General features: G+C 50.1%; 9 protein-coding genes across 15 annotated transcripts in view; 4 read left to right on the top strand and 5 right to left on the bottom strand.

Moving 5' to 3' along the window:
* Positions 1-14,281: 14,281 nt before the first annotated feature.
* On the bottom strand, positions 14,282-23,594 carry GPKOW (G-patch domain and KOW motifs). Its single transcript, XM_016218416.2, has 11 exons — positions 23,419-23,594; positions 22,541-22,695; positions 22,318-22,442; positions 19,971-20,080; positions 19,015-19,228; positions 18,359-18,491; positions 17,588-17,714; positions 17,265-17,388; positions 17,103-17,172; positions 16,493-16,578; positions 14,282-16,399 (listed from the first exon to the last, which is right to left on the bottom strand). The coding sequence occupies exons 1-11, from the start codon at positions 23,592-23,594 to the stop codon at positions 16,265-16,267; spliced, it is 1,455 nt and encodes a 484-aa protein (XP_016073902.2). The 3' UTR covers positions 14,282-16,264.
* Positions 23,595-27,662: 4,068 nt separating this feature from the next.
* On the top strand, positions 27,663-31,044 carry MAGIX (MAGI family member, X-linked). 2 transcript variants are annotated; one of them, XM_016218439.2, is made up of 6 exons: positions 27,663-27,711; positions 28,497-28,643; positions 29,366-29,448; positions 29,531-29,767; positions 29,847-30,018; positions 30,737-31,044. In XM_016218439.2, the coding sequence occupies exons 1-6, from the start codon at positions 27,663-27,665 to the stop codon at positions 31,042-31,044; spliced, it is 996 nt and encodes a 331-aa protein (XP_016073925.2). The 2 variants fall into 2 exon arrangements, with proteins under 2 accessions (XP_016073925.2, XP_016073927.2); XM_016218441.2 differs by lacking the exon at positions 29,531-29,767.
* Positions 31,045-34,273: 3,229 nt separating this feature from the next.
* On the top strand, positions 34,274-37,317 carry PLP2 (proteolipid protein 2). Its single transcript, XM_016218457.2, has 5 exons — positions 34,274-34,469; positions 35,769-35,921; positions 36,027-36,122; positions 36,616-36,706; positions 36,904-37,317. Exons 1-5 carry the CDS (start codon positions 34,374-34,376, stop codon positions 36,924-36,926), a joined length of 459 nt encoding a protein of 152 aa, XP_016073943.1. The 5' UTR covers positions 34,274-34,373; the 3' UTR covers positions 36,927-37,317.
* Positions 37,318-37,425: 108 nt separating this feature from the next.
* On the bottom strand, positions 37,426-46,217 carry PRICKLE3 (prickle planar cell polarity protein 3). Its single transcript, XM_016218462.2, has 9 exons — positions 46,161-46,217; positions 44,899-44,984; positions 43,729-43,912; positions 41,693-41,806; positions 41,234-41,371; positions 40,353-40,556; positions 40,076-40,262; positions 38,661-38,960; positions 37,426-38,127 (listed from the first exon to the last, which is right to left on the bottom strand). Exons 1-9 carry the CDS (start codon positions 46,200-46,202, stop codon positions 37,553-37,555), a joined length of 1,830 nt encoding a protein of 609 aa, XP_016073948.2. The 5' UTR covers positions 46,203-46,217; the 3' UTR covers positions 37,426-37,552.
* Positions 46,218-51,766: 5,549 nt separating this feature from the next.
* On the bottom strand, positions 51,767-59,693 carry SYP (synaptophysin). The gene is made up of 6 exons (XM_087813657.1): positions 59,664-59,693; positions 58,448-58,513; positions 57,166-57,290; positions 54,178-54,373; positions 53,315-53,506; positions 51,767-52,093 (listed from the first exon to the last, which is right to left on the bottom strand). Exons 1-6 carry the CDS (start codon positions 59,679-59,681, stop codon positions 51,767-51,769), a joined length of 924 nt encoding a protein of 307 aa, XP_087669783.1. The 5' UTR covers positions 59,682-59,693.
* Positions 59,694-63,370: 3,677 nt separating this feature from the next.
* On the bottom strand, positions 63,371-87,902 carry CACNA1F (calcium voltage-gated channel subunit alpha1 F). Of its 3 annotated transcripts, none has more exons than XM_087829465.1 (48): positions 87,878-87,902; positions 86,197-86,446; positions 85,704-85,809; positions 85,348-85,487; positions 84,957-85,099; positions 84,706-84,858; positions 83,914-84,120; positions 83,710-83,815; positions 82,509-82,699; positions 82,147-82,239; positions 81,940-82,033; positions 81,742-81,768; positions 81,467-81,627; positions 80,359-80,584; positions 79,235-79,442; positions 79,022-79,142; positions 78,824-78,905; positions 77,884-77,929; positions 77,646-77,697; positions 77,050-77,194; positions 76,753-76,882; positions 76,253-76,312; positions 76,001-76,107; positions 75,832-75,919; positions 75,312-75,419; positions 75,174-75,226; positions 73,878-74,024; positions 72,943-73,144; positions 72,687-72,845; positions 71,279-71,389; positions 70,952-71,035; positions 70,101-70,121; positions 69,748-69,876; positions 69,326-69,391; positions 68,969-69,060; positions 68,449-68,608; positions 68,083-68,210; positions 67,669-67,765; positions 67,370-67,475; positions 67,006-67,107; positions 66,697-66,827; positions 66,319-66,450; positions 65,892-66,070; positions 64,900-65,019; positions 64,679-64,809; positions 64,453-64,565; positions 63,878-64,078; positions 63,371-63,601 (listed from the first exon to the last, which is right to left on the bottom strand). In XM_087829465.1, exons 1-48 carry the CDS (start codon positions 87,900-87,902, stop codon positions 63,371-63,373), a joined length of 5,964 nt encoding a protein of 1,987 aa, XP_087685591.1. The 3 variants fall into 3 exon arrangements, with proteins under 3 accessions (XP_087685591.1, XP_087685592.1, XP_087685593.1); XM_087829466.1 differs by having other exon boundaries at positions 64,915-65,022; positions 65,904-66,070; positions 83,710-83,813; positions 83,924-84,120; XM_087829467.1 differs by having other exon boundaries at positions 64,915-65,022; positions 65,904-66,070; positions 82,542-82,699; positions 83,710-83,813; positions 83,924-84,120.
* Positions 87,903-89,666: 1,764 nt separating this feature from the next.
* CCDC22 (CCC complex scaffolding subunit CCDC22) lies at positions 89,667-106,731 on the top strand. Its single transcript, XM_087829468.1, has 17 exons — positions 89,667-89,898; positions 91,175-91,352; positions 99,846-99,978; positions 100,730-100,836; positions 100,983-101,049; positions 101,150-101,328; positions 102,591-102,785; positions 103,569-103,631; positions 103,717-103,836; positions 104,383-104,502; positions 104,591-104,707; positions 104,812-104,913; positions 104,997-105,104; positions 105,364-105,459; positions 105,713-105,772; positions 105,852-105,926; positions 106,369-106,731. The coding sequence occupies exons 1-17, from the start codon at positions 89,849-89,851 to the stop codon at positions 106,480-106,482; spliced, it is 1,884 nt and encodes a 627-aa protein (XP_087685594.1). The 5' UTR covers positions 89,667-89,848; the 3' UTR covers positions 106,483-106,731.
* An 829-nt stretch (positions 106,732-107,560) lies between these two features.
* FOXP3 (forkhead box P3) lies at positions 107,561-114,611 on the bottom strand. Of its 4 annotated transcripts, none has more exons than XM_016218409.2 (11): positions 114,348-114,611; positions 113,719-113,823; positions 113,491-113,629; positions 113,055-113,142; positions 112,881-112,985; positions 111,391-111,478; positions 111,115-111,195; positions 109,969-110,119; positions 109,275-109,351; positions 107,917-108,018; positions 107,561-107,710 (listed from the first exon to the last, which is right to left on the bottom strand). In XM_016218409.2, exons 1-11 carry the CDS (start codon positions 114,609-114,611, stop codon positions 107,561-107,563), a joined length of 1,350 nt encoding a protein of 449 aa, XP_016073895.2. The 4 variants fall into 4 exon arrangements, with proteins under 4 accessions (XP_016073895.2, XP_087669581.1, XP_016073894.2 ...); XM_087813455.1 differs by adding an exon at positions 111,675-111,788 and having other exon boundaries at positions 112,881-113,142; positions 114,348-114,572; XM_016218408.2 differs by having other exon boundaries at positions 112,881-113,142; positions 114,348-114,557.
* An 11,308-nt stretch (positions 114,612-125,919) lies between these two features.
* PPP1R3F (protein phosphatase 1 regulatory subunit 3F) overlaps positions 125,920-129,509 on the top strand; it is a 16,489-nt gene continuing 12,899 nt past the window's right edge. The window contains exon 1 of the mRNA XM_087829302.1: positions 125,920-126,968. Within this exon, the coding sequence (XP_087685428.1) occupies positions 125,920-126,968 (1,049 nt within the window). The remainder of the gene's footprint in view (positions 126,969-129,509) is intronic.

Raw genomic sequence — 129,509 nt, 5'->3', positions numbered from 1 at the left:
AAGAGGTGTAAATGTTTACTGTGGGGGAAGAAACACCCCAGTTAAGCACATACCGGAAACATTTTTTAAATCCTCGCTTGAGGATATATTTTTCCCATTGATTTTTAGAGAGAGTGGAAGGGAGAGAGAGAGGTTCATGTGAAAGAGATACATTGATTGGTTGCCTCCTGCAGGAGCCCCGACTGCAGAGCTGGGGAACTGGGAATCAAAACCCGGAGCCTTCAGTGCAAGGACGGTCGCTCTAACCACGTAGCCACACCAGTCAGGACTGGAAATGTGTTTGTTTGTTTTTTATTTAACTTTTTAAGAATTGCTTTTAGAGGGAGGGGGAGAGAGAGACATCAATTTTTTTGTAGTTCTGCTAATTTATGTATTAAATTGGTTGATTTTTTTTTTTTTTTTTTTAATCCTCACCAGAAGATATTTTTTCCATTGCTTTTCAGAGGGGGGGGGGGGATGGGACACGACACGGATGTCAATGTGAGAGAGACACATTAATTGGTTGCCTCATGCATGTTCCCCACCAGGGCCCGGGATCGAGCCTGCAACCGAGGTATGTGCCCTTTGTCGGAATCGAACCCGGGACCCTTCAGTCCTCAGGCGATGCTCTAATCACTGAGGAAAACAGGCTAGGGCAATTGGTTGATTCTTGCATGTGCCCTGATTGGGGATCGAACCTGTAACCTTGATGTAAAGGGACTACACCCTAACCAACTGAGCTACCCGGACAGGGCCTGTATTCAACTTTTAAATTTTGAGATAATTGTGGATTCACATGTAGCTTTGAGAAATAATACAGAGAAATTCCATGTACTCGAAGTTTTCCCCAAAGATAACATGTAAAACTATAGTAAAATATTAAACTCAGGATATTGACATTGATATAATCCACCCATCCTTTATTTTATTTCCAAGTATTGTTTAAAAATTATTAATATAGCCCTAGCTGGTTTGGCTCAGTGGTTAGAGCGTCAGCCTGTGGACTGAAGGGTCCCAGGTTTGATTCCGGCCAAGCGCTTATACCTCGGTTGCAGGCTCGTGCCCTGGCCCCAGTCGGGACGTGTGCCAGAGGCAAATAATTGATATGCCTCTCTCACATTGATGTTTCTCTCTCTCCCTCCCTTCCACTCTCTCTGAAAAGCAATGGAAAAAATATCCTCCGGTGAATTTTTAAAAAATTATTAATATATAGCCCTGACCAGTGCGGCTTGGTTGGAGCATCATTCCATGCACCAAAGGGTTGTGGGTTTGATTCCTGGTCAGGCCATATACCCAGACTGCAGGTTCCAATCCCTGGTGGGAGCACATATGGGAGGCAACTGATTGATGTTTCTCTCCTTTTCTCAAAAAAAAATTATTAGTATATAGAGGACATCTGTTTAATTTATCCTTTTAAACAGATTCATGGCATTCTGTGGAATAAATGTAGCATTGTTCAGCTGTTCCCCTACTGATGGACATCTCTCTAGGTTGTTGCATGTATTGTGTTGTCAACATCCATGGAGTGACTTCATTGCTATGCTCCTCAGCAAAGCTAGTCTTCCTTCCTTCTTCATGCTGTATTTCCTCATGTCCCGATTATATTTAATTTAATTCAGTTTGGCTTCTGTCACTCTCATGTCTCTGAGACTGCTCAACTGGCTCACCGATGAATAATAATCTTGTCAAAGCAGCATTTACTTCCCTACCCTCTCCTGTGACTGCCCAGCACATTCCACAGTTTCTTGCTCTCACTCTCTTGGTTTTCTCCTACCTCTCTGATTAACCCTCCATCTTTATCCAATTTCCAAATATTGGAGTATCCTTGGGTATGATCCCGACCCCCTTACTTTTGTAGCCAATATTATCTCCTTAAGTGACTTCATCTGTCTCATAGTCTTACTTATTGCAAATTTTTTGGAAGATCCACTAATTTAGGCCTCTATCCCAGACCTCTCCTGAACACCAGACTTGTATATGCTATGGCCTGTTTGACATGTTCACATGGGTGTCTCATAAGGCATCTCAGCTTAACCCATCCAAACAGATCTCTGGGATTCCCCTGGATCAAATATCCTCCTGTCTCTGTCATCTCAACCAACGGCACCACAACAACCAGTTTGTCACTCAAGTCAAAGAGCAGATATATCTGCCCTGGCTGGTGTGGCTCAGTTGGTTGAACATTGTCCCATGCATCAAAAGGTTGCTGGTTCGATTCCTGGTCAGGGCACATACACAGGTTGCAGGTTTGATCCCTGGTTGGGGTGTGTATGGTATGGGAGGCAACTGATCAATGTTTCTCCTCTCTCTCTCTCTCTCTCTCTCTCTCTCTCTCTCTCTCCCTCTCTCTCTCTCTCCCTTCCTCTTTCTCTAAAGTCAACAAAAACACTTTAAAAAAGAGCAGATATATCATGCTTGATTCTTCTCCATTGTCATTGGCCCCACTGTCCCACTGTTGGTCCCATTGTCAAGAGGTGTCATAAATACAACCCCTCAGTCATGCATTTTCAGTCAAGATGGAGTAATGGGAACTAAATTTGCCCTCTCCTATGACCCCCCCCCCCCCCCCGCCAATAGACAAAATATGTGAAACAATGGTTTTCAAGACAGGTGTCAGGCAATGAAGGACAGTGATCCTTGAGAAATGGGAAACAAGATGAACCCTACAATTGCCATAGCATAGTCCTTTGAGAGTTTCCATACTATGGCAATGGGGGGAAGAATTAGCCCTATACTTAGTACTGCTTCAGACCCACTTAAATCATAAAAGGAAGACCCTGAAAGGTCAAACTGTTTCCAAGTAATTCATCTATCTCCGGACAAAGGTCAGGAAGATATATGGGAATAATAATAATAATAAGCCCAGCACCTAAAAGGTAACATTTAAAATGTCTGTTATCCAAACAAAGTTGACCAGGCATAGCAAGAAGCAGGAGGTACATACATGAGAGAACCTTGAAAACAGTATGCTAAATGAGAGAAGCCATTCACAAAGAACCACCTATATATTATACTATGATTTCATTTATCTGAGAGGTACAGAATTAGCAAGTCCATAGAGACAGAAAGTAGATTAGTGGTTGCCTGGGGCTGGGGTAGGAGGAGGAAGAAGAGGCAGTGACTGATAAGGAGGTTGGGGCTTCTTTTGAGGGCGATGAAAATGCTCTAACAGTGATTGTGGTGATGGTTGCATAACTCTGTGAGTATACTTAAAAAACATTTAATTGTACACTTTAAATGCTGAATTATGTAGTATGTGAGTTATATCTCAATAAAGGTGTTATTTTTTTAGAAAAAGGAAAACATGACCCATAATGATCAATCAATGCAAACTGACCCAGAATGGACGCAGATGTCTGAATTAGGAGAGAATGATGCTTTAAGAAAGGTTATTGCGCAAACGGTAATTGAAACATAAACTTTAAAAAAAAAAAAATCTTTATTGATTTCAGAGAGAGGAAAGGAGAAGGAGAGAGAGAGATAGAAACATCCATGATGAGAGAGGCATGGATTGGCTGCCTCCTGCACTCCCCCAACTGGAAATCGAGCCTGCAACCCAGGCATGTGCCCCGACCAGGAATCGAACAATGATCTCCTGGATCCTAGGTCGATGCTTAACCACTGAGCCATGCCCGGCTGGGCAAAACATAAACTTTTAAATAAATAAGTTATTAAAATTGTGCTCCATGTGTTAAAAGAGTTAGGCACGTACAAGAGTCAACCAATGGTCCGGCCATTGTGACTCAGTTGGTTTAGCATAGTCCCATGCACCAAGAGGTTGCTGGTTCAATTCCTGGTCAGGGCACATGCCTGGGTTGCCGGCTTGATCCTTAGTAGGGGGCATGCAGGAGGCAGCTGAGCAATGATTCTCTCTCATGGATGTTTCTATCTCTCCCTCTCCCTTCCTCTCTCTAAAAAAATAAATAAAAACATATTTAAAAAAATAATCAACCAATGGATGCATAAATAAGTGGAACACAAATCAATGTTTCTTTCTCCCCCCTTCCTTTCTCTCCCTCTCCCTTCCTCTCTCTCTCTAAAATCAATAAATAAAAATTTAAAACAGCCCTGGTCTGTGGGGCTCAGTTGGTTGAGTGTCATCCTGTGAACTGAGGGGTCACTGGCTCAATTCCTGATCGGAGCACATACCCAGGTTTCAGGTTTTATCCCTGGTCTTGGTACGTGCAGGAGGCAACCAATTGATGTTTCTCACATCAATGTTTCTCTCTCTCTTTCCCTTCCCCTCTCCCTTCCTCTCTGTCTAAAAAAAAATCAATAAAAGTATATTTTTTAAAAATTAAAAAAGACCTATAAAGATGAAAAATACAGTGTCTGAGATGAAAAATACACCAGGTGGGATTAGGAATAGACAGTGGAGAAGAAAAACATTAGTGAGTTGAAGTCATAGTAATAGAAACTAACAAAATGAAACAGAGGACAAAAGAATTTAAAAAATAATAAAAACAACATAAGTGAGCTGTGGGATAGTTTTAAGTGGCCTTATATGCAGGGAAATATAATCCCCAAAGGAGAAGATGGGGGACAGAAAGTGTATGTGAAGAAATAAAACTTTCCAAAATTAATGAAAAATATAAACCCACAGATCCAAGAAGTTAAATGAACCCCAGCACAAGAGACATATAAAATACTATACAGCCCAGCCGGGCAGGGCCAGGGGTTGAGCATACACCTAAGATCCAGGAGATCGACTTTGATTCCTGGTCAGGGCACATGCCGGGGTTGCAGGCTCCATCCCCAGCAGGGGGCGTGCAGGAAGCAGCTGATTGATGACTCTCATCATCCATGTTTCAACTCTCTCCCTCTCCCTTCCTCTCTCTGAAATCAATAAAGATATATTTTAAAAAAAGAAAAGGAAAGAAAATGCTAAACAAAGTCACACTGTAATAAAGTTACTCTGAACTAATGATACAGAGAAAATCCTAAAAGTAGCTGGAGAAAAAGGGTATGTTGTAAAGAAGAAAAAGAGAATGATACCAGATTTCCCTTCAGAAACAATGCAAACAAGAAAATAGTAGGGCAATATCTTTAAAGTACTGAAAGAGCCCGGCAGCGTGTGGCTCAGCGGTTGAGCATTGACCTAGGATCCAGGAGATCGAGGTTCAATTCCTGGTCAGGACACATGCCCGGGTTGCGGGCCCGATTCCCAGTCAGGGGCGTTCAGGAGGCAGCCGATCAATGATGACTCTCTCATCATTGATGTTTCTATTTCTCTCTCTCTCTCCCTCTCCCTTCCTGTCTCTGAAATCAATAAAGATATACTTAAAATAATAATAATAAATAAAGTACCGAAAGAGGAGAGTACTTTTTCTTTTTTTGAATCCCCATTAGAATATGAATGGAGAGTACTTTCTGAATGGCCGAGCAGGGAACTCCAAAAACCCATTCGTCCATAAAAGCAATGAGAACACTGGCCAAAAAAAAAGGGGGGCCCAAATCAACTTTTTTTTTTTTTTTTAATTTGAGAGAGAAGAAGGGAGGGAGAGAGAAAGAGAGAGAGAGAGAGAGATTTGTTGTTCCACTTATTTATGCATTCATTGGTTGATTCTTGTATGTGCCCTGACTGGGAATTGAACCCGGAACCTTGGTGTATCAGGATGACACTCTAACCAACTGAGCTACCTGGCCCAGGACCAAATCAAGTGTGTGTTTTTTTCAAAGTAGAGGAAGATTTTCTTCTTTTTAATTTTTTAAAAATATGTCTTTATTGATTTCAGAGAGGGGAAGCGTGGGGAGAGATAGAAACATCAATGATGAGTCACTGATCAAGCCCGCAACCCAGGCATGTGCCCTGACTGGGAATCGAACAGTGATCTCCTGTATCATAGGCAGATGCTCAACCTCTGAGCCACGCCCGGTCGGGCCCAAATCAAGTTTTTGAGAACTCTAAAAGTTAGTCAAATACTTGCAACAATCCAAAGGGCATTTATTTGAGAACAAGTTTTGTGAAATTTTAATGTGCCTTTTTCCTGTTCCTCTCTCCCCAGCTCCATCTACTGGTGAAAACAATCAACCTAGCTGGATGGATGGAGGAAAGTGGGCTTGAAACTCCCCTCAAAGCTCCATTCCTAGAATTGTCATATTTTTGTCACACGTTAACATAGATAACATTTTACAATGAAAAAGAGCTATTTTTCAAAACAAAAAAAATTTGGAAGAGTAGCATTGTTTTACATTTCTGCAAATCTCTTGACTGTTTGGCTTATTAGAACACAGCTAGATTGTCATATCTGCTCCTGAATTCAATCTCTTTAAAATTATATATATATATATATATTTGCAACGGGCAAAACTGGTGCCGGGCCTCGCCCCTAGGGTGGCGCTTCCTCCCCTGGCATATCACTGGCCATGCGATTTAGACCCCCTGACCTTTCATATCACTGGTCATATGTTTCAGACCCTCCCTTGACCTTTCCTCCCTAGAGATAACCTCTGGGCCTCAATTGTGTTTCAGCTCCAAGCTCAGAAAAGCAGCAAAATCAGGTGGGCGATGTCAGGACCAGCTTCAATGACTAAAGCCCCCTGTGCCGGCACCCACCAATCAGTGTAGACCACAACCCTGGATTCATTTGGAAAAGTTGATGAATATTCTATTGAGATTCTCCCCTAAGACTTCTCCCAAACTCCTAGCCCTTTAAACACTCAAAACCAAGGTCCCAGTGCACGCTCTCCCTCCTGGGAGCTCTCCTGTGCCTTTCCCTTCCCCTTCTTCCCCCACAGACATGAATCTCCTAAACTCTGAGGAGACTTGCAACCAGGGGAGCAATAGGCAGCAGCAGCTTGTCCCAGGTTAACCCCCAAATCTGTCTCCAAGTCCCCCTTTTCTCCGACTTTCCAGTGAGCTGACAGCAGCTCCTCCTTGGCTAACTTCTTTGCTATAACATTTCTAGAGAGCCAAAGCAGCCCCCCTAGTCTCTCCCCTGCTGCTGCTTCTGTCCTAAGTCCTTCCTTGTTTCACTGTCCCCAGCTTTAATAAACGTACTCTCAAAATTGCCTGAACTTATGTTGTGAAATCTCTCCTGCAAGACGTCAAGAAGCTGCATACTGCAGGCCAGCCTGAGGCTGACCAACTCTGAGCCTGGTCCCTGTCCGGTAAGAGTAAGCTCCTGATTTCCATGAGCATTCATTTAACAACTAATCACTGACCATTCATTCATTCATTCATTTATTCAACGTGTATTGAGTGCCTACATCATACCAGGCATGCTGTACTCAGTGCTGGGGATAGAATACTAAGCAGAACAATATCCTTATCCTTTGAGTTATTCTTAACTCCTATTAAAAGAGAAAGGATTACACGCACACACACACACACACGCACTATGGAGATAAGATTGATTAGGAAACTGGAAGGGCTATGTAGGACTAGAGATTGCTGTTTTATTTGGGATGATCAGAGAAGCTTCTGTGATAAGGTGACATTTGAGCAGAGACCTGAAGTGAGGGAGTGAGCCATGTGGAAATTTGAGGGAAGAGCATTCTGGGCAGGATGAACAGTAAGCATATCAGTGCAGCTTGAGCAAGTGAGATCCCAGAGGTATGGGATGGGGGTAGATCATGCAGGGCCATTTAAAGTTTTTGGATCCTATTCTAAGTGATATAAGGAGCCATTTGAGGGGTTTGGAGCAGAGGAGAGAAACATGACCAGGCTTGTCTTTTCAAAATAGCTCTGGCTGCCACGTGTACACCAAGGTGGGAGCAGGGAAAGGGGAAGCAAGGAGGTCAAGAGGCTATTGCAGTAAATCAGGCAATGGTTTCAGTGGCTTGGACACTGGACATTGGAGGAGATAAGATGTATTATTTTTAAAATTTGTTTTTATGGTTTTAAGTATTACAGATGTCTCCCTTTTTACCGCCCTTGCCCCACCCCCACCCCTGCCCCAGGCCTTCACCACACTATTGTCAGTTTCTGTGGGTTATGCATAATATTGCATATAAATTCTTTGGTTAATCTCTTCCCACCCACCCACCCCCACTTCTCTCTGAGATTCGTTAGTCTGTTCCATGCTTCTATGTCTCTGGATCTGTTTTGTTCATCAGTTTATTTTGTTCATTAGATTCCACATGAGTGGGATCATGTATTTTTTTAATTGATTTCAGAGAGAGGAAGAGAGAGAGAGAGAGAGAAACATCAATAATGAGAGAGAGTCATTGAACAACTGCCTCCTGCACACTCCCTGTTGGGGACTGAGCCCACAACCAGGGCATATCCCCTGACCAGGAATTGAACCACAATCTCCTGTATCATAGGTCAATGCTCAATCACTGAGCCACTCCAGCTGGGAAGATCATGTAAAACTAAACCGGAAAGAATCAGAAAACCTGAATAGATCAACAACAACTCATGAAATTGAAGCAGCAATCAAAAAACTCCCAGCAGACAAAAGCCTTGGTCTGGATGGCCTCACATGGGAGCCCCACCAAGCATTCTCTTCTTATTACAGCAGTCCTTTTAACATTTCTTGCAATGCTGGTTTGGTGGTGATAAAAATCCTTTAGCCTTTTTTTTTTTTTTTCTTGTATGGGAAGCTCTTTCTTTCATCATCTATTTTGAATGATAGCCTTGCTGGATAGAGTAGCCTTCGTTTCACATCCTTGCTTTTCATTTCCTTGAATACTTCATGCCATTCCCTTCTGGCCTGTAGGGTTTCAGCTGACAGCCTTATGGGAACTCCTTTGTAGGCAAACAATTGCTTTTCTCTTGCTGCCTTTAAGATTCTCTCCTTGTCTTTAATTTTTGGCATTTTAATTATGATGTGTCTGGGCATGGGCCTCTTTGGGTTCATCTTGCTTGGGACTCTCTGTGCCTCCTAAACTTGTGTCACTTTTTCCTTGACCAGGTTAGGGAAGTTTTCTGCCATTATTTCTTCAAACAGGTTCTCTATCCCTTGACCACTTTCTTCACCTTCTGGATTTCTTATGATGTAAATGTTGTTACATTTCATGCTGTCCCACAGCTCCCTTAAGCTGTCCTGTTTTTTTATTGTTTTTTCTTTGTTTCTCTGATTGAGTGATTTTTTTCTACCCTGCCTTCTAATTCACTGATCCAATCATCGGATTCCTCTAATCTGCTGTTTATTCCTTCCAATGTGTTCTTTATTACTTCTCTGTCATTCTTAATTTCCTTCATAGTTTCCATATCTTTTCTCATGCTGTTGAATGTCCTTACAATCAGTATTCTGAACTCTATATCTGACAGATTGCTTATCTCCATTTCATTTAGCTCTTTTTCTGGAGACTTCTCTTGTTCTTTCATTTGGGGCTTGTTTTTTTGTCTCTCCATTTTGTCTGCCTGTTTGGGTTTGTTTCTATGTATTAGGTAGATCTGCTATGACTCCCAGTCATTTTGGAGGGTCTCTGGTGCAGAACAATGTCAGAGGCTGTGACCGGCCCTAAGTACCCTGTTTGGAGCTTTCTGCAGTCCACAGCTGTGGCTCCCACTTCTGGGGTGGGTGCATTTGGAAAGGACCAAGATGGGCACCAAAGTCTCCTTTTCCTAGCCCCAGGTCGAGAAGCAGATCAGGCAGACTCAAAGCATTCAGAGATCCACCTCTGCCTGCAGGCTGGTTGTTATTCTCAGTCTTTTAATGAGCCTAAGGCTATAGATCACAGCAAAGAGTAAAATCCACAGGGTGAGATGAGAGGTTTTCTAACAGGGTGGGGCAATTGCTTCCCCTCAGAGGCAAAAGCTGCCTGGATGGCGAAGGTCTGCCTGAGAAAGATGTCCTTTGCCATATAGGGGAATGACTCAGCACAGAAATCTGAGCTCTATCTCCAGAGCCCCCAACCCTGGATTCTCCTCACACAGTCCGCTTTGTCCTCCCTCTGCTGGAGCACAAGGTGATTGGCTGCACTTGAAATTTTGTGCATTGGCCCTTTAAAAGGGTGCCTGGCCCAGCCAGGTGTGGCTCAGCAGCTGAGCATCGACCTAGGATCCAGGAGATCGGGGTTCAATTCCCTGTCAGGGCACATGTCCAGGTTTTGAGCTCAGTCCTCAGTAGGGGGCATGCACGAGGCAGCTGATCAATGATGCCTCTCTCGCCATTGATGTTTCTATTTCTCCCTCTTCTTTCCTCTCTCTGAAATCAATAAAGATATATTTAAGCAACAAAAGAGGGTGCCTGCATTTCCAGCCATCTCTCTCTGGCAAACAGAAACCCCACTGCTTTTCACAACCAGATGTTAAATGGGCACCTTTCTCAGTTCTGGTGCTCTGAGCTGGGAAGCCTATCTTGGGGATTAGACCCCAGAATTCTCAGTGGGAACCCCCAGCTGAGATATCTCTGGGGAACTTCAGCTGCTGCCTGTGGGAGCCTGGCCAGCCGTCTCGTGCCTCCACACTTCCTGCCAGTCTCTATGCGGTCTCCACTTTTCATCCTTGGTTGTGAGGGTTCTCTCCAGCTAGTGCTCAGTTGATTATTCAGGATGGTTTTTCTATATTTTAGTTGTAATTCCAGTTTGGTCCTGGGAGAGTGTCAGTGTAGCTTCCACTTAATTCACTGCCATCTTGGAATTGAGATAAGATACATTCTGGAATTATTTTGAAAGTAGGGCTGAAATGATATGTTGATTGACTGGATATAGGGTGTGAGAAAGGAGTTAAGAATGATTCAAAAGGTTTTAATTAACCTGGGAGTCAGCTGGAGGAGCAGATTTGAGAGGGGAAATTGGGAGGTTTGTTTTGTTTTTGTGAAGTCTGAGATGCTTATGAAATATTAGGTTGAGATATTGAATAGGGAATGGATATGACTGGTGATTAGGAGAGAGGTACAGGCTGGAGATAAAAATTTAGGAGCCATCAGAATATCAATGTTATTAAAAGCCAGGAGACTAGAGATCATGTAGAAAATGAATGTAGATGAGGTCAGAGGCCTTAGCTCTGGGGCATTTCTAAGGTACAGAGGTCAGGAAAATGAGGAATAACTTGCAAAAGACTGAGTGGGTACAGCGAGTGAAGTAGGAGCAGAACCAAGAAAGGATTCTTGGAAGTCAAGTTAAAAAGCATTTTAAAAAGGGAGTCAAGCCTGGCTGGCATGGCTCAGCGGTTGATCATCGACCCATATATGATCCAGGAGATTGAGGTTCAATTCCCAGTCAGGGCGTATGCCCGAGTTTCGGGCTCAACCCCCAGCAGGGGGCATGCAGAAGGCAGCTGATCAATGACTTTCTCTCATCATTAATGTTTCTATCTTTCTGTCCCTCTTCCTTCTTCTCTCTGAAATATATATATATATATATATACACACACACACACACACACACACATAATTTTTTAAGTAAATAAAAAGGGAGTCAAATGTTGCTGCCCAATGTTGCTGAGAGGGAAAGAAGAGGAGCACCCATTGTTTGCAGGCACTGGGTATACGATTAACCAGAATGCCAGGCACATCATAGGTGTTTGTGTACTTTTTGTTGTTGTTGTTAGTCCTCACCTGAGGATATTTTTTCATTGATTTTTAGAGAGAATGGAAGGGAGGGAGGGGGAGAGAGAGAGAAACATTGATGTGACAGAGACACATCGATTGGTTGCCTCCTGCATGTGCTCTGACTGGGGCAGGGGGATGAACCTGCAACCCAGGCACGTGCCCTTGACCGGAATTGAACCTGAGACCCAAAAATCTGCAGGTTGACACTCTAACCACTGAGCCATGCCAGCCAGGGCAATGTTCATGTACTTTTTTTTATATATATATATCTTTATTGATTTCAGAGAGAGTAAGGAAGAGGGAGAGAGAGAGATAGAAACATCAATGATGAGAGAGTCATTGATTGGCTGCCTCTTGCATGCCCCCTGCTGGGGATCGAGCCCACAACTCAGGCATGTGCACTCACCAGGAATCGAACTGAGATCACCTGGATCATAGGTCAATGCTCAACTGCTGAGTCATGCTGGCTGGGCACAATTTACCATCTTAAGTATTTTTAAGTGTACAGCTCAGTAGTGTTTAAAGATATCCACATTGTTCTACAATCAATCTCTAGAACTTTTTCATCTTGCAAAACTCTCTACCCATTAAAAACCACCTCCCCATTTCCTCCTCCCCTAGCTCCTGGCAACCACCATTCTACTTTCTGTTTTTATGAATGTTATCTCTAGATACCTCATATACATGGAAACATACAGTATTTGTCTTTTTGTCACTGGCTTCTTTTTTTTTTTTTAATCCTCACCTGAAGATATTTTTTCCATTGCTCTTCAGAGAGAGTGGAAGAGAGAGAGAGGGGGGGAGAGATGTGAGAGAGACATATCGATTGGTTGCCTCCTGCATGTGTCCCAAATTGGACCAGGGATGGAGCCTGCAACCAAGGTATGTACCCTTGGCCAGAATTGAACCCCAGACCCTTCAGTCCATGGGCCGATGCTCTAACCCCTGAGCCAAATTGGCTGGGGCATGACTGGCTTATTTCAATTAGCAAAATGTCTTCAAGGTTAATCTGTGTTGCAGCATGTGTTGGAATTTCCTTTCTTTTGATTTTTTAAATTGGAATTTCCTTCCTCTTAAAGGCTAGAGAACATTGCTTGTATGTTATACCACATTTATTTTCCTTTTGTTTTGTATTTTTATTTTGTATATATCATATTTTGCTTATCAGTTCACTCACTGATGGACACTTGGATTGCTTCCACCTTTTGGCTACTGTGAATAACGCTGCTATGAACATGGATGTGCAAAATCAATTCTTTTGGATATGTACCCAGAAATGGAATTGCTGGATTATATAGTAATTTTTTAAAATGTTTTTATTGATTTTAGAAAGAGAAGGGAGAAGGATAGAGAGATGGAAACACTGATTGGCTGCCTCCTGCATGCCCCTTACTGGGGATCAATTCCGCAGCCTGGGCATGTGCCCTGATGTCGAATCTAACTAGGTACCTCTTGGTTCATGGGTTGACACTCAAGCACTGAGCCACATCAGCCGGGCAGTAATTCTGTTTTTTAATTTTTGGGGAAAATGCCATATTCTTTTCCTTAGCAGCTGTACCATTTTATATTCCTACCAATAGTTCACAAGGGTTCCAATTTCTCACATCCTCACCAATACTTGTTATTTTCTTATTAGTAGCCATCCTAATGGGTGTGAGACCCAGAGAATTGTCATTCTTGACCTGTATGGCATTTCCCTAGACGTTCCCCCTTACAGGGCTTGTCTTTGACCTGACTCAGAACTCTGTTTTCATAGCAATTTCAAAACAGTTGGTGGTCATTGTTTAACACCACGGTTGCCTGAGGTGGTGATAAGAGTCATAGTAAACAAGAAGTTGACCGATAAAAATGAAAGTAAAACCTAGGGAATGAAATATCCAGAAGGGGCTTTGCAAAGTTCTAAAGCCCTGGCTGGGTAGGGTAGTTGGTTAGAGCATTGTCCTGCTAAGCTAAATTTAAGGGTTCCACCCCATCAGGGCACATTTAAGAAAACTGATGAATGTAAAAACAGGTGGAACAACAAATTGATGTTTCTCTCTCAAATCAATACATAAAAAATTTTAAAAACATGACATATTCCTGGGAATCTGGAAGGACAGATGTAGGTGCATGTGCAAGGTTGTAAGCATGCCCAGGAAAGAACTGAGGAGTTCCTAAGCTCTCACCTCTGTGTGACCTTGAGGCTCTGCAAGCAAGAGCTAAGGCTGAGGCAGAGTCTATCAGGTGGACCAGGCACTCTTGCTATGGCTAGGCATTCTGGACACAGGTAGTATTCAAGAACTTCAGGCGCTGTTTTCAAAGGCAGGCTTAGGAGAAATATTAACTCCAAGAAATCAGAATCTAATGAAAGATCTATTTTAAGTATCATGGTGCTTGGAGGAGATGAAGGGATTGTTCAAAACTGCCAGATTATACCATGTTGCAGGGCAGACACGGGGGACCAGTGCCCTTCCCCAGGGAGATTTGAGCCCTTCTTGAGGGTGTTACCAAGATGAATTTATTTATTTTACTTATAAAATATGTTTTGCCCGGCTGGGCGTGGCTCAGTGGTTGAGCATCGACCTAGGATCCAGGTGATCAGGGTTCAATTCCTGGTCAGGGCACATGCCCGGGTTGCGAGCTCGATCCCCAGTTGAGGGCCTGCAGGAGGCAGCCGATCAATGACTCATCATTGATGTTTCTATCTCTCTCTCTCCCTCTCTCTGAAATAAATATATATTAAAAAAATATATATATATAATGTTTTTATTAATTTCAGAGAGAGGGAGAGGGAGAGATAGAAACATCAATGAGAGAATCATTGATCAGCTGCCTCCTGCATGCCCCCTACTGGGGATGGAGCCCACAACCCGGGCATGTGCCCTGACTGGTCAACGCTCGATCACTGAGTCATGCTGGCCGGGCACCAAGATGGATTTATTATGATTTGGAGAAAGGAGTAGGCTTTCTTGACTGGGCGAATCACATGCAAGCATAGGAAACTGACTACTGGACATGCCAAATCGGGAGCCTCTAGAGTCCCAACTCTTTCTCCCAGGATTAAAAATACAACCAAGCCTGGAATTCCAGGGATAGTGTGTGCATTCACAATGAAGACCTGGAGGAACTGGGAGTAGGGGTTTGTTCCTGCTGTCTGCCTTAACAAGTCTATTTGGCAAATCTCAAAAATGGAGTTCTGGAATTAATTAGGGATGACAAAAAAGTAAATCAGTCTGTGCAAGTGCACTTCATGTTGGGGTTAGTAAATATTGGAAGGTTTTGTAATCATTTCTTACCTTAGGAGAACATGGCCATTGATCTGGCCAGCTCATTTTGGCTCTAAACAGCAGTCTGCCACTGCTTGGTGGTAGGGACAGCACCCTACCTTTACTATCCTGCTTAAGGGGTGTTTAAATTCTTTAGCACTGTGCTACATTATACCAGTGGCCTAGATCTAACTCAAATTCTACTTATTACATCAATGACTTAGTGACTGGGATGATTTACAAACAATTGTGCCACCCTGGGCAGGTAGGTCAGTTGGTTAGAGCATTGTCCCTATATACTAAGGTTGTGGGTTTGATCCCTGGTCAGAGCACTTACAAGCAACCAATGAATGCATAAATAAGTGGAAAAACAAATTGATGTTTCTAAAATCAATAAAATTTTTTTAAAAAGAAAAAACCCCAATTGTGCCTAAACTCTGACTTCCCTTGTTGATTTTTTAAAATTTATCTTTATTGTTGAAAGTATTACAGATGTCCCCCCTCACCATCAACTCCCTCCTCCCCATTCCCACCCACTCCCCAGGCCTTCAACACACTATTTGCACTATTGTGTCCATGGGTTATGCATATATGCACATATGTCCTTTGGTTAATCTCTTCCTCCCTCCTTCCATCTGAGACTCATCAGTCTTCCCTCATTGATTTTGTATCTCAGACCATTAAATAGAAAAGTTTGAGGATTTTTTTGACAGTAACCTTTTTGAGAATATAGTTACCTGGAGCAATCAGAGAAATTCTACCTGAAACAGACAAAAGTGTTTTCTTCAAAAAAATTTTATTTATTTAATTTTTTAGAGAGAGGAAGGGAGAAATATCGATTTGTTGTTTCACTTATATACGCCTTCATTGGTTGATTCTTGTATGTGCCCTGACCTGGGATGGAACCCACAACCTTGGCGTATGGGGATGATGCTCTAACTGAGCTACCTGGCCAGGGCAAACGTTTTTTTTTTTTAAGCCAAAGTTTTGGGACTAAAACGGGGCCCACAAAATTAACTGGCTCCTCTGGAAAGTAGTACTAACACATCCCATTCATGGGTAGATGCTTTCCTTCCTCCTGACTCCCATCACCGGGCTCAATATGCTCTGGACCAAGACTAGAGGCAGAACCACTGCTAGGATTCTTGCTCAGGAAATTGTCCAGACATGTGGTGTTCCAGACTCCATAGTATCTTCTTAGGGGACAGCTTTCATAGCTTCTGTGTTCTGAGAGTGAGCTCGTGAGTGAATGGATCCTTTAAATTATCTGGCAGCCCAAGCAGGGTGGTGGGATTGAAAAATGAAATGGTTCCTACCTCAGCGCAGCTCCCACTTCCTCACAGCTCAGCATACCATTTATGAGCTCTTCATTTTACTAAGTATTTGAAATGGTTTTTATTTTATACTAACTGCTGGTAAATACTAGGTTTGTTTCCAGCCTCCCTTCTGGTCTATCCATTTCGTGCCCTGTCCCTGTCCCTGTCCCAGGGCTGCAATGCAAGTGCAGAACAGAATAGTAACCTCCCCACCTTCACAAAGGTGGGCTTTTCACACTGTATAGTGGTAACTGCATGGAGAAGGGAATGGGTCCATGCATCAGTCTTCGTCTGAGTCAGTGGGGCCCATGTACTCGCAAACAGCATCATAGTGAAGTTCCACCAGTCGATTCTCTCTCCGCAGCTGAACCACAGCCTGGCTCTGCTCTCTGTTCCAGCCCAGCAGATGGCCCACCTAGAGTAGGGACAGTTGAAGTCAGCTAGGCCAACCCAGACCCTGGGACATCCCTTGCATGCTCCCAGCCCCCTTCCCAAATCTGGGACTCACCCTTCCAGCCTGTGGCCCCAGCACCACCATCACCCGTTTGCCCTGGACCTTGGGGATGAGAGTCTCCAGCATGTCTTCCCTGATGCCTGCAGAGAAGGAAAGGGAAGTGAGGTCTGTAGCCAGGGGCCAGCCCAGCCAGGGTTCTGTCAGAAGGGTATTTCCTGTATTTCCTGGAGCCACTCTGTACCCTGTTGACAGACGGGAGTCCCACCACACCCATTTCGCAGATGAGGAAACCTAAGGAGCACTTCCTAGCAATAGCTATACTAAAGGGAGCATTTATATATGATGATGATGGGTGGTGTGATAACAGACACTGCTTATTGTAAAGACGTTTAAGCCTTACCATGCATTGGGAGCTCAGTACACACCCTTATTAGGCATCAGTCACAATAGGAAGAAACAGGTCATTTCCATGCTAATTTTGCAGATGTGGAAAGTGGTGCTCAGATTTAAGTGTCTAATGTTGTGTTAGGGGATGCTGGGCCTTGTAAAAAACCTTAATGCTGCCCAACCTCCCAGCTTTTGCCTGGGCAGCCTCTTGGCCTGAGACAGCCTTCTTACCAGCTTCCAGGATGATAATGACCTAGTGGCCATCCCTCACACTCACCTTCCAGGACTTGGCCTTCATCTGTCCGACATACACAAGTATCTGGGCTGAGGACATCTTCGATCATCATCTGGAGAGAGGGTCAGAGGAATGAGAATGTTAGAGAGTGAAGGGAACCCCGTCCCTGGGGGAGGAAGGAGACCTAGGCTGTGGGGTTCCTACCTTGGTGTTATAATACTGCCCACCCTTGTACAGTTTGTCCACAAACCGCACACGCAGGTCCCGGTGCAACCAGTGCTGACTCCTGGAGGCTGCTTTCTCACTCTTGGATGTAGGCTCGTCGTGTCTGTGGAGACAAGGCAGACGCCAGGCTTAGTCAGATGTGCGTTTCGGTAGCCCCATCTTTGCCAATGCTGTAAAACCCACCCACAGTACCGTTTCTAGTTCCTTCTATGCATCTGCCTTGCCCTAGAAGCTTTCTCTGACTGCTGGAGCCTCCCTATACCCTTATCTTCCTCCATCATCCCAGATGCCCAGGGCCCCACCGGTCTGGAAGGCGTTTCCGCTTCTTCTCTTCTACTCCCCGCTGGGTGGGAAGGTCCTGCTCCTGGAAGGCCTTCCTTGATGAGGATGTTCCATTCCGTTTCCCTAAGGAAGTTTTGTTCTCCTGGCCTGTTCAAGGGGGTGTGGGGAGAACCAGGAAAGATCTTCAATATCTTACTCTCTTTCCTCCCAGGCCACACCTCAGCCTCAGGACACCCATCCACCAAAGTGTCTCCTCTTACCATCGTGCCTTTGCCTGGACTATTAGAATGCTCTCCCCTTCCTCTCAACTGTCTCAGCCTCTTTCAGAAAGCCTTCCTCAACCACCACAGCCTGTGCTGACAGTGCCTACCTGAGTCAACTGCCTAGTGTGGGCTAGGAGTCCTGGAGAGCTCTGTTGGCACCCATCTCCCACTTGACAAACTGTCACATTCTACTGACATACCTAAAATGCCTTCCTTCCCAGTTATGCCTTAGTCCTAGCTGTTTTCACTCTCTAGCAAAAGGGGGGTTCATCACCCTAAACAGACAAAGAGCTCCTGAGGGTAGAAAATGATTTTCACACCTGTTTCTTCTGCTTCAGAAAGAGGCTAAAGACTCAGGGTTACTAGATCAACCTTTCTTTAATCAAACTGAACAAACTACTATCTCCATTCTCACCACTGCCCCTCCCCTCTGTAGATCTAACACCTCCCCCTTCCTGCCCGAGACAGGCCTTATCATTCCCAGGAATGCTTCTCCAACTCCCCCAGCTAGGTAAGAGGCTCACTCACTGGGATTCAAGGAGTTCTTGTCAAATTCCTGCTGGGAGACAGGCCGTAGGCAGTACTCACTAACAGTCACCATGCGGCTCCCCATAGCCAAACGAACCATGGCCCGAACATTGTCAGGATCGAGGCCTTCCACCTAAAGTGTTGGGAGGAAGAAGTTAGGCAAAGGTTGAGTGGACTCGACCCACATTTCTAGGAACAAGCTGTCTACCCTTACCTCTAATTGGCCTGACCCCTGTGTCTCCCCCAGTAGACTGTGACCCCTGAGAGTGGGGACCAGGCTTGGTCCTTGTGTCTCTCCCAGCTGACTTTGACCCTGAAGTCTGGGACTTCTACTGGCTCCTCTGTCTTCCCTACCAGACTGTGTCCCCTGCGGGCTGGGACTAGTCCTAGTCCCTGTGTGGCCCCCACCAGACTGTGGGGTTTGAACATATTTTAAGCATTTAATCCTTAGGCACTTGTGGTATATGGCATTCTCTCCCCTTTAGTTAGAAACTGAGGCTCAGAAAGGCCCAGTAAGTGGTCCTGAGTTACCAAATAAGGCAATGAGCCGGGAAGGCCTAAAAGACAAGGACTTCCAGCCTTTCTACCCCAAACTCAATTCTTCTTCGTTCTGACCCTCACATCAATCTTTTTTGCTGCTTGTCTTGGTTCCTTACCTTCCCATACAGACCTCGGTAAGGGCCAGAAAGAATCACCACAGCCCCTCCAGGTACCAGTCCTTGAGGCTTGTCTTCCTTATCCTTCTCACGCTCCTCACCTGGCCTTGGCAAGCGGTGGGGGCCAGTGGGGGCAAGGGCCTGGACCTCAGCTAGGTTGGCGCCCAGTCCTAACCCTTTAGGTCTCAGTGAGTTGACACGGGGCTTCACCACTCTGTAGGGAGCACAAAATATGGGCTTCTTGGGGGATATAATGGTCTTCAGTGCAACTCCTACCCAAATCCCACCCTTTCAAAATGTTCAAGAGTATATGTCTTCCTCATCTCAGAAATGGCAATTTCATTTGATTCAACCTAATAGCATGCTATATGTGCCATCTATTACATAGTATCCATAGTATAACCAAATACACTAATATTTCTACAGGGGAAATCATACAAGTATTCACATCAAGCAGGAGAAACACACTATGAAACACAATGTCAATTCAGGTCACATTTGGCTGCCAAAGGGTTTATGAAAAAAGTGGTTTCAGAATTCTTTGGAGTTTAGAACTGTGAAGAAGGGATTATAAGTCTGTGTGATAATAGCAAATGTCTAGTCTATGTTTATTTGGGGCCAGCACCTACTGAGGTATTCCTACTGAGGAATACTTACATTAAGTGATGTATAATATCACTTAATTCTCACAATAGACTTGGGAAGTCAATGCTGTTATTATTCCCATTTTTCAGATAAGGAAGATGATGCCCAGAGAGGCAAGCTTTCCATAAATGGGATCTAATTATGGAGTTTCAAAGGGCAAATAGGAGTTTGAAACAGTAGTGGCAGATACTGAATTGGTTAGGGTGGTAATGTGCTCTTCCCATGCCCAGATGGTCCTGGGTGGGCGATAACCGCAGGGGTCTTGTTCACTGCCCTGTCTGTTGTCCCCATGGTCCTATACCAGAACTCACTGATTGAAGGTGCGGCCGATGCCCTGGCCAGGTTTCCAGCCCATGCCCCGCAACATGGCCAGCCCGTAGGCCTCCACAGGGACTGCCTCGTAATCGGCCTCCTTGGGCACCTATGGGTTCAGGAGGAGGAAGGGCAGTTAGGCTTTGCTTATGGTAGCAGGCCCTCTGAAGTGCATTTGCTATCACCTACTGGGTGACCCTCAATGCTTCTTTTCCAGTCAGCTTAAGGATAACTTTTGATTTCCTCTTGCCATCCCTTACTTTACTCCTCCTCTTCAGTCCTTCAACAAATATTTACAAAGTACCTATTGAGTGCCAGGATAAAGCAGTGAACAAAACACAAAAACTCCTGACCTTGCAGGGTTTATGTTCTAATGGTAGGAGTCAGAAGTAAAATACATAAGACATGATATGTCAGGTGGTGATAAGATCTATGAAGGAAAATAAAGCAGGTTAAGGAGATGAGAAAGATGAAGAAGGGAGTGTCACTGAGTTAATATTTTGAGCAGAGACCAGAAGGAAATAACAGGGCACCATGAAGATATAAGAAGGAAGGGTGTTGCAAGCAGAGAGAACAGTAAACAGCAAAGGCCCTGAGGCTGTGTGAAAAGCATCATGAAAGTCAACCTAACTGAAACAGAGATGTGGAAGCAGAGAGAGGTGGTAAGAAATTAATTAAAAGAGCTAGGCAGGAGTCACAAGAGGGTGGCAGCCCCAAGGGGGACAGCTAGTAAGTAATTGTAATAGTTCAGATGAGAGATGCTAGTGGTTCAGACCAGCATGCTAGTAGTGGTGATGAGGTGAAGTGGTCAGATTCTAAATGTATTTTGAAAAGGGAGATGATAGACCCTAGCTGGTTTGTCTCAGTGGTTAGAGCATCAACCCATGGACTGAAGGGTCCCAGGTTCGATTCCAGCCAAGGGCACATACCTTGGTTGCAGGCTCGATCCCTGGCCCCAGTTGGGGTGTGTGCGCGAGGCAAACAATGTGTCTCTCTCACATCAATGTTTCTCTCTCTCTCCCTCTCTTCCACTCCCTCTGAAAAGAAATGGAAAAAATATCCTTGAATGAGGATTAAAAAGAAAAGAAAAGGGAGACAGGATTCTGCTGACAGATTGTATATGGAGCATGAAATGGAGGGGAGTCAAAGGTGATGATATGGTTTTTAGGCTGAGTGAGAAGAAGGATGGATGGAACTCTGTTCAAGTGAGATGTGGAAGGCTGAGAGAGGAGGGAAAACAAGAGAAATGAGGCCAAAGCTAGAACAGGATGGAGAGCGAAGTGAAAGCCTTTTTTTCTTTTTATAATGAAAGAAACCAGAGAACATCTGAAGGCTGATGAGAAGAGTTCAGTCAAAAGAGATGGTGGTCTGGGGCTGTAAGAAAACTAGGCCCTAAAAAAGCACTGCAGCCCTGGTGGAGTAGCTCAGTTGGTTAGACTGTCGTCCAGTTATGCCAAGGTTGTGGGTTTGATCCCCAGTCAGGACATATACAAGAATCAACCGATGAATGCATAAATAAGTGAAATAACAACACAATGTTTCTCCTTTTCTCTTTCTCTCTCCCTTCCTCTCTCTCTAAAATCAATAAATAAAAATTTAAAAACAAAAAAGCCAAAGAAGCACTGCAAAAAAAATTGTGAATGAAGAGGTAAAAAGTGGGTCCATGGGTATGAAAGACATAGTTGGTTACTTCTGTAAGCACAACCCTTGTCTCTCATGGTCTCACCTCCCATAACCACTCCCTCAATTCTTTATACTCACTCCAGACACACAAGTTGCCTCACTGTCGGACACATACCACATCAATTTCCTGCTATCATGCCACTGTCTGGGTTGTTGCTGTCATTAGGAGTACTCACACTGCTCTTCCCTTTCTCACTAAACCCTACCTGTCCTTCCAAGTCTCACTCCTACCACTCTGGTCTCAGTCTCCATCATCTTTAGCCTGGACTATTGGTCTCCTTGCTCCCATCTCTACTTACTAGTCTGTTCTGCTCACAGGATCCAGGGAAATCCTGTCAAATCATGTCTTGTCCCTTCTCTGCTCAGAGCCCTCTCATGGTTCTCATTCAGAATAAATCCAAAGTCTTCACCATGACCCACAAGGGACTGCCTGGTTTAGCTCCCATTTCTGACCTCATCTACTACCCCTCCCCTTCACTCATTCCAGTCCAGTTACATCAGTCTCTTTGGTGTTCCTCAAACACTGCAAGGGATGGTAGGAGAAAGGGATAGGCAGCAGGCCTCTAGTACACACACAGACTTCCCCTGCTCTGTGCAGGAAGGCAAGCCTGGCAGATAGGGAAAAGAGAGGCTGGGGCAGGAGGGGTGGAGGGGCCAGCTCACTGTCTCAGCCCGGGGTTCGCTGCCTGCCCCTTCCTCGTTGGGGGTGCATCTTTTCTGGATCATGGGGATAGCGAGCGTGGGATCGACACCCGCATTTTCTCTTTCCTCCAGGGACTTCTTGGATTCTAAGGAAGAATGGGAGGGAGCAATGAGGTCCCACCATACCGTTCCACTTTCCTACCATTCTTCCTTCACTGGGGCAAGGCAAAGGGGGATCACTCACCCTCAATGAGCTCCTTCACAGCCTGGGACAGCATCCCATCCCCAATGGCCTCAATATCTGTGTTTGGGCCAGGGGCCTGGACTGGCAGCTGTCTTCGAGGGTCATTCTGGATCAAAGGGATGACGAGTTCCTTGGGGGCTTCTGAGGGATTCACACTGATGTGGACACGGAGGGATGAAGTTGGGAGAGTAGCATGGTCAGTGGGTGCTGAGCCACACCCCTTCATTCAGAGAAAACACAAGAGCCAAACTCACCCCCAGTCCCATGGACCACTCTCTCTGTTCTGCCTACTTATCCAATTATATCTCTGATGGTGCCTTCTTTGGATTCTTTCCTCCACCCCCAACTGATTCCTTCGAGGAATCAGTCCTCAGTCCCTGGCTTCCACAATGACCAACAAATCATCATCTTCAGTCCAGACTCTCTCTGGAGCTCCAAGCTCCACACCCGCCTCCCGAAGGCTGATTCTCTTCTGGAAGTCCCTCCCTCAGACTCTCTCCTTTCCGAATTAAGCCGATTATGGCCTCCCCCAACCTCAATCTGCCGCTCCATCCCGTTCCCCATATTGGAGAAGCCGATTCAGTTGAGACACTAGGGGTTCTGTCATTCTCCCCTCCTTTCCTTCTTTCATAACCCACACACCTCAGGGTTCCCAAATCCTAAAGACACTCCCTCTCAGGATGTATTCTCGCTTGTGAATCCCCACCGCCATCAGGCTCAATTTCTCCTGTCTACAAACTCCCGCCTTCTCGCCTCCACGAATTTCCTCATTCAGTACTCAGGCTTTCCAGGCCACTGTCACTAAGATAACTCACATGCACCCTCCCGCTTGCGCTCACCGCACCGATTTCTGAGAGATGAAAGACCCAGAGCTTCACCTCTGCAACTTCCTCCCTTCCACGGATTTCAAGAAATCCTTCTCTTCCGGAGGGCCACCCGGGTCGTCTCCCTGGTCGGCCAGCCGTCTTCGGGCGGCCCTACGACTGAAACTGAACGAAATTGGGGCAGCAGAGGGTCCCGCCGGCCGAGAAACACTTTCCTCGGCGTCCGCCATCTTGCCCCTCTTCCCAGGCCGGTGCGCTGCTTGCTGGGAAGTTTAGTTTGGGCTCAGCTTGCCCGGGGCCAGAGGATGAGCCCTAGAACTACCTTTCCCATAAAATACTGCGGCATTGACAGGCGTAGTCGCGTAAGGGGCCGTGGGAAGCTCTTTCACTTCAGCGAAGCGCCTAGCGCCTAGCATACAGAGAAATGTAATTCATCAGGAAGGTAGACGTGGTAAGAGGTGGCCTGATTCTTTTTTTTTTTTTTAATTTTAATTTTTAATATATCTTTATTGATTTCAGAGAGAGGAAGGGAGAGGGAGAGGGAGAGGAAGAGAGAAACATTAAGGATGAGAGAGTCGTCTTTGATCGGCTGCCTCCCGCACGCCCCCGACTTGGGGTGGAGCCCGCGACACCGGTATGTACCCCGACCTGCAATCGAACCGCCACCTCCTGGATCCTAGGTAAAATTTACCTTTATTGTTGAAAGAATTACAGATGTCTCCTTTTCTTCCTCACTGATCCCTTCTACCCCCCACCCCCGCCCCAGGCCTTCGCCAAACTATTACAGGTATTCATTTCTTCGTGTAGGTATTTGACAAGTATTTATTGATCGCCTGCTGTGTGCACGTTACTGTGCCCTACTGGTGTGGGAAGTATAGGTAAGATAAAGAAAAAATCTGGCCGGGCGGCGTGGCTCAGAGGTTGAGCATCGACCTAGGAACGCGGTTCAATTCCCGGTCAGGGCAAATGCCCAGGTTGCGGACTCGATCCCCAGCTGGAGGAGTGCAAGAGGCAGCCGATCAATCACTCTCTCATCATTAATGTTTTTCTCTCTTTCTTTCCCTCTCCCTCTCCCTTCTTCTCTCTGAAATCAATAAAGATATATTTTTTTTAAAAAATCTGTGAATGCCAGTTGTGTAACATAATAAATAATGGACATGTAAATAATGCAAGATTTAACACTCGACAAGCTCTGGATTCAAATATAAATAAAATAGACCTCTTCTTCCTCCTCTTGAGACGCTCGTAGACCAGTGGGGAACAACGACACGCGGGGTACTAGGGGCGCTGGCCCAGTGTGGCCCCCGCCCTGCGTACCAGCGCAGCCATGTCGGCCGCAGCTCTGGCCGCCAGGGGGCGCGCGTCCAGCCGCGCCAGGAGTTGCCCCGCCTTGCGGCCCCCAGGCTGCGGAGCTCCTCGGCCTGAGAGGGAGGGGGCGGGGAAAACAGGTCAGTGCAGACCCCGAGCCTCCGAGAACCCCCACACTCCCCGACGTCCGAGGACCTAGAATGCCCCTCAGAACCACTCTCGCGATAGTTCCGGAGGTAGCTGACTGTCTCTCTCATCTCCCGCGAGCCCCAGCCATACGAGCATGGACCCCCACCGGCCTCCACGATATCCCTGGAGACAACTACTTGACCGCAATATTCCTGGACACTCCGAAGACCCTGTGATTATCTCTGGAACTCTCCAACTGCCTCATTCATCACCCCCGATTCCAAACTCTTACTCCCACAATATCGAGAGGGACCCCGATTTCCCCAGATGTCCCAAGAGAACACGGACTGCCCTCCGTGGCCCCGGGACTCCCGACTCATCCTCCAGATAACCTAGGCAATCCTCGAAGCCCACGCCGTAGCCCCAGATTGCCCCTTCACTTATCCCCAGAGGCTCCCGCCTAAGCCCCCGCAATTCACCATAGACCCTGAGTGGCTAGGTGTCCCCAGTGACCCGGACAGATCCCTCCGGCCCATCTCCCCGGAGACTCCTGAGAGCCCCCGGAGCTGGTGCGCAGCCCCGTGGCGCGGGTGCGGATGCAGGCGTGGGTAGGGGGCCTGGAGCTCAGTCCCGGTCGCTGCGCCCCTGCCTGCCGCCGCCGCCCGGTACCAGGCTGACTTGTTTACCACCTGTCTGAAGGGAACCGGAAGGAGCAGACAGGCGGGGCGAGGTGTGGTGAAGACGTGCCCACCCCACCCCCACCCAGTACCTCCTCTGCTCCCCCTAGGGTCCGTGGTGCCCCCCGCGCGTGGCTCCATGACCCAGAGTCGCCCGGGTGGACGCACAGCCGCCAGCGACGCGTTTTGAGCGCCCGCGCGCACTCACCTGGCTGCCCGCCCAGCCTGGACGCTGTGAGGCCGGCCTGTTCCGTGCCTGGCGCCCCAGCCCTCTCGGTGACCTACCTGGCGGCCAGCAAGGAGGCCTGGCTGTGGGCACCAGCGTTTGGCCTCTCTCTACCTCCGGAGTGCGTCTGTTATTCCTGACCCTCTGCTGGGCTCCTCCTTTCACCCAGGGGACGTTGTTATTCCACGTGTGAGAAGGGGAAGTGGAGGTCCAGAGAAGTTAAGGACCCTGCCAGAGCCCTGACGCCTAAAGGCAGGATGCAGAACTGGAGCCCAAGTTACATGGGAATTCTGCAACCTCCAACATTGCTTTGCACATAGTAGGCACTCAGTAAATTTGCAGTGAATATCTGCCAATCCCGACTGGAGAACTGGTGGGCTGGGGAGGGGCTGCCCTTGGAACCTTTGGGGCCATGTGAGAGCTTAGTGCCCTGAGCCCGATAGGGTTGAAGGGCAGGCCAGTTGGAGAGTGGAGAGGTGACAGGGTCCTGGACTTGAGGATGTTTTGTTTGTTTGTTTTAAATATATCTTTATTGATTTCAGAGAGAGGAAAGGAGAGGGAGAGAGAGACAAAAACATCAATGATGAGAGAGTCATTGATTGAGCCCACACCCGGGCATGGAACCCTGATCGCCTGGATCCTAGGTCGATGCTCAACCACTGAGCCACGGCCTAGCGGGGCTGGACTTGAGAATGTTTCGAAAGCACCTGGGTGTGTCCCCCCATTGGAGGGACACCAGCCAATGATAGGGGAGAAATGAGGCTCTTCCTGGGTTTGAAAAAGTGGGGGGTGTCTGGGGACATAGGCCCCAGAGGGGGAGCACTTGGGCACAGTGCTACTGTAGTGGAAAGAGGAATGGGGAACAATGAGAGACAGTGTGTGACTACCACTTTTTGGAGGAAGAAACTGAGGGCTGGACGGGCTCAGGCACCTGCCCAGGACCCAGCAGCCAGGTGACAACAGTACCCATCTCAGGCAGCTTATCCCCAACACTCACTTGATCTGTGACTGTTTCACTATGGGCTGTGGATGCAATATGTCCAGACGTCCATTCTGGCTGGCTTGGCATCCTCTCTCATCCATCTTTCTGAGACACACCTTTCTGAGTCTCCTTGCAGGTCATAGGTGAAAAGGGCTGAATGGTCTCTGCTTTCATTCCTCCTGCAGTCCCCTGCCTCTCCCACCTCTGACCTGACCTTGTCTGAGGGGGGACACACTGGACCTCCTTCACTGCTCCACCCCATTCTCAAGATTTCAAGCACTGCAGATGAAGAGGGCAGCTTCCATTCCTGGGCTGGGGGTTTCCTGAACTGGTGGATGGAGTAGGGAGGTTCTTACAGACTGGGGAACAGGAGATTCAGGCTTTGTAGATCCCTGAACGGGATGGACTTGCAGACTGTGACATTATTGAAAGGCCAGAATTGTGGATGTGAAGGGAGGCTGCCAAACACTAGGAGGCCTCCATACTTCAGAAATGGGGCAGGGAGCTTGCCAACTGGATGGGTGCTCAGGGGCCTGCAAATGAGGAATTTCTTCCAGATTGGGAGATGCTTAGTCCTGGGGGATTTTGTGAAGGAATGGGGAATCCAAGGACAGCCTCAGGGATGAATTGTAGGGGCAGGGGCCCTAGGGATGGGTGGGTGTTCTCAGAGAGCCATGCCAGCAGGGCTGCAATTCTGGGAACAGTAACAAGGATTGAGGTTGAGGGAGCGGTGCTCAGGTCACCGAGAATGCTGGCAGGGTTGGATCCAGACTGAAGGCAGAGCGAGGCCAAGCGCTGGTGCCCACAGCCAGGCCTCCTTGCTGGCCGCCAGGTAGGTCACCGAGAGGGCTGGGGCGCCAGGCACGGAACAGGCCGGCCTCACAGCGTCCAGGCTGGGCGGGCAGCCAGGTGAGTGCGCGCGGGCGCTCAAAACGCGTCGCTGGCGGCTGTGCGTCCACCCGGGCGACTCTGGGTCATGGAGCCACGCGCGGGGGGCACCACGGACCCTAGGGGGAGCAGAGGAGGTACTGGGTGGGGGTGGGGTGGGCACGTCTTCACCACACCTCGCCCCGCCTGTCTGCTCCTTCCGGTTCCCTTCAGACAGGTGGTAAACAAGTCAGCCTGGTACCGGGCGGCGGCGGCAGGCAGGGGCGCAGCGACCGGGACTGAGCTCCAGGCCCCCTACCCACGCCTGCATCCGCACCCGCGCCACGGGGCTGCGCACCAGCTCCGGGGGCTCTCAGGAGTCTCCGGGGAGATGGGCCGGAGGGATCTGTCCGGGTCACTGGGGACACCTAGCCACTCAGGGTCTATGGTGAATTGCGGGGGCTTAGGCGGGAGCCTCTGGGGATAAGTGAAGGGGCAATCTGGGGCTACGGCGTGGGCTTCGAGGATTGCCTAGGTTATCTGGAGGATGAGTCGGGAGTCCCGGGGCCACGGAGGGCAGTCCGTGTTCTCTTGGGACATCTGGGGAAATCGGGGTCCCTCTCGATATTGTGGGAGTAAGAGTTTGGAATCGGGGGTGATGAATGAGGCAGTTGGAGAGTTCCAGAGATAATCACAGGGTCTTCGGAGTGTCCAGGAATATTGCGGTCAAGTAGTTGTCTCCAGGGATATCGTGGAGGCCGGTGGGGGTCCATGCTCGTATGGCTGGGGCTCGCGGGAGATGAGAGAGACAGTCAGCTACCTCCGGAACTATCGCGAGAGTGGTTCTGAGGTGCATTCTAGGTCCTCGGACGTCGGGGAGTGTGGGGGTTCTCGGAGGCTCGGGGTCTGCACTGACCTGTTTTCCCCGCCCCCTCCCTCTCAGGCCGAGGAGCTCCGCAGCCTGGGGGCCGCAAGGCGGGGCAACTCCTGGCGCGGCTGGACGCGCGCCCCCTGGCGGCCAGAGCTGCGGCCGACATGGCTGCGCTGGTACGCAGGGCGGGGGCCACACTGGGCCTGCGCCACAAAGAAGGTGGGTGTCGGAGGCGGGGCCTCTCCGGGAGGGGCAGGGGCGAACTGCAGCTGAGTTCTGAGGTGGCGGGTGTGAGTTAGGAGGACCGGGCTTGGAGGGAAATTGGAGGGGGCTGGGCCTTGGAGTTAACTTAGCATATTCCTCTAGGAGGTGACACTGAGAGGGTTATTGCAGTAGGCGAGTGTTGTAGGATTAGTTGAGGGTACGAGGATGGATGGTTTGCCTGTCAGGGAGGCTTTGAATGTCATTCCTGAGGAAGCAGGGCCTGGAGAATGTTGACAGCGGGCACTTTGTTAAGGGAGGGCCTGGAATGCTGGTGTAGAAGGTGGAGCCTATAAATGCATTGTGGGGGTCTGGAAATGTCAGGATTGGTTGAGATTTATAGGCTATTAGAGGGTGAAGCCTGGAATGTTTGGGAGTCAAATCCTGGGATTGCACCCTCCAAGGTGGACCTATGGTTTATTTGAGGTACAATGACTGCATGTAATTAGAGAGAGGTAGAAAGGTATGGAAGATCATTCAAATAGCCAATCCCAGGATTATTATTTAAGAAGTTGGGATCAGGACAGTTATTTGAGTGTGTGGAGATTAAATGAGTGGGCGATTCTGCCTGTGCAGTCTAGAAGCAAGTCAATGAGATGAGGCTAGAATGGCAAGTCACGGGGCAGGACCTAGGTAGTTTACATGGAGTTCAACCTGGGATTCCCTCTTTCATCTCCCAGCCATTAGTGAGATGGATTCTGCGGACATAGAGGTCACTGACAGTCGCCTGCCTAATCCCACTTTTGTGGAACACCGGCTCCAGGTACCACCTAATCCTCCTAATCGAGGCCACCTGCCTCTGCCTTGAGACTGACAATGTACGTACACTTGTGTCCTTACTCCAGCATCATCAGCCAGTGACCTTGGGTACATGTACCGCGCCACCCCAAGTGACTCAGGTTAAGGCACGTTGTGTTTCGAAGCCACCCCAGGCCTCTGGTCGTTTCTCTGTGGAGCTGGTTCGAGGTTCTGCAGGCTTTGGCCTCACACTAAGTGGAGGCCGAGATGCAGCCAGGGATGCTCCACTGGCAGTACGAGGGCTGCTGAAGGATGGGCCAGCACAGCAGTGCGGTCGCTTGCAGGTGAGCCCCGACCTCATCCTTTGCCAGGGTGCTCTCCATCTGCCCTTCCTACAGCATCTTTCACCTTGTACTGTTACAGGCTGGTGACCTTGTGCTTCAAGTCAATGGAGAGCCAACTCAGGGTCTCACCCATGCCCAGGTCGTGCAGCGGATTCGCACAGGAGGCCCTCGGCTCCACCTCCTGCTGAGCAGACCTCTTGAGACCCACCCCAGCAAGCCTGAGAGAGGGGGAGGACCCCAGAAAGGAGATGGTGGGTTTTCCAGGGGAGAGGGGCCTAGGATCTGTAAGGAGAGGGTGGAAGAGTAGAGAGGCTGGGGTCCTGGATGAGAAGGATTTGGTGGTCTCAGTGGGGAGGGTTTGATGTCTATGAGGGGGTCATTGAATTCTTATAAGTGGGGGGTGGGTAAGGGAGGGACCCAGTGGATTTCAGAGGGAAGGGCTTTGGAGTACTGGGAAGGGGAAGGAAGGAAGGGGTCTGGGGTAAAAGCAGATGTTCAGAAGGGTCATTGACCTTGGAGGGGAAGACTGAGTGAGGTTAGAGGGGAGGGAAGGGGATGGAGATGCAGAGGATAGGGGTTCTAGTTCCTAAAGACAAGGGTTGATAAGGGAAAGGGTTGGGAGTAGAGAGAGGTGTTGTGCAGTGGGAGAGTTTGGGGACTTAGATAGGAGGGGTTTGGCATCAGGAGGCTAAGGGTTTGATTTCCTTTGGGGGTTGTGGGAAATAATTTCTGAAGGGCGTGTTCTGGATCCAGGAGGGGCGAGGTCTCTGGAAAGGAGGTGCTGGGTGTCCTGAGGGGTAGTGTCTGTTCCTGAAGGACATGTCCAGGCCTTGATGGAAGGTTTTTATAAGGGGCGGGGTCTCTGTCTTCCTCAGCACTTGGAGTCTTCTGGCCACCCTTGGCCAGGGGGCCCAGCTCTCTGTACCCCACCCTGTCAGGCAATCTAATCTGCATTCCTACCATCCTTAGATCGCAGCCCAGATCCTGAGGGATCAGAGGTGACGAGACCTCGTAGCGCCAGCGCTTCCCCACTTCAGCACCCTCAATCCCATACGACGCCCAAGACCCGGGACAGCCCAGAGCCTAGCCCAGAGGGGGCAGCAGACGGCCTTGCGGTTCCTCCTCCTGAGCGCCGCACGGAAGATCCGGACGACCGATCCCTGGGTTCCCCGGGACCCTGGCTGGTGCCGAGCGAGGAACGGCTCTCGCAGGCCCTAGGTGTCCCGGGGGCCACGCAGCTCGCCCTGGAGATGGCAGCTGGAAGGCGGAGGCACTGAGCGTCAAGTGACGGCTAGGTGCTTACTTGGTACCGCCCCACCTGGATCTGACGTACTCCGTCAGCCAGCGCACTAGCATCGCAAGCAAAACTACCACTTGGCCTTGTCCCCCCTCTTGATGTTCATTCGACCAGCCCGCGTTCCCCTTGTAGTGTCAGTGGTACCGCCCTCCCTGACCTGCCAGCCGGCGCTTCTTGTTTCAGGCGGGGAAGGTAATAAATCAGTCTGATCCGTCTTGACTTGCCAGGTGCTCTAGGCCGGGTGGGGCTCAACCAAGTCCACCCGGTAAAGGAGGAGGAGGGTCAATCCGGTTTTGAGAAGGGCCTCTTCTTGCAACCACTGACAAGTACTGTTTCTTTGCTTTCTGCACGTCTTCAGTCCGGCTTGCTTTCTCTCCACTCAATTTCTCTTTGCCAACTCCTGCTTCTCAACCCATTCATTAATTTCACTTTTTTGGAGGGGTTCAAGGCCCAGATAACTATTGCGCCTGGCGTGGGGAATGCAGAAGTGGGCCTGTTGTGGCGAGAGTACACCAGTATACCCACCGCCCTGGCCCTGAATCATCCAGACTCTCGGCGGCCTGCCGGATAGCAGGGCTAGAAGCCCGGTGGCTTCCTTCGCCAGGAGCCTGCGGTCTTTCACTTCCGGACTGACACACTCAGGGCAAGGGCTGGGGCCCTGGGGCCCCTTTGGGGCGGAGCAGGGAAGGTGTGAGTCAGCGGGTCTGGCTAAAAAAAGCTGTTAGAACCTTTGGGCTGCACCCCCCTCTTCCATAGATGGTGACGAACTGCAGCAGGGCTTGTGTGCACACGCCACACGCTGGGCGTTCCCGGTCCTGGGAGAGGCCAGAGTTTCCTCCATCCTGGGAATGGAGCCCTAAAGACCAGGCTTATATGACCATCTGGACTCCAAACTGGGTAGCTCTGAAGCCGGGGCTGGTTGAGGCCAGATATGGCCAGTCACCTTCACTGTCACCACATCCTGAACACTTGGCCCCATCTCCCCAACGAGGGAAGCTGTGGTTAGTGGGCAATTTTCACCCCTATGGGGAGGGACTGAGAGTGGGTAAAGAAATTAAAGGACCAGAGTGTGAGCATCCAAGGTGGTGCTGGGGAGGAGAGAAGGACTGAAAAGCTAGTCTGGGAGTTAGGGTATAAAGAGGTGAAGTGAACCCTTGAATGATTAGCACTGTAGACATTGTGGGGGAGTGCACTGCTCTTGACTCAGCTTGGTGGAGGTGTGGCTCTACAAAAGTAAGGAGAGGGCTCCTGAACTCAGTTCAGGAGACTAATAATAGTAATCCAAGCCATTTACTTAGCCTTATCTCTGCTACTGGCTTCACCTGCACTATTTCCATCCAGTTACACATCTATATGCTATGTCCATTTCACAGAGGAGGAAAATGAGGCCCAAAGAGTAGGTATACCTGGGGATGGGGTGGGGTGTCAAAGCAAGATTTAATCAAGGCCTGATTCCCAAGCCTTAATCTCATCTGCATTTGACAAGTATTAATTGACTCCAACTGTTTACCTTGTACTGTGTGTGATAGGCACTGGGGAGATGCTGGGGGGAAAACAAAGATTCTATCCTTGTGTAGTTTATGTATTGGGGGGTAGACATGTCAGAACAGACAAGAAAATGAATATCAGAAGAAGTGAGAGTTTTGAAGAAAGCAAGAGGAGGTTATGTTGGGGAAGGTAATTATGGTGGGTTGCTGGCCTCTTTGAAGACATAACATTTGAGCTGGGACCTGAATGACCAGAAGCCAGATGTATAAAGAACTGGGGGAAAGGCATTGACAGCAGCAGAAACATCAAGTGCAAAGGCCGTAATGCAGAGCAGAGTATGTTATGTTCTAGAAACTCAAGCATGTCTTCACACAGTGGGAAAGCACACACTGAGCACTGGGAAAGTATGCTTCATCCCTTCCACTAGCCAATCACTCTTTCACTGGGCTGAAAGAAGGGAGCCCCTTCTTTGGTTTCGAGGGGCCTGGGGCTAAGGGATAAAGAGTGGGAAAGCCTTTGGGTTGAACTATCCTGGCTTTCCAGCCAGGACTCTCCCCTTCTCAAATGAGATGAGAATAAAACCAATATGCCATCTAGAGAGTGTGCCCCCAGCACATCTCAGGGAGGTCCAGATTCCCATAACCAGGCGCCTGTCTCATGCAGAAACCCAGGCTGAGTCAGGAGAAATTACTTGCTGAGAGCAACACACTCCAAATGTTGTCAGCCTTGTCACCCAACCTGGCATCCCAGGAGCCTTCCCCTCATCTTGCCACGCTCCCAGCAATAAAACCTGTGTTCCTTTTCCATTCTTCATCTAGAGCTGGGCTGACAGCCCTTTTCCTCACAACCAGAAAACTGGACTTGCCTAGGAGTATCAGACAGACCTTGGGCTCTGACACTATTAATAATGTTTGCCCCATTTACTGAGCAGCTTGATGCTCACCAGGCCCTGTTCTCTCTCGGCCTGTGCACCACAGCAGTCTGATTCCCATCATTGCTAAGAGGTTTATTCCACCATCCATGATCCTTTATCTGCAATTCCAAAGCCCCCAAAGCTCTGGAAACCAACAGTTTTCCCACAATTTGGAATCATTTGTTACAAAATCTGACCTGACTTAATGAGGCACAATTTTCTGTCCTAGCTTATTCCATTTATTGTGAACGCCCACGCCTTTACTTGAGGAAATATTGACGTGCTTTAAAACACACACACACACACACACACACACACACACACACACACACACACACACACACAAAAAAAAGGCAGCCTCACCCCCCAATGAGTGTTAAGTAATATACCATATATGCACTGGGAAAATTTTCCAAAATTAAAAATATTCCGAATCTGGAAACACCTGGGTTTCACCAAGACCTCGACCATTTTTTATTTTTATTTTTTTACAGCTAAGGAAACTGAGTCACTCCCAAAGGCAAGCTCCCCTCGGTTCTGAGTTGAGGCAACCCCGGGAACTTTTGTATTTCTAAAAGGGCAAAGGGTCTCGCCATTACCGTTCAAGGTACCCCGAAGTGCCAAGCCTCAAAAGCTGGCGCCCCCACAGATGGGGCGTCTCGGTGGCTGTCCTCCGGGTGGGGACTATCCCTGGCGGGCGGGGCCAGGGGGCTTCCGGGGCGGCAGCCACCTGGCCCGGCCCCCTCACGCCCCGCCCGCTTCTGCTTCTCTGGGTGATTCACTCCCTCCTTCGCCTCAGGGCCCCCTTCCCGGCCTAACGTCGGGCAAGACGGCTGGGTGTGCAGTGTCCTCGAACCCGCGAGAAAGCGAGCAGATCCTTCGCGCCCCTGGGGACTCTGGCCCACGCCATGGCGGATTCCGACCGCTTCTCGGCCCCCGGCTGCTGGGCCGCCTGCACCAACTTCTGGCGCACCCGCAAGGGAATTTTTCTGTTTGCTGAGATTGTGAGAGTCCTTGGACTGGCGGGTGGGCAAAGGCGGGGTGGAGTGGCTGGATCACGCGGAACCGGGCGGCCCCGGTTGAGGAAGGCTCGTGGCTGCCGACACTGGGTAGTAGGACTGGGGGGAAGTGGGTTAGTGGAGGAGGCCAGAAACCAGGGGCGCAGGGAGAGTCAGTGGGGTTTGGAGAAGGTGGTCGAGAGCTGGTGGGCCACGGGATGAGGCCTGGGGTGCATATGAGGGACGCTGTGAAGGGAGACCGCGTGGACTCACCCGAGAGCTCATGGAAGGGGTCCCAGGGGCTGGGAGGTGGGGGACCTCCAGTGGCAGGGCGTGGCCCGGCCTGGGCTCTGGCAGGCGGGCTGGCGGCGCGCCCAGGGGTGGGGCCTGTTGGGGTGGAGCCCCAAGCTTGTCCTGCGGGGTAGGGCCATTCTCCGGCCCTTTCTCGCCCTTCTTTGGTGGGGTGGGAGGTCCTTAGCTATCCAGATGCTCTGGAGCCTCAGTTTCCCACCCCCTTCAAAGTGGGCACCCCCTTTGAGTCACTTGTAAAAGGGGTGCGGTGACTTTAACCGGAGCCCTGCCCCTCCAGTGTCACTCTCACCGCTTCTTCTCAAAGGGGTTGCCGGCGGAACTGCCCATCCCGCCTGCGGCTCAAGGCCCCAAGCTGGCTCCAGCACTGCTCACAGAACACCTGGCGGGGCCACTTCCAGCAGACTGCCCCTTAGAAGGGGAAAAGGGGGAAACTGAGGCACCCAACTCTACCCCTTACGAACTGAGTGACCCTGGGCAAGTCACTTAATGTCTCTGTGTCTAACTTTTCTATCTATAAAATAAAGATACTAGTATCAGTACCCAGCTTAGTAGGTTGTTGGGATGATTGAGTTAATACTTGTACAGCTCTTAGGACAATATTTGTAACAAAATGAGCACACAGTAAGTGTTTAGTTATGCCATCTTCTCAGCCCTCGTAGGCATCTGAGTTTGAGGTCCCTGATTTTTTAAAAAAAATATATCTTTATTGATTTCAGAGAGAGGAAAGGAGAGAGAGAGAGATAGAAACATCAATGATGAGAGAGTCACTAATAGGCTGCCTCCAGCACGCCCCCGACTGGGGATTGAGCCCGCAACCTGGGCATGTGCCCTGACCAGGAATCAAACCCCGATCGCCTGGATCCTAGGTCCCCTGGATCCTAGGTCGGTGCTCAACCTCTGAGCCACGCCCAGCCAGGCGAGGCCCCTGATTTCAACACATCCCCTCAGCCCTGGGAATTGATGGAGGTCCCTTTCCTCATGTCATCCTTCCAGATATTGTGCCTGGTGATTCTGATCTGCTTCATCGCTTCCACATCGGCATACTTCTCTCTGTCAGTGGTTGAGATGATCCTTGCTGCTGTCTTCTTTGTCATCTACATGTGTGATCTGAACACCAGGATAAACATCATCAACTGGCCTTGGAGTGTGAGAAGGGGGCCAGAAATGGCTAGGCTAGGGAGGGGCCTCAGCAGTTGGAATTGTCTGGGCAACTCTGGACACTGACTTCCCTCTTCTCCCCACCTCTTACAGGATTTCTTCAGAGCCCTTGTAGCGGCCATCCTCTACCTGATCATCTCCATCATTGTCCTCGTTGAAAGAGGAAACAATTCCAAAATCGTCGCAGGGGTAAAGACTGTAGAGGAAGCTCTAAAGCACAGAGAGAGATTTGAGGATTTAGGGGCCATTTCTGTCTCAGCTTCTGGGAGAAAGTGTGTGACCCACAGAAGGCCACACTTGTCCTCAGGGTCTGTAGGAAAGTCTGGCCTAGGCCCTGGTTTTCCTTCCAATATCATCATTTGCTGTAAAGGGCTATCCCTTGCCTGACACAGGATCTTTGTCAATGCACTAGACTGCCATCTGCTAGAACTTTGTCTCAAATGTACACTGTGAATGGTGCCACTTATGTGTGGGGCCACCATGTGGTTTTCTTGTGTTGAGCAGGAAAAGGGAGAGTCCAGTTTCCTGACCTTTTCTTGGGGCTCTCTGGCTTCCCAACCTGGGGCTTTAGTCACCATCCCTGCATGGGGCAGTCACTGTAGGTAGTAGATACAAGGAGGTACAAGGCTGAGTAGGCTAACCAGGCTAACCCAACACCCCTCACTCCCATCTCTACCCCCAGGTGATGGGCCTAATTGCTGCCTGCCTCTTTGGCTTTGATGCCTATTTCACCTTCCCCTTCAGGCAGCAAAGACATACAGCAGCCCCTACTGGTAAGTAAGTGTGTGTGTGTCTGTGTAGGGGGGTGTTGAGGAAAGAAGGAAAAGGGTCTCCCAAGGGCATGAATGCCAGCTCTGTCCTTTATTGGTACTATGGCTTTAGTGCCAACAAATACCATAAGCTTCCATATTCTTGTTTGTAAAATGGGCATATGGATCCAAACTGCTTTCTCTCTTTTCTTCACTTGCAGACCCTGCAGATGGCCCGGTGTAGGTGAACTCCCTTCATTTCTCTCTGCAACCTGCAAATAACACTTCCATTGAAATCACTGCTTCCCACCCCTACAAACACTCCTAGCCAACTCCCAGCCCCCTATTGAGGTAAAAGTGCCTTTATCGGGAGCATTTGTCTTCCAGCCTGCCAATCAACTCTCCTGGGTGTGGCCACCTTTATGGGTGTGCCTAGGTTCCCCTTCTGAAGTATCCAAAAGCAGACACCAGTTCTGCCAGGACTATGCCCCCACCTAAGTCACAAAATGAGGGAGAAGGGTGCCTCAGATTTCAGACTCCAGGCCCCAGGATGTGACCCACTCCAAATAACCTCAGCGTGGAGGGTGGTTCTGTGGAGGGATAAGTATAAATAATAAACAGATTGTTAGAATATATGATAATGAATAAGTTAATCCTTTGATCAAATGTGGATAAATCTCAAGCATCCAGAAGAAGAAAATTGGGAAGGGGGGCAGTGGGAGCAAGGAGGTAAAGAAGCCAGGTCTGTTTTACACTGAATATTAAGTTACTTCAATAGTACAAACAGAGGGAGAAAGGAAGGGGATTTATTCTCAAGTTAACTACTGACTTGAGAATGGAGAAATGGAGCCTCCCAGGACTGCCTCGCCTTCAAGCCACTATGCAGTTCTTGTCTCTGGACTGGCGAGGCATCCCTGGGCCTGAGTTCTCAGAGGGCACTGGGGATGGAGAGGTGGGGGTCTTTGCTGCAGTGTCCTGAGCAGGCAGGGGCCTGCACAGGTGTGGGGGCAGTGGGATGCGTTCTCCCAGGAAGAAGCCATCATCCTCTGAAGACTCTGAACTGGAGCTGGAGGGTGAGCTGGAGCAAGATTCTGAGTCCGATCCGGATCCCAAGTTACATTGATGGTGGTGAAGTCTGCCAGACTGGCGGCGGCGGTGGTGATGATGGTGGCGGCGACGCGTGGGGGCCCTGGGAGGGGGACTGCGAGGCCTACGGCGCTGGGCTGGAGGAGCACTCAGGGTCCGCCGAGGGCCTCCCTCAGAAACTAGAGGGTCCCGGAAGCTGACGCGAGGGGCACTTTGGCGACTGAAAGAACCATCTTCAGGGTCCAGCTGGCCAGGGGTCCCTGGGGGTTGCTCGGAGGCGCTGCGGAGCCCCAGCTCCGGCATGGAGTGGCGGTGAGGGGCCCCTCTCAGAAAGTGGGTGGGCTCCTCCAGGCCTGCAGCTGAACAGAGAGATGGAGGGAGTCCCTATATCTGCCCCCTCCCAGAGGAGCCCTGTGGAAGGGCCTTCTCCTTTCCCCTTTCCCTCATCAGGACTGGGAAAGTGGGGCAGGAGTCGGAGCGGAGAATCCTGGAAATATGAAGCCTGGGACAGGCTCTGAGTGGAGGGGAGAGGGAAGTTGGAATGCAGGAGGAGGGCAGGATTGATGTAAGGGGGCGTGGCTTCTATGGAAGGGGCGTGGTATAGGCTGGAGCAGTTTAGGTTTTAGACTGGGTAGAGGGTCAAGGGTTTGGAGAAAAGGCTGAGGAACTTGGGCTCAGGCAGGTACAAGTTGAGGTAGGAGAAAGCCCTGTATAGAAGGGGGCGGAGAGGGTTCATGAGGGGGTGTAGTTTGGGTGCAGATCAGGCCTGGAATGGCTCGGGGGAGGGGTCAGGGGTGCAGCAGTGAAGGGCCTAGGCCAGTCAACCCGAGGGGCCAAGGACTGGTGGCAGAGGGATGCCAAATGGCTGGGCAGGACTCGAGGGATGACTCACCAGGCTCAACCTCAGTGCTGGTGCCTTTGGTGGCGGTCTCAGACGTCGCCTCCGCAACAGAGAAGGAGGCTGTGGAGGCTGCGAGCGGTGCGGAGACTGTGCCCGCGCTCCAGCTGCGGCGGCCAGGCCCTGAAGCCGCGGGCTCGGACCCCAGGCTGCAGGCTCGAGAGCAGAAGATTAGACCACGGCGTGGCAGAAAGGGACGGCCCAGCAGGGCTCGCCCGCAGCGACTACAGCAGAAGCAGCGGTCTGAGGCGTGCCAATGCTGGCCCTCATAAGCCATCTGGCCCTGGTCAAGGCCTGTGGGGACACCGCGAGAGGGGAAACTAAGGCAGAGCCCCCAAGCATGTCCCACCCTGTCCGAATGGGGCCCTTCTCCGGAAGAGGGCAGGAATCTGAGGCAGGGTGCTGCAAGGGCCCTTCTCTCCCCACCTCTCCAAAATGGGGCCCTTCTCTGGAGAAAGCAGGAAATCCGAGGTTTGGTCCTCACCACAGGATTTCTCATCCACCTCTCCTAGAAACTGGTTGATAAATGTCTCCTCTTCACTACTCTTTCTTTCTGAGAGTGCTACCTCCCAGAGTGGGGGTGGACATTGGACTCTAAGATATGGATCAGGCTTAGACAGTAAAAGGTGGCTTCAGATGGAAAGAGGGTGGATTTAGAGGCTAGGGTGGTGCAGACAGGGCTTAGAAGGCAGGGCGTGGCCTTGGTCGGAAAGGAGTGGATCTTAGAGAGTAGGGTGTGGCTTAGAAACTATGATGAACTTAATACAAAGGAAAAAAAAGAAACTATGATGTACCTAGGCCAGTGGTTTTCAATTTTTTTCATCTCATGGCACACATAACTAACAACTAAAATTCTGCGGCACACCAAAAATAAATTTTTTGCCCAACTGACAAAAAATAGGTATAATTTTGATTCATTCACACTGGGTGGCTGTTGTCATTTTTTACTTGACAACCTAAGGAAAAAGAGGTCAGTGTCCCTGACTAAATAGTCACGTACTGCATGTTTAAAACATTCTTGCAGCACAGCAGTGTGCTTCTTGCAGCACACTGGTTGAAAATCGCTGACCTAGGCTGACGGAGGAGAGTCTTAGAGAATAAGGTATAGCTTAGGGGCATAAGAGCTAGGCTGAGAGGGTAGCCCTGGGGTGCTTGGAATTAGAGGGCACTCTGGAGGTGGGCCTGGATGTGTAGTGGTGCCTAGTACTGTGTAGATGGGGTTTAGAATGTATGGCAGAATGGGGCATATCACTGATGGGACTTGCAGTGAAGGGTATAAGGCTATGGTGCTTGGGCTAGACTGAAAGTATGGGGATAACAGTGGACAGGGTCTGGAGGACAGGAAGAACGGTGGTGGGGGGGCTGTGGCCTAGCTGTTCATCCCCTTGTCCAATGCCATGTTCACCCACCGATGTGCTCCCCACAGCCATCACAGTACTCCGCATGGCGGGCCTCATAGCAAGCGCAGCAGTGGGGCCGGCTCTGACGCATGACGTAACGTTGCCCTCCTAGGGATGCTTCACACTCAAAGCAGCAGAAATGGCCCATGTGCCAGTGTCGGCCCTCAGCCTCTGTACACTCCGGGGAGAAGATGATCTGGGGGGTGCAGGCAGTCTGTGGCTGTCAGCAGGGCCTGCCCTGGCCCTGCCCACCCTCCACCCCCTCCCCTGGGCAGAAAGGCATCACCTCATCACAGGCTTGGCAGCGCGGGCGAAGGCGTTCGGCATGGTGACGACCGCAGTAGACCTTGCCCACATGGTAGAAGTAGATGAGGTCCACCAGCAGCTCCCGGCATGTGGAGCACACAAAGCACTGGGGGTGCCAGCAGGCACCCAGGCCTGCTCGGCTGGCAAACACTGCGATGTCCCCACCTCCGATCTGCTTCCCACACTGCCAGATGACAGACAGACACTGTCACCCTCACCAAGATGGTTAGATGGAGATCAGCCATATTTGGGCCTTCCCCGTGGTGGACCTTTGTGACTGGCCTTACCCATGGGGTAACTTTGAGACAGGTCCTGCCTATATGGGGGAGGAAAGTGCCTTGGAAACTGACCCTACTCCTGTGGGAGAGCTTAGAGGCAGGCTCTGCTCATTGTGGGTGGCCCTTAAAAGCAAGTCTTGCCCTTGCAGGTTCGGTGAAACCATAGAGGCAGGCTAGACCCAGTGGGGGAAACTTAGCAACAGAGCTCACCTAACAGTAGGATCTAAGGTCAGGCTCCACCCACCAGAGGGGTGCCTTGGGGACAAAATCCATCCACCACCAGGCTCTAGAGACAGGCCCTGCCACTGTGGGTGGGTTCTGAAGGAAAGTCTCAATCACAAAAGGACCAGACAGACAGCCCCAGGTCCACTCCGTGGAGGGGAGGAAACTAACAGAAGGTCCATTGTGGCCTCCTTAGAGACAGACCAAACCCAACAGTGGGATCTGAGGGACAGGACCCATCCCCCAGGGGGCCCAACACACAGACATCGCTGGCCCTGCAACAATGGGATAGGGATATGGTCTTGCACCCCAGGGCTTGGATCAAAGGCACCACTCACTCCCCGAGGCTCCCCGGACTCACCTCCTCACAGATGGCCCCAGTGATGGTCACTGGGAAGATGCGCACAGTGCCACGGCCCAGGTTCTCCCGTTTCCGCTGCTGGCTGAAGGCTCGGAGCTCTTTCTTCTCCTCCTCTACCAGTGCCGTGCAGTACTGTGCCTGAGGCAAGGAGGGTTGGCCGGGCTCCTCCCTTATTGTCTGCTCCCCAACCCTCTTTCAAATATCACTCATGCTCAAAAAGTTTACTTCAATGCCTTTGCGTAGATGGTACTTCCTGCCTGAAATACCCATCCCTGACATCTTGTCCTAAGTCCCAGCTGTGGTTTTGCCAAGCAATGTCCCTTGATTGTCCCTACCCTTCCAGACCTTTCACCTCGGATCAGCTCACCTCTGATCCTGCCCATTTCTTTCCAGCTGCGGGGCATTTGCCCAGTTTGTGCTCCCTACCTGGCATGCCTTTCCTGTCTTCTCTCTCCTCACCTCACTGTCGTGTGGGGGCAGCTGGTGCAGCAGCTGCTTGATCCTGTATTTTTCCCCAGGACTGTTGACGTAGGGGACCTTGTCCTCTGGGAGGCAGCTGAAAAATTGGTATACCTGGGAGGACATGTGGAATGGGAGAAAACAACTGAGACTAGGGGTGATTGGAATGCAGTGGGATGGTGGGTCCCCACTTCTCTGAGAAAATTAAAGTAACCAGAGGGAAATGTCTGCTGACTCCCTCCATCTCTTCTTCCTATGGACTGGATCATTTCTGTCACCTCCCAAACATGCCAAGAGTTCCCTCATTTCTTGACCCCACTTTTCCCTCCAGCTACTGCTCTACTTTTCTCCTTCCCTTTACAGCAAAATTCCTCAAAAGAGTTGTATACGCACTCACTATTTCCGCTTCCTTTCCTCCAATTCTCTCTAGACCTCACTCCAGTCAGCCTTCCCTGGCTGTTCCTGTCAGGGTCATTGATGACGTCCATGTTGTTAAAGTCATTGTTCAGGTCTCAGTTCTCATCCAACTTGACCCATCAGTAGCACTGGACACAGCTAATGACTCCCTCTTCCTGGAAACACTGTTCCCTTGGCTTCCAGGACATCACACCGTCCTGGGTTTCCTCCTACCAAAAGGAAGCCTATTGGCCACTCCTCTGTTCTTTTGGTTCCTCCTCAACTAACCAACCCCTAAATGTGGGAGGGTCTCCGGCTCAGTCCTTGGTTCTCTTGTTTCTTTCTTCCTTCACTCCCTTGGGAATCGCATCCAACCTCATGACTATAAATACCATCTCAGGGCTAATGCCTCACAAACGCATGCCTTCAGCTCTATGATCTCTCCCTTGAATTCCAAGCAAAGTGGCCACTCAGGTGTCTAATGGACATCTCAAACTCCAGATACCAAAACCAAACTTATGCTCTTAGACCTCAAACACATTCCTGCCTTGGCCTGAACGATATCAGTTGATCCATCCACCCTTCAGGTAATCTTTAACTCCTTTCTCTCTCACACCCACAAGCAAATCTCTCAGCTTTACTTTCAAAATACAACCGGAATCTGACCACTTCTTACTGCTTCTACTGTCAGCACCATCATCAGCTACCTAGACTATTGAAGTGGCCTCCCTTTCACTGGAACCCTGCTTCTGCCCTCACTCCTACAGTCTGTTCTACACTTGGCAGTCAGAGGGATACCATTAAATCTTAATCATATCCCTCCTTTGCTCACAAATCTCTTGTGGCTTCTCCCTCACTCAGAGTAGAAGCCCAAGTCCTTTCCATGCCTCTTCCCACCCCCGCCCCCCACCTCTCTGACCCCACCTCAAATCATTCTCCTTGTGGCTCACTCTGCTCCAGTGTACTGGTCTTCTCACTGTTCCTCACACATGCCAACACATTCCTGCCTCAGTGCCTTTGCATTAGCTATTCCATTTTCCTGGATCTCTTTAACCTAGGATTTCTGCGTGATTCACTCTTCACCTCCTTCAGGAAACTCAAACATCATATTCTCACAGAGGCTTACCTGGGCACCCTATTTATAATCCTAATGTCTCTCTCGACCCCGTCCACTCCCCTGCTTTTTTTTTATTCCATAGATATTACACCATCTGACATATTTTTACAGGTTTGCTTATTGGCTGTTGCTCCCTTCAGGAATTTAACCTCCCTGTGGGCCTATATATACATATTTTGTGTGTTTGTTTACTGCTGTGTCCTCAGTGCCTGGAACAGAGTCTGACATGCAGTAGGTGCTCAATAACTATTGAACGAGTTAATCAATGGAGATGTGGTGAATGAAGTGCTAGGATAAGCCCTGAGGCAAAGGGTAGTGGGATGAACGGGCCCAAGAACTTGCCCAGTGATTTCCCAGGGTTCCCTGGAAGTTTTGGGGAGCTGATCACCCCTAGATCACTGAGGGGTCAGAAAGACAGGCACAGTCTGACCACACACCCTAGTGTTGCCCCAGAAATAGGTTTTCACTTGAGTGTGTGTGTGCACCCACTGGAGAGCAACAGTGGGTGGTGCCTTCTGGTCACCTGCTCCGGCTTGAGACCAGGGGGCACCCAGGCATACTCCTCTGAGGCACAGCCCGAGTCATCATCGGAGATGGAGTGGCGCTGAAAGTCTGAGATTAGCCGACACATGATGCGTTCCAGGTCCACAGGCACTGCATGCACAGCATGCTCCTCCCGAGGGCATTTGCAGTGCTGGCAGATCTTTCTGAAGGGGCCAGAATGGGGGCCAATTACTAAGGGGTAGCCCACTGGGACCACTTGGCAGCCCAAGGAAGTGCAACGGAAGAGCAGGGGACATGCAGATTATCACCACCAAAGGACTCTGGGCCTACGGGTGGAGCTGAGAGGAGGTGGGACTATGAGCCTGGGTGGAGGAGGTGAAGAGATGGAGCTGTGGGGTCTCAAGGCCAACCCATGACTTTCAGCTCTGGGACTTGGGCCTGAGTGGGAATGAGGTTCTGAGTTTGAGATTGGAGTTATACATCTAGGGCAGGGGTGGGGAACCTTTTTTTTGCCAAGGGCCATTTGGATATTTATAACATCATTTGCGGGCCATACAACATTATCAACTTAAAAATTAGCTATGAAAAAAAGCTCCTAGGTTTATTTAACTTTGAGTCCCACCTGCGGTTCCTTGGCAAGACCAGGCCAAATGATTTCGCGGGCCATATACGGGCCACAGGACGTTCCCCATCCCTGATCTAGGAGCTTCCCCTCAGGACAGGTTCTGGACATTTTGAGGGAACTTTCCCTGGAGGTGGGCTCTAGCCTGTGCTGAGCCTCAGAACTTTCGGATAGGGCTTTGTCTGTAGTATGTTATGGAATGTTTTGGGTATCCGTCTCCAGTAGGAAGATAAGGCACAGGGGTCTGGGAGAGGAGTTCCTAACTCAAGAAGGGGGCTGGAGGTCAGTGGGCGGTGTTCAGAGTCCAGGACCAAAGATCTCCCTAAGGATAAGACTCAGGCTTGAGGAAGGACGCTTCTGGTGCGGGGCTGTGTCATGGGTGGAGCTCTCCTGGGAACCTGACAATAGGGAATGAGTCAGGGGGCGGGGCTCTGAATCAGAGTGAGGCTCTTCCCAGATTGAGTTTCCTCTAAGGATTTGCTGAAGCTAAGGGGCGTGGCCTAAATCTCCGGGGGTTCCCCCTTGAGGGCGGAGCCCTGACGAAAGCAAGCCCTGACGGTCACCTACCTCCAGCCATGCAGCAGGAAGCCAGGGCACTGCTCCCGGCAGGAGTTGCAGGGCTGGCCACGGTCTGGGTCCTCTGCCGCAGGAGGCTGTAGTGGGCGGGGGCAGACACGGCACCCAGCCGTGCGCGGGGGCGGAGAGGGAGAAGTCAAAGCCCGCCTCTCCACTCCAAGGCCCGAGACCGCACGCTGGGGCCTGTCCTACCAGGGCAGCTCTGGGCAGGCTGGGACAGCACCCGGAGCTCCGGGGAGGGGGACACAACAGAGATAGAGGTGGGACAGCTGAGGTCAGCTCCCTCTATGCCCCCTTTTCATGGAATTCTCCTCCCCAGGCCAGCCTCCAACTCCCCTTATCCAGCCAGGACACCACCCCCCAGCTTCTGACTCCTCCAGTCCTCAAACACCTCTCCCAGAACTCAGAGTACTCTCCCCATTCAAGGTACAGAGTCTCTAATCTGGGTGTCTACCCCAGGCTTCATCTCAGCCCCTTCTCCACCTACAAGGCCAGCAGCACTCTAGTTCCACAGGGTAGGAGTCTGAGACTTCATCCTCACCTGGGATCCACACATGAACCCCTCCCTCAAACCCTGGTTTCACCCAAGGAACTGGAGACCCTCCTCCAGGACCTCAGGAGGCCCCTGATCCATTCAGAAACCCTGCCTCAAGAAGCCTTGGCCCTTACCTCTCATATCCTACGGCTATTCACTCCTCTGGACCACCAAACCCAGATCCCACCTAGAGACCCCACCAAAGGAAGAGAGAGACCCTCCTATCTATGAAGTCAAAGGCTGCTTGCTCAAGTGGAAGCCTGGAAGCCCTCTTACCCCAAATTCCAATCCCTGGACTCTCAGTATTCTGGCACCCCTGGAGTGTAAGACCTCACTCTTCAGTTCACTTTCTGTCAAGGTAGAAGGGGAGGTCCCTTCCCTCATAAGTTCAAAAGGTCCCTGTTCAATCCAGGAACCCAAGACCCAATCTTTTGGCCCTCAGAATCCCCTCCCATAATTCACATGAGAGGAAAGCACACCAGGTCTTTGGGGTGCTGATAAAAGTGTGCGGAGAGGTCATTAGGGAGCGTGGGCCACCAGATCTCCATGTTCCTTCATCCACACGCTTTCAGCAGCCCCAGCCCCTCTGGTCTGGGAATTCTGGGGATGGGATTCCCAAGCCCTCTGTGGAGCGCCTCCTCGTTATCCCTATGCCCTGCTCCCTCTCCTGGGCCTCAGTTTACCCCTGCCCCCCGCCGCTGCCCTGAGTCTCGCTCACCGCGCGCCCGGAGCGGCGCCTTCGGGACCCACGCGAGAACATGGCGCACCCAGCAGGGTCAAGACAGGCCGGGTCAGGCGAAAGGAATCCTCGCGGCCGTCAGGCCACCGCGTCCTGCCTGGAAGCTCTGTTCCGTAAACCTGACACCGGCAGGGGAGGAGCGCGCCCCGCAGCGCCCGCCCCTGGGCCTGTAGTCTCTCCCGGGCCAAGGCGCCCCCTGCCTAGAGGTGAAGGGCGCGCATCCCCGGAGTGCTGTGCGGGAGAACTCCCCTGCGCTCTGCTATGAGCCCCAGAAACCCGAGGTGCCACGTGGGCTTTCTAGGGTTTGAGAGCTCAGTAGCAGAGGAGAGGAGACTTGAAAGTGGCAATCTGACCACAAGGAGTGGGTGCGATAGGGTACTTGTATTGGCGCTTCGTGTCCATTTATCTTGGATGTTTATTTGGAGGGATTAAAGCCACCTCTTGGCCTCTTCCCCACTGGTGATGCTCTGAAGGACGCTTTCGCCCATACGAATGCTGCAAGAATGGTCCCCAACTCCACCGCAGCAACAGCTAATGCTCCCTCGCCCCCATCCAAGAGCTAGATCTTATACACCCCACACAGCCCCACTTCCATCCCTTCAAAAACAGGATTATTTGAGATTTATGAGGAGGTTAAAGTCACTGACCAGGTTCCCAGGTCCTCTTCCCTCCTCCTTCCCCATTCTTAACGCCCAACTGTCGTGCCCCCTAAATCCTGAGGTCGAATAGCCTTCCCTCCCCAGCTCCTATTTTTCTTTCTCCAGTTAGATATCCCTGTCCCTGAGCTCAGTTCCAGAGCTGGGAGTCTCTCCTTCGAGTTCTCAAGCTTTGCTTTGCCTCGGGGCTGGGAGGAGGGGGTCGGGGCCAGCAGTCAGAACTTGGGCGCCGGGAGGGGGGTCTCTAATTAGGGTTGGCAGAGGCGGCGGTCTGCCGGGCTTTTCATCGCAGGCGCCAAGGATTCCCAGGCTCCCCTCCCACCCCATTACGCACATCTGTCACTTCTCTCCTCTCCTAGCTCCAGGGAGGAGCCTGGGAGGGGTTAAAGGGAGTGAATGAATGAAATAAGGAGTCACCTTAGCACCCCGTTTCCCGGTCTTGCAGCCTACCGGGTCTCCCTGTTTTCCAGCTTGGGGGGGGGGGCAAGGAAATGAAGAGACAGAAGAGTCTGAAGAATGTGAAGGATGTGGGTAGAGGGAAGTCTCCCTGTGAAATATGAAATATGGGGTTCTATTCCAACCCCTTGAGGATTTGAGGACAGGGTGGTGAAGGCATGTGGCTAAGGGACCAGAATTGGAACTGAACCCTTGAAAGACAGGACTTTTTGTGGCCAGTAGTGGGGCATTGGGAAGGGCTACTCAGAGCATGACTTAGAATGAGCTGCAGGTGAGGTTTCGCCAAGGATGTGGGCTTGGCCAAACACTGTTGAAGGCACCTGAAATGGTGGGGTGACTTGAACCGCGTCCAGCAGGTCAGTGACGGAGCTCCCTCTCACCTCCTTTCCATATCTTCCTTTGTGTCCCCCTAAAAAGACACACTGAGAAGTCTGAGCCAGGTGTACTAGGTGGTTGAGGAATTTATTTAGGGGAGGATAATTAATCATATTTGTTCTTTCTCTGGGAGGGAGTCTTCAAACAATACCGAAGGGCAAGGGCAAGGGCAAGGACAAGGGCAAGGGCAAGGGTGGGGGTCTGGAGGGGAGGGAGAAGGGACACAGCCAGACAAAATGGCAACACACGGTCACAGGCACTACCGACATCACAGACACAGCAGAAGGTATAGGATAGGGGCTCCAGACCGGACCTCCAACCATCCCCGCAGGTGGGGGGTGGAGGGAGGGAGGAGGCAGGAGAAGGGGGAAGAGGGGTGGGCCGGCCCCATAGGCCCATTGGCTCTGTCCTCTGATTACCTATCTGTTCCATTGTGGGGGTGGGCAAGGGTATGTGTGGGTGTTTCTATCTGAACCCCACCCCTTACCCTCCAAGCCATACCTCTCAAGTCTCCCAGGCACCCTCAGTCCCTAGCCTTGGCCAGGGATATTCCCCCCCACTCCTAACAAAACCCATCCCTCAGGCCCTAGCCACTGCCAAACCTGCCCAACTTTAAAACATATTTTCTTTACTGCTCCATTGTGGGGTGGTGGGGCAGGCTTCCCCTCTGAAATCACCAAGTGTGCCCCACTCTAAGACCTGCCCCACCTAGAGCCCCAAACACGCCCTCACCCTAAGCATGACCCATTACTGAATCACCCTTCCAGTCTGCCCGCTTTAGAATCAAACTCAGTCTCCTGAATGTTTCAAGCCACACTCCTTCCATAGACTATGATCCCAATCCAAGACCCACCCACTCTGGAGCTTCACCCACTGCCTGGTTCAAGCCCCACCTCCTCTAGAACTCTCAGTGTTCTTCCAAATCCTGTCCCCAGGCCCCCAAGTCACACCCCGTCCATAGGACCAAGTCCTACTACAAGCCCTGACCACTCTGGGGCCCACCTGCTGCCTCGCTCAAAGCTGCGATCTTTCTAGAAACTCACCCTCAGTCTCCTTCCAAGCTCCTTTCCAGAATGCTCTAGGACACCCCTCTGCTTTGGACTCAACTTTCAGTATGTCTGGAATGCAACCTCCCTGCTTTCTAGTCCCCTCCACCCCAGAGCTCCTTTCCAAGACCACCTTGGGTCCCAAGCCCTCTGATCTCTGCCTTTCTGCCCCCTCCCAGGATTGAATTTTCTGTAATGGCCATTGTTCAAACATTGCTGGAGAAATCAAGGCCAGAGTTGGAAGGAGGGGAGGGAGAGAGGGGAGAGAGTCTGAAGTCAAGCCTACCCTCCTCACACAGCCAAGGTCTGTCTCCTCCCTGTACCTCTTTCAGAGTCCTCCCCAACCTCAGGGCACAGGGCCAGGGAACAGAGAGGCCAAGGGATGCAGGGAAAGGGCTAGGTATAAGAGGGGCCCACTAAAGATTGGGGCCCTAATGCATAAGGGGAGCAGAGTGGGGGCAGGGCCCAGACAGACAAATTATATATATATATATATATATATATATATATATATATATATATATATATATATACACACACAAAGACTGTTAAGGGTCTCCTGGCTTGAGGGGTGGAGACCTGGGGTGCAGGGGTGAGAAGGGGGGGCAGGCCTTCTCCTGAGCTCTTGCCCACCCATGGTGTCCTCCTGGGCTGTAATGACCTGTAGAGAAAAAAGACACAGAAAGGAGAGGGGATCCAGATACAAGTGGTGCCCTTAGGGAGGGGCTGAGCTGCTATGCCTTCACCCTGGTTTTACCCTCTGTCTGACATGCCTTTTCTTCCTTTTTCCTTCACTCAGAATCTTGGAGTCAGTTTCATCTCAGCTGTCCCTACTGGGAAGATATACCTTGCCCCACTAGATTAGGTACCAAAGAAATTATGGTCCTCATTCCCCTAATCCAAAGAAGTTCATTAATAGAAACTGTTCTAGTCATTGGTTATAAACTATATTGAGCCAAACTGAGATTCTCATCTTTGTGGAGCTTACACTGTAGCAGGGGAGACAGACTTCAAACAATAACCATAATGTATAAAGTTATCTAGACTAAGATAAGATGATAATAAGTGAAATGGAAAAATAAAAAGTAGAGCAGGGTTAGGGGTTTAGGAGTGCCAGTAGGGGAAGGAAAGTTGCTGTATTAAGTAGGGTAGTCAGAGAAGACCACACTGAAGAAGTGACATTGGAATAAAGAGTTAAGGAGGTAAAGGAGTGAGCCATGCAGATAACTGGGGGCACGGGGAGCATTCCAAGCAGGGAGTACAGCCAGTTCAAAGACTCTGGGGTGGGATCATGTTTAGTGTTTTTGAGGAACAGCAAGGAGGTCAGTGGGGCTTGAGTGGAATGAGCAAGGGAGAGAGGTGGGAGGTGATGTCAGAGAGGTAGGTAATGGGGCCACACAGGACTAGGTTGTGAGGACATCAGCTTTAACTCTGGATGAGGAGTAAGTCATGGGAAGATTCTGAGCAGAGAAGAATAAAAAGTCATGTTGTTGCGATTATTTCCTCAATAAATGTTTCCTAACATTAGCAGTGCTCTAAGTGGTCATGAATATGTCATAGTCACATCCCCTACTCTAGTGGGAGAGACAGTAAATAAATGTATCAGCTAAGCCCTGGTCAGGGAGCTCAGCTGGTTAGAACATCATCCTGACATGCCAAGGTTGTGGGTTTGATCCCTGGTCAGGGCACCTACAAGAATCAACCAATGAGTGCATAAATAACTGGAACAACAAATCAATGTCCCCCCTCCCTTTTTCTAAAATCAGTAAAAGATATATAAACTAATAATTACAAACTGTGGTAAAAAAAGCACAGGGTACTATGAGAGAGGTAAGAAAGGGGACTTGTAAGGATCTGGTTAGATGAGGTTATCAGCGTGTGTGGTTATGAAACTCCAAGAGAAAGCAGTACCAAGGTAAAGCCCTGAAGTTGGATTGTGCTTGGAACATTGAGGTGGCCTGTGTGGCTGGAACAGTGTGTGTGTGTGTGTGGGGGGGGGGATGGTAGAAGGTGAGAGGTCAGAGAAATGAGGTGAGGAGCTAGATTGTGTAGGGCCCTGTGAAGCCTTTGGCTGTCGATCTGAGTGAGACTGGAGCCCTGGAAGAGCTCTGACCACAGGAGGAAGGTGGCCTGACTTAAGATTTAATGGGATTCCCTCCCAACGCTGTGAGTAGAACAGAAAGGGAATGGGGGTGGAAACTTAAGATGTTGGGGGAGATGACAGTGAAAAGGGGGGATATTACAGATTATATTTTGAAGATAGAGCCAACAGGATTTTTTGATGAATTACATGTGGGATGTGTAATAAGCTCCTCCCTGTCCTTTCCATCCTGGCCAAGTGCCAGAAGCTACCTCCATCTTCGTGTTGCCACCTCCTGGCCTTTCCTCTCTCATGCCATCCACCCTGCCTCTTCTCTCCATCTTCCCCCTCAAGTATGAGGGAAATCTCACTTTTTTTTTTTCAGATCAGGCAAGAAGGCCAGCAAGCCTTTCCAATGCCCATGCCCCATCCCTTTTTCCTTCTTTGAAATTCCATACTTCGAGAGTTGGGGAGAGGTGACAGATCTATCATCTCCTCCCGGATTGGTGAGCTTGTTTGAACTTCACGATCCAAGCCAGTTTACCCTCACCATTTATTGGTCTTATCATAATATACTGACCATATATCTAAGACCATTTCCACTTCTCTCCACGGATCCTAAGCTCTGCTGATTCTCCACTACAAAAGTTCCCCTGCTGTTCCCTCCTTTCATTGGTTGCTTTGCCCAATGTCCCCTCCCTCCCCTCAGAACTGCACTTCTACCTCTCCCGTTGGGCTATTCTTTCTTCCCATCTTCAAGCACCACTCTCCTGATTTCCATTCATTGGATAGGTTTTCCCTCTTAGCAAGCAGCTAGCTGAGCCTCTGTATTGGCTCCTTCAAACTCCCACCCTCACTTGTCTGGCTAGCGTCTCGCGTACCATTTACTACGGACTCTTATTGGTTTACTGACCCGCCCATCTCCTTTCAGGTACCCTCCTTGGCCGCACTGCCCGCCCGTCACTCACCAGACTACATCTGATTGGAGAAGGAGGTGGGCGCACCCTGAGGGCCATAGCCTTGCTGCCCGTAGTCGCCCTGAGGCCCGTAGCCGCCGCCACCGCCGCCGGCGGGCTGCCCGTAGTCGGGCTGGTAGCCGCCCTGGGGCCCGTAGGAGTCCTGGGGTCCATACCCGCCAGGGCCCTGCCCATAGCCCGCCTCGCCGTAGGCGTCCCCGGGCGCCGGTTGCTTCTCAGGGGCGCCGGGAGGCGCGCGTAGGAATGGGGCGGACCAGCCGGTCTCCTTGAACACGAACCACAGGTTGCCAAACCAGAGCACCAGGTTCAGGAAGCCGAACACCTGCGGGGAGATAAAGCTCGGCTGTGGTCCCACGCCCATTGCCTCAGCGGCCCCTGGTTACGTCGAGGCAATGCGCGTTTGGCATGGATCCTAGGGCTCCGGAAGGGTGGTGGTTTCTGAAATCCAGACCACCAAGTCCCAGCGCATGAACATCAATGTGCAGAAAAATCACGTTCGGGAGTAGGGGTAGGGCATGTTAGAATTCAGATTCCTGGGATGTTGAGATCTAGTAATATAACATACATTTGTTTATATATTTACACATTTACGTGTTACATATGCACGTTTATACATGTATAAAATATAGCAAACAAATCTAAATTTGCGATATAGTAAAACATTAAGCATAAACTTTGATTAAATATGTAAGTGCACCACTAACAGATGCATAAGTGCGCATATATATGTATACACAAATATATGTATAACTACACATATATAAAGTATGTAAATATATACTTTGATATTAAAACAAATACATGTTTTATAAATACAAAATGTTTTACATGTATCTAAAATAAATATATACAATATAATCCAATTTTGGGACAGGAAGTAATGTCTCCACTTTATAATTGAGGAAACTAAAGCCCAGAGAGGCTAAGTTGCCTAAGATCTCATCCAGCAAATGACAGAGTTGGAATCTTAACATCTGTAACACTTGTATATGACTTATCACATGCCAGGCCCTTTTCTAAGCACTCTATTATTAGCTCACTAAATACTCAACTTTGGAACAGGACCTATTCTTAGTTTTCAATTCACATGTTGGAACTGAGGCCTGAGAGGCTGAGTAACTAGTTTCAGGTCACAGAACTTGCAAGTGGCAGAGCTGGGATTTGAGTTCAGACAGACTCCGGCCAGTAGGGGGCGTCCAGGTACGAAATATTTCAAGTTATTCATTTTGCATATAAGAAAACAGGTTTCAGAGTGTACTGAGTTGCTGGAGATTTAACATGACTAGGCTAGGGGTGGGATCCAGGTCTCCCAAACCTAATTGGACAGAAGATCTCATGTTCCCCTCTTGGGGACAGTTTGTGGTGTCACAGTAGTTACAATTGCTATCTAATCCTTCAAGGCTCTGTTGTTGGTATGCCTTCTCTGGGGAGCCCTCTTGGATATCTGAATCCTCTCATTCTCTCTCTCCACCACATCCCATGCCAGACTGTAAGTGACCTAGGCCCCCTCCCCAGCCAGCCTGGCCAGCTTCCCAGGGCTCACCACGGAGGTGTTGAGGCCGGAGGTCACAGGGTCTCTTATCTCCTTGCATGTATTCTCCTTCTGCTGGCAGCTAGGTATCCCCTTGATAATTTTGTCTGGATCTGTGGCCACCTTCACGTCTGACAGCCCCTTGGCCCATGCCGACGAGCTAACCAGCCACATGAAGGCAAACACTGCCGTGGCCAGGAAGTCCTAGGATGGGCAGGGGAGAGATAACACTGTGAGTGGGCTGCTTCATTCTGGGGTGTGGGGCCTTCTCAGATCACAGGCTTTCTTGGGAGAGGGGTCCCCCAGAAGAGGTCTGTCTCTCCTCTGCCTTTTCCCCAACACTCACCTGAAGGTGGCAGTCCTAGTTTGGGCTCGTGCATCTCACAGAGGATGTGGGAGTGTGATTGTGATATGTGGGTGTGGGTGTGGGAGAATTCTGGGGGATGGGTGTTGAATCTATGGAAAGTACTTTGTCTTTCCACTTTCATCTGAATGTGGGATTATGTGTCATTTTGTGTCTGGGATGACAGCGTATGAGTGCAGCTGTGTAGGAATCAGTGTGTCTGTGTGACACGACAAGCATGACTGTCACAGTGAAAGTCTGTGTACTCCATTCTTTGATCTAGACTGTGTGGTTGTGTGAGAGGTGGGAGGTTTGCAGGTGTAGGCCTATCTGCGATTCTGTGTGGGCTATGAGTGTGTCTCGGTCACTCTATGATTTAGTGTTCAACAGTAGCTGCAGTAGCATGTGTGGCTGTTATGGTGGCTGCTTGCATGTGGGCCTGTCTGGGATTTGATGTGACCTATGAACATGGCTGCCTCCCCGAGGCTCTGTGTCCCCTGGCTCCTGCATTCAAGTGGCTGTGGGGGCTCACCAGCACGGGCCCTTTGTTGTTTTCTCGGTACTTGTTCTGCAGAAAGATGTAGGTGACCAGAGCCCCCATGGAGTAGAGGAAGGCAAACACAGCCACAGTGACAAAGAATTCCGCTGATGAGGAGTAGTCCCCTAGTAGGAAGACTTTGGAGGTGCCCCCTCTGCAGTCAGGTGCATCAAAGTACACTTGGTGCAGCCTGCAGAGAGAGGTAGGCAGGTGTGGTCCAGACTTTAGGAACCCCCTCCCCCACCCCCCACTCCGCCCAGTCATGAATCTCCCAGATTGACAAGGTCCCTGGAAGAGGAGGAAATTACCATCCACAGAGCACCTACTGTGTACCAGTCACATTTCGTTGGTTACTCATAGCATCCCATGAAATAAGTTTTATTCATCCCTCACTTCAACAGAAGTACCTTGGCCACTTGGTTATTCATAGAACATACCAGGTACGCTCCTGCTCCAGGATATTTGCAAAGGACTGCTCTTCTAGGTATCTTTATGTCTTACTCCCTTCATCTCCTTCAAGCTTTGCTCAGTTGTTCCCTTCTCAGTGATACCTTCCCTGTTCTTACTATTTAAAATTAAATTCAACCATTCCCTCCCAGCACCCCTTCCTTGCTCCATTTTTTCACTGTAGCAGTGATACCCCATCTGACATACTATTTTTTCTTGCTTTTGCTGTAATTACAAGAAGGCAGGGCTTTTCCCTTTGTTTTGTCCACTGCTGTGTCTCTAGGGCCTGAAGCAGTGCTGCCACATAGTAGGCACTCAATAAATGTTTATTTACTGAAACGTACAGAGGCAGAAACAGGCTCAGCGAAGTGCATTAACTTAACGAAAGTCACACAGCTGGTGAGGGAATAGCAGAGTTAGGATCCGAACCCTTTGTTTCCCGGGCTACATCATATTGACTCTTCTCTGTGCCCTACTTCAGGTCCCTAAGAGAAAGAAAGGTATGCATTGCAGAGGAGAGCCCAGAGACAACAAAATAGGAAGAGACAGACTGACAGGAAGGTAGAAGGGATCCTGGAACAGGATGTGTGTATTTGGGGGGGGGGGGCTGAGTGGGGAGGCATGGGGCTAAGGCCTTTCCTGTGGTGTCATGGAAGGGGGTCAGGAAAAAATGTGTGTGGGGAAGACTGTGGTGAGGTCACAGAGCTCTCACCTCAGATTGGGGCACAAGATCCTGAGACAAAGCAATTGGTGCCAGTGCTCTTGTGTAGCAAATGTCCCAAGGCTTACACTTATTGATCCCCTACTATTTTGCATAAATGCCTCATTTAATGACCCTCCCCCTGCAATTCTCTAAAGCAGGCATTATTATACCCATTTTACAGATGAAAAAACAAAGACTCAGCAAGGTTAAGTTACTTGCTCAAGGTTGTGCTGCTGCTAAATACTGGGGCTAGGAGTTAAATCTGGTTTTGAATTGCTGGGTTTCTAGTATGCTGAATTGGGAGAGGGGGTATCTAAGGGGAAACAAAAGGCCCTTGGGGGTATTGGGACAGTGGTGGGTTGGTCAGGGAGATCCATGTCACAGACTTTTTCCCAGGAGACTTGTGGGTAAAGGGCAGATCCTCAGGATCTGAGGTCCTAGGCATGGGAGGTATTGGGGGAATGACCACAGATTTTTGTGGTTTTCTGGATTCTCAAAGGGCCTGCTCTCAGCACTAGCCTATGCTGCCAACTCCCTCTCCTTCCCCAAACTCTCTTCCCTGGCTTCTGTGAACTGGTGGATCTTTGGTTGGCCCTCTGCCTTTCAGGCCACACATCCCTGGAACCTCCTTTTCTTTTGACCATTGCTCTGAACCTGTGCTGGGCTTTCCTGTCTTCACTCTGCCCTCTCACCCTGCCTAGGTGATCTCGTGAGCCTCCATTTATCCTTAGTGCTCACCCTCCTCCAATTTCCAACTCAATTAATGACCTCTTTCCTGAATCCCTTGAACTTATTTATTTCCTCTATGTTAATAAACATGTATGGAGTGCTTACTCTGTGCCTGACACTGTGCTAAACACTTTACAAGTATTAATCCATTTAATATTCATCATAACCCTGTATTATCCCATTTTACAGTTGAGGAAATTGAGATCTGGAGCAGTTATGTGATTTGTCCAAGTAGTGGAGGAGCCTCAGAAGCCTCTATTGAAATTGTATCTGAGTGTCTCTGTCTGCCTGCCAGCCAGGAGGTAAACATCTCCTTGAGGGCAGTGACCTTGCCTGCTTGTGCTCACTCTCATGTACCTAACTCCCAGCACAGAGTATTATCTCAATAAATATCCGAGTTGTTTAATTTGGTTTAATCACTTCCTAGAACTAAACAGCACCCTCTCATTATTCTCTATCATAAAACCCCTCATGAGGATCCTTTCCTTGAATTTATCCCAATCTGCAATTATCCTCTTCATTAATTAATTTGTTATAATATTGGCTCCATGAGGTTAGGGAGCTTGGTCTGTTTTGTTCACTATTGTGTCCCCAGCACTGTGACCAGTACCTGACAAGTATCTGATTTTCAAAAACATGTGTATGGAATGAATGAATGGTAATTAATATTGGCTAACATTAGTTGAGTACCTACTGTGTTAGGCTATACATACTCTTACTTTTGAACCTTGTTTATTGCCTGTCTCCTGCCTGCCCTTCGCCTTCACTAGAACGTAGCCAGAGGACAACAGCCTATGCCTGTCTTTTTTTTTTTTTTTTAAGTGAAAGAGAGTTTATTAGTGAAGCAGTGGGAAAGAGAGAAGGCTACTCCGCAGATGGAGAAGCCTATGCCTGTCTTGCTCACCTCATGTCATAGAGGCCCGGAGCAGTGCCAGGCACAAGGTAGGTGCTCAGTGCATGTGCAGTGACCTGACCCGGTATGGTCTCCTGAGGTAGGGGCTAGGCAGGAGCCGCTGGGGAGGAGGTGTTGCCAGGTCCCTCCCCACCTTTGTCCTCTCCCAGGTCTGTCGGGGTCCAAGGGGTGGGCTAGGGTGGGGGCACACCTGAAGGGGTACTCGAATTCAACCTCGATGCTGAGGAGACTGTGGGTCTTGTTGGCACAATCCACGCTCAGCTGGAGCTCCCCACTGTAACTGCCGCATGTGGCAAAGGCGAAGATGGCAAAGACCTTGGGCAGCAGGGATGGGGATGGCCACAGTGAGCCTGTGTGCACCTGGGATGGGGGTGCCCTCCTCTGGACAGATCAGGGCCCAGCGCAGGCAGCAGCAGATGGACCAGCCTCCGCCCCCACCCTCTAATCAGGGCTCATCAGGCCCAAGGACAAGCTGATTACAGGGGTGTGGCTGTCTCTGTCTTTCTTCTAGTGTCTCTGTCTGTCTGTACCTCTCAATGCTCTGATCCCCTCCTTCTCTCTCTCTTCTGTCACAGTCTCTCTGTTGCTGTCTCTCTCTGTATTTCCATCTGTCTCTGTTCTCTCTGTCTCTATTTCTCTTGGTATCTCTATTTCTTTGTGTGTCTTTGTCTTTCTCAGATGTCTTTTTGCTTCTCTCCATCTCTGTTTCTCTGCCTCTGTCTCTCTGGTATCTGTGTCTCTTTATGTCTTTTTTCCTTTCTCTCTGTCTGAATGCATGTCTCTCTCTCTCTGCTTGTTTCTCAGTCTGCCTGTCTCTCCTTGCTGTCTCTCAGTCGGTCTCTGTATGGTATTCTCTCTGTCTCCCGTGTGCCTCTTTCTTTATGTATCAGTCTCTCTTTTCCTGCTGTCTTGGAGTGTCTTTTTCTCTGTCTCTTTCTTTCCTCCATTCCATTTTCATTTTCTGCCTCTCTTCTAGTGTCTATTTCTTTGCATCTCTGTTCTCTGAGCATCTTTCTCTGTCTCTCTTTTCTTTGTCTCTGTTTGTCTCCTCTCTCATATATCTGTATCTCTTTTTTCTCCGCATTTCAGTCTCTATCTCCATCTTTCCCCGTCTCTCATTCTCTCTGTCTTTTCCACTGTCTCCGGTTTTCTCTTGGCTTTGCGTCTCTCCCACAGCAACCGGCTTCAAGCTCCACCTCCCCTGCCTCTCTCTCATCTCAGGAGAGGAGGTAGGACGTCACAATCTTCCACTTCACAACAGGGGTACCCTTGGCCTTGTGACATCACTTCACAGCCCATCCATTCTCTGGCCCCAAGTCCCCGGGACTTCACCCTGGAGTACAATTCCATCATCCCCTTCTACCCCTAATCCACCCATCCATTCTTTGCTCCCCACCCCAACTCCACCCTTGCTCTTCCGGATCCCACTACCTGCCTCCCTCTCTCCCTCCCATGGCCCAGACCCCACTCACCCATTGCAGCACCTTCACAAAGCCAAGGGGCTCCTTGACCACCTGGAACTGACCCCCAGCCACCAGCTGAGGAGAGAAACGGTGGGGAGGGGATGGGGTTGTTGGGGATGGAGAGGGAGGTGAGGGATGCCACCAGGTGATGACTCCTGGGGATAGGGCATGTGACCTCCAAGAGGAAGTGAGGACATTCTTTTGGAGAGGGGGCAAGAAGGAGAAAGTGACACTTCAGGGAAGGGTGGGCACACCTTCTGTGAGAGAAGACCCTGGGGGTTCAGAATTGGTGTGGAAGTGTGGGGAGATGGTAAGATAGATGGCAGAGGGGGTCTAGGGTGAGGAAGATGAGGTAAAGCCAGGATGAGTTAAGGAAAGGGAGAAGGTCTGAAATGGTAAAGGTGAGCCAGATGGAGAAAGGGATGGGGTGGAGTGAGTGAGGAAGGAGTCTGGGTTCATTGGGGTGGGGGAGGGTGTCTTGAGTGCTGAAGGTGAGTCATAACAGGGAGGGAATCAGGTTGGCTAGGGTGGGGGAGGGGTCTGCATGGGTAAAAGGGAATCAGAGGTGGTAATGGGGGGTCCGAAGTGATGAGGATGGGGAGGGGTTGGTACTGGTTAGAGAGGGGTGAGGCTCTAATGTGTTGAAGAAGAGTGAGATGGCAGAGGGTCTAGAATGATTAAAGTGGGGGAGGGCCGGGACAAAGCTTCACTGGATATGTGCTGGGAGAGGGGAGACTAAGGGTGTTGGAGAGGCAAAACCGGATTGACCCCCTTGGTCTGCTCTGGGGGAAGGAGTGGTTCTCTCCCGGGGTTCCGTCTGTTTGGGAGGGGCAGCTGTCAGCCTTCGTCCCATCCCCCGCCCTCACACCTTCTGTCGCTCTATTTCCTGGCTCATCTGCAGCACCCCCATCTTCCTTCTACTCTCCACTCCCCTCCCCCTTGCTGTACCCTAGCCCCAAGACTCCCTCTTCCTCCGCTAAGGAAGCTTGTGGCTGGCCCCCGCTGCGGCAGTGAGGACAGTCCTCTCTGCGGCAAAAGGCGCACTCCTTTTCTTCACTCCCCTCTTCCTCCCCTCATCTGCCGCAGACCCCAGCCCCAGGGTTGGGAGCCGGGTGTCTGTTGCCAGGACCCTGGTCACCACCTCTCAGAGTCGGGGGATCCGCCGCAAGCTGGGCTGGGGAGGCCTGGCAGCAGCGGGCTCTGTCCGCGGTGCTGGAACGCGTACCTGATTCACCACGTCCATGTCGGCGAGCAGCAGCAGCAGCAATGCGGGGGGGTAGGAGGAGCCTGCTAGCAAGGGCGGGTGCAGCGGGGGAGGGGGGGCGCGCAATCGTCAGAACAGCCGAGACCGCTTCAGCTCCTCCCCTCGAGCCCCCACCTCATTGGCCACAGGCGCTTGCGCACAGCAGCCGAGCTTAAGTCGCTGACGGCCATTCCAGCCCCGAGGCTGGAATCCTGAGAATGCTCAAAATCTATCTCTGAAAACACAGGTAGAGGTCTGGGGAGAGGAGGACCATTCGATCCTACAGTAGGACATTTTGCCAGGCCCTTTACTGAGTTTGTTGAGTGTGTTCACTCATTTAATCCTTACAACAGCTTTATGTAGGTGGTAGAAACTATTAGCTCCATTTTTACAGATGAGGAAAACGGGCCCCCAGAGAGGTTAAGTGACTTGTACAATGTCGCCCAGCTAGTAATTATTGGCAGTGCCCAAAGTTCTGAAATTTAAACATAGTTCAAGGTCTTGAGGGTTTCTTCTCATCTGCATTTTAAGCACATCTTAACCCCCTCCTCTTCCAACCATCTTCCTATTGACCTCTTCCTCTTAAGTTAAATTTTACCTACTCTAACTCTACACCTTACATCCTGTTTATTCCTCAGCCCGCTCTTAATTGGACTACCCCCCTGCATGCTACTAAAACTAGGCCTGCCAAAGTCAATGGTGATTGTCATGTAACAACATCCAATGGACAAATGCAGTGGAATTTAAGATGCTCAACTTCACTCATACTAAAAGAAATGCCTATAGAAACTACTAAGATGCTGCTTTTCATCTTTGAGGGTGGTGAATATAAAAACGTTTGATAATGCTCTATATTGGCAGGTTGCCCAGAAATAGACATTCTCATAAGTTGTCTGTAGAAGTTAAATTGGAATAACCTCTGTAGAGGGCAATTTGGCAAAATCTAGCAAACTAACAAATCCATATACTGTATGGCTCAGCATTTACACTTATAGGAATTTATCTTACAGATAAATTCATACATGTGCTAAAAGATGTGTGTATAAGATGATTCACAGTAGCGCTGTTTATAGTAAGAAAGAGTGGACACTCTCAAAGTGCTCATTACTGGTGATCTGTTCAAATAAACCCTGACACAGCTACAAAATGGAGTACTGTACAATTGTCATTAATAATATGGAGATACGGGCCCTGGCCAGGTAGCTCAGTTGGTTAGAGCATCATCCCTATGATAAGGTTGCGGGTTCGATCCCCAGTCAGGGCACATACAAGAATCAACCAATAAGTGCATGAATAAATGGAAGAACAAATTAATGTTCCTCTCTCTCTCTTCCTCTCTCTCTCAAATGAATAAAAAAATAATATGGAGCTATGGGATGATCACCAAGACATTTAGTTAAGACATGCAAGGTGCCAAAATGTGTGGGGATTGTGTACAAAGAGAAGGGAAGGATTATATCATAATTATAGAAAGAATAACTAACATTTTAAGTTGTGGCTGCTCTGTGTCAAGTACTGTTCTGAGAGCTTACTTATATCGCTAATTTAAATGCTCACAGCAACCCTATGAGGCAGGTACTGCTACTATATTCATTTTACAGGTGAATAAACTAAAGTGCAGAGAAGTGAAAGAATTTTCCGAAGGTCACACAGCTGGTAAATGGTGAAACTAAGATTTGAACCCAGGAAGTCTGGCTCCAGCATCTGTTACTCTTGGCCACTAACTTGTCAGTACAGCATCTTATACATGTATAAAAGATATCTGATAACACTGGTTGCCTCCAGAGGGAAGGGGCATATGTCAATGTATATCTCTTTATACCTTTTGAATTTTGAATCATTTGAATGTATACCTATTTTTTAAAACACACACACTCAAATTCACAGAAATATGTAATGGATACTTCTCAGTTATTGTCTTATAGGGGGAAGAGCGTGGGTCTTGACATTGAATTGCTTGAATTTAAACCCCACCTCTAGCCTGGCCGGGGGTGGCTCAGCGGTTGAGGGTCAACCTGGGATGCAGGTGATCAGGGTTCGATTCCCGGTCAGGGCACATGCCCGGGTTGCAGGCTCGATCAATGACTCTCTCATCATGGATGTTTCTATCTCTCTCTCCCTCTCCTTTCCTTTCTCTGAAATCAATAAAGATATATTTTAAAAAAAAGTTATAAACCCCACCTCTAATATTTATCCTGTATGACTTTGGACATGTAAGATACTTAAAATGATACCTATAGGGTTGTTGCACTGATTAAACAAGATAATCATTGTAATGCATTTTGCACAGGGCCAAATAAAGGGTTCATTTTACCTCCTACACATCTCTGGAATCCACTCACTTCTCTCCATCTCCCCTGCCACCTCCCCTGGCTAAGGCAACCATTGTTCCTGCCAATTTAGCATCTCCAGTCTCTTTCCCTTCCCTTCTGTTTTCAGCAGAGCTATCAGAACATCTATTTAAAATGCAAAGTTAACTGTCACTACTCAGCTCAAATCCTTCCCATGGCTCCCCACTGCTTTTAGGAAAAGTCCTAGGGTTTGGGACCTGGCATTGAAAGGATCTGCATCATCTGGCCTCAGATGGCCTCTCCCACCTCACCCCTTAACAGTCTTCTTTTACTCTCTGTATCCTGCCTAGGACTTGCTCTTCCCACAATACACCAGCACAACCACTCCAAGCCTTTGTTTCAAGGCCTAGTGCAATTCTGTATTTTGAGTCCCAGTCTCCAATTCTGGCTTTCCTCAAATTTTAGTATTGGTTCGATTGACACAAATTGTACAAATGAGAAACCCCTTCACTGAGAGCTGGGAGGAGATCTTAGATCAGACCATTCCCAGTGGTGGCCCCATCCCATGCCACTCCCAGCACTGCCTTCAGTTCCTTTGGAGTGGGGTTGACTACCATTTTGGACAAGTCATGTCACATGTCTAAGTCAGCTCAGTTTGCTCTGAGGGAAACCCAGAACAGTGCCTGTGTGAGAGGAGAGTGGGTTACTCTTGGCTGGTCTCAGAAAAGCGTGATGGTCCCTGAGTGGGTTCTCCTGGGCAGGGAGCCCCATCCTTTGCTGTCACCCATTTCTTCTGCCAGTGGATTTAGATTTTCTTTTCCTCAGGCAGAATGTGGGATATGGAAGACAGGTGATCACAATTTAGCCTCCCTGAAATTCCTGATGCCGTCAGAGGACCCCTCTTCCTGACATCACATACCAGGCTAATTCTAACCTTCAGGCCTTTCTACTGGCTGGACTCACCTCTGGTTTCCTTGTCCTTTCCTTCTCATCCATGTGTCCTTCCTCAGTAAGACCTGACTGACCCCTTGTGGGATCTCTGACTTTACTGCACTCCCTATCCAAGTCCCCTTTCTCTTTCCTCCATTTCTGTCCAGTGCCACCCCCTTCCCCCACCACCTCCACTCTGTCTCCAGCTTTTTTTGGCTGCTGTCTCTTCCTCCTCCTCCTCCCTCCTTCACTGACGCTGAATAATCAGACCTGGCTGTCCTGGTTTCCGGAAATACCCGCGTGTGGGCAGTGGCTCAGCACTGAACCGGGATGGATGGATGGGGGATGCAGGGCAGCCCTAAGCCCTCAATGCAAAGACATCAAACTCCAAGAGTGTGGCCCATGCCTGTCTCCCTCTGGAGAAGGGAGGGCAGGAGGTTTATTGAGCGGTGGGGTAGGAGTGGGAATTCAGAGGGCATGGACACAGGCCATCTCATCTCCCAGGTCTTCTTCATCAAAGCGGGAGAGGATGGATTCCTCGTCACTATAAAGTGAGCTGGTTCCCTGTGCCAGCAGGTCACTGGCAGCACTGTCCATCTCATCCAGTGTCAGGCGACACGCATCCGCGATCTCCTGCTTGGCCAGGGCCACGAAGCGCGGATCTCGGGCAAAGATGTCAAGGCCCTCAGAGAAGAGCACCTGGGGGCACAGGTAGGATCAGAGTTGACAGAGGGTACAGCATGGAGTCGAAGAAGCATGCACAGAGAAGTCACCGTGAATAAATGATGTACCCATGAGGGTGTGCAGCGAAGCCACTGGGGGACAGTGACACACACATGTTGAGCAGAAGTCACAGAACAAAGGGAGAGCTCCATGCACAGCACAGAGACTGGGGACCCTTTTTCCTTCCTTCCCAAGCTTCCCCCTTCTCTCTTTCTGCCCCATCTCTCTTGCCCATGCCCCTTCTGGACTCACAGCCTCCACCAGGCTGTCAGCACTGCCCCTCTTGCCATGGCTGTGGTCCGAGTGGGTTCCAGGCACTTGCAGACAGGTAAAGGTGAAAAGCGGACCGCCGCTGGACTTGCTGAGGGAGTGCATCCCTGGTGCACCCTCCTCCACCAATAGCAGCGGGGCGTACAGGAGCCGACCCCGCTGAGGAGGGGTTGCCCAGGAACCCTGGACCAGAATAAATATCAGAGGGACAGTGATGGATGGGTGGAGTGTGCGGGTATAGGACTCATTTCTGTGCCTACCTCACTCCCCCAAATACAACTTCAGTCAAACTGAATGTGTATAAATTAGACTTGAGTTTATTTAAGATCATAGAAAACCTGAGTTTAAATCTCAGCTCTGCCATTTACTAGCTGTGTCATCTTGGGTAAGCCTTTCTGGGCCTCAGTTTCTTCATCTGTAAACTGGGGCTAATAACAATACCCACCTCACAGGTACAGTGAGGAATGTGTGAGTTCATATGTGCCCAGTTATTCAGAAGGTCCTAACATGTAGTGTGTCTGATCAATTCAACCTAGGCTGCCCCCACCTCACCTCACCTGTGCCTTGCTGGGCCCTGAGTTGTGCCCACGATGATAGGTGCCTGGGATGGGTAAATCTTCACAACTTCCCTGGCGCCGCAAACACTGGATGGTGAAGGAGGGCTTCTGACCTTGGGGTCAGGGGAATAGGGGGCCCCAGGGGACAAAGAAGAATGTCAGTGCTTCTCCAGCCTTCTGCCCTGATGGCCCTTGGCAGCCTCCCAGGACCTATGCATGCTCTCACCTGCAGGTGTTGGTGTTGGGGGCAGCAGACGGCGGCATGGTGCATGGTGCCCATCCAGGTACCTCTGGGGTCTGTGAGGTGGCAAAAGGATGGGGCGTGGGGGAGTCCCTGCCGGCTCATCTAAGGAGAGCCTGTATGGGAAGGAGGGAGGTGAGCTCAGGCCTGGGCATGGGTGATGGGGTGCCGTCAGTCCTGCCCTCCCATGCATGGGCTCATCCTACTTGTGGCTAGAGCACTGGCCCAGGACTTCTTCTTCCTCATACTGTTTGGCCTGCCCTTCAGTTCCCCTGGGCTGAAAACTTCCTTCTTCCGGAATGGTGAAAATGAGAGCCCCAGAACTTCTCCTGAGGAAAGTGAAGCAAGTTAAGCAGATCAGATCCCCAAATTTGTGGTCCTCAGGCCCTGGTTCCCTCTTGTGTTATGCCTCTTCCCTTACAGAAATACTGGGCTTCTAATTTTTTTTAATTGGGGGAAAATTTACATAACATAAAATTAACCTGTCATTTTAAAACGGACGTGGGCTTTCTTTTAAGAGGTGTTTTTCTTATTGGAAAGACAGAACATTAAAAAAAAAAAAAATTGGCCCGGCCAGGCATGGGTCCGCAGTTGAGCATTGGCTTAGGATCCAGGAGATCCTGGTTTGATTCCCGGTTGGGGCACATACCTGGGTTGGGGGCTCAGCCCCCAGTGTGGGGGGTGCGGGAGGCGGCTGATCAATGACTCTCTCTCATCATTGATGCTTCTATCTCCCTCTCCCTCTCCCTTTCTCTCTCTGAAATCAATGAAAATATGTTTAAAAAAAATTAAAGTTGGCCTATTAAAGAGACAACTTCAACACAAGTATTGGGGGTGGGGTGAGGCGTGAAAGCTAAGCATGACCTCATTCTATCCTTCCATCATCCTCATGAGGTGAGGTGCTATTATTACCCCCTTTCACAGGTTGAAAACTAAGTGACTAGCCCAAGGTCACTTAGCAAATGGCAGGTTCAGGATTTGAACTTAAACCCATTTAGTTCCACATCATGTGCTCTTTGCATTAAGCCTTTACATTGATTTTCTCACATGAATCTCTTATTACCCTTTATTCCCACCTGAGCCCTTGAATCCCTCCCATCTTTCCCAGATTTCCATTAGAAAGCCTTACTCCTATGCCCCCTGAGTTATCCCCATACAGTGGCTAGTCCGTGCCTTCCATCACAATCTTCCCCCAGACTCCTGACCATACCTGCGGGCATGGGATCCAGCCTGGGGCACACTGGACTGTCTGGAGTTGGGAGCCCCCACATTGTCATCACTGGGCCCAGAGGAGAGTGAATCTGGAAGTTTGTCCCCAGTAGGCAGAGACACAGAAATGGAGCTCCTACGAGATGGGGGCTGGGATCCCATCAGGGCCTGTGGGAGTCACAGGACTAATTGTTGCATCCACGTTATATCTAAGTCACTTGGTCATATAGTGAGTCTCCAATGAGCTCCCCAGGGACTGGGCTGAATCTGGGTCTTGCCCTTCAACAGCAGATGGTAGGTATTAAATAAATGTTTGTCTGTTCCATGGGGGGCTTCTCCTTAGAGGCAGTGCGGGAGTCACTCAGGGGATTGAGGGAGTACTTTACAATCCTGGGGCAGTGGAAAGTTGTCCTCACTTGGTATGTTTCTGGGTCCTTCTCATCTTCCTTCTCCTCTCTCTCCTGCCCCTCCTCCTCCTCCTCCTCTGTGTCACAGCTTAGGGCCTGTCGGATCTCAGGAATCAAGTCCTGTAGGCTCCTCAGACCAGCCTGCAAGGGTGGAAAAATAGGGAAGCAGGACAGCTCAAGGTCTAAACTCCCCTTTCATTGAACCTGCTTCCCATGCAGGAGTGTGGGGTGCGGGAGGGAGCCCCCTCAGCCACCCCTGACCCTCTGCAGGTCTTGGGGCCTTAGTTTCCAAATCTGTGACATGGGCTTCATGATATCAAGAGGGCAGTTAGCCTCTGCCACAGTGCTCCCACATACCCCCACCCACCCAGACTCCGCTCTGAAGACCTGAAGGACAGAGGAGGTGCTTGGGGGGGCCTCGGTCCCTAGAAGCCCCTTTTCTTTCCTCCGCCGGAATTTGCGGAAATAGTCCTGGATCAGAAATGTGGCATAGAATTTGCCCACGGTGACCTCGTCCTCTGGGGACAAGGGAGAGGAAGAGGCAAGGTCACATAGGGGTCCTCTGTTCCTCCCACCCTACCCACAGCATAAGCTCCCCTTTCACTCTCCCTCCCCCAGCAGGTGCTGGTTTTGTGGTGATGAGCAATCATCTGACATTCAGAAGCTGGCTCAAGAATTGGGGTGAGGATAGCTCACCATCGGCAGGGGGGATGACCTCATCTAGCAGCTTCTGCTTCAGCCGCTTCCAGATCTTTTTGATGACAATCCGCAGCTCCTGATTGGCTTGCTCCAGGTTCCCTGCACCAGAAGAGGATGTGGGGCATAAGCCAATAGGAAGAGCCCTTCACAGCCACTCCCTCACTGTTGGAGGGGCTTCACAAGCTTCTACCGCAGTCACGCACCACAGCCCCTATTGGACAGGTGGGGAAATGAGCCTGGAGAAGACAGTCACCCATTTTGAGGTTCAGAACTAGGAATGGGGCCCATCACTCCAGTTTGCTCTCTGCAACCTCTCCAGGGACACTTTCACTTCTGCCACCCCCTCCCCTCCCCCACACACCTCCTTCTGTCTTGATCTTCAGGGATGTCCGAACCAGGGCAAAGAGTGTGGCGTTGAATGTTACCGTCCCATCTGAGTTGAGGGGCATGTTCATCGCCACAAGTCTCTGTGCACACCAGGGACATGAAACCCACTTTGGGCAAATGCCTGAGATGCAGGCATGAATGCCCGGAGGGCAGAAACTTTTGATGATGCAACCAAACAGCCCCTCCTCACCCAAGGCAAAGTTTCTGCCCACCCCTGCCAGATGGTAGACAGCTCTCTCAGAGGCAAGGTGGGGGGTGGGCAGGTGCACAGACCTTGCAGGCCACTCGGTGTGGGCACAGCTTCCCAAATCCCAGTGGTGGCTGGATACGTCTCAGCAGGGCAACCACATCCAGGTGTTTAATGCGGCCTCTTGGGCAGGTGGGGGTGGGTGGGAGGCACCACTGGATTGGAGATACCCCCTCCAGCCTTTTCTCAAGGCCCCACCACCTTGTTACTACCTCTCCCCACCATTACCCCAGGGCCTGCCAAGGCAGGATTGAAGGATAGTCACGGGGGGGGGGGGGGGGGAGGAGATGGGGAGGGGGCAGAAGACAGGGGCAGTGGGGACCTTGGGGCATCTACTGACTGGGTAATGGGAGGAGTAGGCCAGAGGTTTGGGACCTGGGAGACTGTGTGGGGTAGTGTACTGTCCCCTGGGATACCAGGTATGGGGTTAGAGGGCATACTTGGCCCCAGGGTCATATTCAGACCAGATCCTCTTGAATTCATCGAGGTGATGGGGGCCCAGGATGGACCAATCTCTGGTTAAATAATCAAAGTTGTCCATGATCACAGCCACAAAGAGATTTATAATCTGTGGGCCAGTGAGCAGGGGGGTTAGGTCAAGGGCAGAGCAGGGTGTAGGGAGTTGGTGAGAGGCTAAGGAGAGCTCATATGGTTGCTGGGTCAAAAATCCCTCAACTGATATTTTTACTAGGCCAGCCCTTTCACCTACTCTGAAGACCTGGGCTCCCCACCTCATTTGACATCCCCAGACCCTTCAAGGCCAACCCCTATGGCAGTGGTGATGGTTACAGGGAAATGGTCCTCACCAGGAAGGCACAGAGCATGAAGAAGCTAATAAAATAGGCGATGGCAAAATTGCTACCACAGGTAAACTCCTCGCCAGGGCCGAAGTCAGACTCAGGGTCACATCGATTCCCGGGAAGGGTGGCAAGCATTATCTCTTGCCATGCCTCACCAGTGGCACACCTGGGGATCACATTGGGGGTGTCATCCTGGAGGGAAGGCTATGAAGTCATGGCAAGTGGCATTATGGGAGGGGTTAGGACATGACCCAGTTCCTGCCAAGGGCTATAACTGGCACAAATATGACTGTCATGGCATGCCATGCTATTTTACAGATGGGACACTGAGGCCCAAGAAAAGGATACATCTTACAGCCAGAAAGAGGATGGCCAAGGCTAGAGTATTTTCAAAGGCTCAGCTCACAGCCAGAAAACATCCCAGGCAATATGGAACCCCATGCTGCCCTGTTATTTCCATAGCTCAGACAGTCTGGGGTCCACAATGCTGGGGACCGAGGTGGGTGGGGAGAGGGGTCGATGTCACCTGAACAGAAGCAGCACAGCCTGTGGAAAAGTCTGAAAGTTGTTGTTTCGGTTGATCTGTGTGCCATCCTGAAGAGCCACCTTGCCAAACATCTGTGGGCACACAGGGGCTGTGTCAGAGGGATGAACCCATTCCCCAACAGGTTGCCACCCATTTCACAACTCCTAATACCCAAAGGGTCCTTACAATCCTGACAAGCAGGCACTGCTGATCCCATTTCACAGACATGTGGACTGACTCAGGGTCATCCAGTGTCTGTCTGTCTTTCCACCCACCAACCCCACTTTCAGGCTCTTCCTACACTATCCCCCTCAGCAGAGACATGCCTGAGGGATGCTCTCTAGTGTCCCCACTCACTTGCATCCCAATGACTGCATAAATGAAGAATATCATTGCGATGAGAAGAGCAACATAGGGCAAGGCCTATGGGGGTGGAGAGGAGGGTAGATACTTAGGCCCAGGCAGAGAACTATAAGCTTTAGAATGCACTGCTTCCTCAAGCCTGGGCCTGCTGAGAGATGTGTTCCATCCCCCAAGTGCCTATGTCATGACTACCAGTATATCCCAAATGTGGAAACAGTACTAAATACAATAGAGTAAGGTTGGTGAGGCCAAGGCATGCTGGGAATTGAGAGCCTAGAAAAGAGAGGAAACTGGAAATGGTAAGTTGCAGGTGGGTGTGACACAGTAGGAGATATAGTTCTGAGGGTAGTAAGAGGGCAGGCTGAGAGGGTTTGAGGTAGGAGGAAGGAGTGGTCAAAAGGATGGGGGGGGGTTACCTGGAAGGACTTGATGAATGTCCAGAGTAATGTGCGGATCCCTTCACCCTTGCTGAGAAGCTTGACCAGTCGCATGACTCGGAAGAGGCGAAAGAAGGTGATGGAAATTCGGGAACTGTCCTCAGAGCTCTGGGGTGGGTGTGGGGGTGGGTATGCTCAGCCCACATTTGCCCCAGACACCTCCCTGTCTCATGCTTTGGCCCTCCCAGTCCCTAAATACATAAAAAGTCAGGTCCCTGGGTGGCCAGGGAGCATTTTTAAGGACTCCAGAAAAAAAGGAAGGGGGTGGAGTGGGGTGGGGTGGGGTGGGTGGGGAAAGAAGCAGAGAGTCCCTGTTGATGATGGGGGACTACCTCGCCAAGATGGCCACCATTCTGGAGGGACACATGGCCAAGACAGGGGAGATATAGGAGATGGTGTGATCACAGGCCCAAATGAACAAGGGAAGAAATGATTGAACAGTTATAGCGGATAATGGATGGTACAGTCATTATGCAAGAGATGATGGGGAAAGTTGTGTGGTAGTGGATCAAGATGGTTGTGGGAAAAGTTGGCAATGAGGGTGAAAGGATAGGAGAGGATATAGGAAATTATGGAGGAGAGATATTAGAGCCAATGGAGGAAATGATGGAGCCAGTTGTTTTATGGAGATGATGGAGATCAGAGAAGCCATGGGAGACCCAATGGAGAAGCCAGTGATGGAGATGGAGATATGGAACCAGCAGCATTGTCAATCGATATTATAGAACCATGGAGAAGATTATGGAGCCAACCGTGCAGTCAGTGGTAATGACAGAGACGAGAAAGACCCAGTGTTGGAGACGATGGAGTCGGTGGAGAAAATGGAGTCAATGAAGGAATCAGAAGAGATGATGGATCCAAAGCAGGAGTTGGTGGAGATGATGGAGCCAATGGAGGGGGATGTAGAAGCAAGGAAGGAAATAACAGAAATAACAGAGTCATGTTAGGTGATGGTGGAGCCAGAGGATAGGCTGCAAATGGGATGAGGGAGCTTGTGGAGGGGGACTTTGGCTGAACCCAACAGGGTCTCAGAAGGGATAGAGCTAGAATAAGGAGCACTTAGTATCCTTGAGTGGGGTGGATGGGAGTGTGAGCCACCTACCCATTTGAAAGAAAGCCCTGTGGTTGAGGTGAGGAAAGGTTAGTAGGGGGAGAGTGGGTTTGTAGAGAGGCCAGTACTCACGTTGACTTCAGTGACAGCAATGTCCACTATGCTGCCCACCACAATAAGAGCATCAAATGTGTTCCAGGCATCAGCAAAGTAATGCTGTAGACAGGAGGAAAGCAGAGCCCTGTCTTCTCAGATCTAGGAGGGTAGGGTAGGGGGCCAGTGTGGTGGGGAAATTGGGGAGACAGGGCCAGGCATAGACCACACAATGGGCCTGCATCTGGATCTCTCTCACTCCCTAGTCTCATGGCTCCCTGGTTGCTGCCCCCCTCTGAGAGCTCTGCAATGAGCTCCACCCCAAGGAGTTCCCCCACTGCAGGTGGGTTTAGGGCTGGAGCACACCTTAGGTTTGAAGGCTATGATTTTGAGCACCATCTCAACAGTAAAGAGGCCAGTGAAGACCATATTGAGGATGTCCATGGCATAGTTGAAGGGAGCAGTCTGCTCATAGTGCTGGAAGAAAAAAAATCAGGTATAGGGACAGTGTCTGAAGCAGAGAACTCCCCCACCCTCAACCAAATGTTCTCTGGCTAGGAGTGAGGGAAGTCTGAGGATGTGGTAGCAAGATGATTTGGCCTAACCCCTCACATTATCTGCCTCCCATTATGGATATTGGGGGAGGCCAACTCTTTTTTTATTTGTCAACTACAGTTGACATTCAATTTTATTTTATATTGGTTTCAGGTGTATAGTATAGTGGTTAGACATTTATATAATTTACAAAGTGATCACCTCAGTAAGTCTAGTGCTCACTCTGACAAATCTAGAACTCATCGGACACCATGCATAGTTATTACAATATTATTGACTGTATTCCCTATGCTGTACTTTACATCCTTGTGGCTATTTTATAACTACCAATTTGTACTTCTTAATCCTTTCACCTAGTCCTCCAACTCCCCTCCCATCTGGCAACTATCAGTTTGTTCTCTGTATTTATGAGTCTGTTTCTGCTTTGTTTGTTCATTTATTTTGTTCTTTAGATTCCACATAAAAGTGAAATCATATATTTGTCTTTCACTGTCTGACTTATTTCACTTAGCATAATATCCTCTAGGTTCATCTGTGTTGTAGCAAATGTTAAGATTTTATTCTTTTTTTATGGAAAGCCCAGCTCTTGATTTTCTAGCTTCCCTTGCAGCTAGTTCTGACTCAGACAGAAACGTAAGTCTGCTGCTGGTTAGGTAGCTTCTGTGAAAAATATTTATGCTTTCCAATAAAGGCTCAAATAAAGAGAGTCCCCTGATTCAATCTTCCCTCCTTTTTCCTGTCCTGAATGTAGTGTTGATGCCTGGAGCTGTGGCAGTCATCTTGTGACTATGAAGCAACAATCATGAGAATGAAAGCCAACTGACTAAGAACAGTGGAGCCGAAAGATAGAGCCTGGGTCTTTGATGAGCAATGAACAAACAGCCTACCTCTACACTTCTTGTTATGTGAGGTAACTACCATATTTCATTGACTTTAGGATGCACATATTTTCACATTTTAGAATCTCTGAAATTGGGGTGTGCTTCACAATCAATGGCAACTTACAATTGCCATCTGCCATTTCTTTTCCACGTTCTTAGATTTCTGAAATCAGGATGCAACTTACAATTATTGGCCTTAGATTTGAAGAAACTTATAGCCTAAGTTTCTGTTATTTGGGGGTTTTGTTACTTGCAGCCTAAAGCATTCCTAATGGTTCCCAAGGGATTGTGTAGACAGAATAGGGTGTCTGGCAAGGGTCAGGGTGGGGAGCTCAGACCTGCATGGCTAGAGCAACAGTGTTGAGCAGGATGAGCAGGAACATGAGGTACTCAAAGGCAGCAGAGTTCACAGTGGCCCATACACGATACTGGTGTGGGTTCTTGGGGATGTAACGGCGGAGTGGCTGGGCCTTGAGGGCATACTCCACGCACTGGCGCTGCATATGGGTGCAAGGCATGAGTGAGCAGTGGGGTCCTGAGGCAAGGAAGTGTATGTGGGGGGTTGGTGGTCATGGATCAGGGGTCAGAGGTCACCTGGTTCTTGTCCAGCTCACAGTTTTGGTATTCCTGCTCCCCCTGGGCACGGAAGGTGATGATGACAAAGCCCACAAAGATGTTCATCATGAAGAATGCGATGATGATGATATAAACAATGAAGAACACTGATATCTCCACGTGGTAATTATAGATGGGGCCCTGGTCCTCTGCATGTGCATCAATGGCCTTGTATAGCAGCCTGGGGAGCCAGTGGAGGCAGGTGAGGGGATATTCCAGGCCCCTCAAACCTTCTCCCAGACTTCTTATCATAGACACCCCAGAATCTCCTGCTTGGCACCCCAAAGACTCCTAAATCCCCTGACCAAATCACATGGGACCTCCATACATATCCCAAGAGACCTCCACCAGGCCCTCCAAGACCCTCAAATCCTTTAAGTTCCCACAGACCCCAAAATCCCCTTCTCTATCCACCTGGAGATCCCCATGCAGTTCATCAGAACTCCCCCACCAAGCCCCAAAGATCTCTAAATCCCATGTCCCATCAACTTGAATTTCTTGCTCCATCCCCCCTAAAGATCTCCAACTACTACTTCAAAGACTTGCGCAGCTCTCTGGAAACCCCTGAATCCCCCACTCCATCTCCTCTGAGACCCCCCAACCAGTTTCCTCAGGCATCTACCTTGTCCCACCTAAATTCTACCCAGTCCTCTCTAGACTTCCACCTAGTCCCTCAGAGACCTCTACCCAATTCCTGGAGATCTCACCCACCCGGGTCCCCAAAGCACCCTAGCCAGCAACTGGGAGACCCCCACTCAGTCTTCTGATATGCCCACCTGTCTCCCAGAAAACCCTATCCAGTCTCAAAAGAACTTTATCACATTCCAAGATACCCATCCTTCAGCAGATTCCAAACCAGTCCCCTAGATACTCCTTCCCTGTCCCTTGCCCATCCCTGGGGCCCTTCCCCTCACGCAGGCCAGCCTTCAAAGGTGGAGACAGTGAACAGAGCCATCATGGCTGAAAGGACATTGTCAAAGTTGAAATCGCTGTTGACCCAGAGCCGCTCCCGGACCAGGGGCCGTGACACATCTCCATCAGGATAAATCAGGAAGGAGCCCCTGTGGATGTTTCAGACAGTTTGGGTGAGTGAAGAGAGGTGGAGAACTGTGGAAAGAAGACTGAGGTTTCCAGCATGGAGGCAGCTGGACATAATGGTGGAGCTGGGTAGCTTGGGTTCAAATCCTGCCCCTCCATTTACTGGCTGGGTGACCTTGGTCATTTAACCTCTCTGTGCTTCAGTTTTCCCCATCCATGAAATATGAATAATAATAGGATGTATTTACTGGCTTGTTACAAGGATTAATTAAGTCAATCAATGAGAATAATGTGTGGTACATAGTTGGCACCACATTCAGGGTGAGGCAAAAGTAGGTTTAGAGTTGTGAGTACATGAAACACAGATTTTATTCTTGTATTATTTTTTAATAATTAATTTGTATTATAGCTGTAAACCTACTTTTGCCCATCCCTGTATGTTAGCTCTCATCACCATTATCATCATTATCATTGCCATCTAGAAAAAAGTAATACAAATAATAGCCAATGATAGCCAACCTGATCAGCACTAAGTCTATGCTAGGCATGATGCTAGGCTTTATACATAGTAACTTTACACTGTAGTACACTCTCCGTGTAGTAACTCATTTACTCCTCACAAAAAAATCTTGTGATTTAAAAAATCCCCATTGTTCAGTTAAGGAAAATGGGACCCAGCAAGGTTAAGAAACATAAGAAATTACAAGATTAAGAAAAGTCTCATAGGATGGATTTGAACCAGGAATGTCTGACTTCAAAGCCCATGTTTTGAACCACTACCCTCTACAGGAGTCTCAAGATGGAAGTTGAGGATTGGGCGATGCATGAGGGGGTGGTGTTTGGGGATGACTGGGAGATTGAGAGTGGAATATAGGTAATTCTCAGGAATGTGGAGAAGGGCTTGGGGGAGGTATTGGGGGGCTTGGGGGAGGTATTCTTAGGGTTTGGTGAGATGTGAGGGCCTTTGCATTTTTTGGGAGAGTTCTGGTGGTGTATCTTGGAGCTTTGGGGAGTTCTGGGAGTCTTGGGGGGCCTTGATAAAATTTGGAGACATCTCTGAAGTTCTTGGGAGAAAGCTATAGGGGTTTCAAGGGCCTTGGTGAACTCTAGGGGCCTCTGTGGCCTTTGGGAGGGTTCCTGGGGCCTGTGAGGGCAGGATGATGGCTACTCACTTGCATTCTTGGGGTGTGTGTTTGGCCTCATCAGTGCAACTGTAGAATTTCCCCTGTAGGGAGGATATTTGTCAAGCAGGTACACCCTTCACCCCCATCTTGACCCATGCCTGGACTTCCCTCAGTGTTTCTTCCCACCTTGAAGAGCTGTACACCAATGCAGGCAAACATGAATTGCAGGAGTGTGGTTACAATCATGATATTCCCGATGGTCCGGATGGCCACGAACACACACTGTACCACGTGCTGCAGATACCCACAAATATGGCTAATGGACACTGCAGGCACAGCAGCCATGGGGCAGGGATTTTGGGCATGGATGGGGCTCAGGGACTTGGGTCAGGGACATGTGGTTATGGGTCAGGGATGTGTAGTCAGGAACATGTGGTCAAGTGGCAGTGATGTGAGACAGGGACATGTGGGCACCAACCAGGAATAAGTGTTTTCCAGGCAGGGATAAGTAGGCACAAGCCAGGGACTCAGATGAGAAAAATGTTGCCAGTGGTTAAGGAACATGGGTATGGCCACGTGACCAGTGGTCAGGCATGAGTGGTTACATGTGGTCATGCATGATGTAAATGGTTAATCTGATCAGTGATTCTGGCCCCAGGGGCAGGGCATGGCCTGGGTCCTGTGGGTTTGGGTGGGGTGGGGTTACCTTGAGTCCCTTGGCCCGGTTGATGGCTCGAAGGGGCCGAAGAACTCGGAGTACTCGCAGAATCTTTACTACTGAGATGGCACTGGAGCTGGGGAGGGGACAGTCCTCAGGCCCTGGCTCGGGCCTTGCCTCATCTCTGGGAGAATGGGGTAGGCAAAGGGTCACTTACTGGATGCCAAAAGAGATGAGAGACACACTGACTACCAGCAGATCCAAGAGATTGAACCAACTACGGCAGAAGGAGCCTCTGTGCAGGAAGGCCCCGAACACCGTCATCTGGAGGGTAAGAGGTCATCAGGCTAGACTTCAGATTTGGGAATAGAAGGAGTAGGAGGGGATGGAAACTGGAGAGGTGGGCTGTACAGGTGGGTGAGGAGTGGGTTGGGGCAACTGGGGGTATGATTGGAGGCCCATTAGTTACCTTTAGTAGAATCTCCACAGTGAAAATGGAGGTGAAGGCATAGTCGAAGTACCCCAGAATCTGGGGGATGAGAAAGAGGGGAAGTCACTGAGTCATGGCTGAGGGATATCCTAGGTGTGTGTGTGTGTATGCACACACATGTGTACCTCTCAGTGTAAGCGTTGCTGTCCCTCCCTCCTTCCCTCCTTCCTTCCTTCTCTCTCATGATGATCAAGAACTTCTCTGCAAGGCAAAAGGCTTGGCCATCAGAAAGATAAGGGTTCAAATTTGGTCTTCTCTGCCTCTACCCAGCTACATGGCTGCCCTCGGCCTGTTCAGCCTCTCTGAGCACAGCTTTCTCTTCAGCTGCATACTGATCTCCCTGAAGCTTCTGCAAGTGTGCTGCACACACAGTAAAGGCTGACATTCTTGCCCTTCTCTTTCTGCCCAGATAGGGGTCTTCCCCCAGACCCAGCTTGTGCCCAGTAGGATATTCCTGGGAATGCCCCCCAAAGGCTCACGTGGTTGCGGAAGGAGTGCGCTCGGATGGGGTCCTCAGCAGCTAGGGATACACTGCTGAGAATGATGAACACCAGGATAAGATTGGTGAAGACATGATGGTGGATGAGGGTGTGACAAGCCGTCCTCATTCTGGTGAATGGGGAATGGGCCATGGTGAGAACCCAGAGTTAATTGGGAGAGCCGGAAGGATGCAGCTCAGGCCTGTTGTGTCAGGCTGTACACTCACCCAGAGCCTTGGCTGCTCCCTGGCCCTCCACTTGCCCCAGCCCCTCCTGCCCCCTGTCCCCAGCACTCACCGGTTGGTTTGGCTGAGGCAGAAGAAGGCACTGCCCTCAGGGATGGGCACCACCTTCTCCTTGGGTACAACTTCCTGTAGGAGTTCCACACGCCCTGCACCCTCTTCCTCCTCCTCTTCTTCCTCTTCCTCCTCTTCCTCCATTCCTGGCACCAGAAGATCAAAAGAGAGATAATTAAGTGAGAAAATATATGTAAAGCACCTAGAACAATGCTTGTCACATGGTAAATTCTTCTCATCTCTTTGCTAGAATGTCAGCTCCTCAGAGGACTTTTAGTTTGTTTTGTTCACTGTTGTGTCCTCAGCACTTAGAACAGTGCCTGGGACACAGTAAGAGCTCAGTAAATGTGTGTTGAATGAACACTGCCATCCTCACAGTCATAAAGGCTTTGAGAAGGTCTGCAGTAAAACAAAACATCTGTTAATCTTCTTTAATCTCAATGTTCCAAATGTTGATGGCCACACACCAAGCCCATTATTTTCAAGATGATCTTGGAAAAGGCTGCTTTCTAGACAAGAGGATCTCAGGATCAAGAGCTCTGCTTGGGTGCTGTCCCTAGGGTCTTGCACCTCCTCCACTTGGCCCTGGTCACTTGCCTGCTCCTGCATTCTTTGCACCCTCCTCTTCTTCATTCTCCCCACCAGGCACCTGGGGATAGGAAGATGGAGGTCATCGATGGTAGGGGAGACACCAGGAGATGGACAGGGGGGAGGCATGGAAGGGATGCAATAACGAAGGATTGAATAGGCAGAGGTTGGAGGTTAAAAGTGCAAACACATACACAGGAATTGGTGGTACTATGAGGTGTAGACAGTGCCCAGGTTTCTAACTCACCAATGCTCCATTTTCCTGTGGGGGTTTCCCTTCAGTGCTCTTCTCCCTGTGTGAGGAAATGGGGGGTAGTAGTGGTGATTGCTAAGGATCTCAGCAGATGGGTGAAGCTGAGGGGGAGCATTGCAGTCAGAACAGACCTTTCTTAGACCCCACAGAACTTCCCTGTTTCTGCCCTCATCCCCACAGCCTGTTCTCATAGTAACCAGAAGGATCCTGCTAGATCCTATGTCTGGCACATCCCTCCTCTGCTCACACCCCTCCCATGGCTCCCACCCACTCAGAGCAAAAACCAAAGTCTTCACTGTGGCCCAGAACACCCTCAGTCTGGCCTCACTGTTTCCCCATTTGAGCTCACCTCCTACCACTCTCCCCTTCACTCATTCCACTTCACACTCCCTGGTCTCCCTGGTGTGTTTTTTGAATGTGCTAAGAATATCATTACCTCAGGACCTTTGCATTTGCTGTCCCCTTGCCTTGAACATTCTTCCCCCAGATATTTGCATGGCTCACTCCCTCACTTTGTTCAGCTCTCTGTTCAACTGTCACCTCCCCACAGAGACATTCCTTGACTACTCTAACCAAAATAGCAATCTTTATTTCTCTCTGTTCTTTTATTTCATTTTCTTTGTTACATATTATTAACATATTATATATTCATTTATTTGTGTTTTGCTTGCCTTCCCTAACTTGAATGTGAGCTCAATGAAGGAGAAGACTTTGTCTACCTTGACCCCTGCTGTCTCCTCAGCATCTAGAACAAAGCCTGGCACAAAGTAGGTGCTCAATAAATGCATGTTGAATGAATGAGGACTGGCAGGTTGGATCTGGGAGTGGGGATTGCCAGGGTGACAGAGGCATATCTGGTGGTGCGGGATATGTGTGTGGGTTTCCAGGCAGGGATCCAGGGAGAGACTGTCCTTGGGCTAGAGCCAGACATCACCTGCCCTTGTTCTTGGCAGTGCCTGCATCTCCACTGGCTAGGTTGTCCACAGCAATGGCAAGAAACACATTCAACAGGATGTCTGAGGTGAGCTCAGGCTGCAAAGGATGGAGAAGCAGCCTGCCTGTGGACCACCCAGGTCCCTCTATCCACCCCACCCTGCCACCATCCAGCCCCTTGCCAAAGCTTTGAGGATACAGTTGCCGCAGATGAAGAGAATGATGAAATAGATGCACACCAGCATCCCTGGGAAGAAGGGGCCGCCGTAAGCCATGATACCATCATACATTACCACGTTCCAGTCCTCACCTGTCAGGATCTGGGGGTGAGAATTCACCGTGAAGCTCTTGGGACCCTCCCAGCACCCTTGGGTGCCCCTGACCCCCTCATGCCATGGTCTCCAGGCCCCACCTGAAAGACAGTGAGGAGGGCCTGGGGGAAAGTGTCAAAGGTGCTTCGCTTGGTGTGGGTCTGGTCAAAGTTGAACTTGCCCCCAAACAGCTGCATGCCAAGCAGGGAGAAGATGATGATAAAGAGGAAGAGGAGAAGCAGCAAGGACGCGATGGATTTCATTGAATTGAGCAGGGATGCCACCAAATTGCTCAGAGATGCCCAGTGCCTGCAGCAGAGATGGGGGGGCAGGGTTGACATGTTCAGTGGTGAGTCAGGAGCCAGGGCAAGGCTCCAGCTTGGGATGCATTGGGGCGGGCTGGGTTAAAACGACCTTCGGTATCAGGTTTAGAAGTGCTTTTGGAGCTGGAGTGAGGCGAGAATTAGTGAGGGGAAGGTTGAGATTGAGGTTAAGTGTTAGGGGAGTAATGGGAGATGAAGTTAGGATGGAGGGTAAATGGAAAGTGATGGAGCTAGAATTGGGTTTCAGGTTGGGACCAGGACTGGGGTTGGGGTTAGAAATTGCAGCTGGGGTTGAGGCTGGGGTTAGGGATTGGGGAACATTTAGAGCTGCAGATGACTGAATTGGGGTTGAGGGTTGGAACAGAGAGGATGGCGATAAGAATGGGGCTGGGGCTGGGGCTGGGAACAGGGTTGTGGTTGGAGATAGGCTCGTGGTTAGGAGTTAGGAATGTGGGGGTTGTGGTTAGTGATGGGGATGAGACTGTGAGTTAGGAATGAGGTTGGAGATGGGGTTGGGATTGGGTGTTGGGGTTGTAATGGGCTTGTGGATGACGAGTGGTTGGAGTTGGGCTAGAGATGGTGTTATAGTTGAAGGTTGGGCATGGGGTCTGGGCTGGGCATGAGCATGGAGTTGAGTTCAAAGACAGGGCTGAGGTTGAGGAAGGGGATGGAAATGGAGTAGACACCCTCCCCACTGAACTTGAATTTCCATGAAGGCAGGAACTTGTGTCTGCTTTGATTCCTGGTGTTTCCCTAGGGCCTGGAAGGGTGTCTGGCACACTGCAGGCACTCAGTGGATATTTACAAATTAAATGGTGATATAGATACAATTATAATTAGAGCTGGGGTGGGGACTGTTCGGGTTGTGTTTGGGGCTTCAATCCTCCCCACCACACACACACCTAGTGACCTTAAAGATCCTGAGAAGACGCACACATCGGAGCACTGAGATCCCCAGGGACTGCATGGCTCCCACCTCCACCAGTGTGGTTTCCAGGATGCCCCCACAGACCACAAAGCAGTCAAAACGGTTGAAGAAGGAGGAAACGTAGGTGGAGGGGCCCAGACCGTACAACTTGAGAAGCATCTCCACCGTGAACAGACAGAGCAACACTTTGTTGGCATATTCTGTAGGGAGAGGGGGAGGGGCTGGCAAGTTTCTGTGGTGACGTGGGGAGGTAGGGCCATGGAGTGATCTGGGGTAGCTGGTATGGGCCAGGTACAGGGTGGGGGTGGGATTAGGGTTAGGGATTGGAATGAGTTTGTAGGTCAGAGTGAATGTAGTTTTGAGGGGTTGGAGCTGGGGCAAAAGGCAGAGTTGGAGTGGGGCCTCAGTCTCTGAGTCCAGAAAAGCTCCAATTCAAAGGTAGAGTTAGAGTCTGGGCTTTAGTTAGGACTGGGGCTGGTTTGAAGGTAGGGGCTAGAAGTGTGCTCAGTATTAAGGTTGGGGTTCAGATTAAAATGAATACTAGTAAGAGCTACCATTTATAAAGTGTTAGCTTTATGTGGGCCAGGCAATGTCCTAAGCACTTTTCACTTTAATTTAATCCTTCTACCCACACCATAAAGTGAATACTATGACTACCCCATTTTGTAGATAGGGAAATTGAAGCACAGAGGGGTTATTTATCCAGTGTGATGTTAAGAGCCTGGACTATGGAGCCAGGCTACCTGAATTTTCCACTCACTTGCTGAGTCTTGGATTAGTCACTTAACTCTTCAGTACATTGGTACTCAGTACTCTGTGCCTTAGTACTTAATTCCATAAGGTTGTGGTGAAGAGAAATTGAGTTAGTACATGTAAAGCACTGAGAACAGAGCTTCACACACACAGCAAGAGCTATATAAGTGTAAGCTACAAGGTGGGATGGGACAGGCTAAGGTTTCTGCATTTACTTGATTGGAAGGCAATGTTGGGAGGTCTGAGGCACCTGAGGGATCCTGAATTGGAGCCCCTGGGGTGGAGGGAAATTGGGGCTGGGGGAGACGGCAGGCAGGCTGGGGGCGCACCCTGGGTCTGGGTGAGCCATATGGGCTGCCCGTGGTGCTCTGAAGCGATAGTCAGTGTGTTGAGGAAAACGAGCAGCAGCACAGCCCAGTAACACGCATTGGACTTCACAGCTTGCCGGCAGCATGCCCGAAGGCCCCGGTTGGCTCGACGGAGGCTGTGGCTGGGAGGAAAGGAGAACCCACTGGCTGAGATCACCTACCTCAGCCTGCCCTGGGGGACTCAGGTGGGAATCTCAGTCATGGGGTCCAGGAGTCACACAACTTCCTCAACTTACCAGACCCTGGTTTTCATGATCTTGTTTCTGCAAAAGAGGGGCATGGGAGGTGGGTGTTATAAGGGGCTGAGAGGCAGTCAGAGGCTAGGGTTAGAGGTCAGGGGCTGAGGTCAAGGTTGGAAGCTAAAGTAAGTACTGGGGTCAGGGTCTGGACTGGTTTATGGGCTAGGTCAGGGGTCAAGGGCTTGGGGCCCTCACAGGCAGCGTGTACAACTCGCCAGAGCCCCCTCCTCCTCTTCCTCATCTCCTGGCGTCTCTGCCATCGAACCGGTGTCACTGGCTGGCAGGCTGGCTGTGGGCAGGGTGGGAACAGAGGCCAGCACACGAAGACCCCAGGGTTCCACCCTTGGCTTTCTCCTCTGTCTACCCATCCTGCCCCCCTCCCCAACCAGGGTGGACCCCCACCATGGCTGTTGGTGGAATGTGTGGAGCGGGTGGAGTGACTGAACCAACGCAGACGTCCACGTCTCCTATTGGTCAGCTCTGCCAGTTGTGGCCCTGTGGGGACAGGGAGGACAGTTGGGGAGGATGGGCAGAGGTGGAGTTATGGCCGTGTGTGAGTTGGGGGGGCGGGTTATTTGGAATCTGTTCTGGGTACAGATGGGTGGGGGATCTGAATTTGGGTCTGGATTCTCTTTCCTAGGCCACAGCTGAGGGAATGGCCAAGAGTTGTTGCAGGTGGGGCAGGTGGGGCCTGGGTCTCAGGAGGGCAACCCACATCTGATGCCTGCATGGAGCAGGGAATGGGTCAGATTGGGGTTGCCTACTGTGGCCAGCCCTGCCCTCTTCAGCCACAGAACCAAAGTTGCCATCAGCTGAGGGGTCTTCACTGTCCAGCTCCTCTGCCTGTGTGATCCAGTCCAGATAGCCCCGCAGGTCCTCCTCCAACTGCTGCTTCTCCCGCAGCTTCTGGAAGTCCCCTCGTGCTTTTGCCTTCTCCCTCTCCTTGGAGAACTCCCTGAGGGTGGAGGATAGAGGGTGAGGTGGAGGACCCACCCTGGCCCCTCGCCTTCCCATCCCAACTACATTGGCTTCCTTTGTTCTTTGACTATGCCAAGCACATTCCTGCTTTGGAGCCTTCACACTGTCTGTTCCCTTTGCTTGGGACACTCTCTCCTCAGCCACATGACTCATTCCCTCATCTTTTCACATTTTTGCTCAGATACCTTCTCAAGGAGGCCTGTCCTGACTGTCCCTATTTATAACTGCAAGATATCCGCATTTCTACTTTTTTGGCCTTGCAAACATGTCTTTTTTTTTTTTTTTTTTTTTAATATATCTTTATTGATTTCAGAGAGAGGAAAGGAGAGGGAGAGAGAGAGATGGAAACATTAATGATGAGAGAGTCATTGATCAGCTGCTTCCTGCACGCCCCTGACTGGGGACTGAGCCCGAGACCCGGGCATGTGCCCTGACCGGGAATGAAACCCCGATTGCCTGGATCCTAGGTCGACACTCAACCGCTGAATCAAACATGTCTTTATTACCCACAATAATACATACTAAAAAAAAAAAAGGCATAAGACCAATTAATGTACCTTCAACTGCAATTTTTGCAAATGTGACATAAATCCAAAATATACTGTAGATTTGATCAAATTTAATATGCAAGTATTTTTTCCCTATTCTGCCATCTTGGCCAGAAGCTTTCCCATTCCTATTTTAATCCTTCCTTTCTTTCCATAGCACATATTCCATATAAAACACTACACATATGTTATTTATTGCATCTGTTGCTATAGTTTGTCTCTCCCACACCCCAAAAATGTAATATCCAAGAAGGCAGGGATTTTTGTCTCTTGTTCCATTCCTAAAATGGTGCTTTGCACCCAATAGATGCTCAGTGCTGACTGAATGAATGAAGGGGTATTTCAGATGGGTTTTGAAGGTCGCCTAGGAGTTTGCCAGGAACAAAAATTAGAGACAGAGTCTGAGGGGCAGGACGAGGGGAGTGTCCAGGCTCCTCACCCACTCAGGACGCCAAGTACAAGGTTGAGGACAAAGAAGGACCCAAAGATGACGAGACTCACGAAATACACCCAGGGCAGCTCATACCCCATGGCATCCTGCATCTGGGGAGAGAGAGAGCATGCATCCCTCAGGATATGCAGACATTCCTGCCTGAGCTCAGGGTGAAAGGGCACGTACAGTCTCTGAACTGTGTGCCCTCCTTCCACCTCACCCAGTAGAGCACGTCGGTCCAGCCTTCCATGGTGACACATTGGAAGACCGTCAGCATGGCGAAGAAGAAGTTGTCGAAGTTAGTGATGCCTCCATTGGGCCCTGCCCAGCGCCCGCGGCACTCGGTCTGGTTCAGGGTGCACGCACGCCCGGAGCCAGAAGATGCACAGGGCGATGGGTCCTCCTCGGCTTCCAAGTCTGCAGGAAGAACCTTGCTCTGGGCTCCAAGCCACGCCCACCCGCATTCGTCGCAACCCTGTAGCTCCGCCCATCTGGGTAGTTCAACTCAGAGTCCTAGTTTTTCTAAATCAAGGACAACCCTTAGAATTTGACTCTGCCAGGTCAGGGTTCTGAACCACTGGGAAGCTGAGTCCCGACCACAGGGATCTGGGGAGTAGGACTGTAAATCTGGGGGCCGAATTTTGTAAATAAGAGTGAGGCACCAGCCTGGGGGCGGAGCCTTGTGAATTTTGGAGGGTTTCTTAAAAAGAGGGTGAGAGCAAGGCTTGGGTTGGGGTCCGGGTGAAGGGCATGAATATATCGGGTTAGTCTTGGAGGATGGCGTCTTAAGTGCAGGGCTGGGCCTTGTCTCGAGGGTGGAGTCTCGGGATAGGGCGGAGCTATTTGGAAGAGGTGGGTTGTAGTGGTTGGGCTTGTTTATCGGGGGTGGAGCCTGAGCCTGGGGGCGGAGTCTTGTTAATTTGGATTTCCTTGAGAACCCGCTATGGCCTAGGAGCCAGTGGAGTGGGCGAGTCCTGTCCCTGAAGGATTAGGCTGGCTGACCCGATCCCAGGAAGTAGCACGTTTTGTGCATGCGTCCGAGGAACAGCTCGAGTCCGATGATGGCATAAATAATGATGACGAAGAGCACGAGTAGGGCGATGTGCAGCAGCGGCACCAGCGCCTTCATGATGGAATTGAGCACTATGTGCAGGCCTGCGGGGAGCGAGGGCGGGTGAAGTAGGGGCGGGGTCCATTCAGTCCTCCTCCCGCTCCCCTCCCCTACCTCCACCCCCGGAGGGCGTTACACTCACTCGGGACCCCAGACACCAGCCTCAGTGGCCGCAACACCCGAAATGCCCGCAAAGCCTTCACATCAAAGCCCCCTGGCTTCCCCCCAGTGTGCGGAGCGTCCCCAGGCCGTCCGGGGCCCTGTTCCAGTAGTACGCTGAACAACCTGATGGGGAGTAAGGTATGAGGCGGGGGTCAGGCCTCGGCACCCCCTTCCGTCCCTCCCCTCTCCTCAGGAAAGCACCAGTCTCTGTAACTGGAAATGCAAATAGATTTAAAATATGTTAATATTCCTGATTCTGGCGGCTGAATGGGAGCAATCTAAAGCAGTCGCTTCCCTGGGCCCGGAATTCAGCGAGCTTGGGGTGGGAAGTTAGTTGAACTAGGGTGGGGGCGTGTCCCACAGACCCTCACCCGACCACAACGATGATGAAGTCGAGTAGGTTCCAGCCATTGCGGATGTAGGCGCTAGGATGGAGCACCAGCCCGTAGGCCACGATCTTGAGCACCGTCTCCACAGTGAAAATCACCAGAAATACGTACTCCACCTGTTCCTGGGGGCGGAGACGGAGATCGGGAATGTTATTTGTGTTGGGGGTTAATGGGGTATGGGGTGGTCGGGAAAAGGGCAGAGCAGGGACGGAGGGGGGGGCCGGGCAGGGGTGAGCCTTCGGGATCCGAGAGGGGCGGGGCTCGGCTGGAAGGCTTGAGGTGTAGTTCTACTGGGGCTGTACCGGACTGAGGGCGGGGAAGGGTGGAGCAAACCTCACCAGGTTGTGGTTGGCAGTGTTGGAGTCGTCTTCTGGGAAGGGAATGTAGACCCCCAGGGCCACACAGTTGGCAAAGATGGTCAGCAGGATGAGGATGTCGAAGGGCCTCAGGTGGACACAGTCAAGGACCCAGACAAAGCAGCCTCAGAACTCGCACATTCCCTTGGGGCCCTCCCCACCCAATGCTCACCCTTGACCCCAAGGTGACCAGCCCTGACATTCCCGCCCCTGCCCTGCCCAAGGCCTTGACTCTGACTCCCCTGGAAAACTTATCCATCCTCAACTCTTCCTGTGATTTAGTGCTTGACCCTTGACATCCCCCCCTCCTCCAGTGACTGACCTTCACTTTTCTCAACTTGTCCTTGAAGTCAGTACTTGACCCTTGATCCCTAGTGACTTTAGCCCTCCTCCATACTAGCCCTGACCCAGTCCTTGACTCTTGGTACCCTGGTGACCTTCACCCCTGAGGCCTGCCCCTGGCCGTCCAGGATGCTTCCACTCCACGATGCTGATGCAGGACCGCCGGACAGGGTTGGCCAGGGTGAGGCAGAAGAGTGCCCGGGGTGACCGCTGGGCACTGGCCACTGCCACTGTCTTGTGCTTACTGTGCTGAGTCCTTCGCTTTGGGGTCCCCAGGCCTGATGCCTCACAGATTTCACCCCCTGATTCTGGGGGCCCAAGACACAGCCCCCATTCGAGACCAAGGCCTGCCCCATTGGCTGTACTGGGCTCTGGGGCGATGTCTGTGGAGAAATTGAATCAGGAGGGACAGGATATTGGGGCAATCATGGCTGCCTCCTACCTGATCCCATCCCTCGGTCTAAGGGAAGGAGAAAAGAGTATGTAAAATTAGGAAAAGCTAGGGGTACCTGAGTTAAGGAGCAGGGAGTGAGTTGGTTTTGGAATTGATTGGAGATAAAGTAGGAATTTATAGGAGAGTGAGGCTGAGATTCTGTTTCCAAGTGAGGTAGGGTTTGATATTAGACTTGGGGTAGAATTTAAATTGGCATGGGGTACCATTAAGTTTATATAGCTGGAGGCAGATTTAAGATTAAATTCAAGTGGAAGATTTTGAGGTTGGGTTTAAATAAAGGTGGGAGTGGAATGTGCTTGAGTTATGATTTAGGGTTAGGACTGGATATTTGAATGAGCTGGGATTAGAATTAGGATCAAGGTTGGGGCTGAAGTTAAGTTTGGATGGGATCTGAGTTTTGCCTTGGGGCTTTCAGCTAAGACCATTCCCAATTCTCATGCCCTTGTTTCAGCCTCTAAGGGGCAGTAGATTGACCTGGTTAAGAGCCCCAGCTTTGGAGGAAAGTAGCTGAGTTTCAATCCTGACTTTACCACTTGATAGTTGTGTGTGGCCTTTTGCAAGTTACATAACTCCTGAGCCTCAATTTCCTCGTCTGTATAATGGGGTGATAATAAGAGACCCTACATTATAGGGTTGTTGTGAGAATTAAATTAGTTCAACATTCAGAAGACTGGCACATAGTATTATTCTCATTTTTCAGGCAGGAAATTGATGCAAAAAGAGAGATTAAGTGATCTGATGAAGTGGCTGAATTGGGAGTCAAACCCAAGTAGACTCTGACTGCAGGCTCTCATGACACACTACCAGCATTGTGTGTCCTTTTTCTATTTTTTTTTTTTGTGTGTGTCGTTAAAAATGGATCTGCACTCTTTCTGGAAAGTTAGAGAACCACTCGCTAACAGTATTGACATCCAAGGGTTGTGGTTGAGGTCAGGTGACTTTAGAGCTCATGGTAAGGTCTGTATCCATGTTGAGGTTTGGACTCTAACAGGGATTTGCCCTCTGGTTGGTAAGGTTTGTGTTAGGATTAAGCCTGGGGCTGGCTTTGGAGTTGAAGATGGGTGGGCACTAAGATAGGGGTCAGGGCCAGGATTGGGGTTGGGTTTCAGCAGGGAACTACGGCTGTGGATGGGGAAGGGAGGCCATAGCGGGCAGTGTCTCGGTCAGGCTGAGCTTCACAGTTTAGTTGGAGGTAAGGCTGTGTTTGGGGCTGGCTGGGATGGGAACAGGGTGATTCTGGTCACCTGGTGGCTCTCCAGGGGTGGGGTCCTGGTGGGCAGTGGGTGAGTCAGAGGGGCGAGGGGTAGAGCAGAGCCCAGGCTTGCTCAAAGGGTCTGCAGGGGTGGAAGGCTGCTCTCACCTTTCCCGCCTTCAGATGCCGACATCCTCCTTTCGAGGTTGAAGAGCCATCTGCAAATAGCCCCCCTCTATTCTCCCAGCTTTGGAGAGATTAAGGTCACTGGGCAGGGCCATAACAGGGTTGGATGGGAGGGTGAGCAGGGACAAAGATGGGACATTTGTGGGCCAGAGCCTGGCAAAAGAAAAGGCACTGATTAAAAAATATATTTTTACAAAATATATACTAGCACCAGTCAAAGCTAAAATAAGAAAAATGATATTTTTTCCAACAGTATCTGAAATTTGAAGTACATAGGAATAGATCTAGCGTAATATATGTGCGAGATCTCCATGCAAAAAATTATCAAATATTACCAAGTGATTAAAGGGAACCAAAATAAATGGACATATATATTAAATTAACTATTTGAAAGTCAAAACTGTGAAGATGTCAATTCTTTAGAAAATGATCTAGAGATTTAATGCAGTCCCAAACAAAATCTCAAAAGTTTTTTCCATGGAATTTGACAAAATTATTCTCAAATGTATATCAATATACAAAGGACCTGGAAAAGCCAAAATCCTTTGAAAAAGAACAAGATGGGAGGTCTTGCCATACCAGATATCAAGGCTCCTTATAAAGCTACAGTAATTAAAAGCAAAATAAAGTTCCAAACCTGAGCCCCACATCTATGTACCCATGATTTATGACATACATGGCACTACTGAGCAGTGGAAACAGGGTGATCTTTTAATGAATGGTGGTTATATAGATGTTTATTGTGTAATCATTGTTTGGATTGTATACATATGTATAACATATTAAAGCATTTATTGAATACATGGTTAGTAACTACAACTTACATACTCTTTTCTTGCTTTATTATGTGTCAGACATGACACACAATACATGAATTAGTTCTGATTTAATCATAGGAAGCAGGTAGAGTAGTTCCCCCTCCCCTTATCCATGGGGGTATATTCCACGACCCCCAGTGGAAGCCTGAAAGAGCAGATAGTACTGAACCCTAGATATACTATTCCCCCCCCCCCCCCCCGTGCAAACATTACCTTTTTACTTAAAGGAAGCACTTTATGGCTTGTTTTTGGCATATCCGAATTGCTAGCATCACCACTCTTGCACTTTGGGGCCATTGTTAAGTAAAATAAGGGTTACTTGAACAGAAGCACTGCAATACTGCAACACTGTTTCTGATAATGAGAAGGCTAAGTGACTAATGGGCTGGTAGCCTATATAGCGACAAAGGGATGATTTCCGGGGAGGGGGGCGGCGGAGCCAGGTGGCCAGAGATTTCATCATGCTACTCAGAATGACGTGCAATTTAAAACTTATGAATTATTTATTTCTGGAAATTTCCGCCTAATATTTTCAGATGGCGGTTAATCTCGGATAACTGAAACAGTAGAACGTGAAACCGTGCATGGGGGCGGGGAGACTGCTGTAGTCCATTTTACAGACGAGAAAACTAAGGGAAGTAATGTAACCTACCCACGATTGCAACATTTAGCAAGTTGAGCTCAAGACTTGAGCTAAAAGAGCTGACTCAACCCTAAACCGTTTGTGCTAAGGCCTCTGCCCTTAACTTGTACATTTTGATAATCTAGAAGACGAATGCCGCCTAGAATGAGTCAGGAAGTCACCCTTCGTCCCGCCCTCCCAACAAGCGCGCGCACGCGCACGCGCACATACACAAGATATACTCCTTTGCATACTGGGAAGAGCCCACTGGAATGTAGGCGGAAGAACTACAACTCCTAGCAGCCATTGTTCGTTCACGCCTGCGCTCATATCGCACCCGGACGCGAGCCTTGAGCTGCACTCGCTGTTGAAACTACACTACCCAGGTCTCCAGTGGTAACCCGTGACACTCCTTGGACCGCGAGAGCTGGGCTGGGTTTCAACTGCTTGCCTCTTGTTCGCTAGCTCAGACCCGGCCCAGGACCTAGCCCCAGACTCGGACACAGCTTCACCATGGAGGAGGCAGACCGAATCCTCATCCATTCCCTGCGCCAGGCCGGCACGTAAGGACACAGCCCCCGCCCACCCCGGAATCCCCGTATCCGGGACTCCAAAACTCCGGACCCAGTCACCCGGGAACCTTAAAACCTTGGACATTGACACCCAGGGCTCCAACTTCCAGGATCCTAAACCTCCTTTCCCCTTACACACACACACACACACACACACTGACATCAGGGGCCTCCCAAACCCGACATTTGGTAAATCCCAAACTCAAGGACCTAGACACCTTGAGACCTTCAAACCTTGGAACCTCAAGACCCAGGACCCTGAAATCTGTGAATCTTGAGATCGCTACTCTAGGACCCTGATACCTGGAGATTCTAAGGCACCTGTATCCTGAGAACCAGGGAACTTAAAACCCCAGGACCCTTGCACTCAAGGACTCCAAAAACACTGGTACTGGATACATGGGAATCTTTAAACCCGGTTTTCCAGCACCTGGGGCTTTTAAAACCCCAGGAGCCTAAATTTTGGTGGCCTCAAGGCTTGCTGACCCTAATACACAGGACTTCTGCATTTGAGGGCCCTAGAAACCCAGGATGCCAACATCTAGGGAGCCTGATTTCTGGATTGCTTGAAACTAGGTGGTCTTAATATCCAGAGATCTTGAATTCAGGGATCCTGACATTTGGAACTTCTGAAAACCCCAACCTCCCAACATATAGTCTCAAAACCCAAGCAGCTCAATATCTAGGGGCCTCTGACATTTATGGAACATGGTATCTGGGGACCTAAAAACCCAGAGATCATTCCACACGGGCCCCTTGCCCTTCCTAGACCCCAGAAATTTGGGGCTTAAAAGAAAAGTCTATTGATTTCAGAGAGAGGAAGGGACAGAAACATCAATGGTGAGAGAGTCCTCATTGATACGCTGCCTCCTGAACGCCCCCTGCAGGGATCGAACCCCCAGCCCGGGCATGTGCCCTGACCAGGAATCGAACTGGGATCTCCTGGATCATAGGTCGGTGCTCAACCACTGAGCCACGCTGGCCAGGCAATTTGGGGCTTTTAAGCATAGAGAAATTTGAGATTTTCTCAACTCAGATCCCTTCCATCCACTGTTCTCCTACAGCAAGTTCTTAGGACCTGAGGACATCCTCAGTTCTTAGTTTTCCAAATGGAAATCATATTTATCAACACCCAAGATCTGTCTGAACCATGGCCATCCTTCTCACCCCCACCCCAGTACTAGGGCTTCCAGAAGGCAGCCCAGCCCAGCCTGATTCCTGTTTTCTGACTCTTCCCCGCATCGAGCCTGCCCCCATTTTTTTTCAGGGCAGTTCCTCCAGAAGTTCAGACCCTGCGAGCCTTCACCACTGAGCTGGTTGTAGAAGCTGTTGTGCGCTGCCTGCGTGTGATCAACCCTGCTGTGGGCTCCAGCCTTAGCCCTTTGCTGCCTCTTGCCATGTCTGCCCGTTTCCGCCTGGCCATGAGCCTGGCTCAGGCCTGCATGGTGAGTGCCCTCCTCCCAATACACACAGCGTCTTCCTTCCTACTTCACAAAGTCACCAAGCTCCTTTGAAACTCTTGCCTTTCCTCTTTGCTACCTCCCTTTGTGGCTTAGCATTCCGGCTGCTGGTTCTCTGGTCAAACTGCCTGAGTAGTTCAGACCCTCACTGCACCACTTGCTAACTATGTGACCCTAACCCTTCTGGGTCTTAGTTTCCTTAAATGTGAAATCGAGATGATAATATTTGGGTCGTTATGAGCATTAAAAGAGTTGATCTAGTTTGCGCCCGGGCTGCCCCGGGCTCCCGCATTTTCAGCTTAGCACCAAAAATTTTCCCCCCTATGGTATCCATTTACCAGTTTCAGAAAAGGCCCTACTTGATTCACATGGTCATTTCTGAATTAACCACTGTGTATTCTGACTGGTTTAGCTGGATCACATGGTCATTCATAAGGCACTGTGATTGCTGCTGCTTCAGGATCACATGGAGGAGAGGGAGGGATGGTTACCCAAAGGAAGATATGCTGGGTAACTAAAAACAGTGTCCCTGCACTAACACTGCACTCTGCCCTATGGCAGCCACACACGTCCTGCCTCTCATGAGAATAATTCCAAAACTATCTACCTGGATAATGTGCCTTCTGATGAAGCACTCATGCCTTTGCAGTATAGACCTGTGTCCAGTTAGTAATCCAAGGGCTCCCAGTAATGTTGTTTCTCCTGGTTTACCAGCTGTGACTTTGGGCCAGTCGCTTAATTTCTTTAGGCCTCAGTTTTTTCATGTGTAAAGTGGGTGTAAGAACTGTACCTGTCACATAGAGTTGCTGTAAGGGTTAAAAATGGGTTGATATATGAAAAGCTGTATTACAATAAGCTTTGTGTAAGTGGTCTTACTATTATTGGGTAGGCCTGGTTTGGCTGCTTGCATTCCAGCAACCTGTGGCTACATACATCCAGCACACCCAGTATATGGTGGTAGAGGCTCAATACAGTAACTACAGTGAACACTTCCATTTAGACCCAGTAGACAGGGTGGTCAGGTTTCTTGAATTTGGACCTTGTGCAGTGTCTGTCTCTTAGCAATAGGCCTCAGAGCTTTGCCCATTCCTTAGCTCTCAGGTTCACTTACCTCTCAGGAGTTCTCAGGTTCTTCTGGCTGGCTGAGGGTCTTGGTGGCATTATGAGGCAGACAGTCTTTTCCCCTGACCTGGAGCTTTATTCTCAAGGATGATACTTGTTAAGGGGGAAATTATGTCCTCTGTTTGGCAAGGAGAGTGCATAGTGAGAGATGTTGAGAAGGGCCTGGGCAGGGGGGTGTTCAGGCTTCCCCAGTTCTCTGTTCCTCTCCTCTCTCAGTGCTGTCTCCCACTGGATTTGATGTTGACCTACTTTTGTTCACACTAAATTTAGTGTGGTGCTGAGAGTATGGTTTTTTCAGTGATCAAGTGGTTCATGTGATTGCCTGGCCCCTCAGCCTCAGTGCTTCCACAGCAGACAGAGGTGTCTCTTAATCCAGCTGTGTGCTGCCCTGGGAGCCCACTTTGGCTCAGCACTGCCGCCTTCTGGTGTCTGCCTCTACATATGCCCTACTCCTACCACCACTTTCTGCGACTCAGCCACCTCCATATTTTGGTGTCTGTCATTTCACACACCCCACTCCTGGAATGAGTTTCTGTATTAGTCACAACTCTTTGAATGAAGATGTCGGAAAAAAACCAAAGTAAAGTAGCTTAAAAGCCAGTGGTTTTCACACGTTTTTGACCGTGACCCTCCAAAATAAATATATCTCACGTTGTAACCCAGTGCACACACGTGAGTATGGTAATGATGTTTTGTGAGTGTATATTCTGTGCCAGGCACTGTGGTAACATGATGTTAACTCATTTAATTCTCATGACAACTTTCTGAGGTACGTACTGTTGGTAACCCTTTTTTTTCAGATGAGGAAAGTTAAGCACAGAGAGGTTAAGTGATTTGCCTGAGGTCACACAGTTGGTAAGAGGCAGAACATAGATATGAATTCAGGAAAGTCTGATTTCAGAGTCCATGCAGCTCCAGACCAACAGCAACTCTGGCAGAAAACGGCTTTCTTTCTGGCCCATTTCTCAGTACCTACCAAGAACCCTGATGGGCCCTTTTATCTCTTAAAGCAGCTACATGGGGAAATAACTATCAGCTCTCTTTTACAGCTAGGAAACTGAGCTTCTAGGTGTTAAATAACCAGTTCAACGCCTTACAGCCAGTAAGTAGCACAGGCTGGATTTCAACCTGTCTTTTTTTTTTTTTACTACAAAGCCTGTAGTCTCTTTAAAAAAAATTATTTCTTGTTTTCAGTAGCTTATTTTGTCAATCAGGGTCCAGTCCCAAGACAGAAACCCAGCAGTGTGAACAGGGATATCTTAATATAAAGAATTGTGAACTAGGTAAAAGGTGACTATTTACTGAAACAATAGAAGACATCATCAAGGTGTGACAGAAGTAGTGCGATACCTTGAGATGTCTTACTCACATACCCCACCATTTACCCTATTACTCCTACCTGTCTGCTATAAGGGAATTACTTTGATTAGTTTCTTGTGTATCTTTCCAGATTTTTAAGATATAGCCCTAGCCGGTTTGGCTCAGTGATTAGCGTCAGCCGTTGGACTGAAGGGTCCCAGGTTCCATTCTGGCCAAGGGCACGTACTTTGGTTGCAGGCTTGATCCCCATCCCTGGTTGGGGCTTGTGCGGGACGCAACCAATTGATGTGTCTCTCACATCGATCTCTCTCTCTCTCTCTCTCTCTCCCCCCGCCCCCCCTTTCACTTTCTCTGAAAAGCAATGGAAAAAAATGTCCTCAGATGAGGATTAAAAAAATAAAATAAATAAAATGCAAATAAAAGCAAATATGAATATATATTCTATTTTCCCCTTTCTTATACAAAAGAGAGCATATACTTAGTTTCTTAGCTTTTTTTTTTTTTAAATTTTATTATTGTTTAAAATATTACAGATGTCCCTTTTTCTCCCCAATGACCCGTTCCACCCCGTTCCTTCCCCCTCCCCAGTCCCTGTCCCCACCATTGTCCATGTCCTTGGGTTGTGTATATATGCATATAAATTCTTTGGTTACTCTCTCCCCCTCCACCCACCCGCCCTCCTCCATCCCTCTGACATTCATCAGTCTCATCTATGCTTCCATGTCATTGAATCTATTCCGTTCATCAGTTTATTAAGTTCGTTAGATTCCACGTATAAGCGAGATCATGTGATATTTGTCTTTCTCTGCCTGGCTTATTTCACTTCGCATAATATTCTCCAGGTCCATCCATACTGTCCCAAAGGGCACGAGATTCTTCTTCTTTACAGCTGTGTAGTATTCCATGGTGTAAATGTCCCACAGCTTTTTTATCCACTCATCTACTGATGGGCACTTGGGCTGTTTCCAGATCTTAGCTACTGTAAACTGTGCTGCTATGAACATCGGGGTACACATATCCTTTCTGATGAATGTTTCAGGATTCTTAGGATACATTCCTAGGAGTGGAATCACTGGGTCAAACGGCAGCTCCATTTTTAATTTTTTGAGGAACCTCCATACTGTTTTCCATAGTGGCTGCACCAGTCTGCATTCCCACCAGCAGTGTACCAGGGTTCCCCTTTCTCCACACCCTCGCCAGCACATGTTGTTTGTTGATTTGTTGATGGCAGCCATTCTGACAGGTGTGAAGTGATACCTCATTGTGGTTTTAATTTGCATCTCTCTGATGATTAGCGACCTCGAGCATTTTCTCATGTGTCTCTCGGCCATCTGTATGTCCTCTTTGGAGAAATGTCTATTTAAGTCCTTTGCCCATTTCCTAATTGGGTTGTTTGTCTTCCTCTTGCTGAGTACTATGAGTTCTTTGTACACTTTGGAAATTAGCCCCTTATCAGATTCATCCTTGGCAAATATGTTTTCCCAGACCGTGGGGTTCCTTTGTATTTTGAGGCTGTTTTCTTTTGCTGTGCAGAAGCTTTTTAGTTTGATGTAGTCCCATATGTTTATTTTTTCCTTTGTTTCTCTTGCCTTAGGAGATGTATCAGTGAAAAGTCCACTACGTGGGATGTCTGTGACTTTACTGCCTGTTTTCTTCCAGGATTTTTATGGTTTCGTGACTTACATTTAAGTCTTTTATCCATTTTGAGTTTATTTTTGTGTATGGTGAAAGTTGGTGGTCTAGTTTCATTCTTTTGCATGTATCTGTCCAATTTTCACAGCACCACTTATTGAAGAGACTGTCCTTACTCCATTGGATACTCTTGCCTCCTTTGTCAAATATTAACTGACCGTAAGGCCTGGGTCTATTTCTGGGGTCTCTGTAGTGTTCCATTGATCTGTATGCCTGTTGTTGTACCAATACCAGGCCGTTTTGATTACAGTGGCTTTGTAATATAGTTTGAAGTCTGGTAATGTGATCCCTCCCACTCCGTTCTTTTTTCTCAAGATGGCTGCAGCTATTCGGGGTCTTTTTTGGTTCCATATAAATTTTCGAAATGTTTGTTCTAGGTCTGTGAAATATGCTGTTGGTATTTTCATAGGAATTGCATTAAATTTATAAATTGCTTTGGGTAGTATGGACATTTTAATGATATTAATTCTTCCAATCCATGAGCATGGTATCTTCTTCCATCTGTTTTTAATGGAAATGGTTTTAGTTTTTGCCCATTGAGTATCATGTTGGCTGTAGGTCTGTCGTATATGGCCTTTATTATGTTGAGGTATGATCCCTGTATTTCCCCTTTGCTGAGAGCTTTTATCAGAAATGGGTGCTGGATTTTGTTGAATGCTTTTTCTGCGTCTATTGATATGATCATATGATTTTTGTCCTTCATTTTGTTTATGTGATGTATCACATTTATTGATTTGCGGATGTTGTACCAGCCTTGCATCCCCGGAATAAATACCACTTGGTCATGATGTATGATCTTTTTAATGTATTGCTGGATCCGGTTTGCTACTATTTTAGTGAGGATTTTAGCATCTATGTTCATCAGGGATATTGGCCTGTAATTTTCTTTCTTTGTAGTGTCTTTATCTGGTTTTGGGATTAGGATGATGCTGGCCTCATAAAAAGAGTTTGGGAGTTTTCCCTCCTCTTGAATTTTCTGGAATAGTTTCAATAGAATAGGTGTTAATTCTTCTTTGAATGTTTGGTAAAACTCGCCTGTAAATCCATCTGGTCCAGGACTTTTGTTTGCTGGGAGTTTTTTGATTACTGCTTCAATTTCATTAGTTGTTATCGGCCTATTTAGGTTTTCTGCCTCTTCTTGATTCAGCTTTGGAAGGTTGTATGCTTCTAGGAACTTGTCCATTTCCCCTATGTTGTCCAATTTGTTGGCATACAGTTGCTCATAATATTTTCTTACAATCCTTTGTATTTCTGTTGGATCAGTTGTTATATAGCCTCTTTCATTTCTTATTTTATTTATTTGGGTCCTCTCTCTTTGTTTCTTAGTGAGTCTGGCTAAAGGTGCATCAATCTTATTTACCTTTTCAAAGAACCAGTTCTTGGTTTCATTAATTTTTTGTATTGTTTCTTTAGTCTCTATGTCATTAATCTCTGCTCTGATTTTTATTATTTCCTTCCTTCTGCTTCCTTGGGGCTTTTCTTGCTGTTCTCGTTCTAGTTCTTTTAGTTGTTGTGTTAGATGGTTCATTAGATCTTTTTCTTGTTTCTTGAGATAGGCCTGTAACGATATGAATTTTCCTCTCAAGACTGCTTTCGCCGTGTCCCATAGGTTTTGGGTTGTTGTCTGTTCATTTTCGTTACTTTCCATGAAGTGTTTGATTTCTTCCTTGATCTCCTGGGTAACCCATTCATTGTTTAATAACATGCTATTTAGCCTCCATGTGTTTGAATATTTTTGAGTTTTTTTATAGTGGTTGATTTCTAGTTTCATGGCATTGTGATCTGAGAAGATGCTTGATATGATTTCAGTCTTCTTATATTTGTAGAGACTTGCCTTGTGCCCTAACATGTGGTCTATTTTTGAGAATGTTCCATGTACACTTGAGAAGAATGTGTATTCTGCTGCTTTGGGGTGAAATGTTCTATAAATATCAATTAAATCCATTAGGTCTAATGATTCATTTAAGGTCTGCGTTTCCCTGTTGATTTTTCGTCTTGATCTCTCCAATGCTGACAGGGGGGTGTTAAAGTCCCCCACGATGATTGTGTTAGTTTCTTAGCTTTTTTTAACCTAACAGTATATCCTGGAAATCATTTCATATCAAATAGTAGAGCTCTTAATATTTTTCCCCCTTTTTACAGCTCAAAGTAGTCCATCGTATGTATGTACCATAGTTTATTCAACCACTCTCCTAAGCTTGGATGTTTAGGGAATTTCCAACATTCTGCAAAGAATGCTGTAATGAATAATCTTGTGCATATATATTCTTGACTTGTTGGAAGCATATCTACTCCTATAAGTAAGATAGCTAGGTGGAAGTGTCAATGCTTGTGTAGGTGTAGTTTGGTTAAATTTTGCCAAATTGCCCTCACTAGGACTTTAATTTTGCATTCCCACCAGCCTGTTTCCCCACAGCCTTTCCCAATGAGTGTATTGTCAGATTTTTGGATTTCCCCGCCATTCAATAGGTAAGAAATGGTATCTCAATATACTTCCCTCCCTGCCCAGCTTTGTATCTTAAAATTTTTTTCAAATTTAAATAAAAATAAAAATAGAATAGTGGTACCTGTATACCCTTCTCCTAGCTTCCTACATTGTAACATTTTGCTCCATTTTTTTACACACCTACATGCACAATTTTTTGCTGAGCCATTTGAAAGTGGCTTAGCTCATGACACTTCATACCTAAAACTGAATGTGCCTCTCCTAAGCAAAAAGACATTCTCCAGCAATAACCACAGTACCATGATCACACCCATGAAATGCAATAGTATCTAAGGTCTAGTACTTGGTTAGATTTCCTCAGTTGTTACAAAAGTATCCTTTATAGTTACTTTTTAAAACTTCACAGAATTTGATCAAGAATTACATTTTAGGCCCCGCCGGACGTGGCTCAGCAGTTGAGCGTTGACCTAGGATCCAGGCAGTCCGGGTTCGATTCCCGGTCAGGGCACATGCCCGGGTTGCTGGCTTGATCAATGACTCTCTCATCATTGATGTTTTTCTCTCTCTCCTTCTCCTTTCCTCTCTCTGAAATCAATAAAGATATATTTAAAAAAAGAAAAAGAAAAGAATTACATTTTAATACATTGTTACATGTCTAATCTTAAGTTTTGAACAGCCCTCCTTTGCTTTCGTTTCTTTGTTTCTTTTGTGATGACAAATGTATTTGAAGCATCCAGGCTGGTTGTTTGGAATTCCCCTGTTTTAATTGCTCTGAGTATTTTCTCATAAGTAGATTCAGGCTTGGGGCAAGAGCACTGCCCTAGTGATATAGAGTCTCCCTCCCAGTGTACACGCACTGCAGGAGAACATAGCGTCAGGTTGTCCCAGTCAGTGATGCTTGTGTGAAGTCTCTCAGTGTGCCTTCAATTCATGTCTCTCTTATAAGCAAGGTTGGACATATTTCCGTATGTTTAACGGATGTTTTAATTTCTTTTTTGGTAAACTGTTCTTACCTTTTGCCTATTTTTCTGTTGCATTGCTGGTCTTGCTTGTTTAGTTTTAGGCATTTAAGAAAAAAAATAATATATATATATTATTGACTTCAGAGAGAGGAAGGGAGAGGGAGAGAGAGATAGAAACATCAATAATGAGAGTGTCATTGATCAGCTGCCTCCTGCACACCTCCTGCAGGGATCGAGCCCGCAACCCGGGCATGTGCCCCAACCTGGAATCGAACTGGGATCTCCTGGATCATAGGCCGATGCTCAACCTCTGAGCCATGCTGGCTGGGCAATTTTAGGCACTTTTTATTTCCTATGCTATGAGTTCCAAATATTTTTTTCCCCAGCTTGTCATTACTTTTTTGATGGATTATTATATTTTTCCTTTAAGTTTTTTATTTCTGCCTGGCCAGGCATGGCTCAGCAGTTGAGCGTCGACCTAGGATCCAGGTGATCGGGGTTCAATTCCCGGTCAGGGCACATGCCCGGGTTGTGGGCTTGATTAATGACTTTCTCACCATTGATGTTTCTATCTCTCCCTCTCCTTTCCTCTCTCTGAAATCAATAAAGATATATTTAAAAAATAAAAAATGAATAAATAAATTTTTTACTTCTTTTTATGTATTCAGAAATACCCATCTTCACTTTTATGGTCTCTGGATTTTGAGCCATAGTTAGAAAAACTAAAGTTTTAATTTTATTTCTTGCTCTGCGTAACATTGACTGGAATTACTCTGTGGCTCCCCCAACAGAAGCCTAGAGGCCTTGGGGAGTCAAGGAGACATTCACAGGACAGTGGTTGGTGAGAGTGGGAGCATTTAGGGTCTAGGCCCAGTGCTCCCAGGGCAGGAAGAGCCTGCCTGCCTGGCTGATAGGGACCTCCTCCCCAACCCCCAGGACCTGGGCTATCCTTTGGAGCTTGGCTACCAGAACTTCCTCTACCCCAGTGAGCCTGACCTCCGGGACTTGCTTCTCTTCTTGGCTGAGCGCCTACCTACAGATGCCTCTGAGGATGCAGACCAGCCTGCAGGTATGGGGTACCCAGGGCATAGTGAGGGTAAGGGGAGAGGGTGGTATTGGTGTTATAGAGGCTGAGAAAGGTGGAGATGGTAAAGAGGTTGCCAGAAAGGGGGTGGAGGTATGTGTCTTTGGGAGAGCTAGGTGGGAGGATTAGGGCTGGAAGACGGTATACAGAGCAGGAGGGAGGGGCCAGGACTTGGGCTGAACCAGGTGGTGAGTTGGTGCTGGGAAGGGCTTCCCTGCCTCACCTCATGCCTTGCTCCCCCTCACCTACTCCATTCTAACCCTACTGGCCTCCTTGATGCCCCTCACATATGCCAGGCATACTCCAGCCTCAGGGCTTTGCATTGGCTGGATTACTCTCCCCCAGATAGCCTCTTGGTTTCTGATCATGTCACATCAGGGAGGCCTGTCTTGGGCTTCCTTGTTTAAAATGACATCCTCTTCCCAACAGTCCTTATCTTCCTTTCCTGGTCACCACCTGACAGTTTTCTGTATCATCCTTATGACCGGGAGGGCAGGATCTTTATTAGTTTGTTCACTGTGATAGCCTGAGAGTCTAGAGTGGTGATTGGTACATAATAGGTACTCAATAAGTATTTGTTGAATGACTGGGTTTGATAGCTAGATAGATATGCATCTTTTGCTGGGGGGGTAGGGGCAGGAGTGGGGGTCAGGGAGCAATGGCTGTTTTCCCGTGGTCTGTATTTTTGAAGTTGTGGCATTGTCACCTGATTTACACTCCCTCCCCACCCCCATAGGTGACTCAGCTATCCTTCTCCGGGCAATTGGGAGCCAAATTCGGGACCAGCTGACCCTGCCCTGGGTTCCACCCCTCCTTCGCACTCCTAAGCTGCAGCACCTCCAGGTGGGACCCCCCAATTCATGTTGGTCTTTGCTTGTCCCTGCCTGGCTTTCCTTGTCCCTATCTGGGTACTCAGGTTTTTGGCCCCTTCCCACCAGTGCCCTCCATCACAGTTGATCTTAGTGGCTCTGATTCTGCTCTCCCACCAGGGCTCGGCCCCCAAGAATCCTTTCCATGCCAGTAGGCTGGTCATGCCTGAATTGAGTTCCAAAGGAGGTGAGCATGAGACTTTGGGGAGATGCTGGGGAGAACAGTAGAGGTGGGCCTGACTGTGTGGTGAGGCGGGAGGGCTTGCTGACTCTGTTCCTGCTTGCAGAGCACCGGGAGTTCCAGGCAAGTTCCCTGTTACTACCAGCCCCCACCCAGGTGCCTCAGCCTGCTGGGAGGGTGGCCTCACTCCTCGAATGCCATGCCATCCAGCTCTGCCAGCACACAGACCAGGACCACCCTGGGGACAAGGACTGGGTCCACTGGTCATCCCGCCTCCCCACCCAGGTACCGCCCAATGCTTGGCTCCCTGCTGTGAATGACCTAGCTCCTTATTGCTCCCATGGGTCCTCTGCCCCTCTCCCCCACTTTGTCCTTCCCTCTTTTTTGTCGTTTCCCTGTACGCACATCTACCTGGCCCCCCCACCTGAAGAACACTGGAGTGAGAAAGGCTGTGGATCTTGGATAAGTCAGCATCCTTGCTCAGTCTCAATTTCCTGTTTTAAGACATGGGTGGTGATAGTGCTCTGCATTTGACTGCAAAATGTGCACGAGGTTTCCAGCAACCTGAGCAGCCAGGACCTGCTTCCCACCCTGAGGCTCTCTCTCTCTGCCATTGTCAGCGACGCTCATTTCTTCTGTCTCAAGATCTCTGCATTATCTCTTCTGGCTACCTTCTCCATCTGTGGTTCTGCTGCCCCTCTCTCTTCCCCTCTGTGTCCTCATTCTGTGCTGCGCTTCCCACTCTGACCACCTGGATCTGTCCTGCCTGCCCCCTGCCCACCTCTGCAACTGTCTCTGTCTGTCTCCCCACTGCCATGTGTTCCGTCTTTATCTCTGTCTTTTTTAAACTTACAGAAAGTTTCAAACATAGAAGCAGAGAGACTGTTCGAATGAATCCTATGTACCTGACATCCACCTTCCACTATAAGCATTTTGCCAATCTTTCTTCATCTAGTCTCTCCAACTTTTCTTCTGTATTAATTTCAAGCAAATCCCAGGCGTCATGTCATTTCAACTCTAAATACTTAAGCATATGTCATAACTCATAAGGGCGTTCACTTTTTAATGTAACCCTTGGGCCATTTCACACCTAGCAAAATTAACAATGATCTCTTAATACAGTTCATAATCAGGTTTCCTCAGTTTTCTCAAAACTGCCCCTGTCCCTGTCTCTCTCTCAGTTCCACTCTCTGCCTCCACCCCCTTCTTTGCTCAGCACCCCTGACTCTGTCTGCACTCTGTCCCCACATACTCTTTCCTTGTCCCTCTGATTTGGGGCCTGCGGGCTTCTCCACCTTCCCACATTTTCCTCCAGTGTGAGGAGTGGGCAGGTGGAGAGAAGAGTGGCTGTGAGGAAGAGGAGACCTCATGCTGGGGAAGCTCCCAGATGTGGGCCAGGAGAGCAGGTCTGGGGCCTCCTCAGTGGGAGAGACTGGAGGGTGTGATTTGTCAGAAGCACCTTGTCACGTGGCTCCCTGGAGGAAGCAGGGCTTTGGGTGAACTGGAGGCCTCTTCAGTGTCCCGTTTGCCCCACCCTCTGTTTTCAGGAGGATACTCGGGCTCAGCGGCAGCGGCTGCAGAAGCACCTGGCTGAGTATCTGCGTCAGACCTGGGGCCAGCTGGGCTCCCTGCCACAAGCCCGAGACTTGGGAGAGCTGCTGCAGGCCTGGGGTGCTGGGACCAAGACTGGTGCTCCCAAGGGCTCCCGCTTCACACATTCAGAGAAGTTCACCTTCCATATGGTGGGTGGGCCTGAGTGGACAATGGGCATGCTGATGGGACCAAGACTGGCTCAGAGGGTTGCTTTATGTACAAACAACCACAATTTACTCACACAGTTGCCTGTGTTCTAACCAGATGTGGCTTCTCCTCACTAGGGACTAGTACCTAGAGAGGTCCACTGGCTTCTCGGGGACTTCAGTGGATAAAGAGTGGAGGGGTGGGAACCATATAAGGGTGGAGGGGTGTTCTTTGTGCAAACTCCAGGCTTCCTCAGGAAGTTTCCTCTGGGCATATCTTCTCTCTTTGGATGGTCATCCAGAGGGGTACTCATCCTTTTCATAGGCAGTTGGGGCAGGTGAGCAGGAGCTTTCAGGATCAGGGAGGTTTCTTTTTTAAAAAAAATATTATTATTGATTTCAGAGAAAGGAAGGGAAAAAGGAAAGAGAAACACCAATGATGAGTCATTGATGGGCTGCCTCCTGCATGCCCCCTACTGGGGATTGAGCCCGAAACCTGGGCATGTACCCTGACCTGGAATCAAACCGATATCTCCTGGATCATAGGTCCATGTTCAACCACTGAGCCACGCCGGCTGGGCTGAGGGAGGTTTCTTTATGAGCAAACATTCTAGTCTGAGGTCTCAAAGAATGCCCTGATCCTCATAGAGTCATAGTCTGATAGTCATCAGCCGTTGAGTGGACATGGATATGATGCTAGAAGGCTGCTTAGGGGGGTGTTGAGGCTGGGCTGTGAGGGACAAGGCCTTCCTTGACAGCCAGGATGCTCCCTTCTCACTACCCTAGGAGCCTGAGGCCCAGGCAGCCCAGGTGTCAGATGTGCCAGCCACCTCCCGATGGCCTGAACAGGTAAGCGGAGCAGTGAGGCGTATCCTGGGTCCTTGCCTGTCTACTGGGCCTGACACTCCCACCCTGACTGGCCTGTTCCTCCCAGGACACATGGGCAGCTCAAGAGCAGGAGCTGGAGGCCCTTCAGGAACAGCTAGAGGGAGTGAATCGCAACATTGAAGAGGTTGAAGCCAACATGAAGACGCTGGGAATCGGCCTTGTGCAGGTGGGGGCGGGGATGGGGCTGCTGTCTGGGGTCAGGTCACATGTCTGGTCTAGAGGGCTTTGGAGGACTTGGGGATGAGAGGTACTCTGTAGAGGTCTGCAGATGTCAGAAGGATTTATGGGGGCTTTTGGGGATGTGTGGGGCTCTTGAGGGTTCAGGAGACTCAGTGGGGGTGAGACAGGGAATGTATGTTGCAGGGCTCAGTGGACCTGTAGGGGTGAGAATGCCTGTGAGCATTAGTCAGGCCTTGTGGGTTACTGTGAGAATCAGGAAGTGTGTGGGCATCTCTGGGCATCTGTGGGGCATGATGGGTCTGTATGGGCAGGAGCTTGTGGGGTTTGTCAGTGCTCCTGGGGGTCATCATGAAGGTGGAAGAGTCATAGGCACCTGTGGGTGCCTGTTGCTGCTTATAGGTCTCTGATGCTATCAGGAGGGTTGATAGGGGCTCAGGCAAGGCCAGGGCTTTCCAGCTCAGTGTGGGCTGGAAGCCTGTGGTGTGTGTTTGAGCACCCCCACTGACTGGGATTGGGAGTCCTGGGGTGCCAGGTGGAGACCGAGTGTCGGCAGACTGAGCTCAGCACAGCGGAGAGGGAGCAGGCCCTGCGCCTGAAGAGCCGGGCGGTGGAGCTGCTGCCAGATGGGGCTGCCAACCTCGCCAAGCTGCAGGTGGGGCTGGTGCTGGGGCTGGACCAGGAGGGTCAGAGGTGGAAGGGCCCAGCCTGTGTGACATGTACCCTCCTACCACCACCTCCAGCTCGTGGTAGAGAGTAGTGCCCAGCGGGTCATCCATTTGGCGGGCCAGTGGGAAAAGCACCGGGTCCCGCTCCTTGCTGAGTACCGCCACCTCCGAAAGCTCCAGGATTGCAGAGAGGTAGGTGGTGGGGTCCTGGGCTGTGGGTGTGGCAGGTTTGGTATCTTCCTAGGGGGCCATCCCCATGCTCTGCTCACTGTCCTCTACCCATGGGGTCCTGGCAGCTAGAATCTTCCCGACGGCTGGCAGAGATTCAGGAGCTGCATCAGAGTGTTCGGGCAGCTGCCGAGGAGGCCCGCAGGAAGGAGGAGATCTATAAGCAGCTGGTAAGGCCCATGTTGGGGCCTTGGCTGGCTCAGAGTGGGTGGGGTGTGGGCCCTGGGGTAGTGCCTGCTGTGTCTCTGTCTAGGTGTCTGAGCTGGAGACCCTGCCCAGAGACGTGTCCCGGCTGGCCTATACCCAGCGCATCCTGGAGATTGTGGGCAACATCCGGAAGCAGAAAGAAGAGATCACTAAGGTGTGCTGCCTTTGCCATGGAGGGTGGGTAATATGGGCAGACGTGCCCAAAGGGCAGATGGGTGTTGCATGGCCACACAGGGACCTCACACTCTCTGATAGGCCACACCATGACCCAGAACAGTCCCACACAGTCCACTGCAGCTACCCCTGACACAGTGACATAGGCCCTGTCTGGATGTGAGTGCATGCACATGAAAGCCCTTAGCTGGTCAGTCACCCTGCCCCCGACATAGGCTTATGGCCCTGGTCTCTGCCAGATCTTGTCTGACACAAAGGAGCTTCAGAAGGAAATCAACTCCCTGTCTGGGAAGCTGGACCGGACGTTTGCGGTGACTGATGAGCTTGTGTTCAAGGTGTGGGGCAGTCTGGGTCAGGTGGAGGGGTGGCGTGGGGCTGAGCTGCTGCCTGTCCATCTGCTCATGGGCTCACCTGGGCCTGGCCCCTGTGTGAACCTTGTAGGTACACTGATGCTGGTGCCTGGCTTTGCTCCACGGAGGATGAAGTCATGGGGGTGGGAGAGGGTGGCCTTGTGGGGTCCTGGAAGTGATGTGTAGGGGGGGTGGGGGCAGCCCACTGATACTTTTGAGGTCCTTTCTGTCTGGTCAGGATGCCAAGAAGGATGATGCTGTTCGGAAGGCCTACAAGTATCTAGCTGCCTTGCATGAGGTGAGGGGAGAAGCATGCCTCTGGCTGGCTGGGGAGGGGTGGGGTTGGGGTTCAAGCCTTCTCTTCCTGCTGTCCCCAGAACTGCAGCCAGCTCATCCAGACCATCGAGGACACGGGCACTATCATGCGGGAGGTTCGAGACCTTGAGGAGCAGGTGAGGCCTGGGGGTGGGCGGGGAAACCAAGGCAGGCCAGGGGACAGCTCCTCAGTTTGTGCCAAGACAGGCTATGGAACCAGATGCAGCTTATGGCTGGAGTCTCTGCCCTGCCCCTTAGCCATGCATTTGACCTGGAACAGGCCAGTGGCCTACTTTGAGGTCTGACTTCCGCCCCAAGTGTTCTCATGCCTGCTTCCCAGGGTCACTGGCAGAGGCTTCAGCTTGAGTATGTGGTGGGTAATCCTGCCACGTAGCAAACAGTGCTTTAGGTGCAGGGATGACACATGCAAAGGCCTGACAGTGGGACAGAGCAGGCTGTTGTTGGGGGTGGGGTGGGAGGAGCCCAGGAAGGGCCCTGAGTAGCTATGACGGAGGGGTGGCAGGCAGGAGCTGGGAAAGAGGCCCTGCTTACTGAAGGGATGCGATTCATGTTGTCTAGATCGAGACAGAGATGGGCAAGAAGACGCTCAGCAACCTGGAGAAGATCCAAGAGGACTACCGGGCCCTTCGCCAGGAGAATGCTGGCCTCCTGGGGCGGGTCCGTGAGACCTGAGGGGCCGCTGGCATAGGTCTCCCTCACCCCAGGCTTCAGCAGGGATTGGGGTGTTGGAGGTGATGGCCAAATGCTTGCCCTAGCTGTTCTCCGTGTTTGCTGTCCAGCCCCTCCTGCTGTGGCGACTTCTGCCCACCTGACCCCAACCCTTATCTGGGGTGAACATTCAGACACTGGGAGCTTGGCTGCAGTTTATTGGGGACAGTACTGGGGGTTGGGGCCTTGGATCCCAAATAAATGAGGGGCTCTGTCAGCAGTCTAAGCTGAGGCATGGATGGGGGCACAAGGCTCAGGGCGGGGCAGAGGGTGGATGGCAGGTGAGACACAGGGTACATTTTGGTGAGTCAATATATATGGCTGTGTGTGTCTGTGTGGGACCCAGGAGATCCACTGGGGCACTGTGTGGGTGTGTGTGGTGTGCAGGTGAATTCTAATAGGCTGTATGACCAAGTGTATGTGTGAGGAGCTGCGTGAGACAGTATGTGACTGGTGTGTCTGTGTGGCTTTCTAGGACCTGAGACCCTGAAGGCTCTAAAGCTGCTGCTGGGTGGGAGTATAGGCACTCCCCTGTAACACTGCACCTAGGGGCCCTGAGGCTGACTGTGGGTGTGTGCGTGCTTCGGGGTATGTGGGTTGACAGGACTACTTGGGTGTGATTATCTGTGTGACTGTGCAGATTTGTGGTTGTCTGAGTGTACTGAGACAAGCTCTTTGTATTTAGGGGTTTGTATGGAGTCCAAGGGACAGAATTGTGACCATCTGTGTTTCTTCCAGCCCAAGGTTGTCTGTGAGTGACTGAGGCAGGCTGTGTGTGTGGTTGATTGTGAAGGCTCAGTTTGCCTGGAGAGCCTGTTGTGGGGGGCTGGGGTAGGGTTACAGGGCTGGGGCCCCTCTAAGCAGCCTTGGTGCAGAGCATATAATCCAGGGGGTAGTCAGCTTGGTAGTAGGGTCCCTGACAGACAAGACAGTGCACATACTTCTTGGTCCCTGCAGACATGTCCAGGGCCTATGACCCCTGTCCTGGCCACTTCTGCCCTGCATTTTGGCCCCTGTCCTTCCTTCTTTCCTTGGTTTTGGGTCAGGGGCCAGGTAGGGGGTTGGAACACCTGCTAGGCCTCTGGCTTCTCTTCTTGCGGAACTCAAACTCATCCACGGTCCACACAGCCCCTTTTTCACTCTCCACCCGCACGAAGCACTTGTGCAAGCTCAGGTTGTGGCGGATGGCATTCTGTGGAAGGAGGACCAGCCAGTCAGGTGGGTGGTGGAGGGAGTGGGTGGGCAGTCATTCTCTGAGGTCAGCAGTCTCCACCAAAAACCAACCTCCTGCCCCTTCCCATCATGTTTGCAAGCCCAGCCTCAGGCCTTCCCAGCTTGGCCCAGCACTGGGGTGGCATTTGAGGCCATCTCAGCCCTGCCACCTCCAGAGGTGCTCACCTTCCAGGTGGCAGGGTGGTTTCTGAAGAAGGCAAACATGTGCGTAAACCAGTGATAGATCTCGTTGAGTGTCCGCTGCTTCTCAGGAGCCTCCAGGATGGCCTGGAAGTTAGGGGGTGTCGGGGTAAGGGGAGATGCTCCCCCAAAGTTGGGCTGAGAGGGGCAGTGACCCACCTGACAGTGGACCATCTGACATGGGGTGGAATTGTAGGGGCAGGGGAAAGGATGGATTGTGGTGATGGATCAGAGACAGGGCTAGATGTGGGGTGAGAGTGGGCCAGGATGGGGTTAGATAAAGGATCAGGGCTGAGGTTGGAGGAGGGTCTGGCTCAGGGTTAGGGCTGGAGTTAGGTTAAAGGTCTGGGGTGGAGTTGGAGTGCGAGTTCTTTGTAGGGGGTGAGGTTTCAAAGTTTGGGAAGAGTAAGGGCCAGGAGTGGGGTCAAGTGAAGGATTTGGAAGGGGTAAAGGGCCAGGCAGAGCTAAAGGTCAGGGACAGGGTTGGTTAGATTCAGGCTAGGGATGGACTAGGACTATTCAAGGGGCGTGTGATAGGGTGACGTGTGGCATTAGGTCAGGAGTCAGAGATGGGCCTAGTTATTTAGTTATTTTATGGGTCAGGGATGTGGTTAGGTTCAGGGTCAAGAATGAAGTTGATTGTGGTGAAGTTGAGGTTTGTGTATAGTTAAGGGGCAGGGCCGGGGGTTGGTGTGCAGTGAGGCTAAGGGTCAGGGATTTGATCTGTATGGATTTAGGAATGGGACTAAGTTAAGGGGCAGTGATTACAGCTGCAATGAGGTTCGGGGTCAGGGTGTGGCATCATGTAGGGTTAGGCTAGGTTCAGGTTTGGTGTTAGGTGTGGGCACCTGGGATGAAGGTCCAGGTGGGCTGTGGTGAAGGTTCTGGGAAGGTATTAGGGATATTCAGCTGAAGGGGCTCAGATGGGGTGAGGTTAAAGGTCAGATAGGTGTTACAAGGGGGGGTGGGGTCTATGTGGGGGATGTGTTGACATACTGGGGCACATCGGGGCTGGGGAAGGAGTTGGGGTAATACCTGGAAAGGGTTTAGGGCAAGAGGCAGAGATCAGATTAGTTTTTGGGTGACTATAGGTCAGGAAGGCTGATAGGTACGGGCTTGAGGTGGACATTAGGAAAGGAGTGGGTTTAGGGTCAGAATTTGGCTTGCCTGGGCGTGGGTGATGGTTTAGGTTTGGGTTTGGGGGCAGGTCTGAGGTGAAGCCAGCAGGGGGATCACACCTGAGGCATGGCTTTCTTCATGCAGGAGCCCTCCTTAGGGGTCCTCGAGGGAGGCCGGGAGTTTGGGAGGCAGGTCCCCACCCTGTCTTTTTCTGCCCTGCTTACCCAGCGGATGAGGGTGGCATAGGTGAACGGGGGCCGCATGTTGTGGAACTTGAAGTAGTCCATGTTGTGGAAGAATTCTGCCCGAGGGGAAGAGGAGTCAGGCCCCACCAGAACCTCCTCACTCCCTCTCCTGCCCTCTGCTGTTCCCATGACCACAGTTACTGCTTGCCGAGCATCTGACATAACTCGTATCACTTACTCTTTGTACCACTCCCACCCAAATGGGGCTTATTCTTGCTGATGTTTAAAGGAAGGGAAGTAATTTGCACACCAAAAGGATGTAACTGGTTAAGTGGCAGAACCAGATGACACGCAAGGGCCCTGATCACTGTTAAACCCACAGCCCAGGCCTTTTGTGTAGTGGGGGCTGACGAACTTGGGCGAATACCCCACTTTCCCTTCAGGGGGAGAGGGAGAGTCCCTGGAAATTACATAGGTAGTCCCCTCCCTTCTCCCTTCTGATGACCAAATGGAACAGCTGAAGCCCCAAAGCCCAGGGAGACAGAACTAGACAGCTGAGACCATAATGGGAGCTTGCAGGCTACAGAAACTGAGAGGAAGCTTTTGTAAGCGGGTGTATCTTCCCAAAGGCTGGGTTGCGGTGGTGGGGGAGAGCAGTGTGGAGCCCCCCAATGCATGCCAGTCTGAAGATTAGCGGTTCAGGGACACCATGTAGGGCACAGACCACCCTTACCTGGGAAAGTGCTATGTCCATGGCTGCCCCAGAGGTGCCTCCGCACAGCAAATAGGCCACTGGGGCCCTCCTGGGGGCTGGGCCAGGCTGGAACGGTGGCGCCCGGGGTGCCAGCAGCTACAATGCAGCAGGAGCCCTTGTCAGATGATACCTGGGTGGGGTGAGGGAGAGGCTGGTGACCCAGAGGCTGAAACTTTCCACTTTAATTTTAAATAAGTAAGTGTTTTTAAAAGCAAGGGCACCCTGCCCTGGCCAGTGTGGCTCAGTTGGTTGAGTGTCATCCAGTGCACCAAAAGATCGCCAACTTGATTTCTAATCAGGGCACATGCCAGGTTGTGGGTTCAGTCCTGTCGGGGTGCATACAGGAGGCAACAAATGGACGTTTCTCTCTCACATCAGTATTTCTCTCCCTCTCCCTTCCTCTCTCTAAAATCAATAAAAACACAAACATATTTAAAAGCAAGGGTGCCCTCTTCTCAACTCCAGTCTGATGTATATTCCCGCAAAGCAGCATTAGCCATATTTCTCAGTGTGGTGTGAGCACTAGTGTGTGTAGCTCACCAACGCTGGGGCCGCCAGCTGGGGTTGAATCGGGCTCCTCTACAACCCCACCTTGGGAAAGTCACAAGTCTGCCTGGCCTCAATTTTCCTCATCTGTAGGCTAGGGATGATAGCAGTGCCTACGTAGCATCATGAGGAGTGAGTTCACACCAGCAAAGGGATCAGAAGCAGTGCCTGTTACCCAGACCCGCTTCGTGGGTATGTGACCTGCACAGCCACACAGGGCCCTGTAATTAGTTTAATGCTCTGCAGTTGCCATCTTGAAATTCGAGCCCTGCATTTCATTTTGCTCTGGGCCCTGTGAGCTATATAGCCAGTCCTGCTAGTGACACATGATCTACATGCAGTAAATGTCTAGCTATTTGATGTTTTGAAAGCAAGATTATGATGTTTCCAGAGCTTACGGTGAGAGGGTTTGTAAGTGGAGGGGAATAGATTCTCAGGTCTGGGCATGTTTGGAACTGGGAACAAGGGCCCACATATCCCAGGGCCTGGGTGTAAGGATAGGTCTCCCGCACCCTGCAGGGCCCCTTTCCTGCCCCTCCCCACAGCAGTCTCTGCCGCCATCAGGCCCAGGTGGCTTACCATGGATGGAGCCTTGGTCAGGGCCACCTTCCCAGCCAGGTGGGCCTGCATAGCGCCCAGCTTCTCCTTCTCCAGCACCAGCTGTGAAGATGGGAACAAAGTGAGGCCTCAAGCTGGCCTTTGCCAACCATGGTTTGCCCAGGCTATGGTCTTGCCTGGGAGTGCACCTTCCCCTTCCTTAACGTTAGCTCCCATCCTGGGTGAGCTTGGCTCCTGGCACAGGGTAGACATAACGTTTGCCCACCATCCCCCACCATCACCCCTGCCCCATGTCACCTGCTGCTCCAGAGACTGCACCACCTCCCTCTGGAGGAGACACTGCGCCCTGCCCTTCTCATCCAGGAGATGGTCTGCCTGGCAGTGCCTGGGGAGGGGGGAAGATTCCATGCAGGTGACCATGGCAGGCCTGGCCTCCTGGCTCAATGTTCTGAATGGGGAAGGCTCAGACTCTCTGGGAGGTCTCTCCTCAGAGCCTCAGCCTCCCATTCCTCTACCTCAGGCTCCCTCTCACACTGTCATTCGTTCAACACATGCTACTTGGCATCCCCCTTGTGCCAGGCCTGAGCTTGCCACTGGAGCCTGGCCAGGGTGTTGGGGATGATGTTGGAAGGGTGGCAAGCTGGGAGCAGCCAGGTAGGTGAGAGAAGGAAAGGCATTCCAGGTGGAGGGAAGGCCTGGTGGTGAAGAGGACAGCATGCATTGAGTTGCCACTGATAGTTGGGTAGGGTTGGAGAAGGTGGGGTGTGTGTGTGTATGTTGTATCTCTGTGTGATGAGGCTAAGGAGAGGCAGCAATAGCCATTTTGAGGAGCTGGGACTTTGGGGATCAAGAAAATCATGCTTTCCCTGGTCAGTGTTGCTCAGTATTTAGAACATTGGCCCATGCACTGAAGGTCTTGGTTTCGACTCCTGATCAAGGGCACGTACCTGGGCTGCAGGTTAGATCCCCAGCCCCGAACTGGGCCACATGCAGGAGGTAACCAATCAGTCAGTCTCTCTCTCTCTCTCTCTCTCTCTCTCTCTCTCTCTCTCTCTCTCTCTCTCTCTCACACACACACACACACACACACTCCCTCCCTTCCACCCTAAAAAAGTCAATGGAGAAAATATCCTTGGGTGAGGATTAACAAAAAATAAAAAATAAAATCAGGTTGGTGTGCTGGCATGAGGGGTAGCAGGGCAAAGCAGTTAGGAGTGCGGATTCTGGAGCCTGGCTGCCTGGGTTCAAATCCCAGCTCTGTCGCTTAGGAAGTGGGTGATCTTGATCTAGACACTGAACCTCTTTGGCCTGTTTCTTTGTCTGTAAAATGGAGGTAAGTAATAGTACACACTATTATGCCCCATATACAGATGAGAAAACCAGGGCCCAGAGAGGCTAAGTAACTTGCCCAAGGTCTTACAGCCAGTGAGTGACAGAGCCTGAATTTAAATTCTCAGTCTCAGCTTTTGCCTCTTTTGTTTTTAATCCTCACCCAATGATATTTTTTCCATTGACTTTTTTAGAGAGAGTGGAAGGGAGGGAGGGGGAGGGAGAGAGAGAAACAGAGAGAGAGAGAGGAGAAACATCAATGTGAGAGACGCATCAATTGATTGCCTTCCTCACGCAAGTGCCCTGACCAGGGATTGAACCTGCAACCCACACCGGCCAGGGCAGCTTTTGCCTCTTTTACTACCTATCAGGGTGAGGCCTGAGCTGAGACCTGCACCCCAGACCTCCTTCCACAAACTGGGGACCCCCCTGAAGTGGAATAGGTCTGGGCCACTCACTTGAGGAAGTCCTCTGGCTCCTCGAAGACCTTCTCACATCCGGGCCACTTGCAGACACCATTTGCCAGCAGTGAGTAGGGGCCCTGGGGCACAGTCGAAAGGGTGCTGGGGGGACAGAGAGTGTTAGAGGAGGGCCTGGCAAGGCAAGAGTCTTTCCCAGCCTTGCCCACTGACCTGTCTTTCCTGGGTGCACCAGGGCTTGGGAAGGTGCAGAGCAGTGCTGGTTCCCTGGACACCCACTCCAGGCTGGCCACGTTGATCCCTGTGGGTGGGGACAGGGCACCTCTGGAGACTATGGGCTGGGCTCTCCTTTTGAGCTTCCTACCCTCCTGAGTCTCTGGCGTCCCTCACATCCAAGGCTTCTGGTGGAGCAACTCAAATACTGCCATTCACAAGTGCTGACATTTTGACTAATTCTGCAAAGATCTGGTCTGTGATTTTGATGTTCTGCATCTTTCAGGTTCTGAGCCTGACATTTTTTGGAGGTTGGAGTTTCCAAGATGATGAAACCTGACACCTGACACCTGAGGGCCATGATTCAGCAGCCTATGCTGCTCACTTTCAAGGACTTGGGGGCTCTGAGATTCTGTGGGGCTATGGGGTGTATTACCAGGTGGCAGGCCCGGCCGGGCCTTGAGAGAGAAGACCCCAGTGGCGGTGGTGGGTGGTGGGAGGCTGAGCATAGCTGGGCTGTCCAGTGGGCGCACCTGCAGCACAGGGGTCCGGGCATGGGCATCCACTGTTGAGAGCTAGGAGCATATATGGGCTGTGGTTCAGCCTGGGCCCCTCCCCAGTTCCCCCACCTGCTCCCTCTTCCCTGCCTGGTCAGGGTCCATACCTGGTGCATGAAGTGTGGCCTGTCCTGGAGGAGCGCCTGCAAGTGGGGCGAGGGACCCAGCCGTGCTCCAGAGGGTGCCACCATGACGAGGGGCACTGTAGGCACCTGGGGGGAGAAGGCAGGCAGGAGAGATGTCATCCTCACCCTCACTGTTCTACATGCTGAGTTCACATGCTCCTCACCACAACCCCACACAATAGGTACTACGATGGTCTCCTTTATACATATGTAGAAACTTAGGCTCAGGGAGATTGAGTGACTTTCTCAAGATCAACCAGCTAATAAGTGGCAGAGCTGGCCTCAACTTTGTCATCTCACCTCCTTGGGCCCCAGCCTCTCTTCTGTCACATGGGGATGGGGACATGTGGCCATGCTTTTGGGAATATGATAGGGTCTCCTCTCCTGAGAGAGGGATTGGGAGTTTGGGGAGAGCCTCGAATCTCTGAGACCTGCTAAGTGGGGACTTTCTTGGCCCTGTGATATCTGCATAAGTCACAGACTTGCCTGGGACCCAGAAAACCACTTCCTGTGCCCCAGCCGGGCCCCCCGCCCAGTGCCACAGTAAAGGTCGGCACCTGTAGGCCCAGGTACTCCACCCTGCTTGCTCCATCCTGGGCCCTGGGCCTCACCTGCAGCTGTGATGGTGGCATGGGGTTCAAGCAGGAGGAGGCAGCATGGGTCCCACCTCGGAGGTCCCGGCCCTGGAAGGTTGCCCCCGGGCTCTTGGCCCCCAGCTGGTCTGAGGCCTTGGGTATAGCCCTCCAGCTGGGTGAGGGTCCTGGGGATGGGCTGAGCACCAAGGAAGGGGCCAAGGGCTTGGATGGCCTGGGGTTGGGCATTGGGTCCTTGTACGAGGTCAGGCTGTGGAGACATGGGGGGAATGAGTTATACATGTGCTGGGGGTGTGCAAAATACTCAACCACCTGAACCATGTGGATACACCCTCTGGTCAGAGCAGGCATTGGCTGGGACATGTCCCAAAGAACCCCACAAGTAGACCCCAGCTCTGGACATGTTTGCATGCACATGCACACACACGGTATCAGGAGCATAAGTGTGTGTGTGTCTGCACATGCCCCACATGCAGACTTGCACCAGTCCAGCACATGGCTTGCCTGCGCATGCTGGCACAGCCCTGGTGGGGATGTGTCCCTCCAGAGGGCAGTTGGGGTTCAGTGTGGTTTGCAGGGCCTTAGCCAGGGCAGGTCTCAGCTCTGTCCCCCATCACTTGAGGCTTTATCTTCAGTCCTCCAGTCCTCCCTGCACCTGGAATAAGTCACACCACCTTTGCTGATCCACGTGGGGCTGGTCTCTGATTTTCTCCTGGGAGCATGATTTTACCCCAGTGATTTGGGCATATCTGGGAATGGCAGGGGGCATGGACTCAAAAGATCCCTCTGGCTGCTGTGAGAGGGACAGACTCTACGAAGGCAGGGCAGAAGCAGAGGACTAGTGAGGATGCTACTGCAACAGTCAAGGTGAGTGACAATGGTCGCACAGAACAGGACGGTGGCAGTGGAGATGGTGAGAAGTGAGTGGATTCTGAGCATGTTCAGAGCATTTTCTGGTAGCTTGGATCTGGGGTTAAAAGAGGGAGAGTCAAGGTGACTTCTGGGTAATAGCCTGAGCAGCTGGAGGGACAGAACTGATGTGACCAGAGATGAGGTAGATGGGGGAAGCTGTGTGTACGTGTGATGATCCAGATGTGGATGAGCATGAGGAGTCTGGCATTAGACATACGAGTGGAAATGCTGAGTGGGCAGCTGAGTATAGGAGTCTGGAGCTCAGGCAGCGGCAGAGTCTGGCCATCTCTGGGCTCTGCCCTGCATGGAACTGGTAAGTGCCAGAGAGGAGAGACGGGCTCTCTTAAGCCAGGGCCTGTGGGAGCTCCTTGACTCAGACCCCACTGGAATTGATGCCCAGCTGCCTCCAAGCCTTGGCTCATGCTGTTTGACTTGCCTGGAATGCCCACACCTCCTCTTCCCCTGTCTGAGGCCAATCCAGAAAGCCCTCCACAGCAGCTCCAGACCCCTACACTCCCCAACAGGAGGGGCCTTGGTTTCCCAGAATCCTATAATCCCAGACTGAGAGGAAGTCAGAGCTGGAAGGCACTGCCTAGTCCAACCTGCATTTTACCAAAGGGGACACCCAGGGGCAGCATTCCACAATCCCATGGCGACTTGAGAGCTCCACTTTTCTCCAGAAAGGGTGTGCTCAAGCACATTTCACAGGCCCCTGCTGTGGGGCTGTGTGTCTCTCCGCCTCACCCCACAGTACAGGGTTGGGCACACGGCTGCTGACGCCAGCCCTAGGTAGTACAAGGAGGCTTCTGGGGGAGCACTTGTTCCTTCCTTTCCTTGCTGTTAGTCCATGGGAGTTGTCAGAACTGTGGTGCTGAGGGAGGGAGGGATGAAAATCCAGATACTCAACCCTTAGTCTCCCTTGGGGGTTAGAACATTACTGTGTGAGAAACAGGAGTTTGGATCTGTGGAAGCTCAGGACAAGGACAAGGGCCCGAGAGAACGTCAGTGACCACAAGGTGAATGAAGGAATTAGTGAACGAATGAAGGTGGAGATCAGGGCGATGCTTCTATAAGCCAAGGAATGCCAAGAATTGCTAGCAAACCATGAGAAGCTACGGGAGTGGCCCGGACACTTTCTTACAGTTCTAGGAGCCAGCCCTGTCATCATCACCTTGATCTAGGATTTCAGGCCTCCAGAACTGAGGCAATAAATTTCTATTAAGTCACCCAGTTTGTGGTACTTTGTTACAGAAACCGGAGCAAACTAGTACCAATTTTGGTGAGTGAATGGATGTTTCACATTACTCTGGCTTGGTCCACACAGCTGGCCTGCGGTCACTTCTGAAGCTGCCTGGATACTTGGCCAGAGCTTGTGAGAAATCTCCTCCTCAGACACACCTGGAGCAGCCTGACTCAGGAGCAGAGCTGCATTCTCAGAAAGGGGCCATGGACACGGGCTGTCTGGTGGTGGGTGCTGGAGGGCCGGGCTGGGCAGCCAGCTTCCTGCACTGTCTGTTGGGGCGTCCCTTTCTGACTGTTTCTCAGAAGACACATGGAGGATGTTTCTGGGACATAGATTGTGTTTTCATATCGGGGTCTGCATCTGGGCCCTGTTGTCAGAGCCTCTGACTTCCCCAGATTTTTCCGCCATTGACGTCATGGCGGCCGGATGCGCTGGGCTTCATGGGCACCAAGGAGGCAGACACCCCACCCCACGGGTTTCGTTCCGAGAAGTGGCCGGCCCATCCTGCAGCCGAGCCCACTTGGCCCAGGTGGGGTGATGAGGGTGCTGGCGGATGTGGTGAGTGACGTCCATCTGGCCACCATGACAAGCCCTGGGCCCTGTAGACCTGGCCCTTCTCAGGCAAGAATCAGCCCAAGACTTGATGCTTGCGGAGTGCCATAAAGATCCCACAGACACTGGGACCCTGGGGGTCTTCAAATGGTACTATGCCAAAACCTCAGAGTCACAGAGCATCATTACTTAGATTCAAAGGATCCCAGGATCTCAAACCCACACACTCTCTGGGGGCCATGGGTCCAACTTCTCAGTATGTGAAAGCCAATGTCCCTGGTATCCAAAATTACTGGAACTCCCTGAAGGACAGAAAACTCACTGCTTCATCTGGCCTCCCGCCTACCAGGCCTGAAATTGCAATAAACCTCTCCTTCTTAAGTTCTGTGAAGGCAGGAGGGTCAGAATTACCCCCTCTCCTTCCCCCAGCCTGGGGCCAGGTTCTGCCACTAACTAGCTACAACTCTCCTCAGGCTCATACGTAAATTGGGACAATAACAGTATCCATTTTCTAAAGTTAATGCACGTGGAACGCTTAGCAAAACGTCAGTGACTGGTGAAGGGACCCTGCAGGGCCTCGGTCTCCCTATCCATTCTGGAACAATGTTCCCAGACCCATAGCCACTTTTCCAGAGATGGGGAAGGAAGACAGGGGAGGTTGAAGCTGGAGAACTTTTGGCAAGGGCCTCATGGTGGGGAGCAGTAAAAGCCCTGGCCTTTGCCAGTAGAGATCCCACCACCAGGCTCTCTGGAAAGGCCCTGGGATGGAGGTTCCCAGGAACCAGTGCAACTCTGAAGACATGGCTGAGCTCTGTCCATAGCTAGACCCGCTGACTGATGTCCTCCCAGTAACATCACCCTCTGCCCATGAGGCCTCCTGACCCATGGGCCCTGGGACCCCACCCAGCATAGCTCTTGCGAGGCTGAGCCTCACACTGTGACCATAGATCCTTCTGCCCTAGTGAGGGTCCCATCTGTGAGAAGGCAGAATGGGGAATGGCAGCAGCTGGAGGGCCAAGTCCCCTTGCCCCCCTCATGGTGCTGAGAGGTAAACTGAGGCCCACAGTGAGGGAGAGACACAGCCACGGTCCCACTGAGAGTCCTAAGTTCTGAGCTTGGGTCTCAACTCTGCCACTGCATCTCTGTGAGGACTTGGGAGAGGCCCTCCCACCCATCTCTGGGTCTCAATTTGCTCCTCTTGTACACTGGGAAGGGGAGAGGTGTGGAGTAGGTGAGGGCCAGGACCCTTCCACCCTGTCAGGGTGAGTTGTTAGGTGTCTACAGAGCTTCACATCGACAACTGCTCCTCTATCCAGGGGACCAAGAGACAGGGATACATAGAGACAAAGAGAGATGGAAACAAAGAGACAGACATAGAGGCAGAGAGAGACACAGAGAACAAGAGATACAGAGAGAGATGGCAGAGATAGACAGAATGAGAGACAAAGAGAATGAGAGAGACAGTGAGAGATGCTGAGAGGAGAGAGAGAGTGTATGTATGACCCATAGGACCTATGTGAGAGAGAGACAGAGCGAGAGTGATGCCCCAAATAAGAAGAGTTGACGGCCTCTGGCTAGAGAAACTGATGCTGCTTGAAATGATGAAGAATAACAAAGGGCAAGATGGGGGCTACACCTAGGCTGGGTATTGTTTTGTGCTGCAAAGCAACGATCAGTAAAGTGGCGTGTACAGCGGTTCCAGTACAAGGGCAGACACTGAGGAACAGAACAGAACAGAACAGAACAGAACAGAACAGAACAGAACAGAACAGAATGCCCAAACACAGACCCATGGCTAGAGGGAATGCGGTTTGTGATGACTGTGGCATTTCAAACTGGGGGACGGTGTAGGATAGACTGTTTAACAAATGTTTCTGGGATAATTAAGGGAAAAATAGTTATTGAATGAATAATCAGCCCTTTCCCCACTAACCCCTCCCTACCCAGTTTGAAATGTCAGCATCATCATATACCCTAAAAGAAATTCCAGATCCATCAAAAAGATAAATAATAATATCTAATATGGATGTTGGGCGTATTGTATTCCAGGCCCTATGCTAGGAACTTAACATGGTTAATAGACTTAATCCTCACAACCACCTTTGAGGTAGATACTATTGTAACTGCCACAGTAGGTAGGAGGAAATGGAGGTAACAGGGTTTAAATGCCTGGCTAAAAATCACACAAATGGCTTAGGGTGAGGCTGGGTTTGTTGCAGATAGTCTGGCTCCAACACATGTGAACATTTACCTCATTTTCAACTGTGAAAAGACTTTCTAAGCACAAAACCAGAGACAGTAACCACAGAAGAAAAGACTAACCTATTTGACTATATAAAAATGTCACAAGTATCATAAAACACTATGAACAAATAGGAAAAGTAAATATTTGTTATGTATGTATGGCTGATGAAAGGTTAATATCCTTTCTAAATAAAGAGCTGTGATAAATCAATAGGAAAAGAGATGAACACCCTATTGGGACTAAGGACACCAGATAGAAAAAGTACAAATGGTTAATAAACAGTATAAGTAATCAAAGAATGTAAATTTCAACAATGTGGTAATTTTTTTTTTACCTGTTATGTTGAGAAAGGATTAAAAAATGATAATACCCACCCAAGGTTAGCTTGAGTAGAGAGAGCATAAAACAGGACAAGCTTTTGGGAGAATAGTTTGCCGAGAGGCTCAGAAACCTTAAAAATGCAACCACCCTTTGCCCCAATAACTCCATTTCCAGGGACCCAAGGCACTAATCAGGAATGGCTGGGGAAAATGAGAAACCACCCAGCTGCCCAGGGAAGGGCATTGGGTCAAACCAATCATGGTTCGTGCAAATGTGAGATCAGTTTTGACAGCTATGAAAGATCATATGTTGATACCATTTTTAGTGATCTACAAAAATGCTCCTATTAATTGAATAAAGCAGGAACAAAGCCAATGGATAGCATGAATCTAATTTAGTTAAAAAAATACTCACAGCTAACACTTAGTGAGCACTTGCTAAGCCTGCAGAGACGAGCTCACCCCAGCCTTGAACAGCTTGTTCTGTCCCTGGACTTGGACTCTGGACACACACACACACACACACACACACGGTCCTGGGAGTAGGACCACACAGGTAAACCATGGTTGACAATGGCATGAAGTGCCCCCCGGGAGGGCCTCCTTTCATACAGCGCAAGGACAAGTTCAGTTAAGTCCTCAGCTTGACCCGACAGCTCACCGTTCTCCTTTGATGGGAGCAAACAGAATTGACAATCATTCTTATAAAATGTAAATATCCTCATCAGCATTACTCAACGCACTATCATTGAGCACCAACAGTATATAAAGTCCTATGCTGTATTCCGGATGGAAGGCAGGCAGGGGAGGCAAGACAAGAGAGCAGGTGAGATGGTGGGAGAAAGACTGAGGAAAGGAAACAGATGGAGTGTGGTCAAGATGGAGGACACAGGCAGGGAAAATGGTCAGAGCAGACAAAGACAGAAGGATGCAGATTCTGAGTGCCAAGGTAAGCAGACAGGAAAAGACGGGCAGAGAAACACGGAATGAGTGAGACGCGGCATAGAGACAGAGGGATGGGAGGTATTGATATTGAGAGAGAAGAGACAAAGAGAGGTGAGAGATGTAGCTGAAATTTCTAGTTATAGCTGGGCAGTATTTCAAGTTGTTTAAAGCTCTAAAATTCACAAAGATTGGCAGTTGACATATTTAAAAAATCCTACCCATCTATGTATCATTTTAGTTATCTGCCTCCACCCAAGCATTGATTAAGTACTTTACCTATCAGTGTTCTAGCATTTATTATCAGCATTCTTATTGTAAAAAATACTTTACCTGACCAGGACCACAGTAGCTGCATGCGCTTGGACCATGCTGGAGGACCCCTGGCCCTCCAGTGCCTACCTCATTGCCATGTCTTCACTGGACGCGCATCTGGAAGGGAAGGGGGGACACTCACCTTGGTGAAGTGGACTGACAGAAAAGGATCAGCCTGGCTTGTGGGAAACTGTCATATATCAAAAACAACTTTGCTTTTATACCGAGAAGAAAACCCAGGGTGTGGAAGCCACAGACCTCTCTCTTCTAATAATCCAATTTTTTTCGATGACTGTGTGCGCTGATTATCACAGGGTGTGTGTGGGGGGGGTTCTCAGTTTTCTCTCTCTCTCTTGCTCTGTTTCTCCTCTTCTTGATTATGAGACTTAAACGGAAATTTTGAAATTTTGGTTTTTTTCTTTGCCCTTTACGAGTCATCTGAAAATATAATTTCTTCCCCTCACCACAGAGGTGAGAGGTATCAATGAGATAACAGGACTCACGAGAAACCACAGTTTTTAAAACAAAAGTGTGTAGAGTTAGGGAAAAAAAACCAAAGGAAAAGAACTCAAATAAATCACAGGGGTGTCCCGGGCATGTACAGACGCTACTCTGTGAGTGAGAGGATATTTGAAGGTCTCTGGGATAAGAGAGGCACTGAAGCCCTATCTGTGGATGGGAAACACCAGGGGAAGAAATGGAACAGGGCTGGGTTTCCAGAGGCTTTGCTCTGCTCCAGGCCGCAGTTTCCCCTTAGGTGGTATTGCTATTGTCATTACCACTCTTACTGCCCAGGGAGGGGGAGCTCTGGACACCCTTGCAACCCATCTTCTCGCAGAGGGTGAGGGGCATGGAAGTTACTAGGTGGAGAAAAAAGCAAGGAGTCCTCCCCAGCCCCCACAATTCCCAGAATTGAAGAGTCTGAGAATCAATGGCTCCTAGAATCCACTGAGCATCACTGAGTAAGGACAGGTAGAAAAGTCTAGTCTCATCACATCTTGGGCCTGAGAGCTCTGACCCAGAGGCCACCCTATAGGGAAGGTTCTGACCGGGACCCCAGTATTACTGCAGCCACCCTCATGAAGCCCATCCCTCTCGCAGGCAGGGACACCATGCCTTGATGCTTCTGCCTCAGCCTTTGTGATTTTCTACTTTGAAAAATCCCAGTTTCCAAGGCTTTAGGATTCCAAATATCTGCCAACATCCCCATAGCTGACATTTATCTCGAATTCTCCATGTGCCAGACACAGTGCAGAACACGTCTCAGAAATGGTCACATTCAATCCTCACCAAAGCCCGTTGAGGTCCATCTTGTCCATCATGGCCGTTGTGCAGGTGGAGAAAATGGAAGCAAGAAGTAGTCAAGAAACTTGCCCCAGATCACAGAGCTAGCGAGTGGGGGCCCTGCCTTCCTTGGTGCCTGGCTTTGAAACCCCCAAGTTTCCTTGAGCCCAACAGTCTCAGGTTTTAAATTCTTGGATGAAATGACAGGGAGGTTCTGAGATTCTACTGGGGGGCTTGAAAGTTGTGCGATTTTAAGATCATCCAAGAATTGGTGGCTGCATTTCCTCACCTCTCAGCGAGTACCCCCTCCAACTAATGTTCAACAGAGAGACCAGCACCCAGTGGCTTCTCCTGACAGGCCATGGCTGAGACTCCCAGGTCCCTGCTCCCCAGCGCCCTGCATGGCCAGGGATTCTGTCATCCAATGTTCACTCCAACCCATCCGCAAAACTGGTTTCAGGCCTGGGGAAGAGAAATTGGAAATAGCTTTTTATTCACATGGTATAAACCTAGTGGCCAAGACCCATCCCTTCACCCCTTTGCGTCTTTTCCTCTCCTCATCTCCCAAGCCTAAAAAAAAAAAAAAAAAAAAAAGAGAGAGAGCTCCTTTCCTCAACTCAGACTCACCTTTCTGGAAAAGCCCAGAGGCGACCTGATGGCTTGGCTTTGTGAAGAAAAAAAAAAAAAAAAAAAAGAAAAAAAAAAAAGATGAAAAAAAAAAAAAAAAGACCTAAAAAAAAATCAGCCAACAACGACAATTTAAAAAAAAACCCAACCCTCCCTACCATTAGTTCAAAACAAAACTTTCACTGGTTGAGGCTTCTGAGTTGGTGGGACACATTTGAGACCCAAAGATGGCCTGCATGCCAGGCATCCAGGGGATGCACCAAGGTGGGATGAGGTCCTCAGGTTGAGACCTGCAGGGACCCTGTGTACAGCAGGGGTTTAACAGATGTGGCATATGGTTGGGAGCAAGAGAGGGGGAGATTAGTGTACTTATCAAGAAGGAGTCCTTGGAAGCTGACTTTAGGGATGCCTCCAAGGTTAATGACCTCTTGCTCCCCATGCACTTGGGCCTGATCATTTCTTACACCTGCTGTGTAACTATTAACCAGGCCAGTTCTAGAAGCTGAAGCCTCCTTCCCTGCCCCAGGTCTTGCCCCTCCTGAGAGAAGGCCCTGGTTTTGTCTTTCAGGGTTAGAGGTATGGGCTGAACCCCTCTTATGCCCTCCCAGACCATCTATCCCTTACTGTCAGAGGAATTGCCAGAGAAATAGGAGGAAAACTGAGTGAGAGTGGTGGCCCAAAGAGTCCCCCAGGAGGCTACTTGAGTGGGGCTCAGGGTGTGGGAGGTGTGATGCCGCTGTTGCTGCTGAGAGGTAGGACCCTTGCAGAGTGAGAGCTGGGGGTCAGGTAGGCAGAAAGAGGCAGAGTTCACCACCTCTTCTTTGTACTGGACTATATCCTCTTGCATGAAGGCTTCTGGGGGCGAGTGGGCAGGATTAAACAAAGAGGTGGGTGAATATCCTGAGAAGGGGGCCTTTGACAAAGACTTCAGTGAAGTGAGGGAGGGAGCCATGTAGACATCTATGAGTAATTCCAGTGGAAACAGCCAGTGCAAAGGCCCTGAGGTGGGAGTGTGTCTGGTTTGCTCAAGGTCTACTAAGGAGGTTGGTATGGTTAGAGTAGTGTGAGAGAGAGGAAGAGGGGTAAGAGGTGAGGTCAGAGAGGGGACAAAAGGGGGTGGTTAACCAATGCAGGCCACAGGAGAATTGTGAACAGATGAGAGATGTGAACTGTCTTGGGATTTAACAGGATCCCCCTGATTGCTGAGTGTAAAACTGACTGTAGTAGTGAGGGTAGAAGGAGGGGGCAGCGAGAGGGAGGTACTGCAACAGTTCAGGTGACTGATGATGGTGTTGGCAATGGAGTGGGCAAGGATTTGGGAAATATTGTAGATGGAGAGCTGATAGGATCTGTTGAAGGTTGAGAATCTGGGGGCTAGACTTGGACACAGACAATGCCCTAACTGGGTAGGCAGGAAGGAGTCCCTGGATTACTCACCAGCTTCGACTTTTAGGTGATAAAACATTAAGTTCTATCCATTTAAGCTCCCATTATTCCATGATTTTTCTGTTACTTGCAGCTGAACATATTTCTTCCTGACCCATGGCCCCTGGACACTGAGACATGAGGGGGTGGGAAAGTGGCTGCTGGGGGGGACCACCTTTCTCCTAGGGATGCTGCAAATCAAAATCTTGCATACAGTAGGTGTTCAGTAAACCCTCCCAGGATGGAGGAGAAATGTATGAATGGACATGTTAAATGGGCAAATGCTACAGTTTGGTTCCCACAGGTGAGACCTCAAAGGGAGAATGAAAGGAGCTGACTAGATGGAGGAAGCAGAAAGAGCAGTGCTCTTGGGAGAGGGAACAGTAGAAGAGATGGAGACAGATAGAAAGGAGGTGAGGCCACTGTGGTGTGTGGAGGGTTGAGTAGGGCAAGAAAGATAGGGCTTGGATTTGTGATTATGTTAGTCAGTATCTGCCAACATGCCCAGTCAACTCTTGGTGGCATAGTCAGGCTCAGTGTTTTGCTGAGCTGGTTAGAAAAAGCTAATCTTCCAAAAAAGTTCAATTTCTCATTCGGACATTCATTCAGTACTGGTGCCAAGTTCTGGAGAATGCTGAGGATGACAATCAGGGGCATGCTTGGATAGTGGCACTCAATCAAAGGCTTGGCGGTGGGCAGAGGAGATGCAGTAACTGGGACAGGAGAATCCATTTTGCTTTCTCAGATTTCGCACCAGGGTGCAGTCTAGGTCTTCAGGGATTCACAGTTGGGGGGAATGGGGAATCACGGAGGATTAGGACGAAGGTAAATCCATTCACCAGAGGCATTCTACGGTTTTGTTACTTGACCACCCTACAGCCCAGACTACCCACGCACGGTCCTCTCCTTTGGCTTCCTTATTGGCTCTTTATCCCTCCTTCACAGCACCTATAACGCCCCGGTTGGCTCTGTTCTTTCCTATCTCGCCTCCGTGTCCATCTGCACTACTCTTTGAAGGCTCCACTTAGCTATGGCTTCCCCATTGGTTATCTGTAATCTCTCTTCCCTGCTACTGTCTTCATCGCCCATCCCTATTGGCTCTATCCCCCCAGTCCCGCCCCCGAGGCACTCACACACCGCCTCTCTGGCTCCTTCTGGTCTCCAAATAGGCTAGTTCCGCCCTGGCACCGCCCCTTGAAGGCTTCCTCTTCTAACGCACCGGCGCGCAGCTCCCATTGGCTGTTCGCTGTCTCCAGCTTCCATCCCTCTACCTACCTACGCAACCCTGGGATCGCCTACTTTTCGGGCTTCCTTTGTTCGCTGCCTGCTGCCCCCATCGCCTGTAGCCATTCCATTTACCCTGCCGCCCAGATGCCAATCCCGCTCATGCTTCCCAACTAGTTGGTCTACTTCTCTCTTCATCCCAGGCCCTACACCACCCCCATTCAGGCCTCTCCATTGATTCACAGATCGCCCAGCCTCTTACACCGCCCACTCTCGGACATCCCTATTGGCTGCGTGCTTCTCCTGCACTTGATTCACCGCCTATGTCACCGGTGCGTGACTCCCCATTGGCTGTCTGATACACCTGTCTTCATGTCACCGCCTACGGCCTCAGAGAGCCGGTCCCCTCCGCGCGGGCCTTCCCATTGGTTGTCCACGTCTCCAGGCCCTGCCCCCGCCGGTCCCGCCGCCGGTGCCGTCGGTGCCGCCGCCGCCGCCGATATGGCGCGCACGGCCCCTGTGGAGCCCCCGCTGCGGCCTCCTGCGCCCCCCTCGCCAGCCGCGGGCGAGCCCCGCACCTCTGCTGAGGCAGCGGTGGCCCCGCGGAGGGTGCTGTTCGCCGACGAGGCCCTGGGGCTACCGCTGGCGCAGCTGCGCTGCTACCGGCCGTGGGGCGGGCCCGGGGCGGGCAAGATGGCGGCGGTGGCCGGGCAAGATGGCGATGGCGGCGGGGCTGATGAGGACGACGATGGCGAGGATGGGGATGAAGGGGAGGAGGAAGAGGAGGCTTGCCCTGAGCCCGAGCCCCAGCCCGAGCCCCAGCCCGAGCCCGAGCCTGAGCCCGAGCCCTCACCGCTGTGCCCCGTCCCTGCTGGCGGGGGTTTTTACGTGGTGCCCACATTTTCGCTGCCGCCTGCACCAGGCCGTCTGGAGCGCTTGGGGCGCGTCATGGTGGAGCTGGAGGCGCTGCTGCCGCCTCCCGGAGCGGTCCCCGGGGGTTCCGGGGTGTGGGTGCCTGGGGGGCGCCCTCCGGTGCTGCGCGGGTTGGTGCGGGTGCTGAACCGCTCCTTCGAGAAGGCGGTGCACGTGCGGGCCTCACACGACGGCTGGGCTTCTTTCTGCGACCACCCTGCGCGCTACGTCCCGCGCAACCCGCCGGGGGCAGGAACGGCAGGACCAGGAACCGGAGATCCCATCCTGGATCCAGGCCTTGGCCTGGTCTCTGGCCAGGCATGCGCCTCCTCGCCCGACGACGGTGGCCGCACTGACCGCTTTGCCTTCCAGCTGCCCTTTGCTGAGGGTGCGGGCGATGGGGCGCGCCTGGACTTCGTGGTGCGCTATGAGACCCCCGAGGGCATTTTCTGGGCCAACAACCACGGCCGCAACTACACAGTCCTGCTCCGGATTGCACCCGCTCCCACACCCACTGACGCTGAAGGGCTGCCCCAGCAGCAGCAGCTGCCGCAGCTGGATCCACAGCCCGAGTCCCAGGGTCCGGTGGAGGCTGAGGCCAAGCAGCTGAAGAGCTGCATGAAGCCGGTGAGGCGCAGGTAATGTCTGCCAGCGCCACCTCCGCAGACGCAGGGCTGTGTCTAGGATGGAGGACAAGCATCCTGACCCAGGAACCCCTCAGGCCTGCTCTCCAGGACAGGGAGGAGGGCGCATTCAGTCAGTCAGTCAAAGAGTAATGGAGGCCAAACATGTGCTAGGCTCTGTATTACTGGGGTTTTATTCATTCATTTATTGAACTCCACTGTAAAGCCCTGAACAAGACAGACATTTTTTTCCTGCCCTCAAGAATCATACAGTTTCCTGTGGGAGACAGTTGGAAAAAACAAACAAGCAGATAAGAAACATAGGGATAAGATTAGCTGCTGAGAAGAAAGTAAAATTGAGTAATGGGAGAAAGTTTGGGAAGGAGTACCTGGTTTAGCCAGGGTGTTCAGGGAGGGCTGTTGAAGAGGTGAGCCCTGGATGATAAGTAGAATTATGCACAGATACGGAGGAAACGGAGGAAGAGAGTTTGTAGAAAAGGAAACAGGGAGGGCTTTCATGAGGAGGTGCCATTTAAACTGAGTCCTGAATGATAAAGAGGAGCATTTATGCCCACATATGGGAGCAAGGGTGTTCTAGGCTGAGAGTACAGCAAGTGCAAAGGTCCTGCGGTGGGAATGAGCTTGATGTGAATGATAGTGTGATGGAGTGGAGAGAACTGCAGTGACATGGTAGTGTGGTGGTGGGGAATCTGATCCCCATTTGACACAGCAGGAAACCAGAGTTCCAGAGAGACAAACTGGTTAAGGAAGTGTTGGCGCCTGGCTTTTCCATTTCGGCCATGACTAACCTTAAAGCCTGTGCACTCTCTTTACTGTTATTCTCTAATCTAGTCTGAGGCCTGTGGCTCAGGGAGGTGAGTGGCTGAGCTCATGCTCTCACAGGGAAGCATTGGCTCCGGCAGAGGTGGAACCAGATGTGCCTGGACTTGAAGCTCTTGTCCTCTGTTTTTGCCATAACACCTGTGACTATGCAGGGCCTGGGAGAAAAAACCAGTTAACCCCAGGAGGACCTGAGAGAAGATTCTTCTAGGTTTTCTCTATCAAGCTCTTCAAGGGTAGCAGATAGGCCTGGTTATTTTTGGGGTTACCTAAGTCTAGTATGAGATAGGTATATTCTCCATGCATGCATGGGAAATATATCTCCCTGGCTGTGAGAGGACTGGAAATGGGAATGGGAAAGTGCTCTTTGGACCTTGTATATGCTGGATCAGAAGCCTCTGGCTGCAGCAAGATGTTTGTGTTCCTGTCAAGGCCTTAGACTGTGAATGGTTCAGGATGGCCTAGCTTGGTTGGTGAGCAGATGTGCCTGGGTACTTGAGCAAGTAGGCAAGCACCCACTCACCGACCTGTGCGCCCCACAGTAACCTGAGACTTAGTCTGAGGGGGGACAGGCAGCATGGCTTTCCTTACAGTGTTAAGAGTGTGGATTCAAATTAGCGCCTGGGTTCAAATCCCAGGTCCACCATCTATATTGGCCTTGTAACCTTGGCCAACTGCGTTGTTCCTCTGCAAAACATAATTATAATGCCTACTTCACAGGAGGTGAGTAAAAGCACTCAGAACCTAGCCTGGCTCATAGTAGTGCCATATAGGTGTTAGCTAGTATTAGTACTCAGAGAATCACACATACAGTTTCTTGGATTCTCCTCCCAAACTCTGCTCTGCCTGTCACCAGCTGCGTGGCCTTGCCTCAGTTTTCTCATCTGCTAAAGGGGAATGACAGTCACTTTGTGTGGTTGGATTGGATGCAGCAAACATGGGCAAGGTAACTGAAGCATGGTGGTAGTTGCAAATGATAACAGTGGCTGGCATGTACTGATATCTGTGCTAAGAGCTTTGAGTGCATTCTCTCCTGAGTCCTGCTGTGCATGCTGTGTGCTATAGGTGCTTTGATTATCCCCATTTAATAGAGGGGGAAAGAGGTAGCTCAGGGAGGTAAGCCATCTTGTTCAAGTTCACTCAGCTAAGACCGGGGAGGAGATGCTAGGGGCAATTTTATTTTTTATTATTTTATTATTTTTAAAAAGAATAGTTTATTGATTTTTAGAGAGAGAGAAACATCGATGTAACGTTGATCAGCTGCCTCCTGCGTGCCGTCCACCAGGGATCGAGCCTGCAACCTAGCATGTACCCTGACCAGGAATCAAACCAACAACATTTTGGTACATGGGATGATGCTCAACCAACTGAGTCACACTGGCCAGGGCATAGGGACAATTTTTTTTAAACAACTCCTCTTGAAGGCCCTGATAGGATTCAGGACAGATTCTACATTTTGCTCCTGGTGTTCCTAGCATGTTATGCTTTGCCCTTCCTTTTTTTTTCTTTTTTTTTCTTCTTTATTGAAGGATAGCTACATAAAGTGTACTGATCTTAAGTGTACTCAGTGGAGTTTTTCATATCTGTGCCTTTGTGTAGCCATCGCCCAGATCCAAGATACTGAGCTGTTCCATTGTACCAGAATCACCTCCTAAGTTGCCATTCCAGCCGGCTGTTGTGGGAGCCCTGTCTGTAAGATGCAACAGTTTGGGTAAA

This window comes from Miniopterus natalensis, chromosome X (genome assembly GCF_054644295.1).
Source record: "Miniopterus natalensis isolate mMinNat1 chromosome X, mMinNat1.hap1, whole genome shotgun sequence".
In the NCBI taxonomy this organism is placed as follows: Eukaryota; Metazoa; Chordata; class Mammalia; order Chiroptera; family Miniopteridae; genus Miniopterus; species Miniopterus natalensis.
The sequence above is the reverse complement of the archived record's forward strand: the minus strand, read 5'-3'. Positions and strand labels throughout refer to the sequence as shown.

Coding starts and splice junctions, on each gene's coding strand:
- PRICKLE3 (XM_016218462.2), bottom strand. CDS start 46,202: ATGTTCTCGCGTGGGTCCCGAAGGCGCCGCTCCGGGCGCGCG. Junction 41,372..41,692: donor TGCCCCCACACGACAGTGAG/GTGAGGAGAGAG, acceptor TCCTTGCCTCAG/GCACAGTACTGCACGGCACT. Junction 40,557..41,233: donor CTGGGGCCATCTGTGAGGAG/GTGAGTCCGGGG, acceptor GTCATCTGGCAG/TGTGGGAAGCAGATCGGAGG.
- CACNA1F (XM_087829465.1), bottom strand. CDS start 87,902: ATGTCGGCATCTGAAGGCGGGAAAG. Junction 72,846..72,942: donor GTGAGCTGGACAAGAACCAG/GTGACCTCTGAC, acceptor ACCCATATGCAG/CGCCAGTGCGTGGAGTATGC. Junction 71,390..72,686: donor CTGTTGCTCTAGCCATGCAG/GTCTGAGCTCCC, acceptor TTTTTCTTCCAG/CACTATGAGCAGACTGCTCC.
- SYP (XM_087813657.1), bottom strand. Junction 57,291..58,447: donor TTGTGAAGGTGCTGCAATGG/GTGAGTGGGGTC, acceptor CTGCTGCCCAAG/GTCTTTGCCATCTTCGCCTT. Junction 52,094..53,314: donor CCGGCCTCAACACCTCCGTG/GTGAGCCCTGGG, acceptor ATCTCCCCGCAG/GTGTTCGGCTTCCTGAACCT.
- CCDC22 (XM_087829468.1), top strand. CDS start 89,849: ATGGAGGAGGCAGACCGAATCCTCATCCATTCCCTGCGCCAGGCCGGC. Junction 91,353..99,845: donor GCCTGGCTCAGGCCTGCATG/GTGAGTGCCCTC, acceptor CCCAACCCCCAG/GACCTGGGCTATCCTTTGGA. Junction 104,503..104,590: donor CCAACCTCGCCAAGCTGCAG/GTGGGGCTGGTG, acceptor CACCACCTCCAG/CTCGTGGTAGAGAGTAGTGC.
- FOXP3 (XM_087813455.1), bottom strand. CDS start 114,557: ATGCCCAACCCCAGGCCATCCAAGCCCTTGGCCCCTTCCTTGGTGCTC. Junction 109,352..109,968: donor TGGACATAGCACTTTCCCAG/GTAAGGGTGGTC, acceptor CCCCTCGGGCAG/AATTCTTCCACAACATGGAC. Junction 107,711..107,916: donor ACCACCCTGCCACCTGGAAG/GTGAGCACCTCT, acceptor CTCCTTCCACAG/AATGCCATCCGCCACAACCT.
- PLP2 (XM_016218457.2), top strand. CDS start 34,374: ATGGCGGATTCCGACCGCTTCTCGGCCCCCGGCTGCTGGGCCGCCTGC. Junction 36,123..36,615: donor ATTCCAAAATCGTCGCAGGG/GTAAAGACTGTA, acceptor CTCTACCCCCAG/GTGATGGGCCTAATTGCTGC. Junction 36,707..36,903: donor ACATACAGCAGCCCCTACTG/GTAAGTAAGTGT, acceptor CTTCACTTGCAG/ACCCTGCAGATGGCCCGGTG.
- GPKOW (XM_016218416.2), bottom strand. CDS start 23,594: ATGGCGGACGCCGAGGAAAGTGTTTCTCGGCCGGCGGGACCCTCTGCT. Junction 22,443..22,540: donor TGTGAAGGAGCTCATTGAGG/GTGAGTGATCCC, acceptor ATTCTTCCTTAG/AATCCAAGAAGTCCCTGGAG. Junction 17,173..17,264: donor GGCAGTATTATAACACCAAG/GTAGGAACCCCA, acceptor CCCTCTCTCCAG/ATGATGATCGAAGATGTCCT.
- MAGIX (XM_016218439.2), top strand. CDS start 27,663: ATGGAGCCACGCGCGGGGGGCACCACGGACCCTAGGGGGAGCAGAGGA. Junction 27,712..28,496: donor CCCTAGGGGGAGCAGAGGAG/GTACTGGGTGGG, acceptor CCTCCCTCTCAG/GCCGAGGAGCTCCGCAGCCT. Junction 28,644..29,365: donor GGGCCTGCGCCACAAAGAAG/GTGGGTGTCGGA, acceptor TTCATCTCCCAG/CCATTAGTGAGATGGATTCT.